The sequence below is a fragment of the Prionailurus bengalensis genome, chromosome C2 (assembly GCF_016509475.1).
Source record: "Prionailurus bengalensis isolate Pbe53 chromosome C2, Fcat_Pben_1.1_paternal_pri, whole genome shotgun sequence".
Taxonomy (NCBI): Eukaryota; Metazoa; Chordata; class Mammalia; order Carnivora; family Felidae; genus Prionailurus; species Prionailurus bengalensis.
Window position 1 is genome coordinate 101,171,538 of NC_057350.1, and position 144,179 is coordinate 101,315,716.

At 33.2% G+C, this 144,179-nt stretch overlaps 1 protein-coding gene across 1 annotated transcript; it reads left to right on the plus strand.

Moving 5' to 3' along the window:
- Positions 1-19,533: 19,533 nt before the first annotated feature.
- On the plus strand, positions 19,534-121,219 carry SI (sucrase-isomaltase). Its single transcript, XM_043594978.1, has 47 exons — positions 19,534-19,651; positions 20,908-21,044; positions 27,535-27,652; positions 27,954-28,063; positions 29,024-29,175; positions 30,584-30,755; positions 32,419-32,518; positions 33,466-33,578; positions 35,768-35,893; positions 36,472-36,603; positions 36,691-36,810; positions 38,575-38,688; positions 44,609-44,693; positions 46,851-46,968; positions 48,309-48,480; positions 52,082-52,198; positions 54,205-54,359; positions 55,254-55,338; positions 56,421-56,477; positions 63,718-63,842; positions 65,607-65,695; positions 68,630-68,679; positions 69,417-69,587; positions 71,834-71,989; positions 73,441-73,647; positions 75,559-75,713; positions 77,366-77,534; positions 78,945-79,041; positions 79,178-79,290; positions 79,608-79,733; positions 81,258-81,386; positions 82,120-82,230; positions 84,160-84,222; positions 89,249-89,365; positions 94,507-94,594; positions 95,539-95,677; positions 103,899-104,032; positions 105,875-105,909; positions 105,993-106,109; positions 108,961-109,109; positions 111,068-111,152; positions 111,237-111,293; positions 111,892-112,016; positions 113,702-113,790; positions 117,723-117,772; positions 118,022-118,189; positions 121,017-121,219. The coding sequence occupies exons 1-47, from the start codon at positions 19,534-19,536 to the stop codon at positions 121,083-121,085; spliced, it is 5,484 nt and encodes a 1,827-aa protein (XP_043450913.1). The 3' UTR covers positions 121,086-121,219.
- The last annotated feature ends 22,960 nt before the right edge of the window (positions 121,220-144,179 follow it).

The window sequence follows — 144,179 nt, forward strand, 5'->3', positions numbered from 1 at the left end:
AGATGATATACAGATAGAAAATGGCCATATGAAAAGAGGCTCCACATGTCTCATAAGGGAAGTGCAAATTAAAACAATGAGACACCACTACACACTCATGTAGAACAACATGAACTCTCATTTATCGTTGGTGGGAATGCAAAATGTTGCAGCTACTTTAGGAGGGAGTTTAGCAGCTTCTTATGAAAGTAAATATATTATTATTATATGATTCATACAATGCAATAGATTGAATACTTATGTCCATACAAAACCTGCACACATATTTATAGAAGTTTTATTCATAATTTTAAAAATTAGAAGTAAATAAGATATCCTTTAGTGGGTTAATGGATTAAAAAACTGTGGTTAGGCACCTATGTAGCTCAGTCAGTTAAACATCTGACTTCGGCTAAGGTCATGATCTCCCGGTTTCTGAGTTTAAGCCCTGCAACTGGCTCTGCACTTACAGCTCAGATCCTTGGGATTCTATGTCTCCCTCTCTCTCTCTGCCCCTCTATCATTCGTATTCAGTCTCTCTGTCACTCAAAAATAAAATAAACTTAAAAAAAATTAAAAACCACTTTGATACATCCAGGCAATGGAATATTATGCAAGGCTAAAAAGAAATTAGCTATCAAGGTTCCATGAAAAGACTTGAAAGAGCCTTAAATGCATATTACTAATTGAAAGAAGCCATTTAAAAAGGCTGCCTACTGTATCATTCCAACTATATGATATTCTGGAAAAGGCAAAACTATTGAGACAGTAAAGATATCAGTGGTTGCCAGGGTTTGGTAGAAAGGAGGGACGAATAGGCAGAGCACAGAGGATTTTTAGGTCTGTGAACTACTCTGTATGCTACCACTCCTATAGTGGTAAATATTTATTCAAATCTATAGAATGTACAACCCCAAATAGGAACCCTAATATAAACCATGACTCTGGGTATAAATGATGTGTCATTTAGGTTCATGAATTGTAACAAATGTACCATTCTGGTGGGGCATGTGAAAATGAGGGCAACAATGAATGGGGTGGTGGAGTTACACAGGAAATCTCTATACCTTCTGTGCAATTTTACTGTGAACCTAAAACTGCTCTTAAAAAAGTATTAAAAAAAGAAAATATGCTAAAAGGAAATAACTTTATATTTGAGGTAAAAGACAAAGAAACATAATCTTGGGGTATGATGAACTACATTTGTGGTTTACTCAAAAACTATTTACATATAGGTGAAATTTCAATACACATACAATAATTATTTATATTGGGTTACTTTATATATTTTTTAAAATTTAAATTCTAGTTAACTCACAGTTTAGTTTTGGCATCTGGAGTAGAACCCAGTGATTCATCTCTTACATATGACACTTCAGTGCTTATCCCAAAAAGTTCCCTCTGTAATGCCCATCACCCATTGAACCCATCCCCCTACCCACCTCACCTACAGCATCCTTCAGTTTGTTCTCTATGTTTAAGAGTCTCTTATAGTTTGCCTCCCTCTCTGTTTTATTTTGTATTTTGGTTTACTTTTAATATTTAAAATGAGAATGAGAACTATCTGTTTAAAAACATTTAGCAAATTACATTTCACATATTGATTGTTCTAAAAAAGAAACAAATCATAAGCAAACAAACAAAATAGAAAGAGTTGGAGGACAACTGCCTTTAAAATTATTACACTTGATACTGGCACAAAAATAGACACACAGATCAATGGAACATAACAGAAAGCCCAGAAAAAAACCACAATTATGTGTCAATGAATCTACAACAAATGGGACAAGATAAACAATGGAGAAAGTCTCTTCAACAAATGGTGCTGGTAAAACTGGACAGCTACTTGCCAAATAATGAAACTAAACCACTTTTTTACAGCATACACAAATTCAAAATGTTTTACAGACCTAAATGTGAGGTCTAAAATCATAAAATTGCCAAGAGAAAGCATAGGCAGTAATATAACATTAGCCATAGAAACATATTTCTAACTATGTCTCCTTTGGCAAGGGAAACTAAAGGAAAATTAAACTCTTGGGACTACACCAAAATAAAAAGCTTTTGCACAGTGAAGGAAAACAACAAAAGAAAACAAAACAATCTACCAAATGAGAACATATATATGTAAATGATATATCCAATAGGGGGTTAATATTCAAAATATAAAAAGAACTTATACAACTCAACACTAAAAAACAAATAATCCAATTAAAAATGGACAGAAGATATGAATAGACATTTCACGAAAGAAGACATATAGACAGCCAACAGACACAAGAAAAGACGCTCAACACCACCAATCATCAGAGAAATGCCATCATGAGATATAGTCTCACACCTGTTGGAACCACTAAAATCAAATACACAAGAAGTTAAGTGTTGGCAAGGATGTGAAGAAAAAAAAAAAGGAAACTTCATGCACTATTGCTGAGACTGCAAGCTGATACAGCCACTTTTAAAAAGTGTGGAGGTTCCTTAAAATTTGAAAATAGGATTACCATAAGGTCCAGTATTCTACTATTAGGTATTTACCCAAAGAAAACAAAAACACTAATTCAAAAAGATATATGCATCCTATGTTTATTGCAACATTATATACAATACTTAAGATGTGAAAACAACACATGTCCATCAATAGATAAATGGATGAAGATGATATTACACACACACACACACACACACACACACACACAGATTATTACTTTAGCCATAAAAAAGAATGAACTCACCATTTGCAGCATCATGGATGAATCTAGAAGGTAATGCTAAGTGAAAGAAGTTGGTCAGAGAAACACAAATACCATGTGATTTCACCTATATGTAGAATTTAAGAAACAAAACAATAAAGAAAAGAAAGAGACAAATTAAAAAAAAGAAGAATCTCAACTATAGAGAACAAACTAGTGGTTGCCAGAGGAGAGGTTGATGAGGGAGTAAGTGAAAAAAGTGAAGGGGTTTAAGAATACACTTATCACGTGAGCAATGAGTGATATATAGAATTATTGAATCATAATATTGTACACCTGAAACTAATATAACACTATGTTAATTATACTTGAATCAAAAACTAAATTAATAAAAAAAATTAGTGTGAGCTGTGTGAAAAAAAATGGTTACACCTGAGTCATTGGGATGTTGGAGTTAAACATTATTTTGTTGTCTCTGTCTCTCACTAAGCTGTGCAAGGCAATGCATTGTCTTTTTATTGTTAAAATCCTTGTGCCTAGAATAGTGCATGATACAGAGAAATTACTGAATAATTGCCAAATAAATTTTTACGATTTAAATGAAAAATGTATTTTATGATAATTATTTCTTTAATTATGTCTTTAAGAAATATAAGGAGTTAAGAGATTAAATTTTTACAAATGTATTTATCATAAAAATATGCTTAATACATAAAATGTTTTACCTGGCAAGTTAATTTTATTCATTTTATCTATCACATAAAAAAAATTTAAGAGATTAAATTTTTACAAATGTATTTATCATAAAAATATGCTTAATATATAAAATATTTTACCTGGCAAGTTAATTTTATTCATTTTATCTATCGCATCACAAATTTATTGAATATTTGTTTCTAAGTTAGAGGAATAAAAGATAAAGTTAAATACACTTAAAATATATGTAGGGCTTAACTGTCATTAATAAGACAAGTTCTGAGAAAATTGTAAAGAAAGAAAAGTGTGATATAAACAGATTTTCTAGTACTTCTTTCTCTAATATATGCCTCTTCATAAGCAGATTCCATGGTTGAAATAAATATGATTCCATTTTGAGGAAAAACTCATTTGAGAAAATACTTTAACTACCCTGACTGTCATGTACAGTTCCTCCAACTTAGTTACCTGAACTAAATTATCTGTTTTTAGTATTTGACTTTTTTAAAAAAACAAAAGATATTTAGAGGAAGAAGGGCCAAGATGACAGAGCAGCATGGAAGTTTTCTGCTTCTTTCATCCCTGAAATGCAGCTAAATCAGCATCACACCATTTTGCACACCTAGAAACTCGGTCTGAAGATTAACACAACAAGATGCATAACTTGAACTGGAGAACTTGGCAGGTACAAGGCAGGACAAGGCTCGGAGAGGTGAGCTGAGGGAGAGAGATGCTGCAGAGGGTAGAGAGCTGTGTTTGCTTGTGAAGGAAGGACAGAGACGGGGGAAGAGTATAGGAAAAGCACTCCCTCTGAAAGCAGCTGGAGAGAAAAAACAAAGATTGGAAACATCAAGAGACTGACCAAGAAAGGGAGAAAGGAGAGATTCCAATACCATTAGGACTCTATAAACAGGGGAGCACAGATGGTAGATGCAAAATCCTCAACAAGATACTAGCCAATTGGATCCAACAATACATTAAAAGAATTATTCACCACGATCAAGTGGGATTTATACCTGGGATACAGGGCTGGTTCAATATACACAAATCAGTCAATGTAATACGTCATTAATAAAAGACAAGAACCACATGATACTCTCAATAGATTCAGAGAAAGCATTTGACAAACATACAGCATCCTTTTTGGATAAAAATCCAGAAGAAAGTAGGAAGATCATACCTCAAGATCATAAAAACCATATATGAAAGACCCACTGCTAATATCATCCTCAGTGGGGAAAAACTGAGAGCTTTCCTCCTAAGGTCAGGAACATGACAGGGATGTTCAACACATAATATTGTAAGTCCTAGCCTCAGCAATCAGACAACATGAAGGAATAAAAGGCATCCAAATCGGCAAGGAGGAAGTCAAACTTTCACTCCTCACAGATGACATGATACTGTATATGGAAAACCTAAAAGATTTCACCAAAAAACTTTAGAACTGATCCATGATTTCAGCAAAGTCACAGGACATAAAATCAGTGCACAGAAATCAGTCTCATTTCTATACACCAATAATGAAGCAAGAGAAAGAGAAATCAAGGAATCGATCCCATTTACAATTGCACCAAAAAACATAAAATACCTAGGAATTCACCAAAGAGGTGAAAAATCTATACACTGAAAACAATAGAAATCTTATGAAAGAAATTGAAGAAGACAGAAACAAATGGAAAAATATTCCATACTCATGGATTGGAAGAACAAATATTGTTAAAATGTCAATACCACCCAAAGCAATCTATATATTCAATGCAATACCTATCAAAATACCACCAACATTCTTCACAGAGCTAGAACAAACAATCCTAAAATTTGTATGGAACCACAAAAAACCCCGAATAACCTGAGAAATCTTGAAAAGGAAAACCAAAGCTGAAGGCATCACAATCCAGACTTCAAGACATATTACAAAGCTGTAATCATCAAGACAGTAAGGTACTGTTACAGAAACAGACACTTAGATCAATGTAACAGAATAGAGACCACAGAAATGGATTCAGAAATGTATGGCCAACTAATCTTTGACAAAGCAGTTAAGAATATACAATGGAATAAAGACAGTCTCCTCAGCAACTGGTGTTGAGAAAACTGGATAGTGACATGCAGAAAAGTGAACCTGGACCACTTTCTTACACCACACACAAAAATAAACTCAAAATGGATGAAAGACCTAAATGTAAGACAGGAATCCATCAAAATCCTAGAGGAAAAATCAGGCAAAAACCTCTTTGATCTTGCCTGCAGCAACTTCTTACTCAACACGTCTCCAGATGCAAGGGAAACAAAAGCAAAAATGAACTATCGGGACCTCATCAAGTTAAAAAGCTCTGCACAATGAAATAAACAACCAGCAAAACTAAAAGGCAACCAACAGAATGGGAGAAGATATTTACAAATCACATATCAGTTAAAGGGTTAGTATTCAAAAGCTATAAAGAACTTCTCAAACTTAACACCCAAAAAACAAATAATCCAGTGAAGAAATGGACAAAAGACATGAATAGACATTTTTCAAAAGAAGACATCCAGATGGCTAACAAATATATGAAAAATTGCTTAATATCACTCATCATCAGGGATATACAAATCAAAACCACAATGAGATACCACCTCACAACAATCAGAATGGCTAAAATTAACAACTCAGGCAACAACAGACGTTGGTGAGGATTCAGAGAAAGAGAATGTCTTTTGCATTGCTGATAGCTATGCAAACTGGTGCAGCCACTCCGGAAAACAGTATAGAAGTTCATCAAAAAATTAAAAATAGAACTACTCTATGACCCAGCAATTGCACTACTAGGTATTTATCCAAAGGATATAGGTGAGCTGTTTTGAAGGGGCACATGCACCCCAATGTTTATGGCAGCACTATCGACAGTAGCCAAAGTATGGAGAGCCCAAATGTCCATCAGTATATGAGTGGATAAAGAAGATGTGGCATACACACACACACACACACACACACACACACACACACACACACACACACACATATTTAATATACACACACACAATGGAGTATTACTCCTCAATCACAAAGAACAAAATCTTGCCTTTTGCAACAATGTGGATGGAACTAGAGGGTATTATGCTAAGTGAAATTAATCAAAGAAAGACAAATATCATATGATTTCACTCATATGTGAAATTTAAGATACAAAACAGATGAACATAAGGAAAGGAAAGCATAAATGATATAAAAACAAGGAGGGGGCAAAACATAGAAGACTCTTAAATATAGAGAACAAGCTGAGGGTTGCTGGAAGGGTTTTGGGTGGGTGATGGGTTAAATGGGTAAGGGGCATTAAGGAAGATTCTTGTTGGGATGGGCACTGTGTGTTATACATAGGGTATGAATCACTGGATTCTACTCTGGAAATCATTATTGCACTATATGCTAACTAACTTGGATGTAAATTTTTAAAAAAAGAAAAAAGAAAATGTTTAATTTTAGGTTTTCTTTCTGTATCATTTTTGAGCACCTTCCATTTTTTATTAAAAAACCTATATAGTTCTCCCTGGCTGCTTGAAGCTTGGCCACCGTCATGAACAACACAGTAACTATCCAGACCATGAAGTTCATGACCATCCTACTACTTCAGCAAAAACAAATGTTCATTGATATTCTTCATCCTGGAAAAGCAACAAAACCCAAGACAGAAGTTTCAAAAAAGTAGCCAAAATGTACAAAACCGCAGCAGATGTCTTCTTTGTGTTTAGATTCAGAACTCATTTTGATAGTGGCAAGACAACTAGCTTTGTTTGGCATGATTTATGATTCTTGGGTTATGCAAAGAAAAATGAACCCAAACACAGACTTGCAAGACTTGGACTGTATGAGAAGAAACAGACCTCAAGAAAACAGTGAAAGGAACAGTAGAACAGAGCGACGAAAGTCAGGGGGACTGCAAACACTAGTGTTGGTGCTGGCAAAATATGAGCTGGTGATTGGACAAAAGAAGGAGTAAAGATTCTTTTATCTGTAGTCATTGTGCAGATTTTTCATGAAAGGATTAATGAACTAAGAACTTAAAAAAAAAACTTATGTAAATTTGCAGCCACAAAAATCAAACAATATAAAACAAAATAACAAAGCAATGACTTTGATTTTAAATAACTCTTCCATTTATGAGGAAAACTAGAGTTGATGGTGTTTGTCATATATTCTTATAAATAATTTTAGTATCTTTTCATGAATAATCTAATTATCCAAATTTATTTTAAATTGTGATAATTACTTAATATGAAACTTGTTTAACTTAACTTCTATTTTTCTAGTTCTTTGGAACTTCTGTTTTTCTAGTTCTTTGGTTATGTGTTCTCTATTAAGTGTAAACCATTTAGATGAATAAAAAATTCACTCAGAATTTAGGGGACTCAAATCTCTTTAGTTGATGACATTTGACCTTGTCTTCTAAATTGGAGCATATAGCTAATAGATTATAATATCTCTGAAAAAATGTACTTGTATATATAAAAAAAACTTGTTATTATAAAGTCTCTAGGAGCAGATTATTCGTTGGTGAATTCTACCAAACAGTTGCAGGAGAAGTAACACCAGTTCCAAATAAAAATTTCCAGAATAGGTAAGAGTAGGAAGCCCTTCCCATTTCATTTTATGAGTCCAGTTTACCCAGGTACAAAAATCAGGCAAATATATTAGAGGAAATTAAAATAAAACAGCCAGTATCCTCATGAAAATAGACCCCAAAATCCTTAAGAAAATAGAAGCAAATGCAACCAACATTATTGAAAAAGATAATACATTATGACAATATAGGATTTATTCTGAAAGCACAAGACTTTTTTCTATACTTATAAATCAGTGGAGGAAATTCACCAGTTTGACAAACCAAACAGGAAGAGTAATTTGGCCATCTCAATGAATGCTGAAAAAACTTTTAAGAAATTTCAATATCCATTTCAACAAACTAAGAGAAGAAAGTAATTTCTTCAATGTGATCAAGAGAATCTGTCAACAAACAAACAAACAAAACCCTACAAACATTATTCTTAATGGTGAAAGATTAAATATTTCCCTCTGATCAAGAACAATGCAAGGATGACTGCTCACATTGCTCCATTTAACATTTTACTGGAAGTTCTAGTAAGTGCAACAAGTCAAGGAAAAGGAATAGTAGACAAGTGGATTGAAATTAAAGAATATAAATTTCTCAATAAAAGATGATATACATGGTCATCTATGTAAAAATCACAATGATTCTACAAAATGGTATGGGAACTTACTATATAAGTTTAGAAAAATTATAGGATACAGGGTTGATATACAAAATTCAACCATTTTTCTATATTCTAACACAATATTTCAATTTGAAATAAGAAAATATCATTTAAACTAGCACCACCAAACAAAACCCTTATGTATAAATATTAAAATATGGACAATATCTGCATACTGAAAAATTCTGATGAAAGGAATCAAGGCCTAAGTAAATGGGAATATATACCATGTTTATGGTTTGAAAGACTCCATACTAATAACATATAAAGTTTCCTTAAAGTGACTTACAGATTCAGTGCAATCCCAAGTAAAATCCCAGCAGGAATTTTAGGTGGAAATCATGAAACTTATTCTAAAACATACATGAGAAAAAGAGAACTCAAATTAACAAAGCAATTCTGAAAAAGAACAAAACCAGAAGACTCACCCTTCTGGATTACATGAATAATTGTGAAGCAATAGACAGTATGGTCTTTAAGAAAAGCTAGACATATAGATCACTGGAACAGAGTAGAAAGTCCAAAATGGACCGACACATGTATGAACAAAATTTCAACAAAGGTGAAAAGATATTTAATGGATAAAGGATAGTTTGTTTTTTAACAGTATTGCTGGGACAATTAGTTATTTACGTGCAAAAAAATTAAACTTTGCCGGAACTTCCACAGCATAAAAATTAAATCCACAAAGAATATAGTACTAAAATTATAAAACTTAAAACCAGAAAATTTCTTTTTTTTTTAATTTTTTTTTCAACGTTTTTATTTATTTTTGGGACAGAGAGAGACAGAGCATGAACGGGGGAGGGGCAGAGAGAGAGGGAGACACAGAATTGGAAACAGGCTCCAGGCTCTGAGCCATCAGCCCAGAGCCTGACGCGGGGCTCGAACTCACGGACTGCGAGATCGTGACTTGGCTGAAGCCGGACGCTTAACCGACTGCGCCACCCAGGCGCCCCAAAACCAGAAAATTTCTAAAAAAATAGGAGAAAATATCTATGAGCTTGGATAGGCACGAATTTCCTACATATGACACCAAAAGAATGAACCAGTTAATTTTTTTTTAATTTATTTTATTTCAAGAGAGAGTGAGAGAAAGAGAGAGTGCAACCAGAGGAGGGGCAGAGAGAGAAGAAGAGAGAAACCCAAGAAGTTTCTATGCTGTCAGCGCAGACCCTGACAAGGGATTCAATCTCATGAACAGTGAGATCATGACCTGAACCAAAATCAAGAGTCAGATGCTTAACCATCTGAGCCATTCAGGCACCTCTGAACTAAAAAACAAATAAACAAACAAATAAATAAATATTGATCTTTAAAAAATTGAAAACAACTGTTCTTCAAAAGACATTGTTAAGAGTATGAGTAACCAAGCCATAGAACATGGAAAAATATTTGCAAATTATTTACATAATAAAATAATATATTTTAAACATGGAGTTCTGTGCAATTTTTACTGATTGTTCATTCTTAACAATGTGGAAATTCCCTCAGAAAGACTTAGATAGCAGGTTTCTAAGCTGGCTTCACTGTTCTTAGCTTATTTGCCAAAGAAATATGGCCTTAAATCTCTAGTGAATATTTAGAAGTAGGTAAATCTCATAAGTGCTAAAGGAATGAGATTAATTTTAGACCAGCCTCTAGTCACTTTATTTTTATTTTTATTTTTCTCTACTATTATTTATAAAACTTCTTTTTCAGGAATGTATACATTAAATAGCCACTCCAGAGAAATCATGATCTGTTTAAATTCATTAGTCTTTTTTTATTGGCTATTTCCAATATGTGAATGAGTTTTCTATATTTTAAAATTAGTTTTTTCCAGGGCACTTGAGTGGCTTAGTTGGTTAAACATCAGATTCTCTTGATTTCAGCTGAGGTCATGATCTCAGGATTTGAGAGTTCTAGTCCCACGCTGGCTCTGTACTGATGGCGTGGACCCTGCTTGGGAATTTCTCTCTCTCCCTCTCTCTCTGTCCCTTCCCCACTCTCTTTATCTCAAAATAAATAAATAAACTTTAAAAAAAATGTAGTTTTTTTCCACAATAAATCTCCTAGAATCAAAATATGGAAATAGAGTAAATAAAATTACAGCATTAACAAGCTGAAAATTGTTTTTCAAGGGCTGTTTTCAGGAACTAGATAGTATTTTCATTGACGTTTGCAATATAATTTCAATGATATTTACAATATTTAGAATGATAATTATAAAGATTATTTCGAAATTAATTTTAATTAGTTCCATTTTATGTAACTTCATAGCACTGATAGTATTACAGGCAAAATATATTTTTACATATAATATGATTGAAATTTAATAGGTAACAGTCTATTCTGTCCATTTGTTTCAGTGATGATTAAATGATAGGTTTTAAAAATTAACTTATTAGGAGTTCTCTGAAAACTTGTATTTGAAATGAAGCAGCCCCTTCCATATTTAAGTCCACAATTCACACTTCAAGAATGCAGATTTGAAAAAAAACATAAATTTTTCCTATAAAATAGCAGAGCATGAGTGAGACTCCTTTTCATTTTCCTTTCCATTTTACAATCACTTATAGTGATACTATTAGGGTTTTTAAGATTGTTATTATTATCTTAATAGTCCCAGAGGTTTATGCCATATATGTGTACCTGTAGTTTTCTGCTTTATGAAAATACTTGACAAGCTACATAATGGAAGTCTAGAGAAGGTAATAAATACACATAATACAACTACCAACCTCTTGATCCAGAGTAGACACATTTAACATTTCATCATTAAAATTTATTATCAATAAGCAATGTCTGTTCTTACAATCTGTATTAGATGAGTATAAAATGCTTTAATTAAGAGAGTCAAATTATTCACTGGCTCAAGGAAGGTAGATTATTTGTCTCTAATTGTATAGCTCAGAGAAAGGTTAATGATCTAGAGTGAACAGATAGTTTTTGTTTGTTTGCTTCAAGTTTTTTATTTAAATTCTAGTTAGTTAACAGTAGTGCAATATTAGTTTCAGTAGAATTTAGTGATTCATCACTTACATATAACACCAAGTGCCCTCCCTTAATACACATCACCTATGTAGACGATCCCCCCACTCATATTCCCTCCAGCAACCTTCAGTTTGTTCTCTGTAGTTAAGAGTCTGTTTTATGGTTTCTCTGTTTTTCCCCTATGTTCACCTGTTTTGTTTCTTAAATTCCACATGAGTGGAATCATATGGTGTTTGTCTTTCTCTGACTTATTTCTCTTGGCATAATATATTATTTTTTAATGCTTATTTATTTTTGAGAGAGGGAGTGTGAACAGGGAGGGGCGGGGGGGGCGGGGACAGAGGATCTGAAGTGAGCTCTGTGCTGACCACAGCAAGCCTGATACAGGTCTTGAATTCACTAACAGTGACATCATGACCTGAGCTGACGTTAGATGCTCAACCAACTGAGCCACCCAGGCACCCCATATAGTATATTCTGACTCCTTCCACATTGTTGCAAACGGCAAGATTCTGTTTTGTTTTGTTTTTTTTTATGGATGAGTAAATTCCATTGTGTGGAATGTGTGCATGTGTATACGTATGTATATATACATATATATATGTATACATATGTGTGTATGTATATATACCATATCTTCTTTATCTATTCATCAGTCAGTGGGCATTAGGGCTCTTAATATAATTTGCTATTATTGATAATGCTGCTATAGATATTAGGGTACATGTGAGCCCTCAAATAAGTGTTTTTGTATCCTTTGGGTAAATACCTAGTAGTGCAGTTGCTGGATCATAGGATAGTTCTATTTTTAACTTTTTGAGGAACCTCTGTACTGTTTTCCAGAGTGCCTGGACCAGTTTGCATTTCCTCCAACAGTATAAGAGAGTTCCCTTTAGCTCCACATCTTCGCCAACATCTGTTGTCTCCTGAGTTGTTAATTTTAACCATTCTGACAAGTGTGAGTTTATCTTTTTGTGGTTTTGATTTGTATTTCCTTGATGATAAGTAATGTTGGACATCTTTTCATGTGTCTGTTAGCCATCTGGATGTCTTCTTTGGAAAAAATGTCTATTCATGTCTTCTGCCCATTTCTTAACTGGATTATTTGTTTTCTGGGTGTTGAGTTTGAGAAGTTTTTCATAGATTATGGATACTAACCCTTTATCAAATATCAAATTTCAAACCCATTTGCAAATATCTTCTTCCCTTCCATCAGTTGCCTTTTAGTTTTATTGATTGTATCCTTTGCTGTGCAGAAGCTTTTTATCTCGATGAAGTCCCAATAGTTCATTTTTGCTTTTGTTTCCCTTGCTTCTGGAGACGTGTCAGTAAGAAGTTGCTAAGGCCAACGTCAAAGAGGTTACTGCTTATGTTCTCCTCTGGGATTTTGTTGGTTTTCTATCTCACATTTAAGTCTTTCATCCATTTTGAATTTACTTTTGTGTATGGTGTAAGAAAGTGATCCAGTTTCATTCTTCTGCATGTTACTGTCTAGTTTTCCCAACACCATTTGTTGAAGAGACTTCCCATTGGTTATTCTTTCCTGCTTTGTCAGAGATTAATTGACCATGTAATTGTGGGCTCATTTCTGGATTTTCTCTTCTCTTCTGTTGATCTATTTGTCTATTTTTGTGCCAGTATCATATTGTTGTGAGTACTATGGCTTTGTGTTATGACTTGAAGTCTGGAATTGTAATGCCTCCAGCCTTGCCTTTCTTTTTCAAGATTGCTTTGGTTATTTGAAGTATTTCGTGGTTCCATACAAATTTTAGGATTTCTTGTTCTACCTCTGAAAAATGCTGATGGTGTTTTGACAGGGACGAATTAAATGTGAAGAGTAATTTGGGTAGTGTAGACATTTTAACAATATTTGTTCTTCTGGGAGCCTGGATGGCTCAGTTGGTTAAGTGTCTGACTCTTGATTTTGGCTCAGGTCATTATCTTATGGTTCATGAGATTGAGCCCTGTGTTGGTCACTGTGATGACAGTGTAGAGCCTGCCTTAGATTTCTCTCTCCCTCTCTCTCTGCCCCACCCCCACTTGTATGCATGCATGCATGCATGTGCTTTCTCAGTTCCTCAAAATAAAGAAACCTAAATAATACACATATATATATGTATATATATATATATACACATATATACATATATATATACACACATATATATGTATATATGTGTATATATATATATATACACATATATACATATAGATAGATAGATAGATAGATAGATAGATTTTTTTTTCTTTCAATCCATGAGCTTGGAATGTCTTTCCATATCTTTGGGTCATCTTTAATTTCTTTCATCAGTGTTTTATTGTTTTCAGAGTATAGGTCTTTCAGCTTTTTGATTAGTTTTATTCCTAGGTATCTAATTGTTTTTGGTGCAATTGTAAATGGGATTATAAATTATATTAGTTTTAACCCAAAGTGTATGTTTGATATGCATGATTTAACCACCATATGTTGGAAATTCTGAAATGCACATTAGAAAGTCTAAACAGAACAGAGTCCATAAAGAGAGTAGTTGAACACTAATCTGTTCTGTTTAGTAAAAGTGTCAATCACCAAGTATGGTTCCATTTCACTGTTGGTGTTTACAACTTTTTTTGCCTATTGCACCCCTAACTCAATTTTGTTAATTTACTTAATGCAGTTTTAAAATTTTGTACAGTTTATATATTAATAAATAAAAAAATTAAACTCACAATTACCTTTAGATAAAATTATGTTTTAAGTTAAAACACATTTTTCATTATTGTATATAATTTTGTTATGTCTATAATTGAATACCTTTATATTATAGTTTTGTTTGAATTTACCTCCTAGCAATTCATGAACACATTACTCCCCTGGTGGTGAAGTTAATGAATGGAACCAGAGCTAGGGTGGGAGGAGTATGGAAACAAAAGACACTGCTCAAGCAAAAGCGCCTGAGTGGATCAGTTGGCTAAGCAGCCACAACTCTCCTGGTTCCAGATTCAGAGTCTCTGTGTAGCCCTGTGCTGGCAACATTGAGCCTGCTTAGGACTCTGTCTCCCTCTTTCTTTGCCCCTCCCCCACTCACGCATGTGGTCTCGCATGCGTGCTCTCTCTCTCTCTCAAAAATAAATAAATAAACATTAAAGAAACTGTTCAAGGCAAAGGCAAGCTCACACACAGCACCAGACATGGAAACCTGGATATGAAAGAGAAGGCATGAAAATTTCAAATCACATAAACTTTTTAAATCGAGAGAACAAACAGTATTACTTAAAATATATCTACACATAAAAGAAAATCTACAAAATATTAATTAAAACTTGACAGAATTAGTTTCAGTTCAAAGATGTGAGACACTGGAGTGTTTGATATTACTCTTAGAAGAGAAAAAAAACAAAGGGTAGACAAATTGCTAATTAATTATTTTGAGCCAATCAGAAAATTTAAATTGCAGAGAAGACAACTAACCTGAATTTTAGGATTGATCCATATAGTTGCATGAATCAGTATTCATAACTTCTATTCCTGAGTAGTATGCCAGGTATTGGTGGGCACCTTAGTTGTGTCCAGGTTGGGGAAATTATAAAGCTTCTATAAACATTGATGTAGAAAATTTATAATCAATTTGTCTATATTTATTTCCTGAGATTTTTATTGATATTATATTGAATATGTAGATCTAGTTATGAAGAATAAACAGTTTAATAATTTTCAGTTTTCTAATCCATAAATACAGTTTATCTCTCCATTTATTTAGATCTTAAACTTCTTTTATCAACATTTTGTTGTTTTCAGAATAGTCTGCATATATTTGTTAGATTTATACCTAAATATTACTTTTTCATGCTATCATAAATTATCTATCCATTTATATCTATAAAGATATATGTTAGATATATATCTCTCTATATATATTTCTCTTTATATATATATTTTTAGATAAAAAAATCTAAAAATCTAAAAAAATAAAAAATATATTTATATGCAATATATTAAGTTTCAGTTTCCAATTACTGTTACATAGGAACATGATTGACTTTTGTACATTGACTTTATATTCTGTGACCTTGCTACACTCACATCCTGACTCTAATTCAGTATTTTGAATGACTTTTCCACATGCATAATTGTGTGCTATGTGAGTAGAGAGTAAATCACTCATAATTTCTATTACATTGGACTTCTGCCCACTGAGACAATCTAGAATGATTCTAATGTTATTTCCATATCACTGCTCTTTATATATTGGAAGTTCTCCTTTATATTCCCCCTGAGTCTTGACAGTAATCCATGTATTCACTTCTTTTACTCCTATTCAGATTGTCTCAAAAAACCAGTAACTGTACTTTGTGTGACCACATTATTTTAATATATATTCCTTTGAAAAGATAGTGCCAAGATCGTGTGCAGAACTCAGACACTAAGCACTTCAAATTGTAATCTCTGATAACAGAGCTGCAATAATGTTAATAGATTATGTTAGTGCATATAAATCTCACAATGACTCTTTGGGTAGATATTTTTATTTCCTCATTGTAAAGAGGTTTAGGCTTAAAAACATTAACAGATTTGCCCACAGTTTCTTAGGAATATGTAGTACAGCTGGCGTTTGGAACCAGGTCTCTTATATTAAATCCTTTGCTCCTAAACACTATACTAACTTAAACAAGTAATGTAATTGATACTATAATTTTCCTGTATGAAATGCTGTTTACAATATAATTTTTGATAATTAAATTTGTGCTATAAATAAAAATATAGATAAAATTTTGATTTTATTTCTGAATTACTTGTTTACATATCTCTACTTTTACATTTTAGTCTTACGGATTGGCTCAGTCTTTCAACCTTAAAGTTAATAATGAGACACAGGAAATAACTTTTATTTAATCATTGCTTTTTATATTATCTTCTATTTTATATCTATTTTATTTATCTTCCATTAAATATTATCTTCTAATTGTTAGTTCCTGCAAATGTTTTCCAGATCTACCTTACCAATATGTTTCTGCGTTTTAGTAATAGTTTAAATTTCACACAATTAGATAAGACAGTTATTCAAACAATATCTAAATAGTGAAAGAAATAAAAATTATGAAAAAAAAACAATATAAACAAACACTTTTATGTTCTTGGGCTAGTTCATAGCTTCAGGAATCAAAGAATATCTGAGGGCACAATTATTAATTAACCTAGATTCCTATACAGAATTATTTATGCAACTATTTTCAGGGTTAAGGTTTTTTTTCGATGCGTGTTGAAGTTTATTAAATGCTAACAGGCTGGTGAAGGTGCAATAAAACTTTATGAGTAGCTCAATATATATCTCAGCAGTTTCCTTGATCATAACTTTTGCAGCCTTACCCAGCTCTGGTACGGCATAGTGAACAGAACAGGCTATGAAATAAGGTACGTTTATGGATCATATTTCTTCATTACTTTCATGTTTCTAAGTAATTATGTATTCCTTTAATTCATGTTAGCAATATTCCTGTCTATTTGTACTTCTTTAAAAGAGAAAAGACAGCTTATTTTCATTTGCCATTTTAAATATATAGTCTTTGTACTAAAACAGGAAAAAATATTTTTAAATTTTTTTAAGATATGAGAATATTTTCTTTCCCCAGCTCTTCATTATAAGTGAATCAAAGCAAGTTTTGTTTAACTACTTCATATAGAAAAAAGTAAGAATCAAAACATATCTTAAAATATGTAGAAATACTCTAAGTATGACTAAATGTATTTTATTTAAGAAAATATGTATAGGTGGAGTAGAATGCTACAGTTAAAAAACATTTAATCTTTTCTAGCAAATCTTTTTTACAAAGTCATTAAACTACCATCTAGTAAAGTATTACTCATTTTTAAAATAAATTTACACAGAAAGGACATCAATATATAATTTCCCGAAAAGTGTTTTGCTTAAAATTGCTGTGATCCAAAATGTGATCAATGTAATTACCACCTACAGCACATGAACAATTTTAGTACTGATTGTTTATGAGTACTCACATTAGTAATTTAATTTTAATACATTAATTTTGTTCTTATTCTTCTAGATAAAAGAGGGTCTGCTTCATAACAATATGCATTTTTGTTTTTAGACTTTTCTTTACAAAAGAAAAGCACAATCCTTATTGGCTTCTTGATACCAAAGTAAGATATTACTTTGAGTGAGACAAACTTATCTGAAGTTAAACATTAAATGCAACTGTGTCCTTTCTCACATAACATTGAGCAGTTGAGTTTCATTTTCTCAACAACCTCCTATATCCTCTGTCACTTTGATTAAGTCTAGTTTACATTTGGGTTCTTTGAAGATTACAGATACAATAAACAGCTTACATATGTGTAATAGGAAATCATATGTTAAAATTGAATGCTAATCTTTAAACATTCATTCATAAGGTGCAGTTTAAAAAATGAATTGTGCTTACTTGATGTCAGGCTTGGAACTACTTTCATGATTATTGCTAGTAAGAATAGAGCAATACAATTAAGGAAATTGACATATGTATAAAGAAGGGTAGTAGATATGCTATGTAATATGGTAAAATGGAAAAAAGGATGGATTAACTCTGCCTCTAAGAGTAGGAAAGAACTCACAAAGGATATGGCATTTGAACTGGCATAAATTGGAAGTGACCTAGAAAAGCAGATATGGAAGGATTGAAGAAAGACTAAACAACATGTACTAAGAAGATATGTTATACAAAAAAGGTGTTGCAGTGTTGGAGTTAAGATGAAGGTATAATTCTGAAAATATTTTGGAGGTAGAACCAAGAGGCCTTTTGAATGAATGAATGAAAGAAGTTTTTAGGTTGGGGCAACTGGATATGAACTGATCTAGATAATTACAGAAGAGGCTAGGGTGAGAGCCCAAAAGTTTTATTTTAAAATCAGCAATTTATAATCACTATATTGCACAACTGAAACTAATATTATACTGTATGTTAAGTAACTAAAATTTAAATAAAATCTAAGAAAAATAATATCTGCAATTTATTAAAGCATTTACCATGGAAATTCTAAATTCCCACCTGGGTATATGCCATTGAATAAGATTTATATAAAAAAATCGTAGAATACAGAAAAGTCAGGGAAACTTGAAGACTAAGAGAGATGAGAGATGTATGGTCAAAACTAAACTAAACAAATAAAATTTAAGATAATCGCTGGAAAAAAAAGCTCTTCCCAATCTACATTTAAGTATCCTCTGTATACTAACTGAAATGTATTATGTTATCAGAAAATAAGCACCTGTGTTTGATACAAGAGTTTAGTATATTTTATTTTCATTTTGAGGGAGGAACTTGGAGATCATGCAGTTCAAACATTTTTTTAAATGACATCTCCCAAATATATACTGTATACATATATAATTTTTCACAATATTTTATATTTATATTCATATGTATATTCTTTCCAAATATATTTATATTCTTTTCCACAGTATTGTTATAAGAAAGCAGTATTGAAATTGAGATCCAATTGTATTAACTATGGTTAAAAATCATTTTGACTTTGAGAGACAATAACTTATTTTCTCTAAGCTTGAAGTTGCTAAGAAGCAAAATGTGGATAACATCATCTCCTTCCTAAAATTGTGAGAAGTAGGGAACACAGTGCAAGTGGTAGGTTTCTTTCACTTGAGAAAGGCCCTAAAATGAGAGAGCAAGGCACATCTGCTGAAAGATCTTTGCTTCGCTTTTCCACTATTTATGTTTCACCTTAGTTACCACAATAATGTGTACCACAAATTCACTCAGTTTATTAAAAATTGTAAGTGTTGTTTACATTTTTGCCAATATTTATTTAGATTATAAACAGAGCCGTCTGCAGCTCTGCTTGTGTTGTAGCTAAAAAAAAGAGGAATGTATATACTTTAATGATAATGATGGTGGTGTACTGTAAGTACATATTTTACATTTTAAACATATATTTCTTTTCTTCCTTTAGATGGCAAGGAAGAAATTTTCTGGATTAGAAATCTCTCTGATTGTCCTTTTTGCTATAGTTACTATAATAGCTATTGCCCTAATTGCTGTTTTAGCAACTAGGACACCTGCTGTTGAAGGTAAGTAATGTTAAAAAATACTTACACTTTATAGTGAAGTTAAAGAAACTTTACTCCATATTAGTTATAGGTTTTTAAAAGTTATCTACATGAGATGAAATGTTAAGAAAGATCTCTGGGAAGTTACATAATTACTCCAGTTTTTTCTATCTATTACAGTTATTTTAGTTAAGAGCTGTTGTAATTAAGGAATCTATCTGCTTTGACATTAATAACCTTCCCCACGTTGTGTTGCTTGAGAAATAGTGAAGAGGCAAAGGGATCAAGGTGTTAATGGAAGGAGGAGGAATAATCATCTACTGTTTTATTAATGGAAATACCTAGGTTTTTGCTCTGGCCTTCAGATACTTGGAAAAGTGGGGGTGGGGGGTGGAAAATCTATGGGACTTCCCTCTTTATTTTAGGCTCAGTTTTGTTTTTTGTTTTTTGTTTTTGTTTTTTTAAAGGAGAGAGGATGTATAACAAAAAAAGGATAGAGGGAAGGTGAAACAAAGCTTGAAAAGTTTATCTATTTTTTTTCTGAATATTTCTATCCTCATTTAGAGTAAATGCATACTACTCCTATCCACCTCACCTGCTTTCCCTTTTTCTTCATTCTCTCTAGACCAAATCAGGACTGGAAAGGATAATGTTACAAAGTATCTTCTAGTCTAACCATAGTTAATTTTCTACTGCTCTTAGTCATTTGTTTTACTTTCTTCTAGTATACTGCAAACTCACTACTTTGTGAAGTAACCAATTTTGTTACCCATATCTGATTACTGGAAAGGTCTTATATAGAATTGGGATTTACTTTTCTTTGCTGTGCCCTGCTTTCTCTTCTGTCCACTCCAACGTGTTTTCTCCCTCTTACCTTTCTCTCTTCTGCAGTAATTCTTGTCTCTTTCTCTATTTCCTTCTCCCATCCATATTTCTCCATCTTCTTTCTTCATCTATAAAACACATTTTTTTGTAAATATGGTGGAATGTACATTTTGTTTCCTTTTGAATCTACCTCAAGATCTTCTGTGAAAATATTTTGGTTTTCTACAAAAACACTCAGTAGGGCTCTGCACAATTTTTTAAATACCATTTGGATATCTTCTTTTGGTAACCAGGACTTGAAAGTGTCAGTTTTTTATTAATGTAAAATTTATTTTTATTTTTATTATATATAAATTTAGTTGTTCTTACAATGTAAGGTATTTATTACTCCCACAATATGAAAATATTAATTTAACACAGTGTTTTATTTTATTGACCTCTCTATTTCCTAGCGATTAGTAATTCTACTTCAAGCCCACCTACCACTCGTACAACCACTGTGTTTCCTGGTTCAGGAAAGTGTCCAAGTGAGCTAAATGATCCTATCAATGAGAGAATAAATTGCATTCCAGATCAATTACCAACAAAGGTCTGCAACAAAAGACTTTAATGCTTTTTATAAATAGATATATATTATAGTAAGTATATTAAGATAATTGCTCAATATCGGATCAATGCCATATTTTTAAAGATCTAGCCATCAATTGGGCTACATTTATCTTTTTCTTGTAGCTCTGTATAAAGAGATGAGAAATAACAGAAATTACTGAGCTTGCTTTCCTGTACTTCTATTCAATTTAAATTCACAACTTAATATTTTTCGTGCTTAACAACCTATTGTTAATTTTAAAAACCTTTATGAAACCTATTCTTGCAAATCTACTTCTTAAAAAAATTGTAACCTTTGAGAGTATAAGAGAGAGAGAGAGAGAGAGAGAGAGAGAGAGAGAGAATATGAGAGAAAATGAATGCTCCATAAAAGTATTTGTAATGATGGCATTAAGAATTGTCTGTGGAAATGGTGCCTGGGTGTCTCAGTCCATTAAGCATCTGACTGCTGCTCGGATCATGATCTCACACTTTGTGAGTTCGAGCCAGGCATCGGGCTCTGTACTGACAGCTTGGAGCCTGGATCCTGCTTCTGATTCTGTGTTTTCCTCTCTCTGCCCTTCCCCCATTTGCTCTCTCTCTCTCTCTCTCTCTCTCTCTCTCTCTCTCTCTTGCTAGCTCTCAAAAATAAATAAACATTAAAAACAATTAAAAACAAGAATTGTCTGTGGAAAATAAAGTAATATGATATTTTGGAAAATTATTATTTTTTAATTATTTGGTAGTTTGGGAGAAGCCCAAATGGAGAAAATTAAGGGTAACTTAATGGATTCATGTAACCCTGAGTTGACTCTTCCTAGTCTTCATAACCTATGAGATTAAAGGTCAGTGAAGGTGTGTGTTTGTGTGTGAATGTGTGTGTGTGTTCACAATTTGCAATATCTATGTAATCTATAATACCCACATAATGTAAATATATATTAATTATATATTATATATTATTATATTATATATGTTAATGTAATATGCATATCTATAGTATATTATTTATGTATTATATGCATGTAATATGCAGATCTATAATATATGTTATCTGTAATAGACATACCTGAATCTCACCTCTCTCTCTCTTTTCATCACAAGCAGATTAAGTAAATGAACTATAAATTTTTCTATTAGCCTTAACCTAAGCTACCTCATAGTTACCACATAATTTTTTAATATTTGCTATGAAAAGTAGCAAATGGATGAGATTTTTCTTAGGACAGTATTAGGAACAGTTAGTCTTTATAGTTTACCTAATGATAATAGAGCTGGATAAATAGTGTTTACTGTGACACACTAAGATAATTGGCCAGATATTCTCTTTAGGTGTATTCTTCTTAGGGAACAATTGAAGCTTAACATAGAATTCTATTAGGGACAATATGGGCTGCTAAGATCTTAAAGGGAAATGACATTAATTATTTTATTTTATTTATTTAGTTTGAAGGCTGTATTTACTTATAATTTATTATTTAATTATTATATGTTAAGTTTTTAGTTAAATTCTAGTTACTTAACACACAGTGTAATACTGGTTTCCGGAGTAGATTTTGCTGATTCATCACTTACATATAACATCCAGTGCTCCAGGGAAACAATATTTAAAAGCTAATTGTTTAAGGTTTTGATGGCTACTATTAGTTTTTACTGTCAGCCTGTAAGGTTGCTAAAGAGTGTTTTCAATGTGAAACAAATTAAACTTACGAATTTAACAAATTTCAGCTAACAAGTATTTGTCATTTAAGAAAAGAAGGTGAACTTATTTTAACAGCAGCTATAATTCTACCCAGAATGTATTAATCTGCCTGGGCTTCTATTATAAAATGCCAGGCTGAGTGGCTCAAATAATAGACATTTACTTTCCCACTGTTCTGGAGACTAGAAGTCATGATGCTACCAGCGTTGGTTTCTAGCGAGACATCTCATCCTGCTTTGTAGACAGCTGGATTCTTGTATCTTCATTTGGTCTTTCCTTTGTGCATGCACAGAAGGAGAGAGAGAGTATATATGTGACCATGCTCTGGCATCTCTTCCTCTTTTTATGAGAGCACCAATCCTTTCAGATTTGCATCCCAGCTTTATGTCTTCATTTAACCTTAATTACCTCCTTGAAGGCCCTATCTCCAAATACAGTCAGATAAGGGGTCAGGGATTAAGGCTTCCTACCTAAGAATTGTTGGGGGACACAGTTCAGTCCATAAAACAATCAATTGCTGTAACTATAATAATAACAATATTACATGTAATTCCATATGTATACTAACACACATATAATAAAAATAAGAAAAAAACAAATTTATTGTATTTTTATCCACCAAAGTTTATGACTATTGATGGGTATTTAATGTGTTTTAATTTTTTTGCTTTTTCCAATTAAGAAAAAAGAAAATTGAAGTTCACTCCTATGTGGAATTTGAGAAACAAAACAAATGAGCAAAGGGGAAAAAGAGAGAGAGGCAAACCAAGAAACAAATTCTTAACCATAGAGAACAAACTGATCGTTACAAGAGGGGAGGTGTGTGTAGGGGGGGTGCTTAACTAGGTGATGGGGATTAAGGAGGGTACTTGTGATAAGCCCCAGGTATTTTATGGAAGTGTGGACTATGTTGTACACCTGAAACTAACACTCTGCGTTATGTTAACTAACTGGATTTTATTTATTTTTTATCAAGTTTATTTGTTTTGAGAAGAGAGAGAGAGAGACAGAGAGAGAGAATGAGCAGGGATGGAACAGAGAAGGGGAGAGAGAGAATCCCAAACAGGCTCCACACTGTCAGTACAAAGCCAGTCATGTGGCTTAGTCCTATGAAACAGGAGATCGTGACCTGAGCTGAAATTGAGAGTTGGACACTCAACTGACTGAGACACCCAGGCACCCCTGTCTCATAGAGTTCTTGAAGGGACTAAACATGTAATGCACTGAAAGCACTCAAATATTAGACATTATTATGAGCACCTGTTCCTTCCCAGCGGCTGTCCTAAGCAGCTAGCTCACTTAAACAGGAACAAGTCTTCATGGGATCATTCACTATTGTGTTCTTGCCTCATCTGTTCCTCCTGAGCAAAAAGAATGATACTGCAAATATCCAGTTACTTTCATGTCATTAACAATTCTGGAAGGGGTTCTTTAAAAAAAAAATTTAATGTTTATTTATTTTTGAGAGAGACAGAGCATGCAAGCAGGGGAGGGCGGGGACGGGGCACAGAATCTGAAGCAGGCTCCAGGCTCTGAGCTGTCAGCACAGAGCCCAGCTTGGGGCTCAAACTCATGAACCATGAGATCGTGACCTGAGCCGAAGTCGGACGCTTTAAGTGAGCCACCCAGGCTCCTGGAAGGGGTTCTTTTAACTCAAGAGTTTACAAAGATATCAGAAGTGACTAATTGAGAATGACTGAGCTCACATCATAAAATTAATTATATATAGATTATTAAGCCTAACTGGAATTTAAATAAAAACAAAAGTAGCTTTTTAAACAATATTACAATAATAGGGGAAAATGCCTGTAATCTTGAAAAATAGGCAGAATGACTAAACATAAATAATAATTATCAAAATCTCTAAAGATAAACCAAAATTATCCATATTTTAAAAACAATGAGGATTGGGGCGCCTGGGTGGCTCAGTCGGTTGAGTGTCCGACTTCAGCTCAGGTCATGATCTCACAGCTCATGAGTTCAAGCCCCGCGTCGGGCTCTGTGCTGACAGCTCAGGGCCTGGAGCCTGCTTCGGATTCTGTGTCTCCCTCTCTCTCTGCCCCTAACCCACTCACATTCTGTCTCTGTCTCTCTTAAAAATAAATAAACATTAAAAAAGCTTTTTTAAAACAATGAGGATATACAGTTTTGAACTAGTATTTTGCTGTGTATATGTAGTGGTATGAATGATATGTCCTCTACAAATTCATGTCTACTTGGAGCCTTATATATTTTTTTTTAATTTTTTTTTCAACGTTTATTTATTTTTGGGACAGAAAGAGACAGAGCATGAACGGGGGAGGGTCAGAGAGAGGGAGACACAGAATCGGAAACAGGCTCCAGGCTCTGAGCCATCAGCCCAGAGCCTGACGCGGGGCTTGAACTCACAGACCGCGAGATCATGACCTGGCTGAAGTCGGACGCTTAACCGACTGCGCCACCCAGGCGCCCCAACTTGGAGCCTTATAATATGACTTTATTTGAGCCTAGTTGCTCAGTCAGTTAAGCATCCAACTCTTGATTTTGGCTCAGCTCATGATTTTGTGATTCATGGGATCAAGCCCTGCATCAGGCTCTGCATGGACAGCACATAGCCTGCTTAGGATTCCCTCTCTTCTCTCTCTCTGCCCCTCCTCCCACTCTCTGTCTCTGTCCCTCTCTTTCTCAAAATAAACATTACTTGGATATAAGATCTTTGCAGATGTAATTATATGCTAAATGAAATCTTGCTATTTGGGTGGGTCCTAAATCCAATGACCGGTGTCCCTTCAAGAGAAGGGGATGACATACAGAGAACCACAGGGAAGAAGGCAGTGTGAAGATGGAAGTACAGATTGGAGTATGGTGTCTTCAAATCAAAAAATGCCAACTTTCCAGGAGCCATCAGAAGCTATGACTAGACAAGGAAGCAGTCTTTCCTAGAGCCTTGGACAGAGCATGGTTCAGCTAGCACCTTGAAGTAGGACTTCTAGATTCCAGAACTGTGAGAGAATAAATTTCTGTTCATTCAGACAATCCTATTAGAACAGCCCTAGGACCCAAATATAGTATGTTTGGAAGAACTTCATGTAACTCCATTTTACTATATTTTTTTTATTTTAGCAAAATGTGATTATAGTTTGCTTATTTATATATTCTTAACAGCTTTACACCTTCCCAAATCCGTTTCTCTATGTTTAGTTCTACCTCTCAGTTTTGTACCAACATTTAAAAAGCTTCTTGTAAAGATTACCATAAATGACAATTTTTTGTGTGTGTAATTATCTCTTTCTATTGCTGGGAGTACTTCTATAAGTTCTATAACTAGAGGGAAAATTACCTGATCAGAAGTCACACATACTTTAGATTCTGATAGGTAATGAACCCCTAAAGTATCAGGTCAAATTGTACTTCCATTTTCAATGTACATGTATGTATGTTTGTACTTGTGTGTGTGCATGTGTATGTGTATCTGAAGCCAGTTTAATTTGATGTTAAAGTAGGAGATAAGTTAATATGTCAGCCTCTGAAAGAGTAGCTTTAAACTATTTTCAAGACAAATAGGCAAGAAAAAAACACACAGATGCTCAAATTATGAAAGTGTGTAACACTATTAAATTTAAATATTAAGTAGATTTTTAATTATATCAGTGTTAACACACAGAATTACCATGTGCCTCAACTTTTTACATAAGCATATATAGTTTTTTCCACTTCACATAATCTTTCCATACAGATCATAAAACTACTCAAGAGCTCAGTGTTTTGCTTTATTCTTTGGATATAATGGCTACAACTAGTTACCACCTGGTACATAAATTAGTTTAATTATTTACTTAAAATATTAAACTAACAAGTGGCTGTAAATAACTGCCTTAAACATGTTATGTAGGCTTGAATTCAGGGCATGTCTTCATCTTTATACACTCACTTGTAGCTTGATACATAATTGATAGTCAAAAATATTTCAGTTCTTCTGTATTGACTATGTGACAACAGAATACATTATAATTACTCATAGGGCAGACTTTAAAAAAAAACATAGGCTTAGTAGTAGTATATCTTGGAATCTGGGATTGTGATACCTTCAGCTTTGTTCTTTCTCAAGATTACTTTGGCTACTTGGTGTCTTTTGTGGTACTGTCCGAATTTTAGTATTATTTGTTCTGGTTCTGTGAAAGATGTTGTTGGTATTTTGATAGAGATTATATTGAAACTGTAGATTGCTTTGAGCAGTATATTCAAATAAAAAAAATTAAAATCAAAGACATAAAGAAAAACATAAGTTTACAATAATGTGCACAGATATGTAAATTGGATAAATCACAACTCAGAGTATCAATTTCTGATAGGATGTAATTAATTCACATTATCAAATATTTATATTTCTGCTAAGTGAAAGGAACAAGAGAATAGATGATTTTGTTTAATTTTTTTAATGTTTACTTAGTTTTGAGAGAGAGAGACAGAGACAGAACATGATGAGCAGGGAAGGGGCAGAGAGAGAGGGAGACACAGAATCTGAAACAGGGTTCAGGCTCTGAGCTGTCAGCACAGAGCCCAACGCGGGGCTTGACCTTAGAACTGTAGGATCATGATCTGAGCTGAAATCTGATGCTTAACCAAGTGAGCCACCCAGGGGCCCTGAGAATACATGCTATTTTAACATACGGTATTCTTGAAGAAATCAGCTTGTTTTCCAGGCATTTAATTCAAACATTTATTGGAATGGATGTTTAAAAACTAGGTATTAACACATGATAACAGTACTAATCATATGATATGATTCCTTTTATAAATGTTTTAACAGGCAGTTTGCTCAGAGAGAGGCTGCTGCTGGAAGCCATGGAATGACTCTCTTATTCCTTGGTGCTTCTTCGCAGATAATCATGGCTATAATGTTGAGAGAATGATAACAACAAGTATTGGTGAGAAATGTTCCATCATGGTGATCCAATATAATATATTTTAATTGGAAAACAAAAAATATATTTTAAATTTTTCTTTGGGAAAATATCTTAAATAGAATCAAGTGGGAAATTTGTATGCAAGAATGTTTAAATATGTTAGATCAAGGATTTTATTTTTGCAAGATTGTATCTTCCAAATAATAAAAGAAGTCATTATTTGTAATAAAGGAAATACAATTATAAAAATATTAAAAATATTTAATAGTTATTACTCTTTATAAATAAAATCACTCGCACCAACTTTTTTTCTTTCTTTAAGGGCTTGAAGCCAAATTAAACAGGAAACCTTCACCTACGCTCTTTGGAAATGACATTACTAGTGTTCTTATCACAACTCAAAATCAGACACCCAATCGTTTCCGATTTAAGGTTTGTTTTTTGATATTTATAAAGAGGAATTAATCATAAAAGGAAGTTATGAGCACATTCTTCATCTTACCAAGACATTTTCTCTCTTAAGAAATACTTATTCCAAAGCAAAGGACTAAGTGGACTAGTTATTTCAGTTCTCTGAGCCTGTTTACTGAAATGTATCATAAGAATAGTTTCTCTGGCAGTTCTTTTTGAAAAATTTCATAATACACTCAATGTAAAATATTGGATACAGTGTCTTGAGAAGAGTAAACACTCAATAAACTTTAGCAGTTTTTATTACTTCAACCATAGACTATGATGAAGGATTAGTTTAAAATTTAATTTGAGAAACATGTTAATTGTGGTGTATACATGTGACTTATACTTACTAGTTCTTTTTACAGGTATCCCTTTTATTCATGATTTTAAAGACACTAATTCCTATTATTTTGTAAGTGAGTAGTTTACTTGAATTTTGGATCTTTTGGATTTGGAAGTGAAAACAACACCATATTCTTTGTACACTACTTTTTCAGCAATTTCACAAGAATTAGGTATTTTTTTAACCAAATATAAAGTTCTTCATGGGATTTCTAAGGAGATGAACACTAAAAAGCAATAAGAATAATTAAACTCACAAAGATACAGTATTCAAGAATCAATATTTAGTAATACTATCATTAATATATATTAATATTATATTATATAATTAATATATATTTTTATCAGCCAAAAATATTTTTATTATATACGGTACTTTTATGACCAATTCTATATTCCTTAACAATGTATACAATTCTGTGCATAACCATACAACAACGTTAGAATTAAGTTTATGGCCAGATTAATAGTTCCTCTGTTAAGTTACTAAATTTAGTATTTTTTATTCAAAACTTGCATTTGATACTTAATTTTGAATTGGAAGATGAAATAATGGTTTTCAATCAAATGATGCTAATTGTTTAATCTTTACAGATAACTGATCCAAATAATAGAAGATATGAAGTTCCTCATCAGTTAGTAAAAGAATTTACTGGTACCACAGCTTCTAATACATTGTATGACGTGCAGGTTGTAGAAAATCCATTTAGCATCAAAGTTATTAGAAAAAGCAATAATAGAATTTTGTAAGTATCTTATTTTACATTTCTCTAAGGTTAAATAACCAGTCAATTGTATTCTGTCATAGAATTAGGAAAAGTTTAATTTTAAGGCATTTTCAGAAAGAATAAATTTCCTCCCAAATGGGTGGATGTGCATCCTTGTAAAGACTATAATGTAAAGCAGTTTTATTTCCTGTGGATGAAAGGTACAAAGGTGAATGAAAATGTACAAACTAGGGCCAATCAAAGATGAAGGTAAAGAGCATCACCGAAAAGCATTTTAGCTCTCCCTGTATTTTTGCATAGCTAGAACTCCTGTTTTGTCCTTTCCCCATTGTTTATCATATTCTGTTGCCAATTTTTAGAATCAAATAGTTATTCAGAAAGGGGCTAATTCCCATGGTCATATTAAAGGACTTCATATATATATATATATATATATATATATATATATATATGAAAAATACATATGTATGAAATAATGTGTATGAAAATGTATATACTTAATTAAATATTGCCTGAATGCTTTCATTATGAATGAATTTGGGGGGATATTTGCAGCAAGGGATTTAGCAATTTTTAAGATATCTCGCATCTCTAAGAAGGTTAATTGAGCAGGGTGCCTGGGTGACTCAGTTAAGCTCTGACTTTGCCTCAGGTCACCATCTCACAGTTCGTGAGTTCGAGCACCACATCGGGCTCTCTGCTGTCAGTGCAGAGCCTGCTTTGGATCCTCTGTCTTCCTCTCTGTCTCTGCCCCTCACCCTCTCTCTCTCTCTCTCTCATAAAAATAAAATAAACATTAAATTAAAAAGGTTAACTGAGCAATTGTCAAGATTAAATCTCAGCAGTTACTTTCCTTAAATATATTTTAATGATTTGCAATTGACATTATGTTAATTGTCACAAAAGTATTAAATGCATTTAACATTTCTTGTAGGATATATCTGATATGAATCCAACATACAATCTTCTTAATTTTGGAAAAATTATTTTGAACCTAACTTTAATATATGTGTTAGAGGTGTGAAAGCTAGTTTAGTACTATATTTTAAAATAGTGTCTCTGGAGCAAGGCAGAACTGGGTTTGAAATCTGGCTTTGCTAGTTACCAGTTTGTCACCTTAGAACACAGGACATAATTTTCCCAATTTGTGTTATTTGTAGAATTGAACTGATACTGGTAGTTACACTTCAAGTTTGTGGTGATTAAAGGAGAGGATGTATACGGAGAATCATATTGGTGGTGATGAAGCAAATTGTGTTGATGAAATTAACAAATTCTGTTTATGGTATAATTCATATATTCCTAAGAAGTGATCACAGTTAAAGATTGACATATTTAAAGTGAAATATTCAGCATGGTAACATAGATCCTTATTTTGTAGAACATTTTATTTGTTTCTAGATCATTTATTTATTTTATTGTACAGGTTTGACACCAGCATTGGTCCTTTGGTGTACTCTGACCAGTATTTACAGATTTCAACCAGACTTTCCAGTGAATATATTTATGGCATTGGGGAACATATTCATAAGAGATTTCGTCACGATTTAAACTGGAAAACATGGCCAATTTTTACCCGGGATCAACTTCCCGGTGACGTAAGGAACTCTTTTTTTTTTTTATGTAAATAAAATCATTATATTGGAGAAGGTGATAATGTTACCCTATTTGAAGCCATCATTTATTGTATGTCAGTGATAACCTAATATAGGAGCTTGTTTACTTCAGGGGTGATGATTTTTAGTAGTCTCAAATTAACTCAAAAAGTAACCAACAGATTTTAGTTCAAATAGGTATATCTATTTTATGAATATTTTCTTTTGATTTGATTTTTGTATTCTATCATTCCCTTTTCAATCATTCTTATGCTTAAACCAATACATGGCTAGTCATTGAGCTAGAATAATTCTAAACACTTACTGTGTTCTCTATCACTTTGTATGATATGGTGTCTGCCTGTTTATTGGACATCATATTGTACATCTGTGTCTGCATCTTCCCCTTCCATAACATATGATAATCTTATATAAGTTTATATATTTGCACAGAGGGTTGGTTCCCTTTTTAAATACTGTAACTTGAGGTTCCTTATCATTTGTACAATAAGTCACTGAGAGATAATTTGAACTTTAATCTCATAAGAACTTCTCCCAAACTCCCCCGTGCAGAATTAGTCTTTATTTCTAAACTTTTGTTCATGTTTTAGTATGACAGTCACTACAGGTTAGTCTTTGTGTATATATTTGTATATAATTCTAAGATGAGATTCTTTAGAACAAAGAGCATATCATTAAAAAATTATTTTTAGGGGTTCCTGGGTGGCTCAGTCATTTAAGCATTTGACTTCGGCTGAGGTCGTGATTTCATGGCTTGTGTGTTCAAGCCCCTCATCAGGCTCTGTGCTGATAGCTCAGAGCCTGGAGCCTGCTTCAGATTTTGTGTCTCCCTCTCTCTCTGCCCCTAACTCCCACCTCTCTCTCTCTCTCTCTCTCTCTCTCTCTCTCTCTCTCTCTCTCAAAAATTAAACATTAAAAAAATTTTAATATTTTTAATTGATTCATGGTTGCTTTGAGTCAATTGTTAGTGACTTTTAAAATGCCAGTGCTATTTCATTCCCAAAAATGAATAAATGGTGGTTGCTTTAAAGAGCCTCATTTGGTACAGAACTACTACTAATAAAGATTCTACCAGTCTGTTTTTATAGCATCACTATCTGTAATGAACACCTAATAAACACCAGGCTATTTTCCATTCATTCTTTTCTTGGAACCTCCATATCCTATCAGCCAGGAATTCTTTTTTCTTTTGCCTTATAAGTGTATTCCCAATTGTTCTCAGCTATTTCATGTACTCCTTGGTTTATAGCAAATGTAGTGGGGAAGTTCTATAAGGTTGGACGTCATCTTGGAATTCCCTGTCCTGCCTTGGACATAACATGGACCATAATGAATAAAAGTGCCATTTTCTTAACATGAATGGCTAATTAAAACTCAGTCAGATAAGACATAAAGGAAAGTTAAGTAATCTAGTCATAGTATAATGAATATATTATGTTACATATTTTATATAGTAACATATTAATAATCAAAATAGGTTAATTTTTTTGCCACAGTGTTTCATATGGTATGTATAGTAATTAGTATAGAAGTATGAGGAGTAAATTACAGAAACTAATGGGAATATATAAAGACCATGTTAAATATATAATCTTTTTTACTTTAAATATACTTTAAAATTAATGTTCAAATTTTTGCCTTACAGAATAATAATAATTTATATGGTCATCAGACATTCTTCATGTGCATCGAAGATACTTCTGGAAAGTCATTTGGTGTTTTCTTAATGAACAGCAATGCAATGGGTAAGAGTATTTTATCTGGTAATATATTTAAATGAGATATAACTTGAAATGTTTGAACTGTTCTCTTTATTCCAATAATGTATGTCAGAGTAAACTCTATTGGTAATGATTTAGTATATGAAATTATTACAAGCAGAGTTTGTAGTGAGTAAGACAATGGAATTTTACTTATAAGTGTGTCTATTTTGGGGAGAGTATACTATGTTATTATAGTCAGGCACTTTCTTCAGAGCTTTCACAGCAATAGTGAAACACATCCATGGAAAGGAATATTCCCATTCCCACAGCCTCACTTGTTAAGATAATTTAACATACCACTACAACCAAAAAAAAAAAAAAAGGAAAGTCTATATAATATAGGGAGAGAAAGAAGAAGATTAATTTTTGAGTTTATCATAATTCAAGTAATGTAGAATGTTTTTTTAAATGTTGTGAGTGTAATACCAATGTATAACATATGAATTAGTGATAATAAAAAGTTCCAAAATTCAACAGTGTCCCAGCGAGAACAGTATATTAAAATGGTTATCCAGGCAATTATTGTCTATGTAGAGAAAAAAAATTCTGTAGTTTTTTCTTAAAAATTAATGTGAGAATATGACCTTTTAGAGAATCTTCAATTAACACAACTAATTGAAATGCAATTTCAGAAAACAAAATTTTGTTATAAAAGGACTGATTACCTGGCTATGCAGTTTCCAGGGAGAGATTCTGCCAACATCTGTAGAAGGAAACAGCTGTGATTTCCTATCATAAACCTCATAGATGGTGGCGTTCTACTTTTCTCGTATATTCTTCCTATCTTTAGTATCTTATTTTACCTTAGTTATTTAAAAACAGTGCAAAAATGTATGGTTAATATGAAGTACTTAAAATAGACACTGCGGTTATTTTATCACTGTGTATATTTTTACTAGTTATATATGTTTCTCCAATTTAATTTGTAGAAATTTTCATCCAGCCTACTCCAATAGTAACTTACAGAGTTATTGGCGGAATTCTGGACTTTTACATCTTTCTAGGAGATACACCAGAACAAGTAGTTCAACAGTATCAAGAGGTATGTTTTACATCTATTTTAATAAATTAATTTCTACTATACTTTTCTTTCAACCATCATGTCTAATTTTATTTAAGATATCTGGGGCCTCTTAGCTAAATATATTTTTAAATCTTACCATTTTCAGGTATGAGTAGGTGGTTTTTGTTTTTGTCTTTCCTATACAATAATGACTATGCATATTTATATGTCTATATTTCTTATATCAAATTATTTATTGGTTCTAGGCAGCTGAGTTCAGGAGTAGGATTTTTTGAAATGTTGCATATTAAATCTTTACTTATTCATGACCTACTTTGGTGGGATAAAGCCAAGGAAAGTATTTTCTATTCAAGGCTGAGGATACGCAAGGGTGCGTAGGTCATACACCCCTTTGATAAAAATCCTAGAGGCAAATGAGTTATAAGGAAGACTAGTAAAACTTGCTGTTAATGCATAGTAGGTAAACTCCAGGAAAATTGTCTCTGATGCTCAGGCTTAAAACAGAAGATTTTGAAACATAGTGTGAAGTCTTATGTCATCTGTCTAAGCAACTCTTGCTTCCCTATTAAATAATGTCTTCATGTACCTAAGTCCAAGGTGGGTCTTAGAGAGACAAGGAATCCAGGGGTACCCTGAGTCTGCTTCTAAAATATAATTCTGTATTTCTTTTATATAATTATTTTATATAATTTTTCTCCTGTGACTGTTGGTACATAATTCTTGGTGTTAGCATGGAAAAATAAATTATTTTTATTGGCCTAAGATTTACGGATTATGTCTATTTTTAAAATCTTGTTTTATTGATGTGTATTTTGATATACATTTCCCATTTGCTAAAATGATCTTATAAGAGAAGTAATTACTATCAAAAACTTTTCTTTAATTAGGATCCAAATGTCTGATATGAGAGTAGGTAGAGTTTTACACAATTAAATAATTTACAGTATCTAACAATTCCCAAATTGCTATTGATAAATATGAACTTCAGAAAAGGATACAAAATTTACAATCTATAATACTAAATTATAATTACAATGTTAGGCTGGCCTTTATACAACTTTGCATATGGTTACCACACCACCAAAACTGTGGATAGCACATTTTTTAAAAAGAATTTGACATTGGATTTGTGAAATACCAGCTAGGATTGTTGTCTGTTACATGCTGAGTACAGTCTGTGGTCAGCAGGAATTGAGTCTGAGTTATGCATGGCGTATGAATGCAGCATACATTTAGTATAGTAGTGCACTTGCTTTAAATCATTTTATGGGCAGTCTTCCAAAGGCGTGTATTTAAGCAATAAGATACAATAGTTGTGTAGAATGTAATATAGTTAATCACTGCATTTAAATGAGGTACAAGCTATGTGGAGAGTAGGCAAAAGAAACTTTATTGTTTGAAGAAAAACAATTTTTTTTTGTATAAGCTAACACTCTTGAGGTCTCAATATGTTAAAATATAAAGCAATTCATTTGACTGGTGAATAGTTTTAAAAACAATGTTTCTGTATAGAGTGTAATATAAATAATATGTGAGCTAATATAACATATAATAATATTTTACATACTTTTATGAAAAATTATGTTACATGTGTATACTACACACACAAAGAAATTTCAATTAAATGTCCAAATCTATAATGAAATGTAGTGAAACATAAGATGTTTGTGAAATGAGATGAAAAATGCTAACTTTTTCAATTTTTATACTATTTTATTTTTAAAATAAATTTAATGTTTAAATTGAATAGAATATATAACCCAATATAAGTAACTTAAGAATTGTTACATTGTAGTTTTTTATGCATATATGATAGAGAAATCATGGAATGTGTGTGTATGTGTATGCCTATATTAAAAAAAATCATTATGCCAAAAAGGTTATTATACTATACTATACTATACTATACTATACTATACTATACTATAACTTAATACTCAGTTTTAGTTAAAACAATTTAGTATTACTTACACTTGGATTTCCATGTATTTGCAAAGTCATGTCCTCTTGTTGTGACGACACACTAATTTATAATAAAATTCTAACATAAAATCCAGAACGCATTTTAGAATGCAGGTAACACTAATTCTTTGTTCAAAATATGTAATTTAAGTTAAATAAATATCAGAGATATTAGAATAATAAGCATATTAATAATAATTTTAATGTTCTTTATTGAAATTAATCAAATATCCATTTACTTCAAGCTTGTTGGACGACCCGCAATGCCAGTATATTGGAGTCTTGGATTCCAGCTGAGTCGTTGGAATTATAAGTCACTTGATGTAGTGAAAGAAGTGGTAAAAAGAAATCGGGATGCTGGCATACCATTTGTAAGTGGGATGAAGGGTTTATGGGATTACATACCAAGTTAAATATTGTCACATAATAATAAATGTGATTGTCAGCATTACACATGATATTATACTATATAATATAAATGTGGATTATTAAGATGTGTTTTAATGTTAAAGGATATTTTAAATCTATACGCAAGGCCAGGTCTACTTGAGATTTTAAGAACTAATTATTATTTATACTAGAATACATGTTTAACTGTGAACATCATATTCAGTTTTTTAAAATAGATTATTTTTTACTGCCTATATACTTTTTAACGTATTTTATGTAGCATATAGGCTTTGTTTTCTATACAATGATTCCTGTATATAAAATATAGTACTTATTCAGTGATCATCACTGAAAAAAATGTGAATAATCACTTAATGTTTTTGTATTTTAGAATTAGAAAAATTAGTTTATAAACTATTTCATGGTTTTTAGTAAAATAAAAGAGATCTAAGTTCATTTACCTTTTAATCATTATATTTATAAAGCATTGGGCTTAAAGGTTGAAGTGATTAGAGTCCTTTCAGTACTATTTATTGAAATATACTCTACTAATTTTCAGGATACACAGGTCACTGATATTGACTATATGGAAGCAAAGAAAGACTTTACTTATGATAAAGTTGCATTTAAAGGCCTCCCTGAATTTGTTCAAGATTTGCACGACCATGGACAGAAATATGTCATCATCTTGGTAATGACATTATGTATTAATATGTTTTTAGTATTTACATATTTGTAACTTAATATATTTTCTATAGTTTCTTCTTTCTATTATTAGGATCCCGCAATTTCCATAGATAAGCTAAGCAATGGAACGGCATATGCCACCTATGAGAGGGGAAATGCAAAACATGTGTGGGTAAATGATTCAGATGGGACTACAGCAATTATTGGCGAGGTAAATTATGATATTCATTAAAGTTGTGTTGCTTAGATTTTCTGTTGTGTAATGACAGTTTTCATAAGTGTGTGTGTGTGTGTGTGTGTGTGTGTGTATTTGCTTTCAAATATGGACTTGGTATTTTAATTGTGTAAAGAAATTTTAGATTGGTATTTTAATTGTGTAAAGAAATTTTAGAGAGGAAATATTTCATAATTTCTATCTCTAAAACAGTTTTAGTAAGAAGACATAGATTTCAATGCTATACACAATTAAAACAAAACTAACAAAATATAATTAGATTATTACAAAAATTCTGATATTTTGATGTAAAATAAATACTTCTATAAATTGAGTACTTTTGTGCTGGATACTAAATTTTGTGATTTGTATTTAATCCTCACAGTAAAATAATGAGATACATACCTATAATTAGAATTTTTACTTTATAGGTGAAAAAAATGAATTTGAGATAGGTATAGTAACTTCCCTAATATCACAGAGCTAATAAAGAAGAGTTATGAAAATGACTAGTTCCCAAATGCATAATCTTAACCAGAACACATATTCTTTTGAAGACAGCTTTCTAAGACATATCAAAAACTATAAAGTCTAGATACACTAACTTAGTAATTCCACTTCTGTAATTTAGTCAAAGGAAATAAAGTAAGAGATAATGTCAGTGTATAAAAAACATGTATTATAGCATTATTTACTGTAATGAAGATACACTAGCCATCACTTTTTATTGAATTCATCAATATCAAAATTTCTGGTGAAAGTCTTATTCAAATAATTATGAGCTCCATCAGAAACAAAGGCTGAATTTCTTCCCATAATTCCTATTAATATCTCACAGAATATACCCTGTTAAACCTACTCCATTTGCTGTGAACAGATTGGATAGCCAATAGTCATATTTTTGGATATAAAACAGTATTATTTTTTTCATTCATCTGAATCTGAATTTCTCTAGTCTGTCATTACTTTAAGTAATGAGCAGATAATTTTAAGAAGTATAAAAAGACAGCATAGTATGGGTAGTGTCTAATAGCCTGGACTCAGATATGTGATTGCTGTGTTTGAATTCCTTCTGTACCACTGATTAGCGGTGTGATCTTGAAAAATGTATTTAGTTTCTCTGTTTATCACTTCTTTCATCTGTAAAGTGGGTTTAATTATAGTGACTAACTCATCTGTAAAGCAGTGATTAAAAAAATACCCATCTTCTGTAGTTCTAGTGAAGATTAAATGAGCTATTAATTATAAAAATGCTCGGAACATTACCCAGCACAAAACAAATGTCATATTCTCATTTGTTAAATAAATAATAAATACACAAGGAGTTTTTTTGCTTGAATTTCTTTGAAACAAATGCTTTTGGAAATTAAACCGTGTACTTTTTTTTATTCAGACAATGAATACATTGTCTAGTTTTTATTTGTTTTTAACCTAACCCATTAGTATGCTAAGAAATAAATTTAGTTGCAAAATAGCAGTTTCATCCCATGTTTTTATATTTTTGCCTTCCTAAATGCCTTATGCTCTCTCTCTCTACTTTACTCTCATTATATGCATTTTATTTTATTTTTTAAAACATTTTAAAATAGGTCTAAGATTATTATACATATAGATGGTGCATGGATCACATAAACCTTAAGAAGTACAATATTATAACTTTAATGCTTTTTTTACTATTCTTATCTACTCAGTAACGTTGAGTTATCATTTATTTATTTTTCCTTTTATATATGTATATATATGAATGATCTATTCTTTTAGGTGTGGCCAGGATTAACAGTATACCCTGATTTTACTAATCCAAACTGCATAGATTGGTGGGCAGATGAATGCAGCATTTTCCATCAAGAAGTGAAATATGATGGACTTTGGATTGTAAGTAGCTATTTTAAATCACTAATTTTAGACAATTAGCATAGAATTATTTTTCTATAAATAATTATTGTTATTATAATAAATAAATAAAATATATAAAATAATTATAAAGTTGACAAAGTAAATTTTGTAATCATTTGAACATGAAATTTAAAAATTTTATAATATTTTTCTAGAATGTATAAATTCATACCTGTCATGTTCCTGGGTTAGAAAAGAATCTTAAGTAAAAACTGCAAATTGCAAGTTTTCTTCTTCAGTGATACACTTTATAGAATAAATTCCATTTCTATCAGTAAGATGCCATATTTTTATGACTAACAATTTATGTTTGAAAACAGCAAGATTTGGAGGTAAGTAGTGCAATTTTAAAAACATTTATTATAGTCTACAGTATTCAAGCAATTGCAGCACTATGGATACAAAATAACATATCACTAACCCTTAGAAACTTTCTTTTTTTTAAAAAAAAGCATATTTATTTATTTTGCTAGAGACAGAGTGAGAGTGCATGTATGCATGTGCATGTGCATGCGAGTGGTGGAGGGGCAAAGAGAGAGGGAGAGAGAGGATCCAAGTAAGCTCTGCACCATCAGCACAGAGCCAGCCCTACGTGGGACTCAAACTCAGGAACCGTGAGATCATGACCTGAGTTGAAATCAACAGTTGGATGCTCAATCAACTGAGCCACCCAGGCACCCCTAGAAACTTTCTTTTTAGTAAATTATGGAATAAAACAAATCAAAATTGAAATAGGTTAAATGTTTTATTTCAAGATAAACAACAACAGCAACAACCAAAATCCTAGATTATTGGTAAAGCTATTAAAGGGAAATGCTAATGTTTGAAAATTTCTTTGGATGAAGTTTTGTATCTGTAGCTATTGATTACTTATTTCTGGGTTTACCATATAGAATGATTTAGTGTCTTTTGTTATGGAAACTGCAACCATATTTGGTGAGTGAAACTACTTGGTGACCCCACAATTCTATGTTCCAGGGGAAAAAAGAAGTCTAATAAACTTGAATACAGAGGAACATCAGAGATTTTGTTCAAAGTTATTACAACTGCACAGATTTTTAGAAGTAGATAATGGATGTCTTAGGGACATCCATGTCTTTGTTTGTTGAGTTACACAATAGCTCTACTTTCATGAAGTGCTCATTATTTATTTATTTATTTTTTTAATTTTTTTTTTTCAACGTTTATTTTATTTTTGGGACAGAGAGACAGAGCATGAACGGGGGAGGGGCAGAGAGAGAGGGAGACACAGAATCGGAAACAGGCTCCAGACTCTGAGCCATCAGCCCAGAGCCTGACGCGGGGCTCGAACTCACGGACCGCGAGATCGTGACCTGGATGAAGTCAGACGCTTAACCGACTGCACCACCCAGGCACCCCGAAGTGCTCATTATTTATTCAGTGATTATTTAATCAATTACTTAGTTAAGTGTATATTTTGCACCATCAGTATATCAGGTATGTTGTGGAGAATACAAAGAGGAAAATTATGTTTTTACCTGACAACATGGAACTGAGTTAGAGGTTAGCATACTCTTCAGGATTCTTAAGAATAGAATGATAATGGAGAGGCTTTAGTTATTGGACACAAAATTAGTGAGGTCACAATAATACCTAGCAGCCTATAGAAATAACAAAAAAATTTGCACTCCATTCTTGGTTTTGTTTTTAATTCTAGCTCCAACTTCAGTTGTATTAGTTAAGTTAAAATGTTTGGGTTTTTGTTTCTGCTAATGAAATAATTTGAGTCCACTGGAGCACAGTTACAGTATTTGATACTTTAGGAATAGTGAAAGAAAATCTGACTGTGCTGTAGAAAGAGAATACTTCATTTCCTATATCCATTGAACATAAATACAGTACCTGATTCAACTCCAAAGAGAGGGAGGGCAGGGAAGGGGAGGAGCATCTGAGAAAGGTGGAGTTGTTCTCCTCCTAATACATAAGCATTTGACTAAGCTTAAAAAACAAAACAAAACGCAATATAATCAGTACGATTTCAAAGCTCACTAAACATCACTGAATTAATTTATATGATGTATAAGCAATGGTTATTCTGCTTCCAGCTTTTACTTGAATAACTATCAAATCCTACTGATAAAATTGTTTCCTTAATTCTTTCATTTTCTTCAGATTATTCTGATAGAATGAATGTACAATAAAACAAAGTATTCTTATTTAACTGAAAACATTTTATTTTTTTGTCAAATTTAAACTTAGTGTCATCATTTCCTAGATTTATAATTTAAATGCCAAGCTAATGTTTTTGAATTTTAATTTTAAATATTAAAATCACTTTGGAAAACAATATGAGCATAATTTTCATTGAAAAATAGATTTTTGTATATAGATATATAATATACTTGAATTATCTTTTTTGCAACATTCTTGAAATAATTTCCTAATACTTGAGAAATAAGAGACTAATGCATTTGGCATAATAAAGACTGAAGCTCGTTGAAAAAAAAAAAAACTTTAAAGGGGCGCCTGGGTGGTGCAGTCAGTTAAGCATCCGACTTCAGCCAGGTCAAGATCTTGCGGTCCGTGAGTTCGAGCCCCGCATCGGGCTCTGGGCTGATGGGTCAGAGCCTGGAGCCTGTTTCCGATTCTGTGTCTCCCTCTCTCTCTGCCCCTCCCCCGTTCATGCTCTGTCTCTCTCTGTCCCAAAAATAAATAAAAAACGTTGAAAAAAAAAAAAAAGACTGAAGCTGTAATTTCAAAATAAATGTACCCAGTCAGTATTTTTAAAATTCAAAGATCACTTCCACTTTCTCTGAACAAATATATATATTGTGTTGATCGTGTTGTTATTATGATTTCATTCTTAAAAATCTAATAAGCAGAATTTTTCCATAAAAAAGCTCAACAATTTAACACATAGTTCTAGGAAACTTAAAATTCAGTGACAGACTTAAAATTCAGTGAATTCTTTTTATAATTCTTTGAAAAATGGGGCTATTTTTATGTAGACTTAGTTGAAATATGAAGTGATGAAATTATGAAATACCAAGATTTTTTTTAAATGTTTTATTTTAAAAAGTTGCCAAACTTTTGTACACAATTTCCGATGGATTTTAAAGAAAAGAACTTTCAGAAACATCCCTAAAAATGGCATTGACAATTCCTAGGAATAATCATTACTCAATTTGGGATGGTTTGAATGATACTTGAATATCTGTAGGTATACTTATTACTATCAATTCACTGAGGCCTTTGCCTTGTGACTTCCAATGCTTTCAACCTGCTGGTTGTAATATTAAAAATACTAATTGAGGGGCGCCTGGGTGGCGCAGTCGGTTAAGCGTCCGACTTCAGCCAGGTCACGATCTCGCGGTCCGTGAGTTCGAGCCCCGCGTCAGGCTCTGGGCTGATGGCTCGGAGCCTGCAGCCTGTTTCCGATTCTGTGTCTCCCTCTCTCTCTGCCCCTCCCCCGTTCATGCTCTGTCTCTCTCTGTCCCAAAAATAAATAAAAAAAAAAACGTTGAAAAAAAAATTTAAAAAAAATACTAATTGAGTTGATTTTTAAATGACACTAAATACATGTAGCATCATTTAAATAATTTATAGACATTAGAGAAAAATACTTTCAGAATTTTGAAAAGTGCAAATATACAAAATACATTAAAAGAGATACAAATACATTCTATTACATTATGTGTAGTATGTTTAATTAATAACAAATCTTTCCAAGTAGATAGGATATTTTAAAAATAAATAATCAAATAGCAAATATTGTGTTTATTGTAAAATATGGTTACAATCATGTAAAAGTGGTTTTTTTCCCTTTAATAGATGAATACATTTATCTTCTTGAGTACAGAGACTCTTTTCCCTTATATTGTGAACTGGTGAAATCAAACATTTGATTTACTCTTATTTACATGGTTGTATGATAAAATAATTAATTTTATCTTAATTTTTATTTAAATTCCAGTTAACATACAGTATAATATTAATGATTAAACAAATATTTTTGATCAATTTTTTCATGTGAAATAAATTAATTTCTTTAAAAATTATGTTTATTCTTAAGTTACATAAATTATGTCTATTTTGAGCAAATGCTGGAAGAACTTGTGAATTTTATTTCAATTTGCAAGTACATAATTCTAATAAAATAACATAAATTTCATAGTTAAATGTTTTGCTTTGTATTTTCTCAAGAATGATTACACATATAAGATGCTAAATACTTTAGAAAAAGTTAAAATTTAAAATAATGCAACTTGATTCCCAATTATGAATGTCAGCAGTTGAAATTATTTTTAAATTTAATTTGGTTCATGGATTCATGAAGAAAAAGTGCTTAGGTTCATCTAAAATTATTGGCGGCCCAACTATAGTATCTCTTTGTATTAATTTTACTAGACACAGGAAAATCAAATTTAATATAATATTCCAGGTAATTTCAATAAAGTAACCCCAATACTGTAGAATAACTACATAATTTTTCTTCTTTGTAGCTATTAAGAAAATATTTGGAGGGGCGCCTGGGTGGCGCAGTCGGTTAAGCGTCCGACTTCAGCCAGGTCACGATCTCGCGGTCCGGGAGTTCGAGCCCCGCGTCAGGCTCTGGGCTGATGGCTCGGAGCCTGGAGCCTGTTTCCGATTCTGTGTCTCCCTCTCTCTCTGCCCCTCCCCCGTTCGTGCTCTGTCTCTCTCTGTCCCAAAAATAAATAAAAAACGTTGAAAAAAAATTTTTAAAAAAAAAGAAAATATTTGGAGCTTGGGTGGCTCAGTCGATTAAGTGTCCAACTTCATCTAGGCTCATGATGTCATGACTCAGTTCTGCTAGTTAGTTCAAGCCCCGTATCCGGCTCTGTGCTGACAGCTCAGAGCCTGGAGCCTGCTTCAGATTCTGTGTCTCCCTCTCTCTGCCCCTCTCCCACTCATGCTCTGCCTCTCTCTCTCTCAAAAAAAAACATGAAATAAAATAAACATTAAAAACTTTTTTAAAGAGAAAATATTTAGGAAATGAAAACATTTACCTTTTAATGATGAAAAATTTATTTTGCAACTTTAATGTTTCACATTGATTCCATCTGGGCATGATGTGTATGGAAGAAAAAAAGACTAATAAAGAAAATTTATTCCTTCTGAAGAAAAACAATATTAACAAGGGACTTGACCGAGTATGAAGTCTTTGTGACAGCAGACTGCATATTATAGACATGTGGGAAATAAGCTTCAAAAATGTGTGGAAGTCCTACAATGCAATTAACAGAGAAGGAAAAAGAAATAGATTACTTTTTGAGCATGTGTAGTGTGATATATAATTTTATATATATTATCTTTTTAGTTCAAAGCCTTTATTTTTTTAAAGTAATGGTCACAAACTAGTATGTGGCAAGATACTATCACGGCTTACGTTTACACGGCAAAAAATCTATAAACACATCCCCACAATTCTGCCTCCAAGAGATGTTTAGGTCACTGGTTCTTATAATGTGGTCCAGCTGCCCTAGGGTTCCCTGAGACTGTTCAAGGGGTTAAGTAAGGTCATAACTATTTTCATTTAATGCTAAAATGCTATTTACCTATTTTCACTTTCACTCTCTCATGAGAGTGTAGGAATGAAGGGCTATACAAAACATGCTGTGCCTCGCGGCTGGCAGTGCACATTACAGAAACTAGATAAATGTCAGGTAAGATGAGCAAACGATGGTGCATAAATGAATGTGCCAGAAGTGTGGCACAATGGTGGACTCACCTTGAGAAAATTGATACAACTACTTGGAAAAGACAGTTGCTTAATACTTATAATGTTATTAATATTTTATAGGTATAATTAAAACTAGGTAAATTAAATACATTTTTGTTATATACAATCCCTGAATCCCATACAAGATACCTCTGTTATCACTTAAAATCTGCTGTTCTTCATGTTATATCCATTTAGGACATGAATGAAGTTTCCAGTTTTGTTCAAGGTTCAAAAAAAGGATGCAATGACAATAAACTGAATTATCCACCTTTTACTCCTGGTAAATTTTATTTGGTTATTTACTTACCATTAACTAAGAATAATTTTCCTGGTAAATTCTAGCATATATTTCTATATCACAAACCTTGATAAAATTTTGAGTCCCTGAAATCAATGTGTTTTTGTCTGTTTTTGTGTTACTTTTGGGCTAAATTTTTTATGCTTAAGAAAAGAAGAATGATTTTAAATTTGGGGAAAGATTATTGATTTCTCTTTATTACTGATAAACTGCCCATGATCAAATAATTAATGAAAAGAAACACAATTTGTTCGAAATTATAATTTAAATGATCAACTTCTTTCCACGAGCCTTATGCAGTAATTTGTGCAGTTTTTCGAATGAACCTAATGGGAATAGTTACATGTCACATATTCTAAAAAATGAGTTTTTCACCATTAAAAGTGGGTAAAAAATACAACCAAAGAAAGATTTGCTCTTAGGGGAGAATAGACAGCAATAAGTACATCTGAAGATGACAGTAATTATTGCAACACCACATAAGCCTGTAAGTTGAAGCACAATAAAAAACCTGAAAAGCAGGGATTTGGATGGTTTGTAATTGTGTAACAGATGTACATATATAAAATTAAATTATATTTATTTATTTTTCTTTCTTTCTTTCTTTCTTTCTTTCTTTCTTTCTTTCTTTCTTTCTTTCTTTCTTTCTTTCTTTATTTTTCTGAAATTTATTGACAAATTGGTTTCCATACAACACCCAGTGCTCATCCCAAAAGGTGCCCTCCTCAATACCCATCACCCACCCTCTCCTCCCTCCCACCCCCCATCAACCCTCAGTTTGTTCTCAGTTTTTAACAGTCTCTTATGCTTTGGCTCTCTCCCATTCTAACCTCTTTTTTTTTTTTTCCTTCCCCTCCCCCATGGGTTCCTGTTAAGTTTCTCAGGATCCACATAAGAGTGAGACCATATGGTATCTGTCTTTCTCTGTATGGCTTATTTCACTTAGCATCACACTCTCCAGTTCCATCCACGTTGCTACAAAAGGCCATATTTCATTTTTTCTCATTGCCACGTAATATTCCATTGTGTATATAAACCACAATTTCTTTATCCATTCATCAGTTGATGGACATTTCGGCTCTTTCCATAATTTGGCTATTGTTGAGAGTGCTGCTATGAACATTGGGGTACAAGTGGCCCTATGCATCAGTGCTCCTGTATCCCTTGGATAAATTCCTAGCAGTGCTATTGCTGGGTCATAGGGTAGGTCTATTTTTAATTTTCTGAGGAACCTCCACACTGCTTTCCAGAGCGGCTGCACCAATTTGCATTCCCACCAACAGTGCAAGAGGGTTCCCGTTTCTCCACATCCTCTCCAGCATCTATAGTCTCCTGATTTGTTCATTTTGGCCACTCTGACTGGCGTGAGGTGATACCTGAGTGTGGTTTTGATTTGTATTTCCCTGATAAGGAGCGACGCTGAACATCTTTTCATGTGCCTGTTGGCCATCCGGATGTCTTCTTTAGAGAAGTGTCTATTCATGTTTTCTGCCCATTTCTTCACTGGGTTATTTGTTTTTCGGGTGTGGAGTTTGGTGAGCTCTTTATAGATTTTGGATACTAGCCCTTTGTCCGATACGTCATTTGCGAATATCTTTTCCCATTCCGTTGGTTGCCTTTTAGTTTTGTTGGTTGTTTCCTTTGCTGTGCAGAAGCTTTTTATCTTCATAAGGTCCCAGTAATTCACTTTTGCTTTTAATTCCCTTGCCTTTGGGGATGTGTCGAGTAAGAGATTGCTACGGCTGAGGTCAGAGAGGTCTTTTCCTGCTTTCTCCTCTAAGGTTTTGATGGTTTCCTGTCTCACATTTAGGTCCTTTATCCATTTTGAGTTTATTTTTGTGAATGGTGTGAGAAAGTGGTCTAGTTTCAACCTTCTGCATGTTGCTGTCCAGTTCTCCCAGCACCATTTGTTAAAGAGGCTGTCTTTTTTCCATTGGATGTTCTTTCCTGCTTTGTCAAAGATGAGTTGGCCATATTAAATTATATTTAAATAAACTAACCTAGAAAGCATTATATTTGTGTGACGTATAATACAAATAGGTATATATATATGTGTACATATATATGTGTACATAAGGATTATGAAGCTTAAAATGGAAACTCTCTCTTAAGAAATATTTCTTACATATTTTTTCTAAGATATTCTTGACAAACTCATGTATTCCAAAACAATTTGCATGGATGCTGTGCAGTACTGGGGGAAACAGTATGATGTTCACAGCCTCTATGGATACAGCATGGCTATAGCCACAGAGAAGTAAGTGCAGTTTCATTCAGAAACCTCTTTCATACTTATTGTCTAGAAATATGTTGTAATACACTAATATAGTTGGAAAAGAGCAAGAGTAAGAAAGCAAAGAAAGATAGTATTTTCATGTTGTCAGTACTTCTACTAATCTTCATGAATTTGGAACTTAGTTCATCAAGAACTATGTGGTGTATGTATTTAACTGTGGTCCTTTTTTAATTCATAGATTTAAAGTACGCTTCAAAATTTTGATTCACTTTACTATCTCTGAATATAATTATGTTCTAAGCATGAACTACACAATTGGCCTGAGAGAGTGGTGCTTCTAGAGTAGGTCTTTTTAAAATCAAGTGTTTCAATTAAAATGTAGTTTTCTATGTAGTATCTCACAAAGTAACTTTCTAATGCCGTGTGTACTTGGATGCAAAAAAATAACAAGTTACAAAACAAAGGAAGAGGATAATCTTACCCTGATTGCCTATTCTTTCTCAAGTATTATATAAGAACCTACAATGCAATAGTCAATAAAACCCAGATCCTGACCTCAATAATTTTTTAATCTTTTTCAGAATTAAATAAATATGATTAAATTTAAAGACACACCTACATTTGTCTAATCCCAAAACATACCATGGTATCTCAACTCTTACACATTATCTTCATAGAGTTTGGTTACTTCACTTTTTAAACTCAGTAGAGCATTTATATATTGAAGTGTATAAATAAATAAATTCTAGAAGGAAATAGCAACACTATAGTTCAATGTTATAAAGATATTAAGATAGAAAAACCACCTGAGAATACCATTAAATCTTTTTACTAAGGTAGTCTGGATAATTTTATATACCAAATCAAACTTTGTATCTTTCCTGAATATTTCCTATTTATAGAAAAAAATTATCAGTAATACTCAGGTACCAAATAGAGGTGAGATAAATAATGCTAGTAGTTGTGGATAGTAAACTTTTAGATACAAACAAAATAAAATGCCTCTCAAATATGTAACTTTCATCCCAACATTGCGTGCTATTATTTGGAAATACAGACATTAATATATCATTAGCATCATTGCATCTCAAAACTTTGTAGACAATTCAAGTTCGGATTACGACATTTCAGGTTAAAAAAGGATTTCAGTGAGTTTAAACCATATATTTTAAAAACAAGTGTTGAGTGGATACAAAAAGTATGTTTATTTAATTTGGTAAAGGAAATCAAAGTCTGATTTCCTTTCCCTGATTGGAATGTTTTTAAGTAAACATTGGTAGATAAATACAAAATTGGTACGAAAGGTCGATAAAAAGTTATTTAAAAATAAATCTGATTTATTCATTTGCTTTTACTTTTAGAGCCATAGAGAAAGTTTTCCCTAATAAGAGAAGCTTCATTCTCACCCGGTCAACTTTTGCTGGGTCTGGAAGCTATGCTGCACACTGGTTAGGGGACAACACTGCTTCATGGGAGCAAATGGAATGGTCTATCACAGGAATGCTAGAGTTCAATTTATTTGGAATGCCATTGGTAAGCAATTTCATACAGTGTCATTTATATTAGCTGTGCATGACTTTTAATTTTGTAATGTGATCTTAATAATCTTCAATAAAGTGATTAAATGTATGTTACAGAAAAATCCAGTCTTTATTCTTAGGGAATTTATGAAAAAAAAAAAGAATATAGGTGGTATCTATAACATTCTAGCCATTAGAATGAGAAATAGGAATAAATAAAATTCAAGGAACTCAAAATAATACATGAAACAAATATCAATATAAACAAAGCAAAGGAAAAGCTTTTATAAAGTAAATAAAGCCCCAGATAAGATGTAGGGAAAAATCCAAATATAGTGGTAATAAAGATAAATGTCAAAAGTCTAAATATCTTTAAATACTAGATTGTCAGTTTAAGATAAAAACCAATAAAGCTGTTTCCTGTATTTAAAAGAAAAAAATAAAAGATAAAAAATAAAGACAGAGATAAGTCTCAAATTTTAAAAGCAGAAAATTTGTTTCAGGCAACTCTGGATATTTAGAATCTAATCAGTCTCTATATCAAATAAAAAATGTATGCAGTGTTGATAATTGAACATTAAAGAGAGCCACTACATAAAAAAACAATGTAAAATGTGTTAGGAAATTATAGTGATTCATTTGTTCTTTCTTTCATACGCACAAAACAAAATGAAAACCTGAGAAACGTAACAGAAGACCATGGGGGAGGGGAAGGGAAAAAAAAGTTAGAGAGGGAGGGAGCCAAACCATAAGAGACTCTTAAAAACTGACAACAATCTGAGGGCTGATGGGCGGTGGTAGGGAGGGGTGGGTGGGTGATGGGTACTGAGGAGGGCACCTGTTGAGATGAGCACTGGGTGTTGTATGGAAACCAATTTGACAATAAATTTCATATTAAAAAAAAAAAACCCAACCAAATAACAACAAAAATCACACACGTGCATGCGCGTGTGCGCGTACACACACACCACACACTCAAGAGTCTTGACTTGGGAAATTAAAAAATGCATTTTAAAATGATTCATGAGTGAAAAAACAAACTGAGTGGAAACAGAGGGGGGGAATAAATCCTTAGAACTGAGTGCTAGCAATTATACTTAATATCAAAACTATAAGTTGTCAACTAAATTTGTTTTAGAGGAAAACTTACAGCCTTAACTGCTTAGATTAAAAACAAATAAAGGCTGAATATTAATGAGTAAAGTGCATTAATTAAGAAAATGGAAAAAACAAAGTAGAATAAACCTAAAGAAAGAAGTAAGGAATGAAAATAAGAGAAGACATTAATGCAGGAGGCAAAGTTTCTAGAGAAAAATTAATAAAATGAAATTACAAAGATGACTTTGGAAATTTGAATAAAATAGATTTTTGGCAAATTTTGTCTAAAAAAGGTTGAAAGAAATAAGCAGTGTCACAATGTATTTTAAGATAAAGTGTTAATTTATTATAGCAAGTAATTAATACACAGTTACCAGGAGTAAATATTAAAAGTAAATGTAGGATAGTTTTGAGAAAATTTTAAGTAGCTAAATTAAATACATTCCATGTTCATAGATAATAAAGCTTAATATATTAGAAATATACATTCTCCCCAAACTATTATCCAACATTAGTGATATTCCAATTTAAACTATAAAGTGAGTTTGGGGAACATAAAAGATTATTTAAACTTCATGTGGGAGACAATACAATGTAAAGAAGTAGAAAAGAGCACAAGGATTCACCCTATCCAATAAAACAGTAATATAGCACAATTCTTGACTCTGTATATTCAAAGAGAATAATATGGCATAATATGGAATAGGCTCATGCATTAATGAAATGCATTAACTGATTGCACTATCACTATAAATCAGTGAGGAAAGTATCAAATATGCGTATGTGAAGTATCATTTATTCATAATAAGATAAAAGGGGTCCATGACTTACACTTCACACAAAAATCAATCCCAGATAGATTAAAGAGCTATGCATGAAAAGTAAACTTTAGAGGCAGCTGGGTGGCTCAGTTGGTTAAGTGTCCGACTTCAGCTCAGGTCACGATCTCGTGGTCCGTGAGTTCGAGCCCCGCGTCGGGCTCTGGGCTGATGGCTCAGAGCCTGGAGCCTGCTTCCGATTCTGTGCCTCCCTCTCTCTCTGACCCTCCCCCGTTCATGCTCTGTCTCTCTCTGTCTCAAAAATAAATAAATGTTAAAAAAATTTTTTTAAAAAGAAAAGTAAACTTTAAACATATTAGAAAAACATATGAGTAACTAACTCTGTGATGTTGGGTTAGAGGTATAATTTCCTAAACAAATCACAGAAGGCACAAATAATAAAGAAATATAAATTTTACTGTAACAAAATAAAAACTTTTGTTCATTAAAAGACTATTTTAAAAGTTAAAATGACATTTTCAATTCATATAGTCAATAAATGACTAATACTCAATTTAAACTACCTACTGTAAATTTGTAGAAGGTAAAACAATGGAAAAATTAGCAAAGGTTGTAAACAGGTAATTCTGTAGGAAGAGAAACCAATATGGACTCAGTAAGAATATGAAAAAGTTCCCAACTTCCATAGTAACCAGAAAAATACAAGTTAAAATTTTAGTGAGGTATACATATATATAGAGAGGTGGCAAAAATTAAAAGTCGAAATATAACAGGAATTGACAAGAAATGGAACAAAGGAAATTGTCATGTACTGTGACTATGCTTACTAATGGTTACAGCTGGTTTTGATTAAACAATGTGCATTTCCAATAAACCAGAGAAATAATCTTGAAAATATTTGTATATATAAACGTATATATAATACCATAGAGTAAAGGTAAATATATGTGTGTGTGTGTGTATATATATATATATATATATATATTTCCATAGAATATTACTCACAAAAAAGCCTACAAATAAGTTTGATAGGAACATTTTTCATAGTCATGAGATCCCATATGATAGAAAACTAGAGCCACATTAACGTAAGTGAATCTCACAACAATAGTACCTTGAGAAAAAAATGAAATGCAATGTCATTCGTACAGTCTGCCATTTATATAGAGTTAATAAACATGCAAAAAATACTATATTTTGTTTATGTATATTTACATACTATTTAGAAAAATAAAGAAATGGCTGTAAACATTTAAATAAATGTAAACATACTAAATTAAGGATAAGAGTTTTTCCTGGAGGGTCCTTAAAGGAAGAGAAATGAAATTTTAATGGCTACATGTTAGACACCATTTTTTTTACTATTTTACTATTACAGTAATATATTATAAATGGAAAAAATCAGATCATGGGAGGGGAGTTTTGGATTAAGAAACAATACATTTTAATAATATAAATTTACACTATAGATTAACAATGATTAGATCAAAGGAGAAAATAAGTACATGAGACTAATAGTATATAAAGAGACAGTGAAAAAAAGTGTAAAATGATGCAATTAGAGGCAAATAAATAGCAAAAATGGAAAATAAAAAACTAAGTTAAGGAAGAATATATGAAGACAGTAAAATAAAGATTGTAAGTAATGCAGGTTAATCTGTTGAGGCATAAAATGTGATGCCGTAGGCAAATTTGAGACTCTTTACACTATGAATGATAGATATATTTGTTATTTAGGTTGGAGCAGACATCTGTGGATTTGTGGTTAATACCACAGAAGAGCTTTGCAGGAGGTGGATGCAACTTGGGGCCTTTTATCCATTTTCCAGGAACCATAATGGTGATATATATGAGGTAAATTCCTTTTCTTCTCCATGTTTTGAAATAAAACCTTATTCTAGTTTTAGCAATGTACTTAAATTTATATCTGTAGAAGAAAGGGGCTGAAAGTTTGTAGCATAATTTTTAAAGAGGAGTTAGAAGTTCCCTTCTCAAGGCCTATAAATATTTTGTATATTTAAAAAATGGTCAAATAAAGGAATCGTGAAATGTAATGGGGTCACAACATAAATATCTTATTTAAGCATAAAGCATATACAAGGAAATTAGATCACTTTAACTTAAAATAACTTAATACTTAAAATTAAAGCCAAAGGGTTTTGAGTCTAGATTCTTGGATTCCAACAATGTAAATTCCAGGTAATTTTTCTTTCATAAAAAATACAAGGTAATATTAAGGATTTACAGTTTTTGTTTCATTAAAGAAACACAAAAAGTTCAAGACACTGTAAAAGTAGTTTGAGTCCAGAGTCTTTCCATAATAAGTAAAACTGGAAGACAGCTTGGGAAAAAATAAAACTAACACTTACCATATGTATCTGAACTGGTGGGAGTTGATATATAAGGACATACTGAAGTACCAGCCCTGTGAATTCAGCATGCTCTGGGCTCTCAGAAACATGTTTCTCAGAGAAACTGGGAAAATTAGGTGAGACCATTAAGTCAATTAAGTTCATGTTAAGAAATGATTCATTGTTTACACACTAGTTACACATAGGGCCTTAATTCTGTTTGAGAAGAGGGACAACCACTCCGAGCTCAGCCTGGAAGAAGGCATGACAGAACAAAAGTAAGAGGTGTAAATTGGAGATTAGTCATTACCTAATCTACTGAGACATGCTTTCAAGAAATTTGTGCTCATGGGGAATACTGATATGAATTATATTACACTGTGTGTTAATTTCTGACCCCAAAAAGCAGATGCTGAGACAGACATGATAGAGATTTATTAGTGAAAAACTTGTGAAGGATAAAGGGGAGGGAGAGGAGAAAATAAAGAGAGAGAGCCTTCACATCACAATTGGGGTCTGAATCTGGTGACGATGAAGGCAAGGAAAGCGGGTTTTTAAAGAGAGTCACACACTGCAGCCCAATTCTAAGGAAGTTTCCACTCAGCCCAGTGGTGAGTCCTCAGTGCAAAGATGACCTTGGAAACACCATGTCCTGTGTTTTCTATGAATGGGCCTGAATAGTACTCCCACCATGCTCATTGATTAGCTGGGAGCAGCCAAAGGGAAATGTCTTCAGAGGAAACATGATGGTGAATCAAGGGAGGCAGCAGCTGGTGCCCCCAGTATAATTTTGCTACCCATAACAGGAGATCTAAGCAGGTTTGCTCATATCACTGCACCTAGACTGAGAGTCCACTGATCTAGCGTGGGCTTAGCAGGAAAGCTGTCCTTCAGGTTACAAGCTGTCCTTCAGCTACAAGAGCTGGCCAGGCTGCTCTGTTCCCTGTATCTCTGGGCCAGTAGACTACCTGGGCTTTTTTTCCTAATGGCAAGGACAAGGCACAAGGCAGTAAGTCTTCAGGCAAGCACATTTCAAGCCTTTACATGAATGGGTCGCATGTTACTAAAACTCCATTGGCCAAAGTATGTCACTTAGCTGAGCACAAAGTCAAGTGCACTTGATGGGAAATACACTTCATTTTATTGGTAGGGATTTCAGAGTTATACAGCAAAGGTTGGAGGTACAGGAAGCATGAAAATTGGAGCCAATAATGCAGTCTACCACAAATAATATAGGTGAAAATTCTTCGTTAAAATATCTTTTCATCTCTAATATATAAAAATGAAAAATGCCGAGTTTAAAATAAAGTTTAATTAAAACATATCCAAATAAAAATATAAAAACTAAAAATACTTATATACTTTGATGATGAAAGAGGAACAATTTCAAATTTTCATATACAAACTGAAATGTATATAATTTGCATTTCAAAAATAGCTTAAATGCTTCTCTTTAATTTTCATTCACATTTTAGCGTTTTTAATGTCAATTTCCTTTTTATTCCATAGCATCAGGATCCAGCATTTTTTGGACAGAATTCTCTTTTGGTTAATTCATCAAGGCACTATTTGAATATTCGCTATACCTTATTACCTTTCCTATATACTCTGTTTTACAAAGCCCATAAGTTTGGAGAAACAGTAGCACGGCCAGTTCTTCATGAGTGAGTACTACGTTCAAGAATTTTAATTTTTTCAAATTATGTGAGACATATATTGAAAAATTAATGGAGATTAATCAAGATGTCAAATGGATTTATGCTTTTTTTATATTCATATAAATCATTTGATGAACTGTGGAATAACATTAGTAAATAAATATGGTTAATTTAATGAATTGGACAAGATTAAGTTAGAAATGTGGGAATTAAATAGATCTTAAAAGAAAAAATATATAGAAAATATATTGGGTAAATTATATTAGTAATATTAAATATGCAGTTATTTAAAACTTATTATGTATTGTCAAAATCATCTGAGTATATAGATCAAGAGTACAGTATGGTCACAGAGCAATGAATTATGTTTGCCTTTGTATATTTTGAGCAAAGCAGGACCTTTCCTCAAGAAATGACTTTAGAATCCATATCAAAACAGGAATTTTTTAATGAAAAATTTTAAAGGAAGAAAGTCATGTATGAAAGATTTCTGGTACTTTACAGACCTATCTTAGAGGGGAAAATGAATTAAACAGAATAGTTGTTTATTACAGATAACAGATAACCTTATCATGTATCATAGATTTTTTTGAGCCCAGATGAACTAATTTCCTCCCACCTTCCCTCCTTTCTTCCCCCTGTCCCTTCCTTCCTTCCTTCCTTCCTTCCTTCCTTCCTTCCTTCCTTCCTTCCTTCCTTCTTTCTTGAGTGTCAGATGAACCATAAAGATATAAGAACCATTGATTCAAAATGACAGGTCAAACAAGTAAAAATTAAAGCTAATAATAATTCCCGGGAAAAGACTGAAATGATAAACCCAAGAAGGAATATGGATAAACTTATTTTTTTACCTTTATATTGTAAACATGGCATTATGTAGCAAATTATCATTATTCTTAGGTTTTATGAGGATATGAATACCTGGACTGAGGACACTCAATTCTTATGGGGCCCCTCATTACTTATTACTCCAGTCTTGAAAGAGGTAAGTTTTACAACTCTAATACATTTATTGCTTTTAAAGGAAAACATTATAACCAAATCCACACTAAATTACAAAAAACAAAAAACACAACTTGGTAATAAATGTTACTCAGTAGACTGATTCAACCTGATAAATGTTGAATTGAATTCTAAAATGTAGAAGAAATGCTAAAAATAATAAAAATGATAAGTAGATTTATGCTTTTCAAATATATAATGTGTAACTGTGGAAATAAAGTTATATAAAATTAGTATTCTTCTTAAGAAGACAACTTAATTTATGGAATCAAAATCAAATCCATAGCAATAACAATGAACTCTCATTTAACTATACATAGACATTGAAATTTTGCTAATTTTAGATAAAGAGGTTCATGAAAGTCACCTGATCATATGACCATATTGAAAATATGGAGTGAGATATTTGGTTTTATCTATCATTTAAAAGTCTATATGCCCATGGAAATATACAAAAATTAATGTGTACACATTTGCAATTACCATGTAGATTATGACAGTACAAATGCAAGTGTGCATTGTTTTTTTCAATTGCTACTTAAATTAATTTCAACTTTGCTTTTGGTGTGTTTTAAATTATTATATTATATAAAACTAATAAAAGAGTCTGTTGATTATTATTTATAACAAATATGGGAATGTAACAATACAAAGGAAGTTTTTTTCTTGACTATGAAAATCCAACTTAGAGGCACCTGGGTGGCTCAGTCGGTTAAGCGACCGACTTCAGCCCATGTCATGATTTCGCAGTTTGTGACTTTGAGCCCCGCGTTGGGCTCTGTGCTGACAGCTCAGAGCCTGAGGCCTATGTCTGATTCTGTGTCTCCCCCTCTCTCTACCCCGCCCCTGCTCAAGCTGTGTCTGTCTTTCAATAATAAATACACCTTAAAAAAAATTTTTTAAATAAAAAAAATAAAACCCAACTTAATATTTGGTATAATACTTTTCTGATAAAAGTAAACAAATTAAAGTAAACAAATGAAAAACATAGAAATATTTGGTATAATACTTTTCTGATAAAAGTAAACAAATGAAAAACATATAAATTATCTTGTTTTATTTTAGGGAGCAGATACAGTGAGTGCATATATCCCCAATGCTACTTGGTATGATTATGAGACTGTAAGTAACTTTAATATAATAATAGACTCACAAGGATTATACTGTGAAACATCTGATGTGGAAACTTAATTCCAAACATATAGCCTATCTGTTGTCAACATTTGTGTGATTCTTATAAAAAATGAATAATTTTGGATAATGGTACTATTTGTGCCGGTATACATGTTTTGTTGCACATGGGCAAGTATATGTTTGTTGCATGTGACTAATATAAAGTTATATTCTTTAGTATAAAATCTTATTTATTTTTATTTTATTTTTTAAATATGAAATTTATTCTCAAATTGGTTTCCATACAACACCCAGGGCTCATCCCAACAGGTGACCTCCTCAATACCCATCACCCACCCTCCCCTCCCTCCCACCCCACATCAACCTTCAGTTTATTCTCAGTTTTTAAGAGTCTTTTATGGTTTGGCTCTCTCCTTCTCTAACTTTTTTTCCCTTCCCCTCCCCCATGGTCTTATGTTAAGTTTCTCAGGATCCACATAAGAGTGAAAACATATGGTATCTGTCTTTCTCTGTATGACTTATTTCACTTAGCATAGCACTCTCCAGTTCCATCCATGTTGCTACAAAAGGCCATATTTCATTCTTTCTCATTGCCAAGTAGTATTCCATTGTGCATATAAACCACAATTTCTTTATCCATTCATCAGTTGATGGACATTTAGGCTCTTTCCATAATTCGGCTATTATAGAAAGTGCTGCTATAAACATTAGGGTACAAGTGCCCCGATCCATCAGCACTCCTGTATCCCTTGAGTAAATTCCTAGCAGTGCTATTGCTGGGTCATAAGATAGATCTATTTTTAATTTTTTAAGGAACCTCCACACTGTTTTCCAGAGGGGCTGCACCAGTTTGCATTCCCAACAGTGCAAGAAGGGTTCTCGTTTCTCCACATCCTCGCCAGCATCTATTGTCTCCTGCTTTGTTCATTTTAGCCACTCTGACTGGCATGAGGTGGTATCTCAGTGTGGTTTTGATTTGTATTTCCCTGATGAGGAGTGACATTGAGCATCTTTTCATGTGCCTATTGGCCATCTGAATGTCTTCTTTAGAGAAGTGTCTACTCACGTTTTCTGCCCATTTCTTCAATGCGTTATTTGTTTTTCGTGTGTGGAGTTTGGTGAGTTCTTTACAGATTTTGGATACTAGCCCTTTGTCTGATATGTCATTTGCAAATATCTTTTCCCATTCCGTCGGTTGCCTTTTAGTTTTGTTGATTGTTTCCTTTGCAGTGCAGAAGCTTTTTATCTTCATGAGGTCCCAATAGTTCATCTTTGCTTTTAATTCCCTTGCCTTTGGAGATGGGTCAAGTAAGAAATTGTTGCGGCTGAGGTCAGAGAGGTTTTTTTCCTGCTTTCTCCTCTAGGGTTTTGACAGTTTCCTGTCTCACATTCAGGTCCTTTATCCATTTTGAGTTTATTTTTGTGAATGTTGTAAGAAAGTGGTCTAGTGTCATTCTTTTGCATGTTGCATGTCTCCCAGCACCATTTGTTAAAGAGACTGTCTTTTTTCTATTGGATATTCTTTCCGGCTTTGTCAAATATTAGTTGGCCATACTTTTGTGGGTCCAATTCTGGAGTCTCTATTCTATTCCACTGGTCTGTGTGTCTGTTTTTGTGCCAATACCATGCTGTCTTGATGATTACAGCTTTGTGGTAGAGCCTAAAGTCTGGGATTTTGATGCCTTCTGTTTTGGTCTTCTTCAAAATTACTTTGGCTATTCAGGGTCTTTTGTGGTTCCATACAAATTTTAGGATTGCTTTTTCTAGCTTCAAGAAGAATGCTGGTGCAATTTTGACTGGGATTGCATTGAATGTGTAGATAGCTTTTGGTAGTATTGACATTTTCACAGTATTTATTCTTCCAATCTATAAGCATGGAATGTTTTTCCATTTCTTTGTATCTTCTTCAGTTTCCCTCATAAGCTTTCTATAGTTTTCAGCATACAGATCTTTTACATCTTTGGTTAGGTTTATTCCTAGGTATTTTATGATTTTTGGTGCAATTGTGAATGGGATAAGTTTCTTTGTCTTTCCGTTGCTTCATTATTAGTGTGTAGAATTCAACTGATTTCTGTACATTGATTTTGTATCCTGCGACTTTGCTGAATTCATGTATCAGTTCTAGAAGACTTTTGGTGGAGTCTACCGGGTTTTCCATGTATAATATCATGTCATCTAAAGAAAGTGAAAGCTTGACTTCATCTTTGCCAATTTCGATGCCTTTGATTTTCTTTTGTTGTCTGATTGCTGATGCTAGAACTTCCAACAGTATGTTAAACAACAGCGGTGAGAGTGGACATCCTGTTGTGTTCCTGATCTCAGGGGGAAAGCTCTCAGTTTTTCCCCATTGAGGATGATATTAGTTGTGGGCTTTTTATAAAAGGCTTTTATGATGTTTAAGTGTGTTCCTTCTATCCCGACCTTCTTGAGGGTTTTTATTAAGAAAGGATGCTGGGGGCGCCTGGGTGGCGCAGTCGGTTAAGCGTCCGACTTCAGCCAGGTCACGATCTCGCGGTCTGTGAGTTCGAGCCCCGCGTCGGGCTCTGGGATGATGGCTCAGAGCCTGGAGCCTGTTTCCGATTCTGTGTCTCCCTCTCTCTCTGCCCCTCCCCCGTTCATGCTCTGTCTCTCTCTGTCCCAAAAATAAATAAATGTTGAAAAAAAAAGTTTAAAAAAAAAAAAGAAAGGATGCTGAATTTTCTCAAATGCTTTTTCTGCACCGATTGACAGGATCATATGGTTCTTTTCTTTTATTAATGTGATGTATCACATTGATTGATTTGCAAATGTTGAACCAGCCCTACAGGGATGAATCCCACGTGATCATGGTGAATAATTCTTTTTATATCCTCTTGAATTCAATTTGCTAGTATCTTATTGAGAATTTTTGAATCTATATTCATCATGGATATTGGCCTGTAGTTCTCTTTTTTTACTGGGTCTCTGTCTGGTTTAGGAATCAGAGTAATGCTGGCTTCATACAATGAGTCTGGAAGTTTCCCTTCCCTTTCTATTTTTTGGAACCGCTTGAGAAGGATGGGTATTATCTCTGCTTTAAATGTCTGGTAGAATTCCCCAGGGAATCCATCTGGTCCTGGACTCTTATTTGTTGGGAGATTTTTGATATCTGATTCAATTTCTTTGCTGGTTGTGGGTCTGTTCAAGTTTTCTATTTCTTCCTATTTGAGTTTTGGGAGTGTGTGGGTGCTTAGGAATTTGTCCATTTCTTCCAGGTTGTCCAGTTTGTTGGCATATAGTTTTTCATAGTATTCCCTTATAATTGTGTATTTCTGAGGGATTAGTTGTAATAACTCCATTTTAATTCATGATTTTATCTATTTGGGTCCTCTCCCTTTTCTTTTTGAGAAGCCTGGCTAAAGGCTTATCAATTTTGTTTATTTTTTCAAAAAACCAACTCTTGGTTTCATTGATCTGCTCTACAGTTTTTTTAGATTCTATATTATTTATCTCTGCTCTGATCTTTATTATTTCTCTTATTCTGCTGGGTTTGGGGTGTTTTTGCTGTTCTGCTTCTATTTCCTTTAGGTGTCCTGTTACATTTTGTATTTGGGATTTTTCTTGTTTCTTGAGATAAGCCTGGATTGCAATGTATTTTCCTCTCAGGACTGCCTTTGCTGCATCCCAAAGCATTTGGATTGTTGTGTTTTCATTTTCATTTGTTTCCACATATTTTTTAATTTATTCTCTAATTTCCTGGTTGATGCATTAATTCTTTAGTAGGGTGTTCTTTAACCTCCATGCTTTTGGAGGCTTTCCAGACTTTTTCCTGTGGTTGATTTTAAGTTTCATAGCATTGTGGTCTGAAAGTGTGCATGGTATGATCTCAATTCTTTTGTACTTATGAAGGGCTGTTTTGTGACCCAGTATGTGATCTATCTTGGAGAATGTTCCATGTGCACTCGAAAAGAAAGTATATTCTGTTGCTTTGGGATGCAGAGTTCTAAATATATCTGACAAGTCCATCTGATACAATGTATCATTGAGGGCCCTTGTTTCTTTATTGATCCTGTGTCTAGATGATCTATCCATTGTTGTCAGTGGGGTATTAAAGTCCCCTGCAATTGCCACATTCTTATCAATATGGTTGCTTATGTTTGTGATTGTTTTATGTATTTTGGGGGCTCCTGTATTCAGTGCATAGACATTTATAATTGTTAGCTCTTCCTGATGGATAGATCCTGTAATTATTATATAATGCCCTTCTTCTTCTCTTATTACAGCCTTTAATTTAAAGTCTAGTTGGTCTGACATAAGTATGGCTACTCCAGCTTTCTTTTGACTTCCAGTAGCATGATAGATAGTTCTCCATCCCCTCACTTTCAATCTGAAGGTGTCCTCAGGTCTAAAATGAGTCTCTTGTAGACAGCAAATAGATGGGTCTTGTTTTTTTTATCCATTCTGATACCCTGTGTCTTTTGGTTGGTGCATTTAGTCCATTTACATTCAGTGTTACTATAGAAAGATATGGGTTTAGAGTCATTGTGATATCTGTAGGTTTCATGCTTGTAGTGCTGTCACTGGTCCTTTGTGGTCCTTGCAACATTTCACTCGCAGAATCCCCCTTAGGATCTCTTGTAGGACTGGTTTAGTGGTGATGAATTCCTTCATTTTTTGTTTGGGGAATCCTTTATCTCTCTTCTATTCTGAATGACAGACTTGCTAGATAAAGAATTTTTGGCTGTCTATTTTTTTCTATTCATCTCACTGAAGATTTCCTGCCATTCCTTTCTCGCCTGCCAAATTTCAGTAGGTAGGTCTGCCACTACTCTTATGGGTCTACCCTTGTAAGTTATAGCATGTTTATCTCTAGCTGCTTTCAGAATTTTTTCTTTATCCTTTATTTTGCCAGTTTCACTACAACATGTCATGCAGATCAATTCATGTTACGTCTGAAGGGAGTTCTCTGTGCCTCTTGGATTTCAGTGCCTTTTTCCTTCCCCAGATCAGGGAAGTTCTCAGCTATGATTTGTTCAAGTACACCTTCAGCCCCTTTCTCTCTCTTCTTCTTCTGGAATTCCTATGATATGGATATTATTCCATTTGATTGCATAACTTAGTTCTCTAATTCTTCCCTCATACTCCTGGATTTTTTTTTTATCTCTCTTTTTCTCAGCTTCCTTTTTTTCCATAATTTTATCTTCTAATTCACCTATTCTCTCCTCTGCCTCTTCAGTCCGTGCTATGGCCACCTCCATTTTATTTTGCACCTCATTTATAGCATTTTTAGCTCATCATGACTGTTTCTTAGTCTCTTGATCTCTGTAGCAATAGATTCTCTGCTGTCCTCTATGCGTTTTTTCAAGCCCAGCAATTAATTTTATGACTATTATTCTAAATTCTTTTCCTGTTAATATTGCTTAAATTGTTTTTTATCAATTCATTAGCTGTCGCTACTCTCTGGAGTTTCTTTTGAGGAGAATTCTTCTGTTTTGTCATTTGGGTAGTCCCTGGGATGGCATGGAACTGCAGGGCACTTCCCCTGTGCTGTCCAGGGTAACTTGTATTGTGGGCAGGGCCGCAGTCAGACCTGATGTCTGCCCCCAGCCCCCGCTGGGGCTCCAGTCAGACTGGTGTGTACCTTACCTTCCCCTCTCCCAAGGGCAGGACTCGCCGTGGAGTGGTGTGGCCCCTGTCTGGGCTATTTGCACACTGCCAGGCTTGCATGGGATCTGGCATATTAGCCCGGGTGGATCTGCAAGGTGCACGGGGGGGGAGGGGCAGGCTTAGCTTGAATTGCCGTGGGGGGTCCTCTGTGGGAGGGGCCTTGCAGCACCAGGAGGGAGGCAGACCCGTTGGAGGGATGGATCCACAAAAGCACAGAGTTCGGTGCTTGCACAGTGCAGGCAAGTTTGGTGTCGGGAACTGGTTCCCTTTGGAATTTTGGCTGGGGGATGGGAGGGGGAGATGGCACTTGCCAGCACCTTTGTTCCCATGCCAAGCTGAGCTTTGTCTTCCGGGGCTCAACAACTCTCCCTCCCTGCATCGTCTCACCCTCCCCAGTCTCCGAGAGCAGAGCTGTTGACTTTTAACATTCTAGATGTTAAGTCCCACTGGCTGTCAGAACTCACGGAGTCCCACCCCTCGGCTTTTGCAAGCCAGACTTCGGGTGCTCTGCCTTGCCTGGCGGGGTGCCCCTCCACCACCCAGTCCCTCCCGCCAGTCCGTGTAGCACACACCGCCTCTCTGCCTTCCTACCCTCTTCCATGGGCCTCTTGTCTACGCTTGGCTCTGGAGAGTCCATTCTGCTAGTCTTCTGGTGGTTTTCTGGGTTATTTAGGCAGGTGTGGGTGGAATCTAAGTGGTCAGCAGGATGAGGTGAGCCCAGCGTCCTCCTATTCTGCCATCTTCCCCTGGAGTCTTACTTATTTTTAGTTTACAGAAATAAGTCAGGGGTAATTTTAGTAAGGAGTGGGGATTCATTTTAATACTTTTCCTATTTTATATATTTATTTTAAATATATATATATTTATATATATATATTTATATATATATATTTAAAAAAAAAAGAAAAGGCAACATGGTAGCATTCATATTCAACCTAATTTTGTAATTGACTAAGACCTTTAAGAAGTATTTATTTTAAAAGGCATCATTTTGTAGATCACTTACTTTTGCTAAGCAGACTCTTTATTTTTTTTTTTTAATTTTTTTTTTCAACGTTTTTATTTATTTTTGGGACAGAGAGAGACAGAGCATGAACGGGGGAGGGGCAGAGAGAGAGGGAGACACAGAATCGGAAACAGGCTGCAGGCTCCGAGCCATCAGCCCAGAGCCTGACGCGGGGCTCGAACTCACGGACCGCGAGATCGCGACCTGGCTGAAGTCGGACGCTTAACCGACTGCACCACCCAGGCGCCCCCAGACTCTTTATTTTTATAGAAACAATGATTTTTAAAAGCTTTTTAAACAAGAACAAACAATAAAAATAGGGCTAAGTAAGAGTACTAATTATCATAGAGGGGAAATGGATTTCTCTAAGTTGTGTTTTTGTTTTGGGGGGGAAAGTAGATTTATTTTTATCCTGCTTTGTTCAGTAAACTGAAAAACATTTTTTTTCAAAGTTCAAAGTAAGCATATTAATATTCATTTAAATGACCTGAATTGCTCACAGTAAAAATTATTTCAATGTGTAAATTCAAATTATTGTGAAATGGGATTAAAATTTTTACAAATACTAAAAAAATCTTCCTAACTTCTAAATATTAGGGTGCAAAAAGGCCATGGAAAAAACAACGTGTTAATATGTACCTTCCAGGAGACAAAATAGGATTACATCTTAGAGGAGGTTATGTTATCCCCATTCAACAACCTGCTGTAACTACAAATGCAAGGTAAAGTGACAAATCGTTAACTTAAATCTGAAATATAATTCAAGTTTTAATATTTCTATTTTATTAAGTATCAAAGATTAATGTTTCATTTTTTCACCAGAATATTTATGTAGAGAGGGAATTCTTAAATATAATCATCATTTATTAAAAAAATGCAAATTATATACATTATTACAAATTGCTTGACTTAAAGAATGAACATAATTAGATTATAAATTTATTTCTTGTGCCAAAAATGTGCTGACATTCTCTATAGAATATCTATAATTAAGTTAAGTTCTTATCTTAATAAAAATGTGAGAACTTAAAGTAAATTATATAATTGTTAAAAAATCAGTTACATACTTAGATTTTCCATATGTAAATGACACACATTTTTCTTTCTGCTAAAATGTTTTACATTTAAATTGATAAATGAGGTGGAAAATTCTGTGTAAGGAAAGAACAAGACAGAAACTAAGTTGTTCATTAAGAATAAATTACAGAAATATTTAGAAAAAAAAAGAAACTTGAAAATTCTGGCTCAAAAGGGCACATAAGGTGTTATATTGAATCCACATATTTCCTCACATTCTGCAACATCCCAAGAGATAGTCACTTTCTATTCCTTATCCTCCTGTGTTTTCTTCATAATCTTAAGAATATCTGGAGTCGTATAGGTAGTGTGTTCACTCCCCTAGACTGTAAACTCCATGAAGGCAGGGACTTGACTTTTCGCTGCTTTAGTCCCCAAACCAATAACATCTGACTCATAATCTGCTCCCTATTTTCGCTAAATATTTGTTGAAGGAACACATATATGAGTGAATGAATGTGTGCTAGTAATGTAATTATTTTGGCATTCTACAATTGATTATTTTCAGACTGTAACTGTTTCTTGAATGTGTTCTCCAACAAATTAGTTATATTCTAGAGCTGTATTGAACAAGAGAAGCATACGCTTTGGTGAGTGTATGCAGGATGGAATATGTTGTATACAGAGCAGTTGCCTGGACTGCATAGCCTCAGGGGTACTATTTTAGGTTTAAAAACCTACAGTAATATATAACTAAGGAAAAAATTTTATTTATTATGTCTCAGGATAGAATTAGCTTGATTTTTAAGGTTATTAGATACTACACTGAGCATTAATTTTTTTTTAATTTTTTAATGTTTATTTATTTTTGAGAGAGAGAGACAGAGCATGAACAGGGGAGGAGCAGAGAGATAGGGAGACACAGAATCAGAAGCAGGCTCCAGGCTCTGAGCTGTCACCACAGAGCCAGACGTTGGGCTCAAACTCATGAACCATGAGATCATGACCTGAGCTGAAGCCTGACACTCAACCGACTGAGCCACCCAGGCGCTCTGCATTAAATTTTTTATATTGCACTTTTCATTTTCATGTATATAAGATGTAGCCCTGATAAATTGCAAGGTAGAGTTAACTGAGGGGTTGCAAATACATGTTAAATATATTCTGCATTCATAAAGTGTATTTAATTTTTCTTGTTTGAAGTATCATTATACTGTTTCAATTTTGCTTGTGTCCTACTTAGCCTCCAAACAATTCCATATTATATTTATTATATTTATTTTTATTTATAAATTATTTTCTTGTGGACAAATTATTAACAAGTATAGACATAAACTTTATTGATATCAATGTTCTCACATGAATGCAGTACTCCTACAAATCCATTAGGTTGAAATGGACTTATTTATAGGATATTTCACTATTATAAATTTACTTTGAATAACAAATCTCCCAAACTTACTTAACAGCCGAAAGAACCCTCTAGGACTTATAGTTGCATTAGATGAAGATAACACAGCAAAAGGAGACTTTTTCTGGGATGATGGTGAAACTAAAAGTAAGTCTCAATGTGATATGCTTTTAAATGTTCATTCTGATGAGGGAACATTTGCCTTTATTGATATATGCATCTGTTTAAAAAATGTCACAAGCTTTATTTTTAATTCTTGTTTTTTTATCTATTTTAGTCTATGAGGTTAACTTTCTGAAATTTAACATTGTTCTTTAAATTATCAATATTAAATTACAATATTTAGTTTTGTCTATTAGTTCATTGTCAAGTTGTTTGACAAGTGTAGATATCTTTCTCTATTAGATTATTAATTTTAATTAAAATAGTTAATAAATTCACAGATATATAAATTGTATCATAGTTTCAACTCTCTTAAATGGTTGTAATAGTTAAAACTAAAATTTTATTACTGTAAAAAAACAAACATTTAAAAGTTTAGTTAGTTAATGTTAAATTATTTAAGGTAAGAATATTATCATATAAATGTTTCACAATTTAATTATTGTCTTTAATTTTATTTCATGAGCCCCAAACTTGAAAATTCAGTAATCCAAATGAATAAACAATGAGCCATTTTTTGCTAATATATAATTACACCATAGTAAAAATAGCGGTTTAGTCAATTATAATTACCCTAATAAATGTGTTAACTTTCATATTATCTTTTCTTTTAATAGAAGGCTCTTAGGTATTTGTTTTATATATATGTGTACAAAGAATTATAGTTTAGCTCCTATTTTAGCCCACTACTTCTCAGATGTATTAAATATCCCATATGTCTTTGTATGTGTGTGAAACATCCAAATATCTCTAACTTCAAGAAATAGTCTATGCATTGTTGTGCTCTCTTATAATTTGAAAATATGGAATCTATTAAAAAATTCATGTTCATTTTTAAGTCTTATCTATAAACACATAGATTACTGCAATATATCTGCTCCACCTACAGTCTTGCCTGTCAGTTGATGGTAATTTCATCTCTACGAGATGCCAAAAAACTTCAGTTGACCATTTTCTCTCACAACCTAGGAATCTCTCTTGGTTCTCCCTTGACCTAGTTCTCTCATCAGTTCCACCACTATCATTACTGTCTTTCATTTTAATTACTGTAATACCTCCCTAACTGGTCTATGTCCATAGTTCTTCTCAAACTCCATGTACATTTTATTTACAATACAGCAGGTAGATTTTAAAATCATCTTTTAAAAGATGATTCAGTTAGGAACCATAGACTTTACCAAGACCTAGACCACTGACGGTGATCTGTACCTTTGCACATGTGTGCACACACACAAGCTCACACACACACACACACACACACAGTTATCCCCTACTGCTCTTTATTTCTCATTCTATTTCTCATTCTACTTCAGCACACCAGCCTTCTTGCTCGGTTTCAAATACCTTAGGGTCTAAGCACACTAGGGTGAGCTCTGTCATGATAATAGGTTCCAAACATTTACTACGTAAAAGTTACTTAAGATTGAATTCCTGGGGCGCCTGGGTGACTCAGTTGGTTAAGCGTCTGACTTCAGCTCAGGTCATGATCTAACAGTCTGTGAGTTCAAGCCCCGCGTTGGGCTCTGTGCTGACAGCTCAAAGCCTGGAGCCTGCTTCGGAGTCTGTGTCTCCCTCTCTCTCTGCCCCTCCCCTGCTTGTGCTCTGTCTCTCTCTGTCTCAAAAATAAATAAACATATAAAAAAAAGAGATTGGATTCCTGCTGAACTAAATTATTTGTGATCATCAATTAAAGAATGTTGTTGAGATCATACCTGTATTGGTAAGATGTGGAGCTTGGTTTTAAGGCTATTCTTTTTTTCTCAAATTATATAAATATACCCAAATATATTTCTTTCTACTCATGAAAATGTATGTTGATAATTTACTTTCATATAAGAAGATGGTTAAATATGGATATGTGATTTGGTCATCTAATATGGTATCTATATAGGTATGTGCTTCGAAAAGTTAAAATCAGAATTTTCTAAATAATCAACTCGTAAATAAACGTGAAAACCGTGAAATGACTTTCAGTTTATGATTTTTATCTCATTAACTATGATAAATTTTAGGTAAATTAATGTTATTGAAAAAATATTATATGTTCTTGAATTCCTTTGACCTTTTTTCACTTTATTTCTTTCAAATTATTTTAGCCATAATGTTCAGTTTCTCTGTTAAATAAAAATATTAATAAAAAGTTTATCACATATATAGATAGTATAGAAAATCATTGTCTTGGGGTGCCTGGGTGGCTCAGTTGGTTGAGCATCCAACTCTGGCTCAGGTCACGATCTCAGGGTTTGTGACTTCAAGCCCCACATCAGGCTCACTGCTGTCAGCATGGAGCCCTTTTTGGATCCTATGTCCGCCACCCCCACCCCTGGCCTTTCCCCTGCTTGTGCTCTCTCTCGCTGTCTCTCACTCTCTCTCTCAAAAATAAATGAAACAAAAAAAAATTTTTTTTAAATAAAATCATTGTCTTGTTCCATTTTCCTCATTAAAGTTTAGTTCAGTCTTTAACATGTCTCCAGATTCACTATTTCCTCAAATAAAGAAAAAAATTTAAGATACAGAGTAAAATTATGGTGTGCCACGTCTTCCATAATAAGCTGAATGTTACATGGTTTATTTTACTAGCAATAGATAAAGTATCGTTCAAAATAATGAATTTATTTTATGTACATTTTACTGTAAATTTTTCTTTCTCCTAATTTCCATAAATATCTTAGCCATCTCTGAAAAATTAAATGAGGCACATATGTATTCATTACATTTACTTACTGTGATAATAAACTACCAAGATTATTGTGTATAGAGGTGATCAAAAACCTTAATATGAAAAGATAATCTGTTTAATTTGCTTCATTAATAAACCATATTTTTTTCAAATTTCTTAATTGTTATACTGTAAAAATAGAGAATTTAACAATAGAGAATTACATTTTGATCTGATATCTTTATTTTTTCCCATTTCAGATACCATACAAAATGGCAGATACATTTTATATACATTTTCAGTTTCTAATGTAAGTATTTTCCTTGGATACACAGGTAAACATGTATCTTGTTAATGTCTGGGTTAGGCCTTTATCATGGAATTTTTTTTGAAAAGATGTTTACATTTACCTCCAAATTTCAATAGAAATAAATGAAATACACTGTTAAATTTTTAAATTTAAATTGTTAAACTATGAATACATTTTTACCTTAAATTTTAGTATTTATATGTAATGTGATGATGAAATTGATGCACAAGAAATCTTCAGACATCTTAAAGTTCTGTGTCTGGTTTAAGCAACATGACCTAGAAAAATAATGTCAACATATTTGAAAAGGTTTTAATATACCAGTCACAGCAATAATTGTCATGGATTTTGAGTGAAGGTGAAAAATCTATGTACAAAGCTAAAATTTGAATATTTAATAGCAATTCTGTTTTAGATGTTGGTTTTCTTCTTACATTCTTTGTGGCCAAAACTGTTATTCTTCATCAACATTACACCTAGAATGAGAAGAGACATATATTAATTGCATCATGGCTAATTTAGGTTATGTCTGAAAATAAATTTTATGGCATGTGTACAAAAAATGAAAAGAGTTATTAATGAGTGTATTTATATATGCTACGTGGATGTGGAGAACTGAAGGGAATGGAGGGATAGAAGATTGGTTCTTTTTCTGTTTCACACTTGTATACTTGTTATTTCAGGTTTGTATGCAGTGAACTTCTACTTAATTTACACTATTATATACTTCTTTTCAGAACAAATTAGATATGATATGCACACATTCATCATACCAGGAAGGAAACACATTAGCATTTGAGACTATTAAAATCCTTGGGTTGATAGATCCTGTTATACAAGTCACAGTGGTGGAAGATAATCAGCCAATGAAAGCTCACTACAATTTTACTTATACAGCCTCCAACCAGGTAAATTAAATGTTTAAAAATATTTGAGCTGTTACATATTCTCACCTTTAACATAACTTAACCATTCAGTCTCTTGGTTTTGTGATTTTTTTTTTTCTTCACAGCATTACTTTCTCTCTTTCCCTTTTGCTACCAATATTCCATTTTAGATCATTCTAATTTATATTTAGATATCAACATTAAAGGGACTCTTTGCTCTACTTCTCTTTATTTCACTGTATCTTGGATATTACTTATGTATACCTTCATAATATTTTTTCACGCCATTTTCCTACCCTGAACTCTAACTTTCTAATCTGTTGCATACAGTAAAGGTTCTAAATGTTTTAGCTTTGCGTTTAATACTCTTTAAGATATTGATTTATCTACAATAAATCACTCTCTATGCTTCTTCTTTCATGAATCCTCACTGTCCTTGATATATCTTGTAGCTTTTTCATTGAATTTTTGTTTACACTCTCCCCTTTAGGTGCAGTTGTAATTTTTGTCTGTCTTAAGATATATACTAGAGGGACACTAGCCTGGCTCAGTCAGTGGAGCATGTGACTCTTGATTTTGGAGTTGTAAGTTCGAGCCCCACATTGGATGTACATCTTAAGATGTATTCTAGACAGAGAAAGGGAGTCATAGGATGGGGCTAAAATTCTAGCCCTGTAATCTTTGCATTTAAGCATATCAAATTAATCCCTTTTTATCACAGCTTCCTCATCTGTAAAATGTAGTATTTGAATCATAATGTTGCTTTAGGTAGTCAAGTACTGCATTTAAAATGTAGGCCATAATAACTTAAAACATCAAAGTGATTTTATTGGTATTTGTTTTTCCACCATTCATATAAATCTTAAATTATTGGTAATATCAGCATAAATTCTAAATTATTTGAGATAAAGAACATTTTCTTAGAGTAATTTTTTTCCTACTCTGGCCCAGAGTTTCTCACTTGGCCATTTTCATAAAAATATGTACTTGTTAATTATTTTTATTTAGTAAATATACTATAATTTATATATCCCTAAAACCATAAAAATTAATTAATATAAATTAAATAACACAAGCCTATTGAGAACTTTAAGACTCTAACAAAGATTATCAAAACTCATTTTATTTGGGGGTACCTGAGTGGCTCAATTGGTTAAGCGTCCGACTTTGGCTCAGGTCATGATCTCGCGGTTTGTGGGTTCAAGTCCCCGTCGGACTCTGTGCTGACAGCTTATATCCTGGAGCCTGCTTCTGATTCTGTGTCTCCCTCTCTCTCTGCCCCTCCCCTGCTCATGCTCTGTCTCTCAAACATAAATAAACTTAAAAATTTTTTTTAATAATTTTATTTGTTTTTTGCGATCTCAGTTTATATCTGTGTCTATATTTATGCTTATGGAAGATTTGCACGGACTTAATAGATACACCTTCCTAATTCTGCTGTACTTAGATTGATCTTTATGTGAATTTTCATTCATGCATGTAGAGTTATGAGGGTAAGTTGATATCATAAAGTAAGCTATGCAGATGGAAGTCTGGGATAAATTTTGCCAATATTATTCTCAAGGTATACAGACTAAAAAAAATAACTTGCAATATCCTAACAATAGAAACAATTATGTATTATTATATGTATGTATGTAATTATTCTCTTTTTTTTTCTTTTTGGCATCATGTCTTATGTCCCATCTAACTCATCCATCAAATATGTAAGCAGTTACTCAAATTAGAGACAGAATTGAAGAAATAAATATTTCCCTCCTCTGACTCTGGGAGCCTCCATATCAACCTAAGTGGTTAACTTTTCCCACCCTTTTTCTTTCTTGAAGGAACTAACATTTATTTCATACCTAGTAATCCCCAGGAATTGTATTAGATGCTTTAAATTACATTTACCATTCAGTTTGTATAGCAATCCCTTTAGTAGGGTCCATCATCCCCATTTTAAAAAGGGAGGAAATTGAGGATAATACAGGATAGACAATTTTCCCCAAGACTCGTAAGCATTAAATGGCAGAATTGAGAATTGAATTCATTTAGCAATAATGCTTTTCATTAGTATTCTACCTCATAGTTCCTATTTTAAGTTTTCTAGCCCTTTCAATAGCACGACATGTTTTCTCCTCCTTTTCTTTTCCTTAAGGATTCTATTAAAAATAGGAATGATTTAATTTAAAGAATTGCTGTGGTTGCTACATTTTATAAATGTTAAGTATTTTTAAATTGTCCAGTGCTCACAAATATTCTTTAATGTTTCTTTGTCTTCAAAGAGTCTCTTAATTTATAGTCTCAAGTTTAACCTTGGAAGAAACTTTACCGTTCAATGGAGTCAAAAATTCTCAGAAAATGAAAGGTTTACTTGTTATCCAGATGCAGACATTGCAACTAGAGAAAAGTGTGAAGAACGTGGCTGTTTATGGGAAACGGTACTAAGAATTTTAATTATGATTCATAACGTGGCTTTTACATAAACATCTCAATGTAAACACTATGTATTATAATCTTAATTCTACAGCATATGAACTAAATTCATCTAGAGAGGCATTTGGAATTTGAAATTAGGACTTCTTATAGGCAATTTATTTTAATCTTAATTCTCTAAAGACATACTGTAGTAAATACGAGACTAAATGAATGTGTAAGTTGCTTTCCAGGCACTTTGGATAGTGTGCCTTGCTTTACTTAATAAAGTATGCCCATTTTACTTAATAAAATAGTACTCTATTTCTTGAACTCTTCTTAAGGGTTGGCTGTGGCTGACCAGCTTAATTGACTAAGATATTATGCCAGTAGGAGACAGGCTTTCAAAAGCATTGTCTCAAGTTATTAAAACTTCTCAAATTATTGGGTTGGTTGTAGCAGTTCCACTAGGGGTAATTTCTAGCCAGTTGTTTTGGTCATCCATTCAACAGAATGATGATTTGGTTAAACAAGACATGATTTATTTGTCTTTTACAAAAAAAGAGTCCCAGTCCTAATATACTGGCCTCCCAAGGTCATCAATGTCTCATATTTATCGTTTATTTTTTTATCCTCAAGACTGTATTACATCTTCTGCCATCATGTATGCATTCCAGGGCCAAAGGAGGGAGGTCTAAGGATATCTTATTTTAATCAGCTTATTCCCTTTTCTTTTAAGAGGGTCTGGGGGGTCATATACAATTTCCTCAAAAGAGATAGAGATGCAGATGGGCATGTTGCTTCTCCCAGATGTATAATAATATAATTAATAAGAAAGATGGGAGAATGGACTATTGTAAGGTAACTAGCCCATCATGCCACAATTTACCATTGTTTTTCTTAGGTCCTAGCTTCCACCCCTATATAACAGTAGTAGCTTTGATCTTTGGCCACAGTCCCTATTCAAATACTGGTCAGTATGTAATTGACCTGTACAAGGACCAGTCATGAAATATGGAATGATACAGTTTCATTATAAGTAAAAGAAAAAAAACCTTTAAGAACAGACCTTTCTGAGGGTTGTTGTAGAGCCATATTACACACAAAAGACAATAGTCATTATGAAGATTGAGAACAAGCATGGAATAAAAATTTATGAGTAATATACTTAATTTTTGCAAAGATCACAGAATCATTTTATTTTCTGTTGAAAAGCTATGACATTTGATCCTTTTCCTCTACTGGGTCTATCTTTAGAGTCAAAATATAAATTATTCTATTTATCATTTAGTATATAGTATTTATTTGGGTCGCATAATAGACATTTTCTGCTGTGATTACAATTTAATTTTAGCATTAAATAATAAAATTTACAAATTATACATCATGTGATTAAACATATCTACCTTATTGTTTTGAAGAGTCTAATATCATAATGCTTATGATTTCTGGCAATTAACCTGTATTGTGTTTTTAGCCTACCTTTAGATCCCAAGCACCGAGCTGTTACTTTCCTAGACAACACAACCCTTATTTAGTCAGTACAACTCAATATTCATCAGTGGGTATAACAGCTGACCTCCAGCTGAATACTGCAAGTGCTCGAATAAAGCTACCTTCTGAACCCATCCCAACACTTCGTGTGGAAGTGAAATATCACAAAAATGATATGCTGCAATTTAAGGTATGTTTGATATAAACTATCCCAATGCAAGACTCATCTCTTAAGACAAGATATTCTGAATAGATTAGATACTTGCATTTTTAATGTAATATTAAGGACTATTAATTGAGTTGTAGACGTTTTGATTTTATAAAAACAATTTCTTTTCCAATACAGCTTCTTATTTTTGCAAATTTGTGAATAATTAAATAAGTAGTGGTGATTTAAAAATTTCAAATTCTTGCTAAATACGTATGTTACTTAGAATCAGATTATGACGATAGTCCCATTGGGATAAATAAAACAGAAAAAAAGAAACAAAACGGGGTATTTACTATTTCCATTATTTTTAAACAGTGACCTGAATTTTCTGACCAGTACACTAAGACATTTAAAAAAAAGTCTTTCAACAGGTACACTTAGCAGTTTTTTTTTAAATTGAAGTACAGCTGACACACAATGTTACATTTGTTTGAGGTGTATAAGATAGTGATTTGACAAATGCATACATTATGCTATGTTCACCATGAGTATAGCTACCGTCTGTCACCATAGAACTTTATTACAGTACCGTTGACTATGTTCCCTATGCTGCGCCTTTCATCCCTGTGATGTATTCATTCCGTAACTGGAAGCCTGTATCTCCCACTCCTCTTCACCCACTTGCCCATGTCCCCACCCCTTCCCCTCTGGCAACTATCGGTTTGTTCTCATTAATTTTTGCCTAAGAGCTCCACAGGAATCCATTAAGAAAACTATTAAAAATGACAAGAAAATCAAAAAGACTAGATGTAAAATAATATCTCCAAAAAATGTTTTGGTGTATTCTGTTATTCACCATTTAGAAATTGAAATAAAGGCAAGTCCCAATGGCAAAATCAAATGAGAAAAACAATTAAAAAAAACACAAAGAATATATCAAAAATCATAGGAGTAAATTGACTTTATAAGAAAAAAATGTAAAAAGTATTGAGAGATTAAATAAATACATTAAAAAATAAACAAAAAATCCTAATTAAGACTATTTTTAAAATTAATTTTCTTTAAGTTCATCTGGAAAAATAAACATAATAATGGCAATAGTTAAAACTCAAAAAAAGAGGAGATGATGTAGAATTTGCAGAATTAAAACAGTATGAATTCAGAGTACCTGGGTGGCTCAGTTGGTTAAGTTTCAGACTCTTGATTTCATCTCAGGTCATGATCTCCTGGTTTGTGATTTCAAACCCCATATTGGGCTCTGCACTGACAGCATGGAGCCTGCTTGGGATTCTGTCTTCCTCTCTCTCTGCCCCACCCCTGCTTGCTCTCTATTTTTCTTTCAAACTTTAAAAAAATAAATGAATGAAATAAAAAATAAATTATTTTATTTTAACATAAAATAATATTAGAGTACACATTTGGTTAGAATATTAATTAGTACACTAATTCTGGAAAACAGATATCAAAGACCTTACAAATTTTAGTATAGTCTGTCTGACCTAACATTATAACTTCTAAGAAATCTACTGAGGAAATAAGGACATGAGTAAACAAATTACCATTACCATTCATTGTCCAATCAAACATGTGACCAAAAAGATTGAAACAAATTCTGTGTCTAACCATGAAGTGGTAAATAATTTTGTGTAACCATATAAGAAAATATTTAACTCTAAACATTTGTTTTTGAAGATTTCTCATAGTATGAAAAATGAATTATAAAACATTAAAAAGTGATAAAATGCAATTCATAATTTGATCCCATTACATATATATGTGTGTATGTAGATTTCTGTATAGATATATGGGCCATGGATGCAGAATTAAGAATTATATAAATAAGAATTCTAATATCTTGTTTCAGCAATTATTTAAGTCATATAATGATTATTTGCATGGTATTTCAGCAATATGAGCAAAACATTTATTTTCATTATTTCTCTGCAATAGATTTATGATCCCCAAAATAAGAGATATGAAGTTCCAGTACCTTTAAACATTCCGGCCATGCCAACAAGTACTTATGAAAATAGACTTTATGATGTTGAAATCAAGGAAAATCCTTTTGGCATCCAGATTCGAAGGAGAAGCACAGGAAGAGTTATGTAAGTGATTGAATTATTTGACATGAGGAATATTTTGATTGTAGAATGGAGGGGGTAAGATTATTTTCACTGTGCTAGAGTATCATCACATTAAAAAATAGTTTCAGTTCTATTAAGTAACTTGGCCTGTTTCAATATTAAAAAACATTTTTTTAATGTTTATTTGGGGAAGGGGCAGAGAGAGAAAGGGAGAGAGAGGATCCGAAGCGGGCTCCCACTGACAGCACGAAGCCTGATGCTGGGCTCAGACTCGTGAACCATGAGATCATGACCTGAGCTGAAGTCAAAGTTGGATGCATAACCCACTGAGTCACCCAGGCACCTGTTTTAACATTTTAAAACTAAATAATTATCACACTCGTGGGACTATCATTAAGATTTGGAAAATTTCATCTACATTTTGCATAAGATTGATTTAATTATTATCACACTCATTCAACTAATCAGGTTGAAAACCAAAACCAAGGCTCCTCTTGAAAAGTATGAATGTTGTAAAATAAGTTAGGTGGAAATGTGTTTTGTAAATATTTAATTAGAAATTAATTGAAATTGAGGTTTATTAGTTCTGGAATCTGATGGAGTTAATACTATCTCTGCCAGGTATTGATGAAAAGAAATTATGATACATACATCTCTCTATATTTTATGAATAAATTATTTATGAATGAATAATTATATGAATTAACAAGTTTATGTAAAAATATTTTACTTTAGTAAAAATAAGAGGTTTGTAGACAAACCGTAGTATACTAAAAGACAGTTTATGTATTTTAGCTTGCCTGTCATTTTTTAGAAGATGTTGTCAGGAATTGTCAGGCTGGATACAGATAATGAGGAAGAGTATTTCTGTACTGTTTAAAAATTCTGTTGGTATGATAATATTTTTGTTTCAAAGGATAAGTGAAGTCATTTTGTAAAAAAATTCTTGTACAATGGCATTATTTATTTTTATTTAGGAAACATTATTTTTAGTAAATACTTTTCCAAAATCATTAATATAGAAATTTAAATATGTCTCAAATTCTTTATAATTTTTATGTTTCTTTTTCCTGCCAACTTTTATCTCTTTTCTTCCACCTGTATGCTTTTACAAATGACTAGAAAGATGATACATTCTCTTTGATACATTTCTTTTTAAACAATAATTTTTATAAATACAAAATGAAATTTTGTATCGTATTTGTATTTTGTATTTGTATTTTGGAGAAATTACAGAGAGCTTGGAATTAAAATACCCATCACGCCTTATAGTTTATTTTGATTTTGATTTCGTTTTATTCTATATGTAGCAAAAATTTACAGAGGACTTTCAGTTTCTAGGACATATATTACTTCTGGGTCATATATTATTTATAACTTTATATTAATTTTATTTTAAAAGAATTTATATCTAAAGATAAATGTATAATCATATTTTTCATATAGTTTATTTTATTAATAACGCTGAAAAAATGAAACCTATGTTAGATATTTTTTAACCTAGTCAAAAGATAAATGAATTGCGATAATTATTTTCATATTTGAGTACAGTATTTGAGTACAATAAGGCATATAGAGAAAAATATTTGTTTTCATATCACGTAAGAGTTACCATTATTATTTTTGATACTACTTTCGATATATTTATTGGATTTGAATTGTTTTCTTTTCAGTTGGGATTCTCACCTGCCTGGATTTGCTTTTAATAACCAGTTTATTCAAATATCTACTCGCCTGCCATCAGAATACATATATGGTTTTGGGGAAGTGGAACACAGAGCATTTAAGAGAGACCTGAACTGGCATACTTGGGGAATGTTCACAAGAGACCAACCCCCTGGTGTAGGTACCAGTATTTGACTACTCCATGAAGCAACTAAGACCATGGTTAGGACAGCCACTTCTCTGTAGGCCTAGACTCAGCATTAAAGTAATAACAAGGGGGCTGGAGATCTCTAGACCTGCTATAGAGATTTAAAATAAACAAACAAACAAACAAGCCACAATAAAGTACAGGTGAAAGCACAAGATTGGATAGATACCATCATTGATTACAGTGAAAAGGGAGGTTGTGACCCCATTCTTTACCTTCTTAATTGTATAGAAAGAATATTCAAACTCAGAATCCCCTGCCAGGTCTACTTTTACTCTAGCTTTTAGAAATAACTGACTAGGGTTCTCCTAGAATTTATTTATTTATTTTTTTTTTACTGCTTGGATATTGATTTAATGGTAACTTTTTCCTTAATGATACCCAGCTATAGTTGTGTATGTTAGGCGGCCATACTGCTAGTTACATCTTTAGAAAATGCTTTTTTATGCTCATGTCACTTTTTACTACGTTTTGTCTTACTAATGGAATACATTTCATGAATATTTCATGCATTGCACAATTAATATTAACTATAATTATTCTAAGCATATCATAAAAACAATTTTAATAAAAATACTAGCTCATTTCTATTTTTCACATATGATGTGAATCTAAAGGATGTATTCAATATGAGATTATAAATGTGTATACTATTGCAACTACTTTTATTGTTAGGTGCTCAAACAATTTTTATTTGTATCATAATAGTTCATGCCTAAGTTATGAAGGCTGTTATAAGTTAATATAATCTTGATTCTCAATATATGAATTTACTTTCACATGCTAAATAATTAGTGGGATACATATGGGTCAAAGATGTCAGTTTGAATAGGGATCATCAACTTAAAAGTTTTGTGAGTTTTGATAAGTCATTTTATAACCCTGAGTATAGATTTTTTACTCAGGAAAGACCTAGGTAAAAATTAAAGTAAATGTTGTATACACTATTACATAAACGAGATATTATCATTTAAAATACTATCATATAATATTATATAAACTTAGATATCTTGTAATCATTTCTTAGAAATTTTATTTTTGAAAAAGAAGTGCCAATTTATAAATAAATTAAGACATATGATCTGTGGAAAGAAACCCAACTACACCAATACCAATTTTTTATATCAATTAATGTATTTGTGCATGTTACAAATTTGTATATTCATTTGCATGCTCTGAAGCAGTACAGGTTTCAATAATAAAGCAATTATTTTCTAAAGGAGATGTATTTATTTTAGTACGTATAGTTTTGTGTACAAAAAGGAACCTTTAAATTCTTATAGACTCAATCTTATAATGAATTTAAATATTACCTTGACAAAACTCATATGCTATTGCTATTTAAGCACTTTATATTATGTTTATTTTTCTTATTTTAGTATAAACTTAATTCCTATGGATTTCATCCATATTACATGGCTCTGGAAGATGAAGGCTATGCTCATGGAGTTCTCTTACTTAACAGCAATGGAATGGGTAAAACAATCATTTGTTGAATTTCTTACATTTTATGTGATTCTCCAATAATCTAATTAATATATATATATATATATATATATATATCTCCACACATATATATATATATGTGTGTAATTATATTTTTGATTTTCAGATGTTACTTTTCAGCCAACTCCTGCTCTAACTTACCGCATAATTGGAGGAATCTTGGATTTCTATATGTTTTTGGGTCCAACTCCGGAAGTTGCAACAAAACAATACCATGAAGTATGATTGTACATTTTTTTAAATGTTTATTTATTTTTGAGAGAGAGACAGAGTGTGAGTGGGGAGAGGCAGAGAGAGAGGGAGACACCAAATCTGAAGCAAGCTCCAGGCTCTGAGCTGTCAGAACAGAGCTCTGTGCAGGGTTTGAACCCACGAACTGTCAGATCATGACCTGAGCCGAAGTTGGACGCTTAACCAACTGAGCCACCCAGGCGCCCCAGTATGATTGTACATTTTGTAAAAACCACAAAGTTTTCTCTGTGATATATCGTAACTCTCTTAGTTCACAAATAACGTTGTTGTTTTTTTCCCCAAAGGTAATTGGCCGACCAGTCATGCCACCTTACTGGGCTTTGGGATTTCAATTATGTCGTTATGGGTACAGAAATACTTCAGAGGTTCAGCAAGTATATAACGATATGGTGGCTGCTCAGATCCCTTATGTATGTATATCAGTTTTTAAAATAATGTTAAATGTGTCATCTATAAAAGCAAACAGATAAATATGTATACTTTAAAATTATTTTAAGCATTTGTCAATAATAAATGCTTAGTTTTTCATAGTACCTAATGAATTGGTCATGAGATTTTTACAAAATGTTTTTTATTAGATTGATGAAGGAAAAGGGATAATAACATTACTTCCCCCCCCGCTTGTTTCTAGTTCCATGATTGTGAGTTGTACTAAACAAGTGACTGTGCACTTGGTTTTCTCCAATAAACTTTGGGTGCCATAAGTAATCAGGTGTATTCCCCATATTTTCTTTGTATGAGAATAAGAGTTCACAGAAACCTACTTCATCAACTGATGTGACAAATTACAGAGAGGAAAGTGGAGATAAAACTGAGTGATTTTTGCCCTGCAATAGGTGATAGTTGTGATTTTGGAACTTAGAATTTGAACACTTGCAAAATATCCTCTTCCCTCAATATTCAGGAAACTAAATATTACTGAGTATCTAGAAATAATAGTCCCTGTGATCTTATTTTTTAGCAAGATTAAGGAATCCTAGGGGGTCCTTCTGGGAGCACTTCAACAGTGACATCTAGAATACTTGGTATATAAGAACTTAATCTAAGAAAAATGAAAAAAGTCTCATTATAAGACATTGGTACATGCAGTAGAATCAAGTATATGGCTCCTGAATACATTATTATGAGGAAATTTAATGTATAGGTAGTTTATATAAAAATATGCACATGGAAATTTTTTTTATAAAAAGGGAGGTTTTCCATTATTTTGTGTACTATATCAGCCATACTTTTTATAACACCTAGAAGAAGAAATTGAATTAATGACTAGTAACAGAAAATAATTGACAAATTTGTTATTTTAGGTCTAAAGTGAAGATATCATGATAGAATCCAAGCATTTATTAGTTTAAACATGTTTGTACATATGTATTTGTAAGCAGTGTTTTGTTTATTTATGCTTGGGCTATAATTCTAAAAATGATTTTGATAGATAATAAAAGAATCCTATAATTGACGGATTTCATAAATAATTATTTCTTCTCCTTTGGCAATATGAAAATTATTTGAAATTATCCCCTATTTGCTTTATGCTTCCAGAAAGGGAACAATGCTTTTTTCTGTATATAATGCACAAAATTCCATTGCCACTTAACATAATTTCATAGCCTCATAAATCTTTTACTCTTGTGTCTTTCTATTTTCTTTGAAAATTACATAACTAAGGGTATGTCTTTCAGGTGAAAGACTCTTTAGAAATCAAAGTTGTTAAATGAATTGCTAACAAAACAGAACATTTATATGAACTTATTCATGGAATATTTTGCACCTTTAATACAGTAGTTTTATTTGTGTTAACTTGATTAATTCTCTTTAGTATTACATGAAAAGGCATTTAAACTTTCATATTGGTATTAGTTTTATAACTATGATAGAAAGTGATGCATTGATTCCTGTGATTCTTACTGCACTACCACTATCTTCATATGTTTTAGGATGTTCAATACACAGACATTGATTACATGGAAAGACAACTAGACTTTACAATTGATGAAAACTTCCGTGATCTTCCCGAGTTTGTTGACAAAATAAGACAGGAGGGAATGAGATACATTATTATCCTGGTTAGTTTATTTTTTATATATTATCTGGGTCTTATTATCTTGATATTATTAAGATTTCTCTTCTAGAATGATGTTGTGGGGAGTGTTTCAAAATAGAAAGACAATTACTTTAAACTCTACTCCCGCATCTAATATTTTCTTTCTTTAACACTTTTATTTACATGGGCTGCTACCAGGCTATCTTCACATTTTGGTATATCCTTAGAGATCTAAGACTGAATCTGGAAGTCAAAGGCAAGCTGTCTTCTAATAATCATTGAAGCTACAAACTGGCCTCAATTTATAGAAGCTATCACAAAGTTGTGATGGATTTTCTATTTCTATACAATTCTAAAATCATTCTCTGGGATTGCTTCTTATGCTTGTCATGTTTAAAAATTTGGCTTCAAGTTAGTGATTCAGTGGGGAGAATATTTTATCAATATCTTACAGGAAGCAAGCTAGGCAGCCAGTAAACCCACTGGGAGGAATAAAAACAAAACAAAAAATGCTAGTAATATTTCTTGAAATCATAGCCAATACATTTTCAAAAGTCCTTAAAGTTTCCTTCTAAGGAATTTAGAGGACAGTCTAGCTGGAACACTGCAGTTTATACTGTCAGTCTGTCAGTCAGTCTATGTGAGAGCACAGTAAATGATAACGTAATCATGGAAAATTATGTCTCATAACAGTGACCCAAGTGGCTGTACTTTTATTCCAGAGTTACCTGGTTTGTATTTCATTTTAATATTAGGATCCAGCCATTTCGGGAAATGAAACAAAGCCTTACCCTGCATTTGACAGAGGACAGGAGAAAGATGTTTTTGTCAAATGGCCTAACACCAATGATATTTGTTGGGCAAAGGTATGGAATTGATATCTTGAAATAAAATAAGTATAAAACTGTTATTTCATTGAAAATTTCTATTGAGTAGAAAAAACTGTTAAAGACTTATTCAGAAGGAGAGATATATAATACAGAATGTAATGATTTAGTAGCTAATAATTAAAGTAATGTGTACTCTAAGTTCGACCCAAATTATTACAAACAGAAAGAATTTATATTGCTCATATATCTAAATACTATTTGTTTCATCTTTATATTGTCTTTTATTGCATTTCTTAGAATGTCTTGTGTTTTATTATAAAATTATTAAGAAGATGGTTGTTCATTATTCTACACTGCAAGTCATTTAAATGTTTGTACTTCTTTCATTAATAAAAGAGGCAATGTTTTTAAAAGCTATACTTATATTCCTGACATGACTAAGGAATATAATTTACTGTGTTTCACTTAAGCAATAATATTCAGACCTAGGTATATTAATATATTATAGAAAAATCCTGATTTGACTTATATATAAAAGAGTAAACAAAAATCCATTCATCATAACTAAAATGAAAAAGAAAAATACAAACAAAATTCCATAATATGGGACATAATGAAATGCAGTATGGAATTCTTTTCTCTCTTGGACCAAAAATATCACATTAGTGAAAGAAGTGCTGAAATTCCAACATGGCCTGTAGATTTCTAGGTTTTGATAATTGTACAGAGGTTATAAATATGTTAACATTAGGAGAAACAAAGTGAGGATATAGAAAAACTCTAGGTATAATTTTTGCAGCTTTTCTGTAAGTCTGAAAATATTTCAAAATAATGAGATAAAATAGAAAAATCCTACGATAAAGTTAATGAGAAATCATAACATTGTAAGAAACATACAAGTATAGAGTATAGCAGATTAGCCATAGAAACGGGTTTTTTCCTTCCTACCTTCTTCTCAGTTTATATGTCTATACATTTTCTCAGATTTCTATCTTCTGTTCCATTCCTTAAAAGAACTACTCACTATCAGTAACTAATCCCTTGTAGGTAATTAGTCCTTGGGGATTATCTATATTTTTTTAAAATGAAACTTTCTGAAAGAGAAAAAGAGCTTTCAGCATGATTAAATTTGGAGTCTGTTTTGTGTGTTTGTGGCTGGGGTAGAGGAAAACATTGGTAGATGGTGAAGCAGGGATGGGGGTAAGGGTTTGGAAGGGGAGAGAGAGAAGAGGATATAGTGCTAACTGTGAAAACTAAGAAGATACTTGCCTCAACATGGCATTATCCATTAGTTCTTCCATTCCTTTTAAATAAAAATATATTTATATGTAATACTGGAATAATTGTAGAAACAGTTTTAATATACATTAAATTAAATTTAGCATATGCCTTTATATTATTTCTTGACTAGAACCTTTGGTTATATGCATTGTTTTTATTTAAAAAAATGTTTAATGTTTATCTATTTTTGAGAGAGAGTGAGAGAGACAGAGTGTGAGGGGGGAAGGGCAAAGAGTGAGGGGGAGACACAGAATCCGAAGCAGGCTCCAGGCTCTGAGCTGTCAGCACAGAATCTGACGCAGGATTCAAACCCATGAACTGTGAGATCCTGACCTGAGCCAAAGTCGGATGCTTAACTTGCTGAGCCACCCAGGTGTCCCCCTTTTTTAAATGTTTTTTTTTATGTTTCATATGCATTGTTTTTAAAACCACTACCTTTTACAAAGGTTGGTATTCTTTTTCCTACTTGCCATATTAAAGAGGAAATTAATATAGCAGTTAGGAATAGTTTGCAAATGATACATTTCCAAAACACAAACTGAAAAAAACAATGAAAGGTATTACTGAATTGGGGAACTTGAGTATACAATATGCCTCCAGAACTCTATTATACTCTATTTACAGCATGGTCATACCATACTGAATTTATTTTGAACTATTTTCCCATTTCTTCCTTCTCTGTAGGTTTGGCCAGATTTGCCCAATGTAACAATAGATGAAAATCTAACTGAAGATGAAGCTGTTAATGTAAGTTTTACAATGGTTGAGTACATAAGTAAAAGCACTTGGATTTAATGATCAGTTTGACCAATAATTCAATTTGAGTATTTTCTTTAAAAAAGAAGATTGATTGTTTTTAAATTCTGTATACAAGACCATATTTAAATCATATGGTAGTTCTATTTTTAATTTTTTGAGGAATCTCCATACTGTTTTCCTTAGTGCCTGTACCACTTTGGATTCCTACCAATAGTGCGCAAGGATTCCAGTTTCTCCATATCCTTTCCCAAACTTGTTGTCTTTGTTTTTTTGAATAATAGCCATCCTAACAGGTGTGAGGTGATATCTCATTATAGCTTTTATATTTCCTTGAGGATAAGTGAATTTGAGCATCTTTCCATCTACCTGTTGGCCATTTGCATGTGTTCTTTAGAGAAATGTGTATTCAAGCCTTTCCCCATTTTTTAAGAAGTTGTTTGGGTTACTTTTTTTCTTTTCCTTTTTCTTTTCTTTTTTTTTTTTTTCCTATTGAGTCATAGGATTTCTTATATACTTTGGAGATTCATACTTTATCTGATATATAGCATTTAAATATTTTATCTCATTCTGAACATTGCCTTTTCACTTTGTTGTTCCTTTGCTGTGCAAAAACTTTTTTGTTTGATGTATTCATGTGTTTACTTTTGCTTTTGTTGCCTGTATTTTTGACATCATATCCATAATATCTTTGCTATGGCCAGTGTCATGAAACTTTTTCCCTTTGTTTTCTACTAGAAGTTTCTCAGTTTCATGTGTTACATTTAAGTCTTTACTCCATTTTGTGCTGATTTTATAAGATAAGGATCCAATTTCATTCTTTTGCATATGTGTATATCCAGTTTTCCCAGCACCATTTGTTGAAGAGACTGTCCTTTCTTCACACTTTTGGCATTCTTGTCACTGATCAGTTTACTATATATGTATGGATTGATTTCTATACTCTCTATTCTGTGCCATTAGCCCGTGTGTCTATTGTGCTGGTATCATTCTATTTTAATTACTGTGGGTTTGGAGTATATTTTGAAATCAGGAAATGTAATGCCTCCAGTTTTGTTCTACTTTATCAAGATTATTTTGGCTATTCAGGGTATTTGTATTTCCAAATGAATTGTAGAATTTTTTTTCTATTTCTATGGAAGATGTCATTGGTATTTTGATATAGATTGCATTGAATCTATAGATTGCTTTGGGTAGTACAGACATTTTCACAATATTAATTCTTCCAATCCATGAACATGGGATTTATTTCTGTTTGTTTGTGTCTTCTTCAATATCTTTCACCAATGTGTTGTAGTTTTCAATGCACAAGTGTTCCACCTCCTTAGTTAATTTTATTCCTAAGTATTTTATTCGTTTTATTGCTGTTGTAAATTGGATTATTTTCCCAATTATCTTTTCTGATAGTTCATTGTTAGTGTATACAATGCAACTGATTTTTCCATGTTGATTTTACATCTGGCAACTTTATTTGTTTATTAGTTCTGTGTGTGTGTATGTGTGTGTGTGTGGACACCTGTGTGAAAAACTCAGGTCTTTTTGAATGAGCATGATATTAGCTGGGTATGTTTAATATATGATCTTTATTATGTTGAGATATTTTATTCTATTCTTAGTTTTTTTAGAGTTTTTATCATGAAAGGGTGTTGACTTTTGCCAACTTTTTCTGCATTGTTTGTTCATGTGATTTTTTTATCCTCTTTGTGTTAATGTGGTATACCACATTAATTGATTTTCATATATTGAACTATCCTTATATAACTGGGATAAATTCCACTTTTTCATGGTGTATCACTTTTTAAAATATACTGCTGCATGTAGTTCTCTAGTATTTTATTGGGGATGTTTGCATCTGTATTCATGAGGGGTATTATTGTGTAGTTTTTCTTTTTCTTGTGGTATATTTGACTTTTTTATGAGGTTATGTGGACCTTTTAAAATGAATTTGGAAGTATTCTCTCCACTTCAGTTTTTTGGGGATAAATTTGGAAGGATTGGCATTAATTCTTCCTGAAATGTTTGGTCCACTTCTCTAGTGTAGTCATTTGGTCCTGTACTCCTTTTTTAGGAGGTTTTTTTTACTACTGATTCAATCTCCTTATAGGTAATTGGTCTTTTCAGATTTCTGTTTCATCATGATTCAGTTTTACTAGGTTGTAGGATTCTAGGAATTTATCTAATTTTTTCTACGTTATCCTGTTTGTTGCTGTGTTTCCATAGTATCAGTTATAATGTTTGATCTTCCATATCTGATTTTACTTATTTGACTTTTCTCTCTTTTTTTTCTTAGTCTAGATAACAGTTTGTCAATTTTGTATGTGCTGTCTACAAAAAACGTAGTTTAGATTTAAGGACACACATAGGGATATGAAAGGATATGAAAAAAGATACTCTATATAAATGGCAACTAAAAGAGAGCAAGGGTGGCTATACTTATATCAGAAAAAAATACACTTTAAGTCAAAAACTGTCACGGGATACCAAAAAGACAGTATTAGTTATAACAGGTTCAATTCATCAAGAAGATATGAAAATTATAAATATATATGCACCCAACATCAGAGCAGATGACTATGTAAACCAACATTGACAGAACTGAGGGAAAAGTACACAGTAATACAATAATAGTAGGAGACTTTAATACTTCTTCAATAATGGATAGAACAAGCAGACAGAAAATCAACAAAGAAACAGTGAGCTTAAAAACAACACTATATATAGACTATATGGACTTAACAGACACTTACGGAACCTTCTACCCAACTGTAGCAGAACATTCTATCCAGTAACACATAGAATGTTGGCCAGGATATATCCCATGTTAAATTGCAAAACAAATCTTAACAAATTTAAAACTGTTGAAATCATAACAAGTTTGTTTTTTGGCCACAGTGAAATGAAACTAAAATCAATATCAAAAGGAAAATTAGAAAATTCACAAATATGTGCAAATTGAACAACACACTTTTGAATAATGAGTGGGCCAAAGAAGAAATCAAAAGAGAAATTAGAAAATATTTTGAGACAAACAAAAATGAATATCCAACACACTAAAACTTATGGGATGCAGCAAAAATAGTACTAAGAGAGATGTTTATAATGATAAACACCAACATTATAAAAGAAGAAGGATATCAAATAAATAACCTAACTTTATATCTCCAGGAACTATGAAGAGAACAAATTAAGCCTAAAACTAGCAGAAGAAAGTAAATAATAAAAAATTAGAGCAGAAATAAATGAAATAAACCATATCAAGGCAACAGGAAAAAATCAGTGACACTAAGAGCAGTCAATATTTTAGGTAGACTAAATTATAATCATTAAGTCATAAAAGTTCATGTGTGAAAAATTAGAGAAGGATTCTTACTTTAAAATTTACCAGATTATTTCTAGAGTTGAGCCAAAGAATTACTAAACAATATTATTGAGGAAAAAAATCAGAGTCTCAATTGCAGGTATTACTTTGGGTAATATTAGCAACAGTAGATAGGAAGGCATGGCTTCTATATATAGATTTGGGGGGTGGGAATCCCTTCAATTTACAATGGTTTATGTATAATCACTGGCATAATCTAACACAAAAAGTACAGAGAATCTTGGATCACATATAACCGATGAAATTTCTGGATGTAAGAGTGAGACCATATGGTATCTGTCTTTCTCTGTATGGCTTATTTCACTTAGCATCACACTCTCCATGGGGGAGGGGAAGGAAAAAAAAAAAAAAGAGGTTAGAATGGGAGAGAGCCAAAGCATAAGAGACTGTTAAAAACTGAGAACAAACTGAGGGTTGATGGGGGGTGGGAGGGAGGAGAGGGTGGGTGATGGGTATTGAGGAGGGCACCTTTTGGGATGAGCACTGGGTGTTGTATGGAAACCAATTTGTCAATAAATTTCAGGAAAAAAAAAAAAAAAAAAAAAAAAAGAAATTTCTGGATGTAATTAATGATTTGCATTAAAAAAGAATGAAAGCAGCCACCTAAAAGAATAAAGCAAACAGAAAAATGAATAAATTGTGGAAAGAGCAAAATAGATCTTAAACAAAACATGACATTAATTTCTTACTTATTTTTCATTATACTCTAGGGACCTAACATAAAAAATATTTGTTGACTATACCTACTGAGCCTTCTTTCCTTATGAGTAAAAGTAATTATTGATCATAATGATATAATGAATTTCCCTTCAGTCCTAAAAATATCTATGATATATATGTGCATTTTATAAATCCCTATATTCCCTACCCTTTGCATTTTCTCTATGCACAGTGCCACCCCATACCCTATTCATAGAGAAGACTATCCTGGCAGTTACTACATACTATTAAAGTGTGGCAGGAAAGCATGCAGGTGATGCCATGTTTTTCAGGAAATTGGTTTACTTGCAGAAGGTCAGTCCTCAGCTAGCACAGGCTTTGACCTTGGAATTTATATGGGTAGGCTGACAAGTAGGGAATGTTCTTGGTAGGGAAAGGAGTAAATCACCTCTTTTCTGGTTAGGTCGGAACGATTAGATGTGAGAGAGAAAGACAAACAGTTGGGGTAGTGAAGCTATATATTACTGGTCCTAGAAGGACAGAAATCTGGGTAAACAAAATTTTGTCAGATAAACGGGCTAAACAAAAGCCTTTTTTCTTACCTATCATGCTCCAAAAAAGTAAATATGCAGTATAGGTCTCTAAGGACACAAAGAAAAAAATTTCCTAAAACTGTAAGAAGCACTGAAAATATATTTCTATGTTGCGAACTTTTTTTTTGACAGTTCAAAAAAAGGACCCCATAAGGACCCCAGTGCTATTCCCTTCTCACTCCATGTATCTCCTCTCTCTCTTTTACTCTTTGTTGTTGGGGTGGTAGAGGGAAATAATATATGTTAATGTAATTAAAGTTAGGATCAGGTTGCCTTCATTATCATTTGTGCACAACTTGTGAATCAGACAGATAAATGTTGGACTTAGACACTCATGGTCTCTCTTTTGACTTCCTACATATAGGCCTGAATTTTGTTTTTACAGGTTTCCAGAGCTCATGTAGCTTTTCCAGATTTTTTCAGGAATTCCACAGCAGAGTGGTGGGCAAAGGAAATTATAGATTTCTACAATAACCAGATGAAGTTTGATGGCTTGTGGATTGTAAGTAAACTTTGAGCAATTTATATTTTAAGTTGTTATTGTTTTAATTTATTGTGTAGTGATTCAACAAAATTATTACTCGATTCCAATAACGTCAGCAAAGCATTTTTTTATAAAAATCAGCCCATTCAGCCTGGGTGACTCAGTTGGTTAAGTGTCTGACTTTTGATTTTGACTCATGGCATTATCTCACAGTTTGTGAGTTCGAGCCCTGGGCCATGCTCTGTGCTGACAGCATGGAGTCTTCTTGGGATTCTCTCTTCCCTTCTGTCTCTGCCTTTCTTCTATGCTCTCTGTCTCTCCCTCTGTCTCTTTCTCTCTCCCTCCCTCTCTCTCAAAAATAAATAAATAAACATTAAAAAAAATAAAACTTTGGAGCACCTGGGTGGCTCTGTTTAGTTAAATGTCTGACTCTTGGTTTCAGTTCAGGTCACGATCTTAGTTTGTAATTTCAAGCCCCACATCAGGCTCCATGCTAATTGCATGGAGCCTGCTTGGGATTCTCTCTCTCCTTCTCTGCCCATCCATTGCTCGTGTTCTCTCTCTCTCTCTCTCTCTCTCTCTCTCTCTCTCTCTTTCAAAATAAATAAACTTAAAAAAATTAGCCCACTCATTTTTCCATAGAAAAGAAAGTCCTTTCCATATATAAAGGACAGTTAAAATACAGTGTTAACAGTTTACTTTATGTATATAGATGCTATTTCCTGAACATTTTTACTTACACCAATGAATCAAATAAACTCTTTCTAACTATTCACAAATGTTTATAAACATTTATTTTATTTTTATTCAGTGTAGTAATAAATCTCACACAACTGTCCATCTTTGGTAGAAAAAATCATAATCTCTTACAAATTTGGCAAAAATTATCTTTCAAACAATCTGCTAATTTTAGATGTAAATTTAAAATGTTGATAGTAAGAGAGCAGGGAGGTAATATGGAGCGGTAGGAGGATCCTAGACTTGCCTCATACCTTGAACACAGCTAGATAAATATCAAATCATTCTGAATACCCAAGAAATCAATCTGAGGACTGACAGAGCAAACTGCACAAGTGGAGGTAGAGAAGAGGCCACATTATGGAAAGTAGGAGTTCAAAGTCGTGGTTAGGGAGATAAAAGGATTATAGGTGTGGTGGAGAGGAGAGAATCCTGGTCATGGAGAAAGGCAAGAGAGAGAGGAGTGCACAGGGAATTGCACAAGGAAAACACTTCCCCTAAACCATTGACTAGAAAAATGAGAGGGGCTAATTTTTATTGGTTTTTGCAACAAGTGGGGCTCAACGATTGGAACTCTTGAGGTCCATGGTGTGGCTGGGATAGATCCCTGAGGGCCTTGCCCTACTCCTGGAGAGAAGACAGGTAGATAAGATGGTGTGATCTGAGAATTGCCTAAAATGCACTGGGAAAGACTGTTCCCTTTTTTATGAAGCACATTTGAGAAAGATGGCATTACTTATCTGGGAATAAAAGAACTGGTGGGCAATGTTTCTTTCTCCCACTCCTTAACATAGATTCAGACACCTTCTGAGGACAACTGACCTGGACGCTAGCTGTTTAGTATGCTTTGTTCTAAATCCCATGATCCTACACTCTGGTGTGACTGCCCTTCTGGGTCAAACCTGCATTAACCCCAGCATGGCGAGACCCTCCCCCTGAAGACCAGAGCAGGTCCACACCACACCAGATCCCTAAAGTTTTAAAACTCAGCTGGTGTGGCTGGAATAGAGCCCCAAATGCACTACACTTCTCCAGGCAAGCAATCAACCAGACACAGACAGTGTGAAAAAAGCAACCTGAAATATTCCTGGAATGCATGAGGGGAAATTATTTGCCCTTTTGAGAGGGCTTCCCTGACAGCAGCAAGCATGAACTCCCCTCTTCAAGGACAAAGTAGCTGGTGGCACCATTTCTCTACCTTTCCCCTCAAAATGAATTAACTTCAGTATGCAGCACAGTGCCAACAGTGGCAGGCTGTACCCCTTACCAAATTCCACCCCCTCTACACTCTAATGATACTGCTTTCCTAGGGCAAGTGCACCTAAGAACCAGTGCTTCAAGTCCCTCCTCAAGAAGACCAACACAAACCCCCACACATATCATGTATTTTAGCCATTGAGTTCTGCAAATCTTCAGTTCTAGTGGAAATAGCATAAGGTTTCTTCTAACAAGCATATCAGAGCACAGCTAATTAAAACTCACCATACTCTGGGCAAGGTCCAAACACTCCCCACTGCAGGCAAGAACTCTGCAGAGGGTTGACCTGAGGGATACAGCAGCCATAACACAGCAGCAGAGGGCTAGCAGAACACACTGGAGACACTTCAGGAAGTTCCAGGACCTGGACATTGTATAACCTCTTCTTCATAAAGCCATTACTCTCAGGAGCAAGAAATATAACAGGCTGTCCTACAAAGAAGAAAACAGAGATTTATGCAAAACGCCAAGATGAAGGATCCATCCCAAAAGAAAGAACAAGAAAAAGACACAGCCAGGTATCTAAGCAAAACAGATATAAGTAATATGCCTGATCCAGAATTTGAAGCAACAATCATAAGCTGGGCTTGAGCATAGAAGACATCAGGGGTACCCTCCCACAGAAATAACAGAGTTTAACATTAATCGGGCTGACATGAATAATACAATAAACAAGATTCAAAACCAACTGCATATAATGACTAAAAGGAAGAAAGAAGCAGAGGAATGAATAAGTGATATAGATGATAGAATTATAGGAAAATAATGAAGCTGAACAAAAGAGGAAAAGAAAAATCTTGGATCATAAAAGTAAACTTAGGGAACTCAGTGACTCCATTAATCACATATCCTATGATAAATTTGTATTATAAGAATCTCAGAAGAAGGAGAGAGAGAAACGGGGCACATTTATTTGAGACAGTATAACTGATCTGGGGAAGGAAAAAGACTTATAAATTGAGGAGGCACAGAGAATTCCCATCAAAATCAACAAAAGCTGGCCAACTTCAGACACATTGTAGTTAAATTTACAAAATATAGAGATAAGAAAAAAAATACTAAAAGCAGCAAGACAAAAGAAGTCCCTAACTTAAAGGGAAGACAAATAAGGTTAGCAGATATCTCCACAGAAAATAGGCAGGCCAGAAGAGATTGGCATGATATATTTACTATACATAATGAAAAAAAAAACATGCAACCAAGAATACTCTATCCAGCAAGGCTATCATTCAGAATAGAAGGAAAGAGAGAGTTTCCCAGGAAAAAACAAAAACTAAAGGAGTTGGTGACCACTAAACAAGCCCTTAAAGAAATATTAAAGGATACTGAATGGGAAAGAAAGACCAAAAGTACAAATACTAAAGAGGAACAGAGAAATCTCCAGAAACAACAACTTTACAGGTAATGCAATGGCACTAAATTCATGTCTATCAATAATCACTCTGAATATAAGTGGACTAAATATTCCAATGAAAAGACATAGGGTATCAGAATGGATACAAAACCAAGACCTATCTATATTGCTGCCTACAAGAGATTAAGTTTAGACCTAAAAACACCTGAAGATTGAAAGTGAAGGGATGGAGAACCATCTAACATACTAATGGATGTCAAAAGAAAGCCAGAGTAACCATACTTATATCAGACAAACTAGATTTTAAAACAAAGACTGTAACAAGAGATGAAGAAAGGGCACCATATCATAATAAAGTGGTCTATTCATCAAGAAAATCTAGCAATTTTAAATATTTATGCCCCCATCTTGAAGTATCCTAATATATAAATCAATTAATAACAAACATGAGGAAACTTATTGATAACAATACAGTAATAGTAGGGGACTTTAATACCCCACTAACAACAATGGACAGATCATCTAAGCAGAAAATCTAAAAGGGAACAATGGCTTTTAATGACACACTGGACCAGATGAACTTAACAGATACATTCAGAACTTTTCATCCTAAATCAGCAAAATACACATTCTTTTTGAGTATCCATGGAACATTCTCCAGAATAGATCACATAGTAGGTTACAAATCAGGCCTCAACGAGTACAAAAAGATCGAGATTGTACCATGCATATTTTTAGACCACAACGCTAAGAAACCTGAAGTTAACCACAAGAAAAAATTTGGAAAGACCACAAGTACATAGAGGATAAAGAACATCCAACTAAATAATGAATGGGCCAACCAGGAAATTAAATAAGAAATTTAAAAAAAACATGGAAACAAATGAAGATGAAAACATGACAGTCCAAAACCTTTGGGGTGCAGCAAAAATGGTCATAAGAAGGAAGAATATAGCAATAAATGCCTACCTCAAGAAGCAAGAAAAATCATAAAAATGGCCTAACCTTACACCTAAAGGAACTAGAAAAAGAAGAACAAATGAAGCCTAAGGCCAGCAGAAGAAAAATAATAAAGACTAGAGCAGAAATAATATGCAAAACACCTATATCACTGTACATAAAACTCCATCTAATTGAACATAGTGGGGAAAAGATTAAGAGAGAAGAAAACAATGAAACACACTCTTAACTATGAGAACAAATGGAGAGTTGTTGAAGAGGAGGTTGGCTAGGGGATAGGTGATAGGTGATGGGTTATAAGAAGGGCACTGTTTGTGATGAGCACTGGGTGTCGTATGTAAGTCATGAATCACTAAATTCTATACTTGAAACATAAATAAATAAATAAATAAATAAATAAATGAATAAATAAACAAACAAATAACGTTTTCTGTGTGTATAAACTATACTCTGTGGTTTTAAAGCCACAAACCATTGTTTTGTTTTGTTTTGTTTTGTTTTGTTTTTCAAAAGCAATTGATATAAGGCACTGGGGCAGGAGAGGAGAGGACATGGGAGAATATACACTACTATAATTTTATGTCTAGAAAACAATTCACTTTTTTATGTGTATTATATGTACAGAGAAGAGTAGGACATTTTATGTTTTACAAAGGAGTCATGAAATGTAAAAAAGAAACACTGAGCTAAACTAACTCTTTAGTATTGAGATGTCTTATATTTTTGCTTTAGAATGGTAAATGTGCCGTTACTCAAATATGCTGCTTTAATTTATTGGTTTTCTGAATTAGTTCCTTTAAGAATATATGCTCTACTTTATTTTTTGTTTACTTTTCTCTCTTTTTTTTAGGATATGAATGAACCATCCAGTTTTGTACATGGAACAGTTACTAATCAATGCAGAAATAAAGAGTTAAATTATCCACCTTATGTCCCAGGTACAATTTTGTTGCTACACTTTTGATGTTATTGCTATTTATTAATCGTGTTTATATACTTTATGATGTAGGGAACTGGATTCACATTCCCAATTCACACTACCCATCTACACATTGACTCACATCACACCTCAACCCATTCCCAATAGTATTTAACATTATTTTGAAAAGAAAAATCAAGAAACATATTTTATTTATATGTACACATTCTTATGCATGTTTGAAATTGTTACTTTGATTTTCTTAAGAACCTTCCCAGATTTGAAAATTGTCAGTATTCCTCAAGATTAAAAAAAAAAAACACTTTTAAAACGCTTATTTCTAAATTTTTCTTTATTAGGAAAAAATGAAACAATACTAACAGTACTCCTTTGGTTGTCCCTGACCCAGGAGAGAAGGATCCAGTTGCTCAGTATTCATCCTCATACTGTTATGTAGGCAGTAAACTTCGTAAACTTTTGATATTTAAAGTGATGGCAAAACTCTGAAAAAATGTATCATTAGCTGAGAAAAAGTGTATCAAAGAATAATGTTGTTATTGCATTGCCTGGTTCTTAACCCCAGGGCTTCATGTTACTGAATGGATTTTTTATCAAAATCTATTTAATCAATATGTCTCATCTGAGTGCATAAAATATTGTAGGCATTTAGGAGTATGCTTATCTTTCAGGGTTTTATTAATTCATGTTAATTCATAATATTTGTGTTGCTGAATACAGTAAATTTTTTCACAGATTTTTTCAGTTACAGGTATAAGTGCAGCTATAATTACAGATTATTTTTCACTTTAATTAGCAGAGACAAAGTGTACAAATGATTAGAAAACAATATTATTTTAAAACAATGGTTAATATTTTTGCCAAAAGAATATATAGTTATTATTTAGACATTCAAATATAGGATAATTTATAATATATTAATATTTTCCCATTGGTTCTCCCCAGAAATCACAAAAAGAACAAATGGATTACATTTCAGAACTATGTGTATGGAAACTGAACAGATTCTTAGTGATGGATCATCCGTTTTGCATTATAATGTTCACAATCTATATGGATGGTCACAAATGAAACCTACTTATGAGTAAGCAGTGTTCATAATTATCTTTTTTGACTCTTTATTATCTTTTAGATTAATCTTCCCTACTTTCAGAGTTCTTCCCTGCTGACCTTTTCTGGTAGCAATTTCTTACCCAATGTCCTCTGTAACTTACATGGTCCTTTATGACACTTAGAATTATTATGTGTCTCAGGGCACCTGGGTGGCTCATTTGGTTGGGCATCAGACTTTGGCTCTGGTCATGATCTCCCAATTTGTGGGTTTGAGCCCATCATTGGGCTCTGTGCTGACAGCTCAGAGCCTGGAGCCTGCTTCCGATTCTGTGTCTCCTCTCTCTTTGCCCCCCCCCCCCCCCACTCATGCTCAGGGGGCCTCCCTCTCTCTCTCTCTCTCTCTCTCTCTCTCTCTCTCAAAAATAAACATTAAAAGAAATTTAAAAAAAAGAATTATTATGTGTGTCTCTCTCTGTCTCTCTGTCTCTCTCTTTCTCTCTTCAAATGTATCATTTATCATTGCTTTAAATTTTCATCCTATTCCAAAAGGTATCCTGAACAATGTTATTTTGATCTTTCCTAGCTCATAGTGGCAGTGCCTAACAAATAATTGGTATGCAATAAATAGTTGTGAATGTATAAATGAGTAAATAATGTATAGTTTGATGTCATTAATTAAGGCCTTAAAGATAGGGTAAATCATGGGGCACCTGGGTGGCTCAGTCGGTTGAGCGTCCGACTTCTGCTCGGGTCAGGAGCTCACAGTTGACGAGTTCGAGCCTGGTGTCGGGCTCTGCGCTGACAGCTCAGAGCCTGGAGCCTGCTTCAGATTCTGTGTCTCCCTCTCTCTCTGTCTCTCCCCCGCTCATGCTCTGTCCCTTTCTGTCTCAAAAATAAAGATAAACATTAAAAATAAATAAATAAATAAATAAATAAATAAAGTTAGGGTAAATCAGTTAAGTCCAATATTACCAAATTAGAATATGTATAAGTGAACTTTATTTAATGTCCACATTAAACCAACTTTTATGTGAGGCCGGTGATAATGGAACACAAACCATCCTTTGAATATCAAGTCTTTATTAGCACTGTCCAATAAGACTTTTTGTAATGATAGAAATGTTTTATAATTCTGAGTTGTCCAAAATGGTATATGCTAGCCATATAAGGCTGTTGAACAATATGGCTACTATGACTCAGGAAAGGAATTTTAAGTTTTATTTAATTTTAATAAATTTAAATTTAAATTAGTCCCATGTGGCTAATGTGCACCATACTACACAGTGTAGTTCTAGGTCACTGGCTGTTAATTACACAATATATCACCTGGAGATTTTTTAATAAATGTATTGATTTAATTGGTTTGTACTACAGCCTAAGATCTGAATTAAAAAAAAAATAATAATGTTTATTTATTTTTGAGAGTGAGATAGACAGAGCATGAGCAGGGAAGGGGCAGAGAGAGAGGGAGACACAGAATCTGAAGCATGCTCCAGGCTCTGAGCTGTCAACACAGAATCGGATGCGGGGCTCGAACTCACAAACCATGACCTGAGCTGAAGTCAGACACTCAACTGACTGAGACACCCAGGTGTCCCTTAAGATCTGAATTTTAAAGAATTTTTCCAGGTAGTACCAATGTGCATCTAGATTTGAAAAACACAGCTCTAGTATATAGCTGTAGTTGGTAAAACACATTGAAAAGCATTTTGGAGTAAAGAGTATGAGTAATATTTCTTCACTTAGTGAAACATGCTTATCTTATTTGTAGCACCAAACTTTTTCAACCTGGTAGAAGTGAATTATTTAAGATATTATTACATGAATGAATTACCACATATTTGTTCACCAAATTCCAATGTAGTGACACTAAAATCATGTTGAAAGACTAGGAAATGCCATTTTTAAGAGTAAACAAAATGGTCTTTACAATGCTTTTTAAAAAGTTTTTTTAATGTTTTTATTCATTTTTGGAGAGACAGAGAGAGAGACAGACTGTGAGTGGAGGAGAGGCAGAGAGAGAGGGAGACACAGAGTCCCAAGCAGACTCCAGGCTCTGAGCTGTCAGCACAGAGCCTGATGTGGGGCCCGAACTCATGAGCTGTGAAATCATGACCTGACCCAAAGTCAGACACTTAACTGACTGAGCCACCCAGGAGCCCCTACGATGCTTTTTTATTGGAACAAATGCTTCTTTAGATTAACCTTACTGGAACATAATTTTGGAGCACATTTATCCTCACTTTTTAATCTTCAGCTGACCTCATTTTATCATAAAGTAAAGATATCAAAAAGAACAAAAATATTGAGAATTCACTGATAATCCTGTTGGCAAAACTTACACATTTTGAGATCAAACTATGTAGTTTAAAGGAAATTGAAAAAAAAATTATTCACTGAAGTAGTGAATTGAACTTGGGAACACATTTTATGGTCCCTAACACACTGGAAGGTGCTTAGTAAATTTAGAGACATGCAGGTAAATTTTTAAATAGTTGATATTCAAAGGTAATTAGGGATATTGAAAGTACATTTTACTCTTAAATAGCAAACATTATGAGGAAGAGATCAATACAATCTTCCAAAGAACATTTTGTGATTTAAAGACATTATACGTTTCTTGGGGCGCCTGGGTGGCTCAGTCGGTTGAGTGACCGAACGACTTTGGCTCAGGCCATGATCTCGCAGTTTGTGAGTTCGAGCCCCGCGTCGGGCTCTGTGCTGACAGGTCAGAGCCTGGAGCCTACTTCAGATTCTATGTCTCCCCCTCTCTCTACCCCTCCCCTGCTCATGCTCTGTGTCTCTCTGTCTCTCAATAATAAATAAATGTTAAAAAAAAATTAAAAAAAATAAAGACATTATACATTTCTTTAAAGGGTTAGTTCATAAAATTTTCAGTAAATGTTTCATTTGTTATTTAAATTAAGCAGATTAATAAATTTTCAATGTTGAGTTAAATAGCTCAGTTTACACATACCCATAGACTTTTCATATGTTTTAGATACTTTCTTAATATTTATTTTTTGCAGTAATATTAGAAAAAAAATATTGAACTCTCCTTCAGAAATTTTAGAGATTAAATATAGTCAAATTTTTAAAGACCTTGACAAATGTAAAAGGATGCTATAAGTAAATTTTATTTACACTGAAGCAAAGGATGGATAGTAAAGACTTTTTATTTACCATTGGAGGAGAGTGAAAGGATTAAAAACATAATGTGTTTCTTTATGTTATCCAGACTGTAGCATTTTATTGTTTCCTTTTTTGATTCATTTTGTGTCTTTCAAAAAACGGTACACATTTGACATTCAACTAGTTCTTGCTACTGTGCTCTTCACTAAACATGTCACAAACAAGCAAAGCAAGGAAAGAATACAATGAGGGAATTCAGAAACAGAAGATAAATAATCAGCTTGAGAAATTGTAAACGGTTTTAGAGGAAGGACCTTGGCTACCAGTTGCAAATGAAAAGTTTCATATGTAAATGCCATACAAAAACTTTCAGTCTTCAATAGATCTCTCTTATTATTTAAAATTCAATCTTGCACTGAAACAAGCAAAGTCTATGCTTCAAATGTATAAATAAATACACTTTACCCTTTATTTTTGTTTTTAATTTTTTTTTCAACGTTTATTTATTTTTGGGACAGAGAGAGACAGAGCATGAACGGGGGAGGGGCAGAGAGAGAGGGAGACACAGAATCGGAAGCAGGCTCCAGGCTCCGAGCTGTCAGCACAGAGCCTGACGCAGGGCTCGAACTCACGGACCGCGAGATCGTGACCTGGCTGAAGTCGGATGCTTAACCGACTGCGCCACCCAGGCACCCCAATAAATACACTTTAAAAACTACCTCAAAGTATGTGTTCGAATTTGAGAGAATTATTCAATGTTTATATGACTATATATTTCATATTTTAAACTTCAATAAATACCTGGAATGATGTTAGAGATTACTACATTTTTTTTCATTAGAAAGGATACAGAAAAATCAAAATCTTCTGTCTCCTTTTGGAAATTCAGGTGGTGTTAAAGATACAATTTTTAAATAAATGCCACAGATTTTTGTAATCATAATTTAGAATGGAGTAAAAATCAATAATTGCAAGTTATTTTTTTAGATATTTCTATAGACTGGGTTAAATGGCAAATTAAAACATCATATTCTACTTCTTTCTATGTTTAATGTATCTAACTGGAAAAATAAAGGTGCTTTTTTGGGAGGATTATGTACTATAGGAAGTGGCCTCTTATAAATTTTTTTTAACAAAAAATAAGTTTGGTAGATAAAAACAAACACAATATAGCTCGCCCTTCCAATAATTTTGACATTTTCTTGTTTACAACTGTAAGTTTCTGTTAATTAGCTATTAGTCATTGGAATAGATACTGGACATATGCCTCTTAGACATTAATTTCTGATTAATATGGCTGAGCTGAACATTTATGTAGCTGGTGTCAATGCTTATTTAAAAAATTGAGATCTGGGACACCTGGGTGGCTCAGTAGTCTGAGCTCTTAATTTCAGCTTGGGTCACAATACCAGATCTCATGGTTCAAGCCCCAAGGCTCACTGACAGTGTGGAGCCTGCTTGGAATTCTCTCTCTCTGCCCCTCCCCAATTCATGCAGGCTCTCTCCCTCTCAAAGTAAATAAATAAACTTAAAAAAAAATTGAGATCTGAATCCATAAAGCTATTTCCATGGTTTAGCCCTTCACATTATCTTCTCAATTACGGAAATTTCAAATTTAAATTTTATTATACCTCAAAAACAATGGAAATATTTCAGAAATGGGTACATTACTATTTCTAATGGATATTAAATATATAATACTGAATTATTTGCTTTCTATAAAGTAATTCAATAAAATATCTTTAGTTTTCAATGAATTTGTTTAAATAAATATTGAGAAAAATACTCCTGCAATAACTTTATTTACTCTAAGCAACACTGGTGAATATTCTAAAATAATTTAATGCCACCCAGAGACAGAAGTATCTGGAGTATAGTTATCAATTGATTTCATCAGTAATTAAAAACAATAGCCAATTGAATAATTTCAAATTATTATCTTTAGTACCCATGGTGAAAATAAATATATTCATTTTGAGGATTTAAAATATATTTAAAAGTTTCAATTTAATATTTTCCTTTCACATTATCCACTTTTGTAATATATATCATATATATTACATGTATATACAATATATGTATGGATATATACATATGGATATATACATACATATTTAAAATATATTTAAAAGTTTCAATTTAATATTTTCCTTTCACATTATCCACTTTTGTAATATATATCATATATATTACATGTATATACAATATATGTATGGATATATACATATGGATATATACATACATATTTAAAATATATTTAAAAGTTTCAATTTAATATTTTCCTTTCACATTATCCACTTTTGTAATATATATCATATATATTACATGTATATACAATATATGTATGGATATATACGTATGGATATATACATATATTGTATATAATATATATTAAAAATCATTTTTAAGAAGGCTTAATTATATATTCTATACAATATAATGTAATGTAATATAATGTAATAATATAAATACTAAAACTCATTTTTTTTAATTTTTTTTTCAACGTTTATTTATTTTTGGGACAGAGAGAGACAGAGCATGAATGGGGGAGGGGCAGAGAGAGAGGGAGACACAGAATCGGAAACAGGCTCCAGGCTCCGAGCCATCAGCCCAGAGCCTGACGCGGGGCTTGAACTCCCGGACCGCGAAAACTCATTTTTTAAGAAAGATTTTTCCCAGTAACTTAAGATATATTTAGAAGTTTTTAAATCCTTTTCAAAAAAGTGCTCATGTAGGTGACTAAAAACATACAATAAAAATACTTCCATAACACAACATTGCAATCCTTTGTATTAGCTACATTTTTCAAAATCAAGCGGTAACAAAGGACAAACTGTCCTACAGGTGAAAAATGTTTCTTAAGATTGAGCTAAATTCATTATGACTAAGCCATTTTTAAAATTAGAACATGTCAAAAATATCTGGAAAATATTTATAGTGATGGGATTTTAAATTATATATGTAGTGGCAGCAAGTATTTCCCAAAGTTTTGTTCTCAATTCATTGAAGGGTTACAGAGAAGATTCTTCTAATGTAAGAAGTTAACTCTTTCTTAGGAGAAAATTATTATAAAAATACCTAATGCAGAATTTTTCACAGTCAGATATCTAATAAGGCATATGTTCAGTTATTGATTTAAAGCCTAAGTAAATAATTTTTGCAAAAGTAAGACATACAGCAGAAAAAAAGAAATTCTTTAAGAATATATATTTCTTGAATGTTAAAAATTGGGGACAGTTCTATCCCTTTAGATAATTTTTTTATTAGTTAAATGAAATCAATTTTGTTTTCAAATTAATTAAAATTAGAATATATGTTTCACATATATTTTTAGATTGATCATATGATATTTTATTCTCTACATCAATAATCATTCATTTTTTTTAAGTTTATGTATTTTGAGAGAGAGAGAGAGCCCATGGGGGAGGGGCAGAGAGAGAGAGAGAGAGAGAGAGAGAGAGAGAGATGGAGAATCCCAACCCTCCACATTGTCAGCACAGAGCCTGACACAGGGTTTAAACTCAAGAACCATGAGATCATGACCTGAGCCAAAATCAAGAGTCAGTTGCTTAACTGACTGAGCCACCCAGGTGCCCCAGTAATCAGTCATTTCTTGTGAAATGTCAGCAAATATATGTAATGTGTGTTAAAGATATTAATGTACCTAAATAGACTTGATCCTTTATATTTATTATAGAATATTAAGCACTGAAGATGATTTTCTTATTGATCTTTTTAAAGATGGACATACATACAAGTAGGAAATTTTAAGTTAGCAAATAACAATATGGTGTTTATTATTAACAGATAGTTCAATGTATCATATGTCCATTGAAAACACTTTCAGTTTTCTGTAACTTTGATTGGAGAAATTCATTAATCCAAAAACTTCTTGAGTTACTATTATATGCTAAGACTGTATTAGGTGTAAAAAGTACAAAGAAGATTAAGACATTATCTTTAACATCAAGAATTTCAGGGTCTCATTAAAGAAACTTTATATATGAAGCAATCAGTACAAACACTGTGATCCATGCTGTAATAAGAAAATGATTGGAAAGTCTGCCTAATTAGGTATTTGAAGAATTTTTTTCCTGAAATAGTTTTATTTATATGCAGTTGATTTCAAACAATATAAAAATAAACATTTTACTTCCAATTAATAGTGGAAAATTTTTCGGGGCATCTGGGTGACTCAGTTGGTTGAGCATCAGACTCTTGATTTTTGCTCAGGTCATGATCCCAGGGTTGTAGGATCCAGTTCCTCATCAGGCTGCAGGCTGAACGTGGAATCTCCTTAAGATTCTCTTGCTCTCTCCTTCTGCTGCCTCTTCCTCGCTCACTCTCTCTCAAATAAAATAATAGTAGAATATTTTTTTCCACCTTAGATGCTCTTATAGTATCACACACAGAGAGAAGGATGCAGATAATGTAAAATAATGCATTATTATATTATTTTTAGCACTAGAATATGTTTTAAAGTGAAGAGTAAATCATTAAAGTCACTGTTCCAAGACTGAGGAGGGGAGAGAACAAAAAGAAATATAATGTAATTTGTAAAATTCATTCTCTTGAGATATGGCTTGGATAGATTCTGTGCTTGAAATAAAACAATTACGTTTATTTTCACCACCCAAAATTTCACTCCCTTTAATCTACCCTCTAAAACAGGGAATACTATAGCAAAGATTCTCTGTTGAGGAATGTGGAGATTAAGTGTTGACAAGCTATAATTGAGAAGGGTTGGAGCAATCAATAGTTAGAGCGTATTCAAGAGAACATATTTAAGTAGAATTAAATGAATTCATTCAGAAAACTTAAGATATAATTAGTTACCTGATTTGATAACTTCAGTAGTTGACTTAACTTGTATTCATTGAACAAATAAAGGCCACTTAGGCATGTCAGTCTGATAAATGTTGGAAGGGAAGAAAAAATGTCCTTCATGTCTATGAGAATTTTATAGTATAATGAAAGAAGACTCACTTATAAAGCTAGTTGTAATAAGAGATGACAAAGACACCATAAAAAACACATCTTTTTAATGAAATGCTCATAAGTAGAAATATCTGAAAAATACCTCATGTAAGAACTCATAGATACTTCTCCATCTATATTAGTGCATTGCAGAAGGCAACTGGCAAAAGGGGAATTGTTATTTCTCGTTCAACATATCCTACTGGTGGACAATGGGGAGGACACTGGCTTGGAGACAACTATGCACAGTGGGACAACTTGGACAAATCAATCATTGGTATGTGAGTCACCATCTTTATCATTACTCCTTTGTGTTTTCTGTTAAGTATTCACTTTTTCTGGTAATAGTTTATATACCTTATAAGTCCTCAGAAACATGCTTTTCACATCATATTTTATGGCAAATAGCATCATGAAAATGTAGTGTGCCAGAAAGTAGGAGCTGGGATGCTTTCTAGAAACTAATAATATCCAAATAGTTTATTTTGAGACAGTAATTTCATCCCTTTTGGTCTCAGCTCCCCAGGAAAAGGGCAGGAGCTGGGAAAATAACATGTGGAGCTAAGAATAGAAATGGGTCAAAATTCTAGATTCTAGGGAATAAGAATCACTCATAGATGCTAAAGAATGAAACATTTCTAACCAAATTTTGAAAGAGTGTTTTGACAATTGTTAGGTAAATAAGATATTATCGTTTTAAAGGGGAAATTGATACTTTTCATTTCAGATCTAGTCTTAAAATTACTTTACGTTTATATTAGGATGCAAGGAAACAATGTTCTACTTTATTTTTTTTTTCAACGTTTATTTATTTTTGGGACAGAGAGAGACAGAGCATGAACGGGGGAGGGGCAGAGAGAGAGGGAGACACAGAATCGGAAACAGGCTCCAGGCTCCAACGCGTCCAGAGCCTGATGCGGGGCTCGAACTCACGGACTGCAAGATCGTGACCTGGCTGAAGTCGGACGCTTAACCGACTGCGCCACCCAGGTGCCCCAACAATGTTCTACTTTAAAAGAAGAGCTGGGATATCACATGAATCCTATTTTATTGAAGTGATCTCAGAGGATTGTATTTAATGAGGATAATTCTTATTTGTTTGTTTTTTTCCAAATAATGAGGCCTATGGTTCAATAATTACATAGATAGCCTATTATATTATATTATATTATATTATATTATATTATATTATATTAATTATATTATGTTATATTATTTTCTAAATCATCATCTACATAGCAACCAAACAGATCACTCCTGTACCTCTAGCTTATAGCTCTACTTTTCCTCCTTTCTGAACGAAATTACTAGCCTTACTGCTTTTTATTTATTTTTTAATGTATTATGTTTATTTTTTAGAGAAAGAGCATGAGTGGGGAAGGGACAGAGAGAGAGGAAGACACATAATCTGAAGCAGGCTCCAGGCTCTGAACTGTCAGCACAGAGCCCAACATGAGGCTTGAATTCACAGTGAGATCATGACCTGAGCCGAAGTTGGATGCTTAACTGACTGAGGCACCCAGGCACCCCAGTTTTAAAAACTGAAACCAAGGTGGTGCCTGGGTGGCTCAGTTGATTAAATGGCCAACTCTTGGTTCCAGCTCAGGTCGTGATCTCACAGGTCCCAACTTTGAGCCTGACGTTGAGCTCTGCGCTGACAGTGCAGAGCCTGCTTGAGATTCTCTCCCTCCCTCTCTCTCTCTGTCCCTCCCCTTCTCATGGTCTCTCTCTCTCTTTCTCTCTCAAAATAAATAAATAAACAAACAAATAAAATTAAAAAAATAAAATTAATATTAAAAATGAAACTGCTTCTGTAACTTCTTCCAAACTGAGACACAAACACTGCCATTTTATTCTCATGCTATAATGTATTTATACCTATTTTGTGCTCTAAATATACCACCTTGAAAGTGACAAAGAAGCATAGTGTCTTATTTTTACATCATTAACATTATAACAGCATGAATATTTTAAGAGGAAATGATAGGTGTATTAAAAATCTGAAAAATGTTTCATTAGATTAGAGGTTATTAGAAATGGAACATCTTAACAAATCAAATCATCAAATATCAAAATATATGATTTAGTATCTTTCTAAATTTTTCCTGATTTTTTTTAGGTATGATGGAATTTAGTCTCTTTGGAATCTCATATGTAAGTAACTGTATTTCATTATCTTCATAACTTATGAATTTTAAGAAAAAAACATTGAAATTAAATGTAACAATATATTATAGACTGGTGCAGATATCTGTGGTTTCTTCAACAACTCAGAGTATGAGCTCTGTGCCCGCTGGATGCAACTTGGAGCATTTTACCCATACTCAAGAAATCACAACATTGCATTTACTAGGGTATGTAATGACTGCATGTGCTTTCATTCCTTTCCTCCTAACCTTAGAAGTTTTGAATAGAACTCCTCCTGCCAGGCTGATTTCTAGCACTTGCTTTGAATGAACTTCTTTACATTTACTGAGGACATCGGAGCCCATCACTTTGAGAATTTTCTGATTTGGGTTACTCTTCTTTCTACTTTAGGGTTTGGAACTTGGTTAGCTGGCATACTTACTGCTGTTCCATATACTTTTAGAATAGCCAGGGAGGGAAAAAAAAAAAAAAAAAAACTGCTTCTGTATGTAACTTCTTCCAAACTGAGACAGAACAATAAAAAAAATCAGCTTCAAAGTAAATTACAAATGAAAACTCCTTGGAAATACTAGTATCAGTGCATGAAAATGAGCAGATTTAAAAGGCAAATGTTAAGACAATGAGTTGAACATTTGAGGAAAAAAAGGAAGAGGGAATTAAGAGCTAATTCTTGTGTGGTGGCACAATTCTGCACTTTACTAAATTGTCTGAAGGAAATGTTTGAATAAGAGGGGTGACAGTATTACAAATATGGAGAAGTATGAACAATTAAAGGCAATATCTAAGAGCTTAATTTTGTGATATTGACTTTAGTGAAGAAGTGCAGGGGAAAGGTGAATTATCAAAAGTAACTCGTGGAAGAGTTGTAGACAGAGCTGCTCTTTGAAGGATGGGTTCTAGCAGCAGTAACTGAATGGTGAATCTCATCAGGTGCTGTGAAATCTTTGTGTCCCTCCTGGGAAATTTAGCTAGAATAGAGGAGATTTATTTTAGAAAATAAAAATCTATACAAGGATAGAAGGCAGTATGGGACCACATTTTGGAAGAATTTGAAAGTTGGGCAATAACAACATAACTTGATGAAATAGGAATATTTTAACAGGAAAACTTGCTGTCAGTAATGCAATTTAGAAAGCTGTAATATTGGAAGAGTGGGATGAATCAAAAGCCTGGACAGGGATTTATTCAATAAGTATTTATTAGGAGGCCACTATTTAATATTTACAATGTCCCTACTCTATGATTCATAAATTGTAGGCAGGATAGAGATAATAGGCAATTATGTGTGTGTGTATGTATATATGTATAATTAGGTATAAATAAATGCATATAAAGAAAAGATAGTGCAAGCTAAAGTGATAGCAATTTGGGGGATTCTGTTTTAGAAGGGGTACCTATGAAGGTCCCTCTTGGATAAAGTGACTTAAGCATTAGAGTGGAGACTTTAGTGGGGCACAAAAACCAAAAGCAATATAAGGATATGGGGGGCAGGGAGAATTTCAGACAGAGGGAGTCAGTGAAAGACTCCAAGATGGAATTTTGGAGAAGATGAAATAGAGGAGGAGGAAAAGACTGAAGAAGTATTTCTCAATAAAAATCTGCAGAACAGAAAGCTCAACTTAAGTTTAATTTTGAGGTAGTACAATTAAATTTAGAATTCATGGTTTAGGGGCATCTGGGTGGCTCAGTCGGTTAACCACCCGACTTCAGCTCAGGTCATGATCTCACCGCTTGCGAGTTTGAGCCCCATGTCAGGCTCTGTGCTGACCGCTCGGATCCTGGAGCCTGGAGTCTGCTTCAGATTCTGTGTCTCCAACTCACTCTCTGTCCCTCCCCCCCACTAATGCTCTGTCTCACCTTCAAAAATAAATAAACATTAACTTTTTTTTTAATGTATAGTTTAGACTTAAATGCTTGTATATCAGCTTGTTAAAACTGAAATAACATCAGTTAAGTCAGGAGGCAACAGATAGGATCTTTGCGTCTTTCTTACTTGACTTTGGAACTAGTAAGGATAGAATCTTATAGCTTAATTCTTGGACCTTTTTACTTTCAAGGTTTTACCTCTTCTAACATTTTTACATATACAAACACCCAGTCATCATTCAAGCTTTCTAATCTAAAGCTCATTAATCTACATCAAGCTTACTGAAATCTAAAAAAGTTGGAATTTTCATAGATATGGCCAGCTCTTAAGGACCCTCTCTGTCTGTTGAAAACATAAACATATTGCCCCCTAGAGTTATGTGGCAGCCTTGTTTGTTCCCCAGCACACATTAAAATATAAAATGCTAATCGCCTTCACTATTATTTTTTGACCAGTAAGTGCAACAACATTTCTTAACAGGCTTTTAATCTTTCCAGTATCAACTTTAGTCTTTTTACCTGGAGTGTGTATTCCAGAGTGTATCTGGGCATGTTGTTCTTCCTTATCCAGCATTAATTAGGTCCTTTCTTTCTGCTATCTTAATTCTTTAATATCATAACTTATCCATTTCTCAGGAGAACACATAATGTGGGGGTCACCATGATAGGTTCTGGGTATCTCTGTTTATTCCAATCCACTTTTTAAAAATTTGTTAATGTTTATTTTTAAGAGAGAGAGAGAGAGATAGCACAAACCGGAGAGGGGCAGAGAGAGGAGACAGAGGATCCTAAGCAGGTTCTGTGCAGATGCAGATGCTTAACCCACTGAACCAGTCAGGCACCCCTGTTTCAACCCACTTTTATAAAGCATTTCATTTATTTTCTAGTCTTTTCACCCTGATTATCATTATGTTGTCATCTATTCAAATTGAACTGTTCTTTACATATGTTCACCTAAACTAAATCAAGCTATGGGTATAATTTGCATTTTTCTTATTGAAATAGTAATATTACGTTCTTTCTCCATCATATGATAGTAATATTATTGCATAAGGTTTTTGGTAGAAAGTATATAACACATGGCAATGAATGAATATTATTTTCTAGTTTTCATTCTCTAAATATGTATCTGAAAATTATGATTTAAACCAGGACAAATGCTTATGACTATTTCATTCTGCTTTGTTTCAGAGACAAGATCCTGCTTCCTGGAATAAAACTTTTTCTGAAATGTCAAAGAATATTCTAAATATTAGATACACTTTATTACCCTATTTCTATACACAGATGCATGAAATTCATGCTCATGGTGGCACTGTTATTCGACCCCTTTTGCATGAGTAAGTGCACATTTTATTTCCTGCCAAAAAGAAATGGGTTTCATTTAATTTACTCAGTAATCTCTCATAGTATAGAATATTTGAAACTGGAAACTTTTTCATTGTTATTTTAGTATATATTTTCAGTTAATAAACATTTACATAAATAAGTCTATTGATAATCAGGATGTTATTAAAAATGAAACATTAATCAGTTATTACAAAGTAATAATTCTTAGAAATAACTACTGTACACCTAGAGTTAATTTAGATTTACATACTTATTGTATTGACTTTTAAAAATGGAGGCAAGTAATATCACCTTTATATTATGCTTTGATTAACTGAAGTTTAGAGCAATTAATTAAATCTACCATATATATATACCTTACTGAAGAAAACCATCTCACCTCATCTTGGAGGTGTATTATAGAATACCCTAGAACAGTTCTAACATTCTCCCTAGAAAATTGTTTTGGATTCACTTCTTATATTTTTTAATGTGTATTTATTTTTGAGGAAGAGAGAAAGAGACAGAGGGTGAACAGGGGGAGGGGCAGAGAGAGGGAGACACAGAATCTAAAGCAGGCTCCAGGCTCTGAGCTGTCAGCACAGAGCCTGATGTAGGGCTCGAACTCCTGGACCATGAGATCATGACCTGAGCCAAAGTCATACGCTTAACCAACTGAGCCACCCAGGTGCCCTAGGATTCACTTCTTAAAGCTCAAACTGATACATGATTAAATCTTGAAATTCTATTCTATGGAGCATAGTTGCATAAATTTTAGCCTGTTCTATTTTTAAGGCAAATACAAGACAATTCTGATTGCTGCTGTCACAAAAACAACACAATTAAAAGTAGTACAAAAAACCTTTGAAATAATCATACTTAACTTCTTATGTACCTTATATTACCAGAGTAATTGAGTGAGGTGATTTGTTAGACTGCACAACTGATAAATCAGTAAAAATATATGGCACATGTTTACTAAAATAAATAATAATACACAAGGCAAAATGACAAAATAATAAGTTGATCAGTATGCCTTCTGTTCTCAGAATAGGGTTTTAAAAAATAATAGGTATTCCTAGATTCATATCAGCCTCTAGTTACTTTATTAATTTATCTACCATAATCCATTCTTTATTTTTGATAAAATTTTATTAATATCTTGCCTCTCTTATTTCCAGACTTTCCCCTCTTGTGTTCTCCCTATTTACTTCCCAGCAGAGTCAAATTATCAGCTCTGGACTGAGTCCCCAACCAGAAACATTATTATTAACTATGCAGACTCTTGTCCTGTTGAGAACATCTGGGCCTTTGTTCCCATGGGAAGTCCATGAAGGAGTAAATTCAGAGTCCCATTTGGCATTAATCTCAGTTTATAATACAACAAAGCAAGACAAAAACAAAAGAACAAACAAAAATGTGCAATTCCATTTCAATTAGAGAAAAAATGTAATTATTTAATAGTGACTATTCTCAAACTATGAAAAACAGATTCTGGTGTTTCCAACCATTTATATCTCAAATTCAGAAATATATTAAGTTAAATGCACCATTCAGTGAGCTTTAAGTAGGATAAGCAAAATCTTTTTGAATTACCAAATCAAGGTTCTTAGAGCACACCTGTTTAACAATTCTCATCCAGAGTACTTACAACTTTTGCTTCCTAGTTTGTTGATCTTTTATGAGGCACAGTTAATATTTGTACCTCTATGAGTTCTCTTCAGAGGTTTCTCATTCAGCTGGTCTTATAGACATTCTCTGCATTTTGAAGTAAATTTAGTTATAATCTAGATTTACTCATAAAATAGTGTGCTAATTACGGCACATTAAATCCTAACTGATAGAATTGCTTTTGATTTGTTTATAGTTTGGTTTTCATTTCAGTCCACACAAGTCTATACTGCAAAATGTGATTTGAATAATTATTTTATGATATTCAGATTTACTTATTTGTGAATATTTTGTCAAGGTTCTTTAATGACAAGCTAACCTGGGATATATTCAAGCAGTTCTTGTGGGGTCCAGCGTTTATGGTTACCCCTGTACTGCAACCTGTAAGTTCTATCATACATTTTTGTTCACAAAATAGTTTTGTATTTGGTTTATATGTGTTCAATGATTATATCTTTAAATTCCAGTATAGGGACACTGTAGCAGGCTACGTCCCTGATGCTCGGTGGTTTGATTATCATACGGTAAGTAGTTAAGAATTCTAGGGCATTGCCAAAGTGGAAATGAGTAACAATTTGATCCAAGCCTTTTCTTTAGGGACATATTTGGTCTACTTTACATTTAAAAAGAGTAAGATAGTTCTTGCTAATTACAGCTGAATCAAATTAACACACAGTGAAAGAGAGTTAATTTATGCCCCATTATTTGTTATGTAGACATTGATTTATTTTACTGAATAAGCATAGAGAGTGCACATTATACACAAAAAGTTCATTGCCCTTTATTGAATATATGAAGTTATCATTAAAGGTGATGTAGTCCTTCCAAGAATAATGTATGTGAAAAGTCAGGAATAACTTTTGTGACTTTTCAAAACCCACACATTTTCTTCATGTGAGCATCACAAAAACAAATAGTGGTAAATTATTTTCAAAGCTATTAATAATTAAGAAGTACATGCTTTAAACAATATGATTTCCTGAATAAGTATTTGAGTTTTTATTAATTTATAAATTAAGTATATCATTTGATTTATAAAATGCAACCTCTCAAGTACCAATATTGCTGATGATTCCATTTCTTATTGCTTGTGTTCTTTCCTTCCAACCATCTCATTTCCAGGGCCAAGATATTGGTGTCAGAGGAAAATTTAATGAATTTGAAGCTCCTTTATATAAAATAAACCTACATGTCCGTGGTGGTCACATTCTACCATGTCAAGAGCCTGGTTTAAACACATTTTACAGGTAAGTGAAGTGTTTATAGAGCTCAGATTAAATTGTGGATATGTCATGTCAGAATTGTCAAGAACTGGGAAGGGGTCTGAGATTTTACCCTACTTCAAAGCTTACAAATTACTTTGTAAGTTAGTCTGCCACGGTGTCATGAATTTTGGGTAGGACACAAAGGTCTGTTTTACTCAAGGCATAACAAGAGACACAAACTTCATGTTTGCTTTTTTCTTTGCCCCCAAAGTTCCATGGGGATGACATGGAGTGGCCTATGCTGAGGCAGGTGCTACACATGTAGGAGGTTTGTGCCACAGCTAAGGAACTCCAAACCTAGGCAATCTTTTATAATGGGCTGCAAGCAAACATGTTCATTGTTTGCTTCCAAGGGAGACTTTACCTTTGTTATTATACTGGCCAGTAAATTTTTTTAAGTTTATTTATTTTGTGTGTGTGTGTGTGTGTGTGTGCGCGCGCGTGTGTGTGAGAAAGAGACAGAGAGAGTGAGAGAGAGAGACAGAGAGAAAGAGAGAGAGAGAGAGGGACCCAAGCAGGTTCTGCGCTGTCAGCCCAGAACCCAACACAGGGATTGATGTCACAAATGGTGAGATCTTGACCTGAGCCAAAATAAGGAGTGGGACACTTAACCGACTGAGCCACACAGGCGCCCTGGGCAGTAAATTTTTCTTTAATTAATTTAAAAAGAACACTGCCCTATCTTCCAATACTGTTTGCTTTAAAAACATGCTTTTTTAATATTTTCCCTTTTTTAATTTAAATTTTAGTTAACATACAATAAAATATATAGTTAACAATGTAACTCCATATATAGTTATAACAGTATAACTATATATAAACAACTTAACAATATTAACTATAGTACTATATGTTAACTAACTAAAATTTAAATTATGTATATATATGTATATAAATTCATGCTAAGACATGTTAACATCTTTACATGGAAAATATTAAGTTGCTGTAGAGATTTGAACGCTAGATGTTTTGGATATTTTAGGGAATTTCCATGGCAGTACAACCTTCAACATTTGTGATTGGAAAAGGTAATTATGCCTAAGTGTAACTGTCTGAGAAATCCTTCCTTAGCAATATGAAGCTATCAAATGAAATCACTTGTACAGTGAGCATGGAAGCAGATATTTAGTTCATAAATGGGCCTATGCAGGCACAAGCTTGGGAGGGATTGCCCATTTCAAGAATAGAACTTAAAATTTTCATACTACTCTTCACATTCTTGTTAATAATTTCCAATGATATTTCAGTGATTTATGTATGGAAATGTGAAGAAGGTTTAAACGATAATAAATAAAAATTGCTATTAATATAGTTTCATGTCTAATGGTCAATGACAGGATTAGCAGAGAGAAAAATAAATAAATATATCAATAAATTTAACATGGTTATAACTATTATAAGTGAGGCTCCTTTCAATTTGTTACAATAGATCAAAAGACATGCATGATATTTTCTATTAAATGTGAAGGATTTTATGGTTTATATCGTTCCCAGTAACTCATCACAAAAGGAAAATTCCTTTAATTTTATTGGTCTAAAACAGTTTGTATTCTCCTTAGTTGATAATCATCTTTGTTTTCGTTTGGATACTTATTTGGGTGCCATATCATAACTAAACATATGCTACTGTATAAACATTGGTTAAAATTATGTCTTTTTTTTTTTAGTCGACAAAACTACATGAAGCTCATTGTTGCCGCAGATGCTAATCAGATGGCACAGGGATCTCTGTTTTGGGATGATGGAGAGAGTATAGGTGAGTGTTCCATCTAGTTGAAAAATGTAATTGCTGACATACATATATGTCACATTAGTTTTATGTATCTACTACTGTACTTTGGAGGCTGAATGAAAGCTAATAATATTATACAAAGCTGAAATCATTTAATAATTAGCTGAACCAACTTAAAAACTTAGTGTTACAAACATTAAAGACTTTTCTCTTATCCTAAATATAGTTGATCCCTATGGTAAATGTCTGCATATCTAAGAGATGTGTGTGCATAGAGATTGTATATGGATCATCTTTTACTCCTGGAAGTTAGCCCATGCCATTCATGATAGACATTCCATATGTATGAGGTCTGCCCAGCTGAAAAGCCATGTTCCATGTGTACGTGGTGATGCATAAAGGATGCCACCAAAACCTGACATAGTCTAGAAACAAAACTCAGGTTTGATTTTGTATTTCATGGCTATTTTTTTGTATTCAATATTTTTACATGAAAACTTTAAAGATTTAAACTTAGATCTATGTTTATGACTATTTCTTAAAACCAGACTGAACCGCCAAGCTTCCAGCAATGTGTGTTTTGCTGACCATTGTCCTCTGAATCACTTGCAGTAGGCTATTAAAAATGCAAATTCTGAGGACCACTTAATTTCCATTAATTTGGGGAGAGGCCAGGTATCACCTTCAGGTGATGATTATGCTGTTAATTAAACACTCTTGTGGATTAGGTTTATTGACTGTCATTAATAATGCCAACTCTACTAGATGGGAAATCTGAATATTCACTTAACACAATCCACATAAAAACTAATATCTGGGTGAGTCGTTGTTCTCATGGAACAGTTCATTGCAATCTAATTAAATTATCTGTGGAAGAGAGATCTTTCAGTACTAGCAAAGACATTTATCTTGTATCTTTTTAGGTGAATCATAGTTAATATTTTTCAATGTTAACAATAAGAATTATTTATTAGTAAATAAAGTCCATCAGAAGATTAATATAAGAATCATATTGTAATAATCAAGACTTTAAAAAAACCTTTCCTAGTATTTTGTGATTTAAGGTGAAGAATCGACCACTATTAGTTAAAATCCTGTTTTTAGAGTCCTGACCTTTATTAACACAAAAAGAGGGGTTGTACTAAGTTTGCAGCCTTTCTCACCTGGGTCCAGCAGGTTGTACTTTGAATTTGCCTACAGCTTCCCAGGGTTGTAAAGTTGAGTAGTGCATAATTTAAACCTTGTCTTGGAATCTTTGAATTTAACTATCTAACAAATTAAGTTAATTCCTTTGAACAGCAAAGGAGACAACGTGCCCCTTAGAAATTTTTCTGTAGCTCTACTTACCAAACTAAGATATAGATGAAAGAAGTTGATATGACCTTTACCCTATTAAAGTTTCATGGCAGGTTTTTTTAATTACTGAAAAGTAACATAATTCAGATATTTATTTCTTGATCCCTCTGTATAAACATACAAAATTATTTTGGCTAATTGTATTTAGCATTTTTTGGTTATATTGCACAATCTCAGTATTTTTGTTATAATTAAGTACAAAGATTTCAGATAATCCCTTGACATTTCTTGAGTAAACAGCAACAACAATACACAACAGATGCTTAGAGTGCTCGGATTTAGTGGATCAGAATCTCCAAAGAAGTTTTCTCTCACAGCAAACTCATCAATCTAGTTAATAGACACTAATTTTTTTCCTCCTTTAAGTACATTCACATTTTATAATGTATTATTTTTTGCTGATATATATTTTTTACCTCAAAGAAAATCAAAGATAAAATACAGCATTTCCTCCTTTTCCATGGTTTTGCTTTCTGCCATTTTGGTTACCCACAGTCAACCGTGGTCCCGAAGCAAATGATCCTACTTCTGAAATGATCATTTCATCATGTAGGCATTTTTCATCTCACATTATCACAGCAAGGATGAATATAGCACAATAAGGCATTTTGAGAGTGAGAGACATTCACATAACTTTTATTATTACACCATATTGTTATAATTGTTCTATTTTTAGTTACTGTTCATCTATTACTGTTCTTAATTTATAAATTAAACTATATCAGAGGTGAGTCTTTTATAAAAAAAAAAAAAGCAGAGTGTATACAGGGTTTGGTACTGTCTGAGGTTTCTGACATCCACTGGGGGGGCATCTTAGAATGTACCCCCCACACATAAAGGGGGACTTTTGTAAACCTATCTTGAAACTCGTGTATATTAAGTAAATTTTGACCATGCTAACTAATAAAGTTGTAGATTAGTAAAATCTCATTTTGTCCTACTTATCTTTTTTTTTAAACGTTTATTTATTTATTTTAATAGAGTGCACGTGAGGAAGGTGCACAGGGAGTGGGGCGAGAGTCCAAGCAGGCTCTTCACTGTCAATGCAGAGCTGGACAGGGGGGTCGATCTCACGAACTGTGAGATCATGACTTGAGCTGAACTCAAGAGTTGGATGCTTAAATGACTGAGCCACCCAGCCACCCCTGTCCTACTTATCTTAATGAAATAGATGTATGTGTACTCTTGACTAACATCATATGTGGTATTTTTTCTTATTTATGAAAAACAACAAAACTGCCCATATCTTCCTAATAGTTATCACTTCTGTGTTCTTTTACCTCATGGTTCTATAAACAATTGGTCTTAAAAACTTACGCTATATTTGTATAGTTAAAAGTTAAGACTAAAATTTTTGCCTCAGAACACATATCAAAGAAGCCACGCATACATTGGTACATATAGAAAAAATGTTTTAGGCAGAACATAATTTAATTTTAGTGTAGGAAAAATTAATTGCAAACTAATTTTCAGAGAATTATTTAATCTAATGCCGGCATTTGTAAATTGGAAGAGGAAATTAAAATTTGTTACTTTTTCAATGTTTTTTTTTAAAGTTTATTTATTTATTTTGAGAGAGAGAGAAGGTGCATGCACTCACATGTGCACCTGGGGGGAGGAGCAGAGAGAGGAAGAGACAGGCTCCCATGCAGGCTCCCGTGCTGTCACTACAGAACCCAGAGTGGAGCTCAGACTCAAAAACATGAGATCATGACCTGAGCCCAGGTCAAGAGTCGGATGCTTAACCTACAGAGCCACCCAGGCACCCCTCAATGTTATTTTGTTTCAGTCATGTACTTGTCTCCACTTTCGCCTTTCTGTCTTACCCATGCTTGTTTAGTTTTACCTCTAAACACAATCTTAGAATTCAGGGAAATCTAGACTTGTTTCCAGCTTTTGTTAATAATTAGTTCATTTACTTTCAGCCATTTATTTAACTTCTCTGGGTCTCACATTCCTCTTCAACCATAAGAATAATAAAATAACTTATCTTAGAGCAATGTGATAAAGTACTTAAAGTTTGACAAATAGTACTTAATTTAAGCTGTGAAATTATTTTAAAAATTGATTTTAATATGGCAAGATTATATTTTGATGAACATGGATATAAACCCTGTTTTATTATTTGTATTTCAGTAGACCTATAATAGTCTCTAACAACTGAATATTTTTCTCAAATGACACTAGAATATGTTACCATCATATTCATTTGCCTTTATACATATTATGTTGTCAGTCATTGAAGTGGCCCATAAGTGTCCACCACTATCACCACCCAATTCTGTTAGTTCTTTTACTTCTTTCCTCCTCCCAGAGGTGTTTAAAGTGATTTTAGACCTGTCACCCTTTAGTGTTACCCTCCTACATACAGATACACACACTCCTGGCCTTCTGTAGCCCTCTCTGGTGAGACTCATCCTTCATATCTTAGTCCTTCTTGGACTATATTTGAAAAAGTTCAGTAAACTTAGAGAAAAATTTGATATGTGTTGATGGTATTTGATACCCTTTATACTGGGAAAAAGAAGCAAGATATACTAGTTTTTACTATTTTTCTTCTTTGGAAATATAAATATATTACCTTTTTTTTCTCTCTACAGACACCTATGAAAGAGACTTATATTTCCTGGTACAGTTTAATTTGAACAAGGTATGTATTCATGCCAGATCATTTGTATGCAATTGTGTTAAATAATATTTGAAATTTTATGCCAGATTTTATATTTATTTATATTTTCATATTTCATATTTGTTGTATAATGTATCTCATTTCAAATATCTGAGTAAATAATTTGCTATACTCTGAAATCCACTGTAGTTAACAGACATAGATTTTAAAAGATTTAATTGCTTTTGAAAATGAAGGGTTTATATTACTTCTTTTTCTGTGACTTTATAGAATACCTTGACAAGCACTATATTGAAAAATGGTTACATAAACAAAAATGAAATGAGGCTTGGATTCATCAACATATGGGGGAAAGGAAAGACTTCTGTTAATGAGGTTAATCTCATATATAATGGAAATAAAGTGTCAGTTAAATTTACTCAAGAGGCAAACAACGAGGTAAGTGACAAAGGAAAACACACTTTTTAATAGAGTTTTTCAAAATGTCTATATGGATATCTTATATTTCCTGTCCGTCAAGAAGCATAATTATGGATACCTATGACCTTTGTTGTTTATTCATATTCATTAAACTTCCTGAACTGTCGCCATTATTATCATCCTTAGTAACATGTCATATGAATCAACCTAATGGAATGTATGTTACAATTCTCCTGATATAATCTAAGCAAGATAAATTTCCATTAAGCCTCTAAATCAGTTGTCCCTATATGGTAAAGTGCCTTAAAATTTAATTTTTTTTTCAAATATAAAATGTCTACATTTAAACATTTAATACATCTTAGATAAAATATATTTGGAAATCCTTGCAAGATGTATCTGTTGGCACTCATGAATAATTTGACACACAAGTGTATGAGGATATGGTTCATATGTTAAATAAGGTATCAGGATTTTTATGTTATAGTCCATTGTTGCCAGTAATTAGTTTTTTACATTGAACAAATAATTTTAAGTCTTTTTTTTCTTTCAAGTTAAATAAGAATATGCAAGTGAACAATCTCTTAAGCTCCTTCCGATTTAAATTCTGGAATCTATGTTCTGAAAAGGTAGATTCCAAAGTGCATATATTCTAGAAAACAGCTAACTGTCATAAATGATCCAAGTATAAGGCTATGTCTGCACTGCTAAAACTGTGTGAGTGAGTGAGTGAGTGAGTGTGTGTGTGTGTGTGTGTGTATACCTTTTGTCTTTGTAGCTGTATAAAAATAAGTAGCTGTGAGTCAACCAGTCGCTTCAGGTGAACCTAATTTACAAAATAGCCAGTTACTTGACTGACTTCAACTTAAAAAAAAATAACAATCACATCTTGGACCACAGTCCTAGGTCCTCATAGATTTTATAAACATGAGAGATGCACAGCATCTGAAAGATTGTTTCATCCAGTTGAAACTTAATACCTGTCTTGTTGTTACTACTGTTTTGTAGCCAAGTATCGTTTCCCCTTTAATACAGAACTATGTCTTAATTACTATTTTTGTATCAAAATAAGTTTATTTCTTTAAATTATATCGAGGTTGGGAAGTTAGAGTTTTGTATATTTAATGTCCTTCCTTGGTAATAAAAAAATTGATTAACACAGTGCTCCACTCCCATTTTTCTTCTTTTTAAAATTTTACTGGTTTATAAAATTGTATGGTAAAGCCATCACTGATTTAGTCCAGTGTTAATCATATGGTAGACCAAGAAACTGAGTTCTGCAAGAGGAAAATTAATTCTCCAAGACTAAATAGTTAATAGTTATCAATCATAATTAGCAATCTGTGTTTTTGAACTGCCCAATATTCAGTCAGAATAAAAAGGGTGATTTGCCATATATACTTTCTTACTCTTTATTTACTACTACATTGGTAAAAATAAAGTTCCTAACTTTTACTATAAAAAAAAAAAACTAAATACAATCAGGTGAACAATGTCAGATAAGATATTTTAACATATCAAATATCTTTTCAAGTTGATTTTGACTGAATATTTGGCATAAAAACACATCACTTATAAAGAAAAATTCATTACACTACTTCTAGATCCATTCACAAGAAATTTTACAACATTTCATTACCTCAGGGATTACAAAAGATTTTAACTACTAACAATTGAGCAGTGCCTTCTAAACTCATTTAATTAAAACAAATATTAATGAGCACCTACTATTTCCAACCTTTCTACATATATGGGAAAACTAGAGAGTGGTCAATTTCTTTCTTTATCCTGGTTGCCCTTCTCCATGGGGGTGGGAATTATATGCAAAACATGATTTAATTCCTTTATCCATATTATTTAAAAAACATTTTCCTAGCAATAGTTACATTTTGTTGTCTTTTGTACAGCTATTAAAAGCTATCTGACGTACTTGTTGCTTTTCAGTTTTGGTAAAAAGGAACTAAGATAGATTTTGGTGTAAGATGGTCAGTTTCAAATCTGGCTAATTTATATTTTAAAAAATTATTTAACTTTTACCTTTTAAATTCTTCTACTGCCCAGAATGTTGTGCTTTAGAAAAGAATATATTTTATAAAGCCCCTATAAGAGTGCCTGGTATTCAGTAGGCAGTAAAGGAATGTTGATTCTCTTCCTCTTCTTTTGCATATTTGATAATTGAATCTAAACTTTCTGAGCTAAGGCACAGAAAGTCATGTGAGTGTATTGGAGAAAAAGCAATGGTAAGGTCTAATGAAATCATATCATAAAAACATTACACGTGATGGACTACAGCTGCTTAGACACCTCTATAATTAGTCCCTACGTGGTCTAATTGAGATTCTGTCCAGTGAAAGAAAGTAACACAACAAAATTGAAATTATTGGCAATAAATTCAGCATCCTAAACCTTTAGGGATTGATGCAAAAGAAAACATATTTCTAATCTAATTTGTGTGTGTAGATGACTGGCTCATATTTGAGAGCAGGAAGCACAGAGATTTATCTAATGCAATTATAAATAATACCATGTTTCAGAATATGGAGAAAGAGTAAAGTAATAGAAATCAAGATGACTGGTTAATAGTATTAGTTTTTCACAATCTTTTAACAACCATTCCACCTATCTGAGATTTATTTTTATTTGAATAATGAGTGGGTTGGGTGAGATTATTAGTGAAATAGTTGTGAGCTCTCTGGAATAAAAATTCATCAAAAAAAAAAAAAGAAACAAAGACTATCATGTTACTTAGAGAAAATTTATTTATGGAAATAGTCTTTGTTAAAAAAACAAAGGGACCCAACATTGTTCTGATTAAATAATAATTATCATTTTACTTTCTTTTTAGATATTAAATATTGATCTGACAGTAAATAATGTTATTCTTGATGAACCAATAGAAATCATCTGGTCATGAAGATCACCATCAATTCCAGTTGTCAAAAGGAAATTAACACCTGGATTTAAGATTCACTGTACTTACAGTTTTTTCTCTTTGTTGGTTTCTTATATTGTATAAAATATGATTTTAATAAAGTCTATCTAAAGTTATTCCATAAGGTCCATTGATATTAATACTAATTTTATTACATTAATGTGTTCTAAATCCAGTTTTTTAACATATTTAGTAAGATTTAAGTAATTCTAGTTACCTTGCTAAATATCAGCCAAAACCATAAACTAGTTACTAAATATATATGTGCATAACTGAGATATAATTAAAATAAGTGATTATTTAAATGACATTTTTGTGTAATTGTATACAATATTTTCTCCAATGTTTAGTAAATTTAAGTCAGGTAACAACAGTTGTCATCATATTTAATTATTTCTTAGTATGTACATTTAATTAGGACACAGAAAATAAAATGCACATAGGTATAAAAAATATACATTTCTCTTTATTTTCCAAAAGAAAATTGTTTTAGTTTAGGTTGCTATGACAAATTATCATAGACTGAGTGGCTTGAGCAACAAACATTTATTTCTCATTGTGCTGGTGGCTGAGAAGTCTGATGAAGTTGCCATAAGATTTGGTGTCCAGTGAGGACCCTCTTTCTGGTTTGCAGATGGCCATCTTCTCCTTGTATCCTCACATGGCCAAGAGCAGAAAGGACACCAGCTCTCTGGTGTCTCTTAGAAGGCATTAACCCCATTCATGAGGGCTCCATCCTCATGGCCTAAGTACTTCTTAAAGGTGCTCCTCCAAATGCCATCATTTTGGAGATTGGGGATTCAGCCAATGAATTTGGGAGGGACACAACCATTCAGTCTATAACAGAAACCCAAATTTCTGTTTTAGCTTTGTTTTTTCTTTAAAATTTTCTTTTAATGTTTATTTATTTTTGAGACAGAGTGTGAGCAGACGAGGGGCAGAGAGAGAGGGAGACACAGAATCCGAAGCAGGCTCCAGGCTCTAAGTTGCCAGCACAGAGCCCAACACAGGGCTTGAACTCACGAACTGTGAGATCATGACCTGAGCTGAAGTCAGACGCTTAACTGACTGAGCCACCCAGGTACTCCAGGTTTGCTTTTTATACAGGAAAAAAATATTATTTTTTTTTCTATTTAGCTAGTTGAACAAACCATTCTAACTCATTTATGTGGTTTGCAAGGCTCTAAATCATGGTCTAAAATAGTATTCATTGGTATTTTTTTAACACTTGGGTTTCTTTGAATTTACTTAATCAAGTAATATCTGTAACTTGATACAATTCTTTTCTAACTAAAAATTAAAACATTATTAAAGTAGAATATTTAAGACAATAACTCAGAGTACAAGGACTTGGGAAACAATAAGAAGGATAATAATTATTATTATCAAAAAGACAATAAATAACAAGTGTTGATGAGGATGTGGAGAAAGGAGAACACTTGTGCTTTGTTGGTGGGAATGTATTGGTGTAGTCACTATGGAAAACAGTATAGAGTTTCTGCAAAAACTGAAAACAGAACTGTCACAAGATACAGGAATTCTACTTCTGGGTATTTATTTGAAGAACACAAAAATATTAACTCAAGATGTATGCACTCCATGTTCATTGCAATACTGTTTACAATAGCCAAGATATGGAAACAATCTAAGCATCAATTGATAGATGAATGGGTAAAGAAATTGTGGTATATACACACAACAGAATATTATTCAGCCATTAAAATGAATGAAATCTTGTCTGTGATTTGTGGCAACCAACATGGTTGGACTTTGAGGACATTATACTAAGTAAAATATGTCATGTAGAGAAAGACAAATACCATATAATTTCTCTTATATGTAGACATTACAAACAAAATATAAGTTCATAGATAACAGTGAACAGATTGTTGCCAGAGGTGGGGGAGGGATAGAGGGGAAGATGAAAGAAATGAGAGAAGAAGGTCAAAAGGTAAAAGAAAAGAAAAGAAAACAGAAAAGAGGAAAGAGGAAAGGGAAGGGAAGGGAAGGAAAGGAAAAAATGCTAGAGTATTGTTATAATGGAATATTTAAGACAATTCATACCTCAGAATACAAGAACTGGGGGAAAATAATAATGACAATAATGGCAATAATAATGATAACAACAATAAAAATAAGTTTACTTCTAAGAAACGTTATAGCAGTTAAGGAGAATTTACAAATAGATTATAAATTATAAAATCAGGTGCTGGCCAAAGAATACACAATCACTACAGATGGGATTATAAATGAGCATAGCCATCTTTAAATGGCAATCATGCAGTATTCAGTAAAATTAAGTTTGTGTATCCACTTTGACCCAGAGTTCCACTCTTGAGATGCTTTTATAGAGGTGTGCAAAGAGGTATATACAAGCATATTTGCTGTTTGTTGCTGAAAAAGAAAAAAATAATCATGGACTGCTCTCAGCTAGGAGTTGGCTTGGCTCTAAGAATTAAGCCATGATGTTTTTCTATTGAAAATAAATACTTCCACAGACATCTAACTACAGTGGAACAAGTCAAAAACAAGACTACTCAGAATCATTTTTGAGGACAGGAAACAATAAAAACACTCTCCAAATCACAAAAATACCAAATATCTGCTTCTATGGACTAACAGGAGTGATCTGTTATTTTTTATCAATTGCAGCCATAGTCTTATTCCATTCCTTCCATCTCCTAGAAAAAAATAATTGCCAATTTAAAGGCATCACTTTTGACCATGGTAGCAAAGAAGTGGAGATAGTGTCTGTCCTAATAGAACTTTTAATGACAATAGTCTTTACAGATCTTAAGTCACTTGGTAAGAAGAAATTTTGGTTCCCATGATGAAATCAGTGAAAACATGTTAGCTTTAAATATAAAGTTAACTTGTGTTGTGACTATTACTCCAGAAATTGTATTTAGTTCTCAATGTCATATTTCATATATGATTGTGTGAAGGCTTCCAATACGTATTTGAAGAGGGAATGAGAAGTTACTTGCAGCTGTTCATGTAAAAATGAGAATCCTATACTTGTCTTTCCTAAGCAATCTGAGGCCATCTATGCCTCTGTTCAGCACCACTGCCATTTCACCTTATAATGTCTTCCACAGACATTAACTTCCTCTTGTCTGGGCAAGGAAGAACTTATTTACTCTGGGGAACTTCAGCCTGTAAAAATAATTTTTCCCACATTAGTTTTCTATTGCTTTGTAACAAATTATCACAAATCTACCAGTTTAAAAGAATCCAATTTTATTATTTCACAGTTTCCAATGGTCAGGATGTGGCTCATGGCTAGTCTGGCTCCTCTACTCAGAGTCTCACAGGCTGAAATCAAGAGGTTGGCTTGGTTATGTTCTTTGTCATCCTGAGGCTATATTGGGGAATAATTTACTTCCAAGTTCACTTAGGTTCTTGGCAAATTGATTTTCTTGCATCAGTAGGACTGACAACCTGCTTTCTGGGTGGTGGCCAGCTATAGGCTGCCCTCAGCTTCCTGATACTACCCTCACCTCCTAGTAGCCACCCATAGTTCCTTACCATGTATATGCTTCCTTAACATTGCCACTTACTTAGTGCAGCAAGAATAATCTCTGGAGCAAGTCTGCTGATAAGGTGGAGTCTTGTATAACAAAGCATAATCATGGGAATTACATCTCATCAACTTGCTATATTCCATTGACTTAGAGTTATTGATAGGTCCTGTCCACCCTTAAGGGGAGAATATTACACAAAGGTGTGAATTCCAAGAGATGATGCTTATGGGAGTCATCTTAAATTCTGCCTGCTACACTTTTAAACTTATCCATATGCCAATCAGAATACTATCAAACTTACAGAAATAAGGATTCACCAAATATTCTAAAAACCATACACCAAAGACAAGTATGTGTTTACCCAACAAAATATTATAAGCACTCTAAGGATCAATTAGCAAGTATTTACTGAGTACCAAATACACATAAAGATATATAAGACGTCATGTTGGCATTTGGAATCAAATTTCAGGTGGAGACAGGAACTTAACATGTACTGGCAATCAGTTTCTTATTCCTTAAAAGCCAGCATATATTATCAACGCTGAAAAAAAAGTATTCAAAATGGGTATTATGCAATTAAAAACTGTTTCACTGAGGGGTGCCTCGGTGGCTCAAATGGTTAAGCGTCCAACTTCAGCTCAGGTCATGATCTTGAGGTTCACAAGTTCAAGCCCCACATTGGACTCTGTGCTGACAGCTTAGAGCCAGAAGCCTGCTTAGGATTCTGTGTCTCCCTCTCTCTCTCTGCCCCTCCCTCACTAGTACTCTTTCTCTCTCAATCTCAAAAATAAAAATATTTTTTTAAAAAATGCTAAAAAATAAACTTTCACTGAATATATGATATGTTCAAATTATGATGCTTTATCTACTTAATATAACTTTTCTTGCTTTTTGCCTGTGAGATAGCATACAACATACAGAATAGTACGGACTAATTGTTTAGAAACGCAGCCCCCCTAAGGAGCCATAACATCTGTGCAAAGCCTTCTCTGGATAGATAAAGAGAAAGATATAGCAAGCTGAATCTTCTACCCCATTTTCATTTCATCCATATGAGCTCCAGTTTATGTGACTTATCCATTTGGCTACCCAATGAACGTAAAATTGAGAGTCAAACAGATGAGTTTAAATTTGGCTTCCAACATTTAATGGCGTCACGTGTAGTGGCTAGTATCTGTTGCATAATCTTGGTGAGCATCATTCATTGTTCATAACTAGTGACTAATGGCTGTGTTTCGAAGCACACAAGTTATCTTATAAAGTAGAAAATACATGGCATTCACCATCTACCCTAGTGATTCACAAAATCAATGTTGCAAATCTGATTTAACGGCTAAAAAGATTAATTTGGTGATTACATGAAGGAGACTTACTTTGTAGTAATCCAAAATAAAATGACCCATATGTTAAAAAGCCTTATATTTTATATTTCAAATCCCTCTCCAGTCTATTATTTCCCCTCTAGATTTTTGTTCAGGTCCACATCGATTCTAATCTGATACATTATCTGATACATAATCTGATACATAATCTGATATTTATCTCTTCTTGCTTCCACTCTCCTCCAATTTTTCCCAATTAACACACAATACAGAAAAAAAATCTAAACTACAAATATTTCATTTTATTGAGAACACTTATCCAGTGATTCCCTTCAAATAAAATCTAAATTCTAACCATTATACACAAGGTCCTAACTGAAAGTTTAAAAAAAAAAAAAACCCAAAACGTAAAGTTCTACAAACAAACATGACAAAATTAAATATTTTGGAAAGAAATACCTTATTTTATTTTTTTAAATGTTTATTTTATTTTTGAAAGAGAGAGAGAGACACAGAGTGCAAACAGGGGAGGGGCAGAGAAAGAGACGCAGAATCAGAAGCAGGCTGCAGGCTCCGAGTTGTCAGCACAGAGTCCGACAAGGGGCTTGAACCCATGACCCATGAGATCATGACCTGAGCCAAAGTCGGATGCCCAACTGACTGAGCCACCCAGGCACCCCAAGAAATACCTTATCTTAGATAAAGATATTTAATTTTAACTTAATCTCTCACACTCATTGTTTTTCTTCCTCCCTCACTACTTAGAATGCTGCTTCTTTTTGCCTTATTCTCTTAGCAAATTCCCATTATCATGTTATAGTTAAGTTTCACTGCCAAATTGATGGGCATGGTTTCCTTTTTTTAAGTTTATTTATTCTGACAGAGACAGACAGACAGACAGACAGAGAAAGCACAAGCAGGGGAGGGACAGACAGGGAGAGAGAGAATCCCAACTAGGCTCCACACTGATAGTGCATAGCCCAATGTGGGACTCAAACTCATGAAACATGAGATCACGATCTGAGCCAAGATCAAGAGTCAGACACTTAACTGAGCCACCGAGGCACCCCAATGGACATGATTTTTTAACTCCTTGAAGCAAAGAACTTCCTCCATATTTCCATAGAACTGACTGTATTACATTAACTTGAAATTGAAATTGACTATATCTTTCAACTAGATTATGGGCTTTTGAGGCCAAAGAACAGGGATTGCCTCTCATCTTCCTCTGTCTGACTCAATACACAGTAGTAGATGCTAATAAATATGTTGAATAAATACAAAAAAAAAAAGGGAGAGAATGAAGTTAATTTTTTTTAATCTCTTAATGGTTTAATGGTAGAGAAGCTAAATCATCTATTAAGGCTTTTTCCTGTGGCCAGAATCAGAAGAGAATAAAATATAGAGGATGAAATATGAATTCTTACTTTTTTCTGGATCCAGAAAACTGCCAGCAAAAAAGACAAAGGTTTGAGAAAAAATAAAAAGAGCAACCTTGTACCATTTTCCCGACTTCAGTATCATAAAAACCCAGAGTGGAGAAAAGGGTATTTATTGTATGAGGTGAGAAAAAAAGAATGAAAAATTTCTGACTCCATACCCACTGGGAATTTTGGGAGGAAACTGATTTTCAGCATGGGTCCAACATGAGGGATGGGAAGCTATAGATTTGCAAAGCAAAGATCCAGCTTGAACTCCTAGGATTCTTTTAGTCCCATTGTGCCCAGTGACACAATTGAAGGGAAACACAATCCCAGACTTCTAGGTAGAGACTTCAGTACCAAGAGCCAATGGAAGGAGTCATATTGGTGAGAAGGCAAAAACACAAAGCAAATTCCTATATCCGCAAAAGCTGAGGGGTCTCCAGGACCTGAAACATATGGAAAAAAATGTATATATCAGCACACAAGCTATTCTGTCCTTGAATAACCACTATTTGCTTTGCCTAGGGGAGAGAATAAAGAGCAATTCATAATAAACCTCTTATTTTCTCAGATGAAATTTGTGTATTTCTATTAAAGTTTATTTATTTATTTTGAGACAGAGAGAGAGAGCAGGGGAGAGGCAGAGAGGAGAGAGAGAATCCCAAGCAGGCTCTGTGCTGTCAGAGCAAAGCTTGTTGAGGGGCTCAAACTCACAAACTGTGAGATCATGACCTGAGCCGAGATCAAGAGTCAGGTGCTTAACTGACTGAGCCACCCAGCCGTCTCAAATTTGTGTATTTCTTACAGTATACATAGGAGATTATAATCATGAGTAATGCTACTATAATAAAGACATACAGATTTTTGTACAAGACATATGTTTTCATACTTTTAGATATTCACCTAGGAATGGAAGTGCCAAGTCATACAGTAATTTCATGTTTAGCATTTTGAGAAACTTCAAAGCTTTTCCAAAGTGGTTGCACCATTTTATATTCCTACGAGCAGTATATGAGGGTTTCAATTTCTTCCTATCCTCACTAATACTTGATATTGTGTGTCTTTTTGATTATAGTCATCCTAAGGTATGTGAAGTAGTATCTTACTGTGGTTTTAATTTATATCTAAAATGAAAAATGATGTTAAGCATCCTTTCATGTATTATTGGCCATTTGTACATCTTTGGAGAAAGTCTTTATGACTTATGTGAGTGTGTGCACACATGTGCATGAAGGTATATGAAGTATTAAAGCCAGTGAAGAATTAAAAAATTGCCCCACTAATAAGTGGACAATTGATTTTTTATTTAGGTGAAAGAGCAGTTCATAAAAAAAATGACAATCTTCTTAACAAATTGTTCTGGAAAAATTGCCAAACATATGAAAAATGTATCTCTTGGATCATATTTAAAAATTAACTCAAAGTGTTTTATACACCTACATATAAAACCTAAAACCTATAAAGTGTCTAAAAGAAAACACAGGAGAAAATTCTGTCACCTTGTATTAGCTGAATATTTGTTGATATGACATCAAAAGCATAATACACCATAGAAAAAAAAACCTGACAAATTTGTTTTTATGAAGAAATAAAAACTTCTGCTCTGTACAAGGTACTGTATAGAGAATGCAAAGACAAGATACAGACTGAGAGAGAATATTTAGAAATTATATATCTGTAAAGAACTTTTATCCAAATATGTATAAGGTACTCCAAAAACATAATAATAATAAAATAAACATGCCAATTAAAAAATGGGCAAAACACTTCAGCAATGTTTCACCGAAGAGTGTCTACAGATGACAAAGAAGCACCTGAAAAGATGCCCGATATCATTAGCCATTAGGGCAATGCAATTAAAACCACAATGAGATACCACAGCACACTTATTAGAATGACTAAAATAAAATTTAAAACAGATGATATCAAATGCAGGCAAGAATGAAGAACAACTGCAACTCTTAAACATGCCTGTTGAGAAGACAAAATGGTATAGCCACTGTGGAGAGCGGTGTGGAGTTCTTAACAAGTTAAATGTTCACCTCTCCTGTGATCTGGAAATCTTACTCTTATCTATTTACCCAAGTGAAATTGAGACTTATGTCCACAAACAAAACCTATATGCAAATGTTACAGTGACTTTGTTCCTAATTACCAAAGTCTGAAAAACACTCAATTATAGTTCAACCAGGGGATAAATAAATTATGTATACCGCAAAAAGAAATGAATGACTAAGACTTGTAAAATCATGGAATAAACTCTACTGCATTATACGAAGTATAGGAGCTAGAACAAAATCATATTATTTGAAATTCTGGAAAAGCAAAACTGAGACAAAGCACAGACCAGAGTTGTCGAGGGCATGCAGTGGGAGAAGGGGTTGACTATAAAGAGACACAGAATTATTTGGGGACAATGAAATTGTTCTATAGCCTTATTTTGGTGACACTCACATTGAGGTATATATATACATATATATATATATCTCAAAAGTTGCAAACTGCATACATAAAAGGGTAAATTTTATCATAAAAGTTAAAGGAGCCATATCTAAAAGTAAATATACAATATGAATCCAAGTATATAAAGATCAAAAACCAGGCAAAACTAATGATAGTGATAGAAGCCATGAGAGTGGTAACCTTTGTGGTGGTAGTGACCAGAGGGGCATAAATGTGGTTTCTGGATGTTGCTAATGTTCTTTTTTCTTGATCAGGTTTTAGGTCCAAAGCTGAATTACTTTTGTGGAAATTCATTTAGTTGTACATTCAACTTTCTATTTGTGTGTACTTTTATATATACATGTCAATAGTTTACTTTAAAAATTGAAGGACTTGGGGTGCCTGAGTGGCTCATTCAGTTAAGCATCTGACTCTTGATTCCAGCTCAGATCGTGATCTCATGGTTCATGGGTTCGAGCCCCGCATTGTGCTCCATGCTAAGAGCATGGAGCCTGCTTGGGACTCTCTCTCTCCCTGTCTCTGCCCCTCCCCTGCTCATGCTCTCACTCTCTCAAAGTGAATAAATAAAGCTCAAAATAATTAAAAAATAAAAATTGAAGGCCTTAACAGACAAGGTAATTTGAAATATGTTGGATGATTTTTATTTAGTTCCTATATTTTATTCCTTGGAGAAGTCTCGGTCTTATGTGAGAGAAAGTCTTGATCCATAATTCTACACAATCAGAACTCTTATATCTAGGAGGATTATTTTACAGCAATAACCATAGAATATAGGTATATATACAATAAAACATGCAATAAAATCCTGACAGAGCTTCTTTTCATAAATTAATTTTTCCAAACTTGTTGATATTTTATGTTAATAGTCTTCTGCTGACCTCTTTCATAATTCTCTCTCCTGATGATCTTATTCACTCTTTTTGTTTTAGTATCCTATCAATGAGATCAACTATCATGTCTGTGTCCATCACACATTTGTTTGCTCAGTTTCAAACTCAAGTTTCAACCTGCCCCCGGTGTGTGTGTGTGTGTGTGTATAAAATGCAGTTTTATATAGTAATATAGTCATATGGCTTAAAAATCAAAAAGCACATAACTTGTGAAATTACTCTCAAATACCCAGCACTAACTACTCATTTACCCTCCAAGCAGTGTATTATCTTCTTTCATAAACCACTGTGGATATTAAATATATACAGAAGCACAATTTTTTATATACTCTCTTGCCACCTCCACCGCCTTTTAAATCAAGTGGTCAGACTGGTAGGTACTTTGTTCTTAAACTTGGGCAACTAAAATCTTAACACATAACGTATGTAATTCACAAAATGAATATCAGAAAGATATTTACAGGGCACAGAGCACATACATTCCCACATTTGTCCACAAAAATTCCCCCTTCCTAACTTTCTTTTGTAGAATGGGTCACAGTTCCGTACTCAGAGATTTGAAAACCTTGACATCTTGTTTTAATTGTTTACAATCTCTTCCACCTCATCCTTCCAGCCTTGTCTATTTTTTTTGAACCACAATATTTGCCAATTTTGTCCCTTTTTTTCTTTGCACTATTGTCTAATTAAGATCCTCATAATCCCAAGTCTATATTATTAAAATACTTCTGTAGTAGCCTGTCTGCCTTCAATCTCTCCATCCTAAAATCTACCACGGACACCAATTCAGAAAAATTGTTCCCAAACTTCACTTTTATGATTACTGTTTCCTTCTCAGCATGCTTGGAAGGTTTTCCATTTTTTCCGCAACAGAATTAAAGTCTAATATTGTTAGCCTATTCTGAAAGATTTTCTGCAATCCAAGGAGAAGATATGGCTTAGTAAATTAAGGACGTTTGCTGTGCGGTCAGAACTCTTGTTTCTGCATTGCTATTGCACAATACTAGATGTATAATCAGGGGCTATATTAATAGTTAAAACATTTACTTTGTGTGAGATACTTTATACACCATAATTTTTCTCCATTAACATTTAATAGGTATGTGATACCATCATCCTCATTTTATAAATGAGGAAAGTAAGGAATAGAGTTAAATAACTTGCCCAAGGCCATATATCTATTAATAAAATAGATAAAATTTTATAGGTAAAATCCATCTGACTCTAGATACCACACTCTTTACCAATACATTGTATAGTATTGCTTAAGCTTACCAATTCTCATTTTCCTCTGCTTACTCATGACTTCTATGTTCCAACTTCTTTCTATATTTCTTGGTTTCAATGCCAAAGAAAAAAATGGTGCAGCTAAAGTTCCGTTCATTCACTGCTAAGTGAAAAATTACCCCCAACAACTTGTGATTTAAAAAAAAAATTAGTATCTTTCATGATTTTACGAGCTTGTATTATATGTCATGTAGTGCATCAGATGTATGTTGGGATTGAGTCCTTTGAAGGCTTGATTGCCTAGAAATCCAAGATGACAGCCTCACTTATATTTGGTGTCTCATTTTTCATCCTCATGGCCTCTCTTTATAGTTGAGTTGCTTGGATTTCTTGTTTGAAAGCTCAGAGGTCAAAGACGCAAGAAGTGATAGAATAGTAAAAACAGTCACAGACCAGATTCAGGGAGGTGAAGAAATATACTCTCTCCATCGAGGAGTGCCAAATTGGTAAGCTACCAGATCTGTGAGTTTTATATTGTTTCCTTCAGCTTCTCCTTTCTGTTGTTGGCCTCACTGCTGGCATTGAAAATCTTCATTGCCTTCTCAGTATTAATTTTATTGGGATTTGTATTAGGAGAAATTATATAGGACATTATTACACATATAAAGCAAGATTCCATTATTAGCAAATTATTTTGTACTCTATCAATCAATCATCTCCCTAAATAATTTGAGGGTATAAACATCAGAATGACACAGACAAAAAGTAAACAAGGCAATAATGTAGAAATTAAATCTGAGCTGTTTAAATATTGTGCACAGTTTTTCCCTCTGATTTTCTCTTACACACAGCATGAAATTAAGTCATAGCTAATGTATTTTCCTCTGATTACTATGTCATTCAAATGGCAAATTTTCATTTCACATCAATAGAAGTAGTATATGGTAGGTTGATCAATTAGGAAAAAAATATACGGGATTTTTAATTAAGTAAAACAAGAGAAATGGTTTTAGTTTATTTGCTTGCATAGATTTCAGACTATGCTAGATGAGGAGTTTTCCAAGAATAAGGGAGGGGCAAACTAATCGGTGTCAGACTCTCTGCAGGGAACAAATATGTTTAACTTAGTCTATGTGACGTTAATGTTTTTATCTACATCAAAGATGTGAGAGCAGATGCACACTGCACTGAGGACTCTCCCTCAGAGTTCTTTTGGTTCAACTAGGTGGGAAATATTGAGACTCATCTTTTGAGCAGATGACAAATTGCAGAGGAGATTAAGGTGCATATTTGGGTCATTTCAAATTTTTAACTTTCAAGCTTTTATTTAAATTTTAGTTAGCATATATGATAGAATTGGTTTCAAGTGTAGAATTTAGTGATTCGTCACTCAAGTATAACACCCAATGCTCATCACAGGTGCCCTCCTTAATACCCAACACCCATTTAGCCCATGGATGCATGTATCAAAATTAATATTACTAATTATTAAATTATTCTGATTAAGATTTATAATTGAATAATTGTTAATATTATTTGCCTATATATGTTCTATTTTTCAATTTACAACTCTTAATTTCAGGGATTGAATGACATGATGAGCTAATCAATCAATCAATCAATCCTTTCGTAATCTCTCTTGAGAGCACATGTAGTATCTTACGGTTACTGAATACTATGGTTTGTAGTTGCTTATTGATATGTTTTCTTTTATTTTTATATCCTCTAAAATATATCTTTTGTTTTCTCTCAAAATTTAAATATATTTTCTCCTTCTATTTTCTTTTAATGAAATTGTCCGTTCTATTCCAAGTCCTTTAAAGTTTGAAAAATTGTTTGAAATGAGTTCTTTAATGAAATTATTTTCCTTTAGCCTCTTGTTTATTTTTATAGTTTTTGTCAGTTCTTAGGTATTCCAATGATTCTGGAAATTCTCTAATGGCTGGATACAGCTTTGACCCTTTTTAAACTTCACATATCATGTAGGACCTGAAATTATCAGCCTTTCAGTCAAATAATTATTTCCTTAATCACTCAAGCTTTCACATTTTATTCTTGATTTATATTCCTGCCAAATGCCTGGTAAAGCTTTTCCTTCTATGACATATTAATACTATTCCAGGTTCTTTAATGTCACTTCAGTAAATATTCTAAGGCTCTTTGATGTAACTTTGGATATGTACTATGGATATGTACATTGGTTTACTTTACATATGAATATTAACAGTATGTAGTAACTATTAACATTTTACTTTAAAAATGAGACTGCAATAAAGTAGGTTAATTGGAAAAGAAAATGCATATTACTGTACTTTCTCCATTATCACTGACTTTTTCTTGCTATTATCAACAAGTATTTCATTTCTTATTAGTAAGTTTGAAAAAATATAGCTCATCTTTGTGAAATTCATACTTGAAATGCATAAATATAATATGCAAAAAATCACAATCATGATATATGATAGTTATTTGGAAAAATACTTTCCTAGAAATAGAATAAGATTAAATTACCATATTTTTACTCTTAAATTACCTCTGATATATTTGGTTAAAATGTTAATATTATTGTCAACATATAGAGTTATAATAAAGCAAATCTTAAAAATATCAAAATAAAATTGTCTCTAAAATTAACATGCAGTATTTTACAGAGAATATTGTAAATTAAACTTAGAAACATTCCACATCCCCTGAAGGCTCAGTATATTCACAGATCTTCGCTTCACCTCCTAATTCTTCTCTGAGTCTTAACACATTCCAGCTTCACAGTCATCCATCAGGTGCCCAGATCTTCACATTCTCCTCCACATATTCTCCCAACACCTTTTGCTGACCTGAGTCGAAGCCTGGCTGATCCCTGATGACACCATTTTTCTGGCTGTTTATTATTTCAAACTCCAGCAACCTCCAACTCTAGGCCAGATCCTACCAGTGGCTACACATCTATGTATTCAACTCCCTCTTTTTCAGCAGCAACCTGGACATCTCACACACATCTCGAATGCAAACTTTTCAAAAGTAAACTCATAATCCCCTTGCACAATTCCCCAACTCCACGTCAATTGCCAAACTAGCTCTTCATCTACTTCTTATTTAAGAATATGACCCCACCACTCATCCAGTAGTCATGCCAAATTTGGGGTCATCTTTGACAGTGGCTTCCTTTTTATATCTCAGATCTAATGTGTCAACAAATCCTACTCATTCTAGGTCCTAACTCTTTCTTGACAACGTCTCCTGCTCTTCATCTCTCCTGCTACAGTCATAGTACAGGCCGTTGTTAAGGTTCATTCGGAACACCCCAACAGCTCACTAACTACTCCACCTTCTTCAATTTCCTCAATTCCTGCCCTCTCTGTGTCTATTCTCTTTGTGGAAGTCAAAGTGATTTTTTTTTTATTTTATTAACTTTGAGAGAGAGAGAGAGAGAGAGAGAGAGAGAGGGAGGCAGAGACAGAGAAACAGAGAGACAGAGAGAATCCCAAGCAGGCTCCATGCTGTCAGCTCCATGCTCATGAACCATGAAATCATGACTGAGCTGAAATCAAGAGTGGGATGGTCAACTGACTGAGCCATCCAGGCACCCCTCAAAGTGATTTTTAATAAAAACAGAAATATAGTTATATCACCACCATGCTTACCTATCATTAAGTTCCCTTTACTCTTAAGGTAGAAATAAAGCCCTAACATAAGCCCAGGGATCTTTCTGGTTTGGTATCAATTTAGTTCTTCATACTTTCCTTGAGTCAAGCACTCTTTCACTCTTTTTGCTCCAATTATACTCACCTTCTTTGTGTTCCTAGGAATTCCAAGCTGCTTCCCACTTGAGACATTTGAACATACTCTTCCCTTTGGACGTACCTTGTTCTCCAGGTAATAGCACATCTAGTTTCCTCACTTCCTTCAGGTCTTTGCCAAGCATCAGCTTCTCAGTGAGTTTGTACTTGACCATATCCCCGCACTCTTATCCCTCTTCCACAGTGCATCTTTACTGCTAATTACCATAAAACATACTATATATATTATTTATGTATCAGTGTACTGTCCTCCTTCAACTCAGAATGTGAGCTCTTTGAGAGCAGGTCTTTCTTATTTGCTCATTGCCTTATCCCTAACTCCTAGAAGATTGCCTGCCAGTGAGTAGACACTCAATAAATGTTTCTCGAGGAACTAACAAATCTTATTTAACTCGAGTTCCTGATGATATTTGAAGTTTGTATTTTTACCTCTGTTTTTAAGATGAGGAAGCTGACTGCTAGCATCAGACACCAAGAAAGAGGCAGAACAGAGATTAGGATCTCAGCTGTTTAGCCAGTAAATATTCTGGTTGATGCCCTCATATGCACTTGCATGAATCAGGAAAATAAAGTGTTCCTTTTCACAAAATGGTTACAATTTTACATGGGCATCCCTGGGGCACTCCATTTCCCTGTTGCTATCTCATAAAGAAACAGATATCAGTATTATTTACCTTGGCATTTACGGGTTTCTGCCTGGAATTAGTCATGTGTGTGGTAAAATTTAGCTGACCTGAGGAGCATTCTCACCCCTGAAACATCGAAATACAGGAAATATTTGCATTTGACACAGTGAAAATATGGATGCTTCCTTTTTCAGTTCAACACATCCTAATAGGTGTAAATTGGCTTAAAATGGGATTCAGACATGTGTTTTATCTCTTCAAATATTGTGAACTTTTAAAATAGACTTTTCCTTAACAGGAACACAATTTGCCTTGCCAAGAATTATGTTATGAAATGAAAACTTTGGAAACTGCACGCTACATTCCATATTTATAATAGCGGAATCCCCACAAAACATTGTCATAGTTAAGTTCACAAGAACTACCGCAGCAAATACATTATTTCTTTGGAAAAACTTACTATATTTTCCCAAACACAAGATCACAAAAGTTAGATAGTTATCCAGTTAAAACTGGTGATTTCAAACCTTAATCTTTGGTCTATTTTAATACCCAATTGTGATAAACAGAAGAATGTCCCCCTCAAAACGTCCATGTCCTAAACCCCAAACCTATGAATATGTTAAGTTACATAGCAAAGGATAATTAAGGTTGCTGAAGAAATTAAGGTTTCTAATCAACCGACCTTGAGATGGGAGGATTGTCCTGGATTATCTGAGTAATCCTGATATAATCAGATGGGTTCAAATAAATGGAAGAGGGAGGCAGAAAAGAGTCATTGTTACAATGATCTGATTGGCCATTTTGGGCTTTGAAGATGGAAGGAGAGGGGCGCCTGGGTGGCGCAGTCGATTAAGCGTCCGACTTCAGCCAGGTCACGATCTTGCGGTCCGTGAGTTCGAGCCCCACGTCAGGCTCTGGGCTGATGGCTCAGAGCCTGGAGCCTGTTTCGATTCTGTGTCCCCCTCTCTCTCTGCCCTTCCCCCGTTCATGCTCTGTCTCTCTCTGTCCCAAAAATAAATAAATGTTGAAGATGGAAGGAGAGCGCAAGACAACAAATATATGAAAATTTTGGACGATGATAAACGTAAGAAAACTTACTTTCACCTGGAGCCTCCAGGAAGAGCAAAGCTCTGCCAACACCTTGATTTCAGCTAGTAAGGCTCATTTCAGACTTCTGACCTCCAGAACTGTAAGATAATACATTTGTGTCATTTTTAAAACTCCAAGTTTAAATCTATAATATTTTGTTTCAGCAGCTACAAAAAACTAATACACTGATATTTAAGGTATAACCTCAAATGGCACTCAGAACAGTAGTTTTCATATACAACTTTTGATTCATAACCTTTGAATCTGTAAGCAATATTTTAGAGTAGAAATTCTATTAGTGTATACATCTAGAGTTAAGTCTATAATTCTGAATCAGTAAGATGTCTGATCCCTGCAGGCAGAATCCCACATGTATTCTGTGAAGATATAGATACACCAGCCCATAGCTGTCATCGTAAATAATGACTTCTCCTCTGGATTCTGTATCAAATACAAACCTCTCTAATAAGAATTCTTTGACAATAAAGTGTGTGAGATACCTAGTACCCCTGTGGTGACTTTTTAGTAAGACAGGCATGCTATTGAATATCAATAGGCATTGGTGGGAATATTAGCTGTATGTAATTATTTTCATCTGTAAAAAGGGTATAATAATATCTACTTTGTATACTTGCATGGATTAAAGACAATGATTCTTGGAAATAATTTCAAGAAAACATACACAGAAACAACTTAATATAGTTTAGCCGTTCTTGTCTTAATTTCAGAAGAAAATATTAAAATAATAATACATGCAAGAGTCAGGTGGGCATGGATTTAAATTCCGATTATTGTATCAGTTACTAGTTTTAGACATTTGCTAAATTATTTATTCCTCTAACATTTTCTTTCTTCAGCTCTAAGATGTAGACCCACTCACCTATGAGATAACACACGGCTGGCATGTTAGGTGGTCAATATATTGAAGTCAATGTTATTAATAATTGTTATCACAAGTACAAATTTAAATTGAATACATATCTTCTGGTTAGACCAATTAATTTATTTTGTCCTTCAACGAATGAAAGCTGAATAGAAATGTCTTAAATGTAAAACAGGGTTTGAGATTACATTTTAAGTCCAGCTTTATCTTGAGAAGAGATGTCAAAAGTGATAATTCATTAAGAACTTTTTCTCCCTATCCCCATTTCAGTTAAAAACTATTGTGTATTGAACTCAGTTGACTTGAAACTTGGGCTTCTACTGTATTTAGTGAATGACAAAAACATTCAAATCATCTTTAGAATTGCCTTTCATATGTAAAGTTATTAAAAAGGGTTTTATGTTATTTTTAATTGTTATTTAAGTAAATACACTGCATTGCCATTTTTTTAAAAAAATTAAGCAAAGCAGAAAATTATGGAGAAAAAATTTCAAGTCATCCAAATCACACCACCCAGAAGTGATTCTTATTTACATTTGATGACCATCATTTTAGAAATCTTAATTTTTATATGTACAGAGAGATACCAAAACCCATTTTCTATAGAATATTTAATTTTCACTGTTGGTACTGCAGCATAAAAATTCCAATAGCTATGATATCCTTCTTTCTGTTCTTCATACACATTTTATAACTAGTACTATCTTAGAAAAATGTATAGACTTATAATGAAAGAAGTTACCACACTACAGTGTTATTAGAAATTATCATTTTAAAATATTCTCTTTAGATGTCATTAGAAAGGTGTTAGAAAAGATAACATTGTATTCTTTTACTTCTATAAAATTTTCAAAAAATCTCTTTCCCTTTAACTTTGAATTTACCCTTTAATGACCATTAGACTACAATTTCCCTAACACGTGTGTGTGTGTGTGTGTGTGTGTGTGTGTGTGTGTTATTTTCAGAGAAGGGCTCTTAAAATTCGTATCTTTATTAAAAAACAAAGCTTTGTAAGCCCATTGTCAGGGTCAAATTTCCAAATTTTGTACATAAAAACTATCAATGAAATCTAGGTGACTCCCTTCAGCCCCATATTAAGATTATTGATGGAGCAGACACATGTGTAGAAGAGGGAAACTGCATGGAATTTTTGATGTTGTGTAGCGAGCTAGGCTCAATTCCCAGATAAATGCCTCCTTTCCACATATAAGACTTCCGAAATGTGAATGCTTGAATTTGTTCCACTGCAAAGTTGCAAATTACCATATCATAAACTTTCCCAGTCATTCATGAATTGTCCAAACCAAGAATGCAAATGAAAGGTTTTATGGCATTTCATTACAGATATTTATATTTGCAGTTCTGGCATGATTTCAAGAAGTTGCTTTGAATTATTTAAAGAAAGCTATAACTCTGACTTTTCAGACTGCTTGAGAAAAATAAATTCACTCTTGGTGACTTGATAAAAATCATTCTCCTGAGTTTGCAACTCTGCTGGGCAGGTTCTGGTTCTTGGCTAGTTCAAGGCAGCATTAACTTGTGGCTACACATACTGATTTCTCTGAATCACCATGGGCAAAGTGGCCAACTTTCTTCTTACTAGAGATCTCAAAAATGTGCATTTAAACTTGAAGAATATGAGCCATCAGATAAATTTATTATTGTGCTTGAGAATAAAGTCTGCTCACTCTGAGATTAATAATATCTGGATGTCTTGAATTTTTATAAACCATTTTGACATAGTTGCTCTACATTTTACTTTGCAGAAATGAGAATTTCAGTGGTGTGGAGAATTGCAGCACACAGATGTTCAACTGCCAGGAGTTGAGCATCAAAAGGAACAGTAGCAGTGGAGAAGGGCTGGCTCGGCACATGCCTATGTGATTTTCTTGTGCGTTTTGATAAGGGGGAAGATGGTAGTACCATCAACCAAGATCCTGAGATGATGAAGTCAGAAAATGGGGAAATTCCAGAATATAGAGGAGGAGTTGCTGGGCAGATAAGTCAACAGTAATTTGTTAAAAATTACCCACTTTTGTTTTTTGGGTTTTTTGATGTGCAAGGAAGGAGAGCATCCAGTAGAAAGTGATTATGCATCTTGTCCAAAGTCCGTCAGCTAAAGAAAGTGAAGTTAAAAATTAAAACTCACCTTTTTTTCTGGCCCCAAAATCAGTATCTTACCCCATATACTGGTTAAATAAAATCATGTATGTAAATGAAATAATCATTGAAAGGCATGTAACATAAGGAAACAATGAGATTAAGGTGGAACTCTGGAAAAGATCAACATTTAATATTTGGGAAAGTAAAAGAATCTTTTGAAGATCATTTAGAATTAGTCTGGATGATATTAAAAACCAGACAGAGTGATCTCTTGAAATCACAGAGAGCAAACAATCTCAAGCTGAAATGAGAAAAAGTCATCAGATGGGTGCAGGAAACAAGAACATAAAATATTTTATCCAACTTCAATAATGAAATGGAATAGTGTGAAAAAAAATAAAAAAGTGAACTGAGAACTAAAAATTGCAGTCTAGAACTAACTTCTCTGTGCCTCAACATTTTCAAACCCCAAATGAGTAGTGTGTAGACAAAAACACTGATCATCCTTACCAAATTTGTAATAGTCCAGGAAGAATTCAAGGCATGGCTTTAGGGAAGGGAGAAATTTTATATTTAATTTTGTTAAGGAATAGGAGAACTGCTAAATTCTATGACTAACTACCTTACCTTTAAATTAGAGTTATTTTAGGGGCACCTGGGTGGCGCAGTCGGTTAAGCGTCCGACTTCAGCCAGGTCACGATCTCGCGGTCCGGGAGTTCGAGCCCCGCGTCAGGCTCTGGGCTGATGGCTCAGAGCCTGGAGCCTGTTTCTGATTCTGTGTCTCCCTCTCTCTCTGCCCCTCCCCGTTCATGCTCTGTCTCTCTCTGTCTCAAAAATAAATAAACGTTAAAAAAATTTTTTTTAAAAATTAAAAAAAAATTAGAGCTATTTTATAGCCAATCCTAGATTGTTAGCACCTTCTTTTAGTTTGGGTAGTCAATTTATTTCAATATAAATATACCATTTGCACTGTAATGCTCACTTATCCCAATAACAACAACAACAAAATAGGAAAATTTAAAGAAATTCTAATGAACAAGGAAAAATAACTGAAATTTCTAGAGATAGACTCCATTTTATTTTTTGCCTGCTTAGGTGATTTCTTTCCTCTGGTTATTATGTTAAGAATATTTGATCCCATGAGGTTTGATTTTGTACTTACTACATGATAAATGCTTACTAGAAATAGATATAGATCAGATATGTTTATAATAAAATTTCAATACTCTTGAGTGAACTGCCATGTTAGCAAACACTGAGTAATAATTAGATTACTCATTCATATTGTAAAATGAGAATCAAAATGGTTTTCCCATAGGGGGTGATATTTCAGTATCTCTCATGTTTGAGTAGGGGAAGATTTAACAGTAAAAATAACATATACACATTGCATTTATTGTTTCTTAGGTGTAATAAAATCTTATACAGAGCTGAATTAGATATATATGGTCTATTTCTTAAAATAGTTACGGCCCAAAATATCTTTTTCTTATGTTTCATTCTGTACTAAAATGTAATTGTTTCTCAATTTTTGATTCTAAAATATAAGAATAATTGTCTAACCTAAGATATCTATAGAATTGATAAACAATGGTCAATCATAATACTTGCGTTAGGATGTGATCGTAGGAAAAAATAGAAAGATTCTACACATAAATTTATTTATGGAAATTAAAACTTTTTATTAGCATATGAAATGTAGTATGAAATCCTGAAATATTAAAACCTATATAAATTAGTTTACACAGAAATTTTCAAACTTGTATGTCCATCAAATCTGTTTTCCATAATATCTTTCAACATACAGTGGAATTATTGATACAAATAATGTAATTAGTAGAGTGTGAGTATAGCCCCCTTATTAAAATTGATTTAGGGGTGCCTGGGTGGCTCAGTCAGTTGAGCATCTGACTTTGGCTCAGGTCACGATCTCACGGTTTGTGAGTTCGAGCCCTGCATCGGGCTCTGTGCTGTCAGCTCGGAGCCTGGAGCCTGCTTCAGATTCTGTCTCTCCCTCTCTCTCTGGCCTTTCCCCTCTCGACCTCTGTCTCTCTTTCTCTCTCAAAAATAAATAAACATTAAAATTTTTTTAAATAAATAAAATTTATTTATACTCCCTAGATGTGGGTTATACCATACCAATTTTGGGGGAGGCAACGTAACCCATTTTCTGAAATTCCTATTTTTATTTCCTAGATAACCTGAATCATTTGCATAGCAAAGGTGATCAGCCTTATAATTAAGATTTCCTATAAGATACAATTACATCATGATGCAGAGTGTCATTTGCTATACTAATCATAAGCATATTTTAGTAAAAAAAATTACTATATTCCAATTTTACAATTAGAAAGCTAGGACTTCTCATTTCAGAGTATATTGGCAAACTATTAGAATTCTTCGAATTAACAGCAATGTTTTTCATTGCCACTGAATACTAGACAATGTTTTCCATCTGTTACTCAAATGATTCTCTGGCATACAAAGACAGGAATTTTGTTCTGATTCTTTGCACACAGTTAAGGGAATCTGTTGCAATATGATATATATGAAGAGTCATATGCACTGGGAAGATGTGTATATTCCTCAGTATTGCTTCTTTATTCAACAAGAGAAAAAAATGGATTTTATACAATTCAATATTTTTTAAACTTCCAGATTTTAGAGGGGTATGAGTATACTATCTTATACCTATGATGTGCATTTATTTCCAGGATATTTTAACAAATTTATTTCCTTTCTCTCTCCTTTCCCCTCTATCTTACTTGTAAGGAGCACATCTCTATAGCAGTATCCCTTAGAAGACACATTAGGAAACCTAGTATCCATCATTTCCAATTATGTTATCCTTATTTTTTTTTAACTTAGATGTTTTAAGTTAATTTTTTCTTTACTTAGTAAAATACATTTTTTTAAATTTTTTAATGTTTATTTTTGAGACAGAGACAGAGACAGAAACAGAGCACAAGCGGGGAAGGGGCAGAGAGAGCTGGAGAATAGAATCCAAAGCATGCTCCAGGCTTTGAGCTGTCAGCACAGAGCCCAACGTGGGGCTTGACTTCATGAACTGTGAGATCATGACCTGAACCAAATTTGGATGCTTAACCGGCTGAGCCACCCAGGCGCCCAGTAAAATATTTCTTAACATCAGATCATATGGGTTTAGCCATAGCAAACTGAAACATTATTTTGGAATCTGGAAAGAAAGATGTGAGTTGACAAATATAACTGTGTTGTTCTTGAAAACAGAATACATAAGGGTTTTAATTTAATTCAACTATTTAGTTTAATTTTCTATAATGTGATAACACTGTTTACAAAGACTGAATTCCAATTTTTATGTTTTGTAGTCATGCAAAATTATGTGTTGTTTTATACTCAGAAAGCAAGTGTGTGTGTGTGTGTGTGTGTGTGTGTGTGTACATGTGTGTTTGAGTGTGTACGCTCATATATGAGCTTAAGTGCTATTGAAATTACTTATAGATAAACTATGTTGAAGGTCTGCCTTGCAGTCTACATAGAATGTCTGTGAAAGTATACAAGACTAGTTTTCCTTTTACATTGTTTACATATTACAACCAGCAGATAAAACTAGTGAAGAGTTTACAAACTGGTTATAAATACCTTGGATTTGGCTTTATTCCTCTCTAGATTCCCAATCCCTCAAATCCTAAGGCATAATATACTAATAACCCAAAGCCCCTGAGAAAGAAATAATATC

Bases quoted from the DNA above. Each gene is read 5' to 3' on its own strand.
- SI (XM_043594978.1), top strand. From the start codon at position 19,534: ATGGCAAGGAAGAAATTTTCTGGATTAGAAATCTCTCTGATTGTCCTT. The intron at 33,579-35,767 runs GTATGTTTTACA...ATTTACTTCAAG, and splicing joins TAGTTCAACAGTATCAAGAG to CTTGTTGGACGACCCGCAAT. The intron at 36,811-38,574 runs GTAAATTATGAT...CTATTCTTTTAG, and splicing joins CTACAGCAATTATTGGCGAG to GTGTGGCCAGGATTAACAGT.